Raw genomic sequence first — 141,170 nt, 5'->3', positions numbered from 1 at the left:
TTGTTTTTTTCTGGAGCACTATCTGTTAACCCTTGTTTTTTTTGCTTTTTTTTTTTTTTTTTTTTGTGTTTTTTTTTAATTTTTTTTTTTTTACTTTTTTTTACTTTTTTTTTTTGGGGGGGGGGGGGTGTTTTGTTTTGCTTTGTTTTATTTATCTGTATACATTTTTTTCCCCCTGTAATAATATCTGAATGATCTACATGGGAGAGTATGTATAACTATATCTATGTGTTCCCCTAACACTATTCATATATGATGTACATACATTACTATTATACACTAAAAAATTTTGAATTAATTTTCTCCTTTATTTTATTTGAACTCTCACTTCCTGTTGGTTAAAATGTTGTTGGAAAAGCAATAAATAAATCTTTGAAAAAAAAAAAAAAAGGAGGTGGTTGTCAAACTTTTCTGGAAGGCTTCACTTCTGAAACAGGCAAAACATTCAGGTGACACACTTCCAAGAATGAAGAATCCAAATTCAATTTAACAAAATAAAGGTCAGTATACCCCCAGCACACTCTGCATGCTGGGGATAATATACTGTTGAATATCAGAGGTTCTTTGCATAAAACGTATTCATTAAAATTAATCACAAGGGAATGTTTAGACATTTTTGCCAAAGTCTGAAGTTTCATTTGTAGCATGCTTTCATATCCTGACCTTGTACCACTAATTAAAAGAGCAGAATGATCAAGAGTTGAGGCAGGAAATGATTTAATCCTCCATAAATGGTAGTACACCATGCAATAATCAGACTAAATCAAATTACTCACTGTGTGTGTGATTGTGCTCTTGCTACCCTGTTTGTGTCCCTATCTGATCATCAACGTGTACAAGGGGAAAGATTTGAGAATATGAACATACTGAATCTCCACCGGAGGCAAATGAAATGGTCTGCATGGGGTGGTGGGCAATCTTCTGTGAAAGAGAAAAGAGGAAATGATACAATAGCAGATAGGTTTGCCAGTAAACCTGACATGAGGCTGTTTTGATGGGGTTTAACATGCTGAGACTGTCACCTGTAAGGAGGAGGCAGCGATTAGAGTCATACTGTCGGTGGAGACAGTGAGGATGATCCTTCTTCCAGAAAACTGCAGGTTGGTTTGACCCAGAACAGAAGACAGTCCCTTGCAAACAGGCTAATGATGACAAAAACCACTGTTATTCCAGCTGAATGTGCCAGAAAGAGAGAGTGTGTGAATATGAGTGTGTGCCTGTCTGTGTACACAAGCCTTACCCTTTTAGTTTTCACTGCTGTTTTGAGCAATGTCCTCGCACAAAGTCTGCTGATTGCCTCTCTGCACACAAACACATAGACACAGATCAGCATGTACATAAGCACATGCACACACTAACACAGAGATACCTTTGTATGTGATCTGGTGTGCCCTGCGGACATGTGATGTGCATGTGAGAGGAAGAAAACTACACTACAGAAAGCACATATACATGCACTGCTGGAAGAATGTAACCAAATATACTTACTCAAATACTTTATTACTTTAGTTTTGGAGTACATTTAGTACACACAACCAACCCCCCCCCTCCCCCCTGCATGTCTTGGTCACTAAGTTTGCACACATGCTCAGCATTTCTCTTCCCCCAATCTCAGCACTTTCTCCCAGTGAATCATCTAAATGTTCACTTAATACGAGCCTGTTCATGTGCCTTGTTGAGCATGTGCTGCAAGACTTCAATCCACTAGGCAGCATATCGCAGTGTGTTCCTAACAGTGTTCTTGGTGGCTGCGGTCCCAAGTGTCTTAGGATTATTAACAAGCTCCTCCAGTGTAGTTTTGAGCTGATTCGCCATCTTTCTCAGGATCATCCTCACCCTGTGAGGTAGGATCTTGCATGGCGCTGCAGACCAGGGGCAACTGATGGTCATTTTAAATTTCTTCCATTTCTGAATAATCGCAGCAAGAGTTATCACCTTCACACTGAGCTTCTTGCTGATGGTCTTGTAGCCCGTTCCAGCTTTGTGCTGGTCTAAAATCTTGTCCCTGATGTCCATTGACAGGTGGTCTTGTCCGTAACAAGATGAGATCAGGAGTATCCGTAATTGATTGTAATCTGTGTGTTACATGTGCACACAGCTAATCGTAGGAACAAGAATTCTGGCTGGGTGATTAAATACTTATTTCACTCAATTACATGCAAGTCAATTAATAACTTTTTCTGAATTTTTGGTTAATATTCGCTGGTAAACATGTACTTCAACAAAAGAGAGGAACATGGGGTAATGTGTATAAGTGGAAGAAGATGAACACAGGTGGACTACATCTTATGCAAAAGCTGCAGCCTGAAAGAGATAGGAGACTGCAGGGTGGTGGCAGGGGAGAATGTGCCAGGCAGCATTGGTTAGTAGTCTGAATGATTACTTTCGAAATAAAATAAAAAAAGTTTGTGAAGACAGAGCCATGGATTAAATGAGAAAGAAAGAAGAATGTTGAAAGAGTTAGTCAGTTGAGAAGAGGTACCAGATGACTGGAATTGAACAGCTGTAGTACTTAGGGAAAGTCCAAAAAAGGTCTTTGGTGTATTCTCTGGATGGAAGATAGAGGCTGAGGAGACCTGGTGGTGCAATGAGGAAGTACAGGAAAATATTCCAAGGAATAGATTAGCAAAGAAAAAGTGGGATATCAGGGAAATAAGAAAGTGGACAGGAGCACTGGGAGGAAAGAGAGAAGTAAAAAAAGGCAAAGGAAAAGGCTTATACTGAGTTGTATGCAAGATTCAAAAACTTGAATATCTCTCTGGCAGAGGCAGAGAGATGGAGCTGGAAAGGATGTGCAGCAGGTTAGACAGCGAGACAGTGGTGAGGTGTGCAGCTGGAGTGAAAAACGGGTTCAAGGTTGGGATGGGATTACATCAGGGATCAGCTCTGAGACCTGAGGTTGCAGTGATGACGCACAGGTTGACAGATGAGGTCAGGCAGGAGTCTCTGTGGACTATACTGTTTCCAGACAACATTGTGATGTGTACTGAGAGTAAAGGGCAGGTATAGTGGATATACTGGATATTGAAGATAGAGCTGCAGGCAGGAGGAAAAGAGGAAGACTGCAGAGAAGTTTCAGGGATGTAGTGAAGGAGAACATGCAGATTGGTATGACAAAGGAGGATGGAGGGTGAGATAAAGGCAGGTGATCTGCGCTCCATCTTAAATGAGCTTTGGCTCAAAGAAGGTACAGTAGCGGCCTTTATGGATCTTTTTTTTAAAAACTGCTTTTGTTTGTTTCCTAGTTTGTTTTTAATTGTATGGCATATTTTCAATTTGCATTTGTGGACCAGGACACAAACTGTCTACACTAGCAGTGAGTTTCAGCTGCCCACACATGGATTTCCACTATAAAATCTCTGTATTGTCTATTTTTAATGCAGTGCTGCCTGAGGTCTTGAAGATCACACCCTTTCAATATTGGTTTTTGGCCTTGTCCTTCGTTAATGTCTCTCTGGATTCTTGGAATCTTTTAATGATATGATGAAATCTTCCAATTCTTTGCAATTTTGCATTTAGAAACATTATTAAATTGTTGCGCTGCTTGCCATTGCCCACGTGGTCTTTTACAGTGTTACGAAATCCTCCTCATCTTTCTTTTTAAGAAGTCTAACTAGTTGCAAGATGTTGTTTTTGTTAATTTGCTTTTAGCTTTTTACAAATTCAGTTTTCTTGTAACTTATAAGCTCATAATATTTAAATCCTTCTTTTAGGGATAACTTGCAATAATCACTGTAGTGAAGAAAAAATTACAGAAGAACAACAACAAAAAAAACATAACTAGAATAGCTGATCACAAACTTCCATCTGCTGTGTTAAAGCAGTAACATTTCAAAAATATTCCTGGTATGTTTCTTTTTTTATCAAGTCAGTCCGAGCTGAGATTGTATCTCTGACGCTTGGGTCAGCGAGGGCAAAGGAAAAAAACACCCCCACGCGCACAAATGGAACATCCCACTACCTAGGAAGCAATGCTGATTTCCAGGAAGACCGTTTTTCTTCTTGAAAACACATTGTAAGAATTGGATTGAGGTCTGTCTCCCTCTCTCTCTTTTAATAAGACTGAGGGCTCATTAGGAGGAAATTCATCTAATTGGATTTTCTGCTCCATCATTCAACAGCGCTTCTGTAAACAGAGAGGGCTGTGTTATGGCATCCTGCACTAGGATTTCAATATCAAATGATGAGGAGAAAGCCCCGTTTATGAAATATTATACATTTAATTTGATTTCCCTCTTTGAAACATTTTTGAAATAAGCTACACATGGTTAGCTTGGCAAATATATGTTAAATGAGTTCAGGATAAAGCAATTTTGCTCACTTTTTTTTCCTCATCTGTGTGCAAGCGAAACAGCAACTAATCCATATATGGCATTCCCCTGCAGTCGGGATTATGTTGCATGTATTATACGTTCATGTATTATATCATTAGATGTATATATTCGTATTTGTGTTTGTTTGTGTTTGTTAGAAAGGGGTGCAGAGAGGACCTCCTACCGTGTAACTTGCATTCTTGTGTCAAAGTCAAGGGTTCTCATGGACTGGGTCACTTCCACACTACCCATGTACTAGAAAAACACACAGAAAAAAACAATGGAAAAATATATTATAATAATAATACTAGTAATAAAAGTCCTGAAAAGTCCTGAGGACTCTGAGGTGGGCACTTTCAACAACAATTAAAATATATTAAAGAAACACAACACTCTTACAGGAGTCTGGTCACTTTCATGAATTTTCTGTTATTGCATCCTCACTTTTAGTTTTTATGATGGAAGAAAATGATTCTGCAGAAAAGGTGAAAAGTTCATGAGCTGATTTGCGGCAGACAACATAGATTTACACATAGCTGTAACGAGTCAAGAGGAATGGAAATAACTGGGCCTTCGAGAAGGTTCTAGAAAGCTGATAGAGAGAGAAAGTGGTTTTATGCATTGTTGTGTTTAAGTCATTTAAGTTCCATCCATGTGCGTTCTTAGAGTTTTGTGGCTGGGAATGGGAATTTTGTTTAAAAAAAAAGTGTAATAGAACACGTGAGACAGGATGGAAATGCTAGTTTGAAAACAATCAATAAATTAGATACGCAGAGCAGAAATTTAAAGTTCATATCCAAATTATGTCATTGTTTTCCTGAAATCGGTTTAACTTCTTAAGGAATGTATTCTGAAACACACTGGAGTTGTTGTTTTTGTTTGTCTGTTGGTTATATATGGCCATGCTATTAAAATAAAGGTATTTTAGTTATTCAAAAGAAAGTACCCCAGGGTTCTTTAAGTGACGCTTAAAGAGATTTCACAGGACACTGAAAAACTAACTCCACCTTAACTGCTTCCACTGGCATTAAGATGGTAAGCAGGTGGTGCTAATCAAATGCGCTTAATTAAATGATCGTCTGGAAGTGTGACAACCCCTAAAAAACCAGACATTTTGGTAGTTTGCTGGTCTGGAGTATTCAGCTATGTTAACACTATGTCACTCCAGGGAGTGGATGTCCCAGCAAACCTAAGAGCTACATCTCAGGTTCTACAGATCTCAGTTAGGATGTGAAATGTTAAAGTTCATGACAGTACAATTAGAAAAGGACTGAACAAGTTTGTTTTGAGTGATTGCCAAGAGAAAGCCTCTTCTCTCTAAAAGTAACATGGCAGCGTGGCTTAGGTTTGCAAAGTTCCATCTGCAAAAACCGCAAGACATTAGGGACAATGGCCAGACAAGTCCAAAGCAGAAATGTGTGGCCATGATGCACAATGATTGTCAAAAATCAAACACAGCATATCAGCAAACACAGCTCATACCTACTGTCAAGCACAGCTGTGGAGGGGTGAAGATTTGGGTTTGTTTTGTAGCCAAAGTACCGGAACACCTTGCAGTCACTGAGTCAACCATAAACTCCTCTGTATAGCAACATATTTAGGAGTCAAATATGAGGCCATCTGTGCAACAGCTAAAGCTTGGACAAAATTGGGTGAAGTAACAGAACAATGATCTCAAGGACAGCAGCAAATCTACAACAGAATTGCTGAAAAGGAAAAGACTAAAAGTGCTGCAACAACCAAAAGTCCAGAATGCAACACAACAGAAAATGCTTTATTGGCGGAGGTAGTGATTACTTTGAGTTATTACTGCCCAAAACTAACCTTTAAAATCTTTGTAGCAAATTTTGATTGGAATACCCAAGAAATAAGTAAGTCTCAAGCTTACAAAAGCAAAAGCAAGATGGCAGTTTTAAGCAAAGCAAGTGAGCAGAAAGTAAAAGCTGTGAGGACACAATGTGCAACCTGTCAGCAGATTCTAACCATGCGACAAGTAGCTAGTACAATCTTTACAGTCTTACTTTAGCTTATTAGAATGCCAGACAAGAGTTGAGGTAAATGTTGACATGTGTCTGACTGTAACTGAATTTATCAGACTATATAGATGTGAGGAAGACAGAGAAGCAACCAGGCAATATTCAGGCCATGTGCTCAAATACACTATGACGAGTCCCACTTCTACTGGGCAGGAAATTCAGTATCGCAGACCTCATAGGCTGGAGGCAGGATGAGTAAGTCCATTGATAAAAACCAGACTTAAATCAATATATGTATACATGGGCGGGTTGAGCGGGCAGAAGAAACATATGTGTGTGCTTGTTTATAGAGATCAATCAGAAAGTCCATTCTCATTTCCACCAGTGGTCAGCTCACAGGCCTGTGTGGACACACCTCTGCCATCGGGACAAGATGGGTTCTGTTCTAGGACAGCATGCAGATACTAGATATATTCACACACATGCATTCACACCCATAGCAGGACTGAACTAGAGGGAAGCAGAGAGCTAGGATGAGTCACTACTGCCTACATAGGAGGCTCTAACTGAGGAGGGGAGTGACTGTGAGTGTGACGGTGTGCATAGAGCAGAGAGTGTATGCATATGTGTATTTTCTATGTTCACGTGTGTGTATTTATTTTGGCCGTGGCAGCAAGTAAACAGTAATTTAACACTGCTGAAATCTGGCATATCTTTAGGTCATGACGACTTGCATAGTGCAGAGAAAAGGAGCTTGTACAGCATTTTGGTAATTTCTACACACAAAGAATGTTACACACATTAACAAAATTAAGAATATGAATTACTTGGGCAAGTAAAATGTTGGTTTACTCTATCTGATCATGCACATGTGCAGGGTCAGGTACCTTGATGTGATGGTGAACTGCTCTGCTTCCTGTCCCCACCACTGTACGATCGCCTTTTGCAGAGGAAATCTTCACACAGCACAGACCACCTCTGTGATGTGAGCAGGGAGGATATCCAGGGGTCCAAGGAAGGCTTGCCATCCGTTGTAGGGTGATAGGTCTTTTTGTGCAGAGCAAAGCAGGGTGAATTAGATTTTGGCCCGTGGATAGGGGAGCGTTGAGGGAAGCGTGAGTGCAAAATCTCTCATTACTTCCTGAACCCCACTCTGTTCTGGACAAGGGTTTGTCAGTAGGGGCACTGATGCTTCTGCCTCTGGCTGTGTCTGTCTGTCCTTTTAGGCCTTGCCGGGAAATAGGGCTTTGCAGTTGGATGTTGGCCATGCGGGGGATGAAATCCCTCAGGGTGGATGGTCCGTGGTGTGTAGTTATCCCAAGTCCCAGCTGACTGAATTCAGAGTCTAAGCAAAGGTCCTGCTTCAGGGGCAACATTCCCTGGGAGTTCTCCTCCAGAGATGTTGGAGAATCGTTGCGCAGTCGACTGTATTTAGTACGCTTCAGCATACCTGTAGAAGATGAAAAAGAAAGTGTCAGAATCAAATCAGCCGCACTGTTATTTTCATTGTACTGATTAAGCGACCTGCCTGGTAGGAGTCCCGTCTGTGATTTCAACCTGGATAAGGTTTGCTCTCTCATAATCAGGAAACAGAGCAAAGGAGAACGCTGAAATAAATGTAAAATAAAAAAAGAAACTTGAAAATTCAGGTCACCATTAAGGAAGTTTAACTAAAGATTTCGGTAAAAGGAGATGAAGAAATAACATCAGGTTTCAGGACCGTCTGAAAACTATCTTTGTGTCGGGTGCGCTCTGTCGTCAGATTATTTAAAGGGAATCCTGCTGCGCCGATTCAACTCACCACTGTAGGACTCTGGGATGTCCTGTTAAGTCTAGAGTCCAGCCTGCTCCACTCTAGTCATGCAGAGTACAGCCCCATCCTACTGACCCGCACACTTTCTCAGTCAGTTGCCAGGCTCCCAGCTTCACCTTCACATCAACTTTCCTCCCCTCTGTCTTTTCTTTCTGAGGCGCAGCAGGATTGTGCAGCGTGTATGAATGAACTTTCTCTTTTTTTTATGAATGAGATCTCGCTCACTTCCTCTGTCTCTCTCATGACGCTGCATGCAGATGAATGTGTGAATGGAGCAGAGGAGAGATTGACAGACGGCCCCCAAAGGCTCTCTTTCTCCTCCCTCACCCATAAACTACCATCCAATCACAGGCAGGCAGGGTGACTCATGCTGTGCACACACACACACACACACTCACACTCAGTATTACACTGAAGCAGTGCTCCATTCCTTTCTTCTAACATGACTTCCACCTTAGAGATGTTTTATAAATAAATTATCATTAATTTGGCTTACTTGTCTCTTTGGAAAATAACATTTTATCACTGGTACCGTGACTGACATGATTTACACAATAAAATGTACCCCATAGTGACTGTATTGTTCAAATTAACACACAGGAGGAAGAGGATTTAACTGAAGCATTTGCATTTCCCTTTGATCCCGATCAGAACAATATTCCAGGCGCCATTTAAACAGTGTTTTACATACTGGTATTATTCCTGATTGAAAGATTGTCTTTCAGATTACAGCGGTGCAGCCATACTCTCAAATTCCACAGTAAAAGCATTTTAAACCATGGAGCTTTACCTTTTTCCATAAAATAATAATTACACAGCACTAGCTATTGTCAAAGAGTATGCAATATTGAAATCTGAGTGATGTCTATGGCAGAGTTTTGTCCCTTCCTAGTGGCCGTTTATTAAAACTACAATCTATATGATGTTGCTACCACTTTTTTCAGTAATCAGCTTGTCTGTTAACTATAAACTCGGAGCTGCTTTGTTTGGTAGCTCTGTTCAACTGCACATTTACGGCAACCACCACGCTGCAGCAAATCAGTGTAGCTCTAGGGTTTGGAGAGAATGATCTTAAAAAGAGAAAATCAGAATCAGAATCAGAATACTTTATTGTTTCCTAGGGGAAATACACAGCAAACGGCAGTTCAGTGGGAGAAAATACTTATTTATGTCAGAAGAGAATGGCCAGACTGCTTTGGGCTGAGAAAAATTCAAATTACTACTCATTACAACCAAGGTATGCAGAAGAGCATCTCTGAATGGACAACATATTGAACCCTGAAGCAGCAGAAGAGCACACCACGTGCAGCGTTCGTGAGCTACAGGTTACACAGGCTCACCAAAATTTGACAATACAAGATTGGAAAAATGTTGCCTTCTCTCATGAGTCTCACTTTCTTGCATCAACAGTTCAAGCTGGCGGTGGTGTAATGTTTTGTTTTAGGTGTCATTGAAACACAACAGTCTACTTGAGTGTTTCTGCTAACATGTCCATCCCTTTATGACCACAAGAGCAAAATCACTTTTATTATGAAACTCATAGCGGATTCTGTTGTTCCTTTTCATCTCTTGTGCACTGTTTTCATTCATTTGGCATTCATTTTAACTTGTTCATCTAATCTAATTTCTAGACTTTTTCATCTTTTATTGGTTTAAAACGTATTGTTTGGTTCTTTTAACCTTGTTATTGTGATCATTTTTCTTTCTTTGTGGGGGATCTTCAGGCTGCATGTGTTTATGAAAGAACACACATTTGCCTCTTTATAAATAAACCCAAATTAGGTCAACAATGGAGAGAAGATGAGGCACCAGTCAGAAGATTTTCTTAAACAACATTTTAATGATGTTAATCATCAGTCCATAGGTTAAGAGTGACAACAGGGTAATGAGAAACAGCCTCTAACAATGCTGTTAATGATGTACAGTCTTAAGGAGACCATCTTAAATATCCATGTAAAGATGAGGAACACGCTGAAAAAAGTACTTCATTGAACCATTTTTTTTTCTTTGTTCACATTAGTTACAAGACCTTTACCAGTACTGTATTTACATAGTGCAAAAAACACATTTGCTGTCAAATAACATACTTTAAACACTTTGATGTAAGTCATACCAAAAAAATGCCTACACGGCGTACCTTGAATCAAACTAGAAATACTTTCAAAATCCCAAGTATGATATTCAGTACACCGTCGCGTCCCATCTCCACATTGCATACAGCCTGACGTACTGCATCACTATCGAGGGGCCAACACCTCTCCATGATTCACGATCGAATACTTTTATCTAATTGGATTCCAACTATTACAATGTTTAACCCACCAAATGGCTTGAAGAACAGGATGATTGTATTTTTTAATACAATGCAAAATCAAAATCTCCTTTGTACAATTATATTTACAAAGGTATGTGCATGACTTGGTGATGACTTATTTAACTAGCGGTAGTGGAGCACTGTGGATTTTAGTTTTAATCAAATGTTGGTTGAGGGGGGGCAAAGACAAATTTCTTTAGTTCACACGTTTGTCTTCCAGCATCCAGTTTCCCAATTATTTCATGAAGCTGTAAACTACACACACAGGCTCAGTGCTTTACTATTGAGAAAGTAACAACGAAGTTGTGTCTCTCATAATTTACTAGGGAAAATGTACTTTCGGGATTGATTAAAGATCTCAGTGTTGATGATAATGATGCTAGGAACCTTGGTAAGAGACGGCTTGAGAGCCCCGCCATCAGAGAACACGAGTGAGTAAAAAAAAAAAATACAGGAGCATTTTTCTTTGTTTTGTTTTTTTTATGAAGCATGGACAGCATCTAGGAACTAGGACTCCATTCAGAGGAAAACAAATCCCAAATAATTTGACAATAGGCAAGATCAATATGACAAAACATTACATATTGTAGTAGAACCACCTAGACAAGGTTATATTCACAAAGCTTGATTTGCTTCTTAGAAGTTAAGTAATTTAAATCATCTGAATACAGAATGAGACACTTATTTATTTAAACATTAAAAAACACAGACAACTGATGCGTGGGAGTGGTTTTGGTACAAAGACAGAACCCCTGACACTGTAATATTCGGTGATGAAAGCTAATTGCCAACTAAGCAGTTATAAAGAAACGCCCTCTCTCTCTCTTTTCCTCCTGGAGCAGTGAGGTGAAATTAAACACACACATTATTTACATAGCTAAAGCCAAAGGACAGAGCAAAATAAATACAAACTCTGCCTCCAAAGCGCACACACAAACACACAAATACTTGCAGAGCTGAAAACCCTCCGAGCTCTGAATAAAGTTAAGATGTGAGTTGAAAGGTTCCAACCTTCCTCCTCTGTGAGCTGCAGACACCAGCTCAACGTCATTGAGCGCTCATCGCTCGCTCCCACAAATGTTCCTGACTCTGAAAGAGTTCAGCTGTGGAGGAGGGAACGCTCCACCCTATATTCAAGTGTTGCAGGTTATGGAGCCAAAAAAAATGAAAAGAAAAATAAAGAGGGCATCCTTTTAAAATCATCAGATGAGTTTTGGTGTGAATCTATAACCCTCAGACTTTGTTAGCTGTTTGGTCTGTGACTCTGTGTGGTCTGTGACTCTGTGTGGTCTGTGACTCTGTGTGGCTTTACGTTGGTCAGTTTCTCTGTAATGTGTTCGCGTGTGTGTGTGTGAGTGAGTGAGAGAGAGAGCATTGGTCAGCTGGGTGGATACCTGAGATTATGACTTGTGTCAGGGGCTAGACACAAAGGAGGAGGGCTGCTGGTTGCTGTGAAGAGCGATGTGTGAGAGGGAGGGAATGTACGTGTGTAAGTGATTTCAACCAGTGGGCTTTTTAGCCTCCGCTTGTTCTTTGCCTTCCATCTTTGTCTTTGTGATCTCTGCTGAATCAAGGTCCTCATCATCCTCACTCTGTACCCTCTCCTCTCCATCCTCTTCCTCCTCCTCTTCAGTACTTTCTTGGCTCTTTCCCAGCTGGAGGTTTTCCAGGGTCTTGGACACCCAGGATTCAATGCGGCTGCTCAGAGTGGGCACTTCTACAGAAATGGGTTCAGGAGTGTAGTCCTCCTCCTCATCCTCCTCTTCCTCAGCCTCCTCCAACATCCCAGGAACCAGGGTGGAAGTGGTGGAAGTGATGGATGAGTTCAGCGGCCCCCTGCAGCTTCCATCCAACGAGCCTGTCTCTGTGCTCTGCTGAGAGGCCAGCTCCAGCCTGTCGTCAGCTCGGACCTCATCTCTCTCTGGAGCCGGAGCCTTGGGCTGGGGAACGGTAGCGCCAAGAGGGGCGGTGTTGTTGGTAACTGGCGGAGCCTGACTGTCTCTCTGGGTGCCTGTTAAGGGTAAAGGGCGACTCAGCTCGCTGTCTACAGGCTCTGGGGCATCAGAAGTCTCCATCATGCTCCTCCAATTGGTCTCTGAAGGAAAAATACAACCACATGGTCCATTTTCTCAGATCACCAACATTACAGGTGAGGAAACTAACTCAACAAACTACACACTACACAATATCTTAAAAACATTACACCAGTGGTCCCCAACTTTTCACATGTTTGAGTTGTTAATACTTCCAAATAGAACTATCTGAATTTTATTCAGGAAAAAAGTCTAAATTAATGAAAAGTTGAAGAAAACAACCATATTTCTCTAAACCTTAGTGTTGCCTACCTTGGTTCCCCATTAATCATCTCACCATCCCCAGGATTTATCCACAGAAAATTCTGTTCGACCTTTAAACCTAGGTTTGTAACAACTAGTATACTGTACATTTAGATAAACAGAACTCTACTCCAACCAGCTACTACTGCCAAAGAGGTTATTTGATAACACTGATAACATAAAACAAATAGTAAAGAAACAGAAACAGGGCTTACCATATTCCTTTTCATTAACCTCTGAGATGGGCTCAGAGAAGATGGAGCAAAAGGAGATGGCTGAAGCAGCAGAGTGGTTGCGGGAATGCCCCATGTGATGAGGGACCTTCTTGTCATTCTTCAGAGCCTCCTCAGCCTGCTCCTGCTCCAGAGCGGACACCATGTCCTTGTAGGCCTTCCTAGCCTCTTCGGTTAAAGAAACTAAATGGTTGAAGAGTCCCTGAGAAAGGCATTTAAAAAACAACAAACAAACAAACAAAAAGATCCAGAGAGCTCATCATCATCACCAACTTGGGCAGATTATGTGGATAAAGGTTTAAAATGACATGAGTGTCCTACCTCAGCTCCAGAATAGTTGAAAATGCCCACAACACTAACGGGCACCAGCTTGTTGACACAGCGTCCGAGAGCTTTTCTGCCCAAGGCGAACACAAACGGGATCTCCTGCTCCCTGGCCATCGCAATTACATTGTATAAAGCTTCATCCAAACCACCTGCAGCACAGAAAAACAATCAGTGACTCAAATGTATCACACTTGGGAAGAAGAGAAAACTAAACAAAACAAAAAACCAACACACACACACAGTAGAAACATTACATTTGGAGCTCCCACAGTGACATGAGTGACGATCATGGGTTAATACACCGTGGTAAAATAAATAAAATGTGCACACAGTACAATGCATGGATTTTTAAATATAAATGTATTTTGCCAGAAACACCAGAATCTTTAAAGCTCACAAAACAATTTCAACAACCGCCAGATAGCTAAAACGGCAAACGATTAAAGAGCAGGTAAACAGACTCCGTGCAAAAACGTAAACACAAAGCGCAGATTCCCCCGGTCACACAACGGCACACCGCCGGGTGGTGAAAGCCGATATCTCACAGATTCCCAAACTGCACGTTTTGTTACTCTCTGACCAAAATTCACTGAACCAGCAGCAGAAGAAAACCAAAACTACGCGTCATGTTTGAAAAACATTGTCGTGTATTCCCTCTTACTTTTGCCATTTTACTTCCACCATGATAACAATCACACTTCCTCCTCACTCTCACATTACTTCAAGACCAGATTCCCATCAAAGATCTGTTTTTATGGTCAAGTCTACTGTTGTGTTCAGTGTTGGGTTTTTTTGTTTTTTTCTCCCCGACAAGAAAGCCTAATTTCTGCTGTTCAGTACTGAAGAAATGTAAACTTTTACAAATTATGCCAAATCACAAAACACTTTGCTGTGTCTCTAATAAAACCTCTGTAACTTTGCTCTGCTTCACTTCACTTCCTTCCGTTTTTGATCTACTGCAGAATATTTTCAAGGTGCTTATCTGCTATAAAAAGCCTGGCCAGGAAAATCTCCTTCATATTTTTTGGTTTTATCCTCAATTACTCTGACACAAAGGCATCTGCTGTAGCGCTTGCACCTCTGATTAAGTCTAACAAGTGTCAGCTCTGCTTTTGTACATACAAACTCTGTGTAAACGATCTAATTGCAAAGAAATAGTCAAATAATTTGGAATTAAATATTTTTAATTTACAAGGTTTAGATAGTACAAGTCCAAGACAAATGCTCATAATTCTGATTTTTCTGACTGTCCGAGTCAAAATCGAACAGAATCAAATGAAATCGAGACCTTGTGAATCAGAATTGAATTCGTTGTAGAAATCAATGATGATAACCTGCCCTAATTAGATCTCAAAAAATATAATGAATCTAAAGCAGATAAACTGGCTTTCATATAATAATAACTGCAGAGCTTGCCCAGTATGGCCAGCAGGACATGACATATCTTGTGGCCATGCATTACTAACATGTGGCTATGTGCATTTGATCTTATGGTCACACATTACTACATTACTTGTGGTAATGCAATAGTACCTCTAATATCTTGTGGCAACAAAATAACCACATTGGCCTAGCAAACACAGGTACTGCATTCCTCGTCTTAAATCCATTTTTGGTTGAGCTTCGTCATTGCTCAGTCAGTGTGTGAGCTGTTTAGTGCTAAATAAGTATTATAGTTTTTTATATAGCTTTTTTTTATCATTTATTTTTTTGTTGTTTCTGAAAATGACTCTATTAGGCCACAAACAGTGAATTAAAACAGGCTGGAGAGCTAAAATATGACAACTGCTGTAATGGTCCTTAAAAACAGACATTTCTCTGTTAGCTGCAACATGTGACTGATTTCCAATTGCAACATAAATATATTAACAAATAATCATATGAACTCAAACCTATTGGCAGCTCAGCTGGTCAGACCTTAGACAATATGACCTAATACGGCTTGATGCTGGAAGTAGTACTGCAATAATCACCTTTGGCCTGAATCTTCTCACAGTTGGGAGAGATGATGACACACTTAATCTTATGAAGCTTCATGTGCTTGGTGACCTCTCTGAGACCCATGACCAGGCGACGCTTGGATTTAGCCTTGGTCGGATCCTTCTGGTAGACTCGCTCCTGGAAGCGAACCAGTTCCTGTAGCAGCAAAGTCACGCTCTCGTCGATCTCCTTGCTCAGCACTTGGTTACAGTACCTGCAGAAGAGGGAGGGAGAAAGAAAGAAAATGACAATAAAATGCTAAACATTCTTTTAATTGTAACAGTTAATTGAAGAGTGTTTTATGGCTAACAAAAAAGGACTAGGAGATATCTACTTGGGACTGACTTTAAATGACTTTCAAAGTTTATGCAGCTCTTCAGGACAGCTTTGTTTGCCTCTTTGTTCATGATGCTTATGCTACTATACTTTGCTACTGGAAGTTCTACTGGTGTGGTCTGAGGAACAAGTGTCCTGGGGGTCATAGCTGAGAGGAGGAGCGGGGCTACAGAGGCCTTTTGAAGACTTAAAAGCTAAATCTGTTCTAGACGAGTGGGTTGGCACAATAGGCCCACATCAGGGGCCAGAGAGGGACAATGCTGTATTTGTGACCGCTGGCATACATTTTTGCCGAGAGAGGACAATGCGCTTGGCATCTGTGCCATACTCTACAATTCTTTATTGTACAGATCCGCCCTTAAAAACACCCGATAACATTCAGAGTATGCGTCTTACAAGCCGAGGCTCTGTGACTTTTGAGTGGGGCAAGTATTTGCTTTACTAACCAGTGTTGTTACCACACTGGGTTTTTGCAGACATTCCAGGCATTTCTTACTAAAGGTCTGCCCCATTCGATAGTCACAGTTTTTCAGGTCACGCGGGGTAATAGTGAGCACTTACTCTCTGAAACGTCGGCTGTGGATCTTTGTGATGGCATTTGAAGCCATGGGACTTCCGATACCCGAGCTGGCAGGAGAACCTTGGGACACTGGGGTGATGCTGTAAGGAGAGTTCTGACTGGCTGGGGAAAGGGATGTATCACTGGGCACACTCAGCCCATTTTCTGGATCACAAAAAACAGAACACAAATAAGAATGAGGAACTTTATAATGGATTAAAAAAGAAAAGCGTGGGTACTGAATTACTTCACTTCTTGGTAATGACACTGACCTTCCTGAGAAGCAGGCTCTTGCGTAAGATCATCAGTAAAATGTAGACACTCATCCCCATGTTCGTCATGACTTGATGACTCTTGTTCTGCACATGGCTTCCCTTTCTTCCCCTCACGTTCCTTCAAAATAATCTACATAAACAAAGAGAAAAAATAATGTCTAACACAAAGGTACTTAAAGAGAACTTTAATATACTTTCTTAAATTATTAACCTTCTTGAGGGCTGTTGGTCGTTTGACTTTGGGGATCTCTCTCTCCTTCCCTCTCTTTATACGAGGCGCAGTGGAGTCCAAGGCATTATGTGGGGTCGAGTGCGACTGCTGATGACCCCTCAACATAGACGGCACACTGGTAAAGCCTGAGCTGTGGAAGGGAGTAGTCGTTCCAACTGCACACAAAGAGAATGAAATCTAAGTATATGTAGATGTGTGTGAACATAGGGGTCGTGATGTTTGGTTCAAGGCTGCATGACAAATCAAATTTTTATCTTTGATCACGATTTTTGCTTCCTGCAATTACATGAACATGAGCAGGTGGGCAACATTTAAATTCCATGTTCTGCCAATTAAAAAAATGCAAAGCAAATTAAGTGCTGCCTAACATCGACCACATGCCAATCACAGCTGCTCCCCACTGTGTGCAGCTTGAAGTTTCCTGCACTTTATGCACAGCAGAAGGCAAAGAGCTTGTAACTCAAAGCAGCCAGTTGCTACATAGTTGTTAAATGCAGTACTTCAGATTTATCCTGCAAACTGCCTGAAAACACACGACAAACTGCAGTAGAATTAATGCCAAAGATCCATGTCCACTAAGAACAGTAACAAATGCTTTAGGAAAGACGTTTCCTCTCGTGCTGTATGCAAAACGTCACAGGATATAAAAGGGATCTCATAGCTGTTGAATGCTTTGCTGCGTATGTTCACATCCATCATGTGGGTATAATTAATGGAATGAAAGAGTTCATCTTACTTTCCTGCTAAGATTCATTTAGAAAGATCAACAGGAATACACTGTAATGGTGAAAGCAGTGTTCTGACTTCATTCTGAAGGGTTTTATTTCTTCTAAGAGATGCTCTTGAACAAAATAATCGTAAATATAATTTTGGCCATAATTGTGCAGCCCTGGTTTGTCTGGACACAGAGGTAACAGTCAGTTACAGTTACCAAGCCAGCAACACAAATTCTGCAGCATTAGGCAACAATCACTACAAATCTACAGAGCACAACCTACTACAAGCCTCAAAGTAAAGAGCTTACTTTTGATAGATTTAGCTTAAATCCTTATTTCCAATTTGTATTGTAGGTTTTAAGCCACTTTTTAACATATGATTAACTTTCCCGATACCTGTAAAAGACAGTGGCTTGGTATTGGTGAGTTGCCTGGCTTTCATAGCCTGCTGTTGCTTCTCCAAAGCTGCCAGCATGTCTCCCAGGTCAAGCTCCACAGAGGTTTTGCTCTTTTTCCCTGCTGCTTTGATAAAAGCTTCCTGTCAGATGACAAGAGAAAAAAAAGTACATAGAATTTTTAAAAGGTTAATTACAACTGAAGAATACCAGGTTTGTGTGCTAATAATAATAATAATATAATATTTTAAGGCCATGAAGTGGTGAGTTCCAGCCTGTTCCGGCCCAGGGAACATAAGCAGAGTTCATACCTGTAGTTTCTTCTGCTCCATGCTGATTTCAGAATATTCCTGTGCAGTGGCCAAGGCAGCAGCAAGAGCCTTTTTCCTCTGGCTTTTGGCCCTCTTCGGAACAGATGTGGTGATGGGGATGGGTGTCTGTACAATATTGATAGGGGAGTTTTCTGGCAGATTTTCCAGCTGTTATAAAAGTAGATGCACACATTAGCAAAGATTTCCCAGTACAATATTTGGTGATTTGGCTGCATTGATACACAACCATCAGGGGACAACAACAACAAAATATCCAGCTGTCAGAAAACGTTTTTCCCCACCCTGTGTGTGATTTGGTACATCTTAACTGTACTCTCAATTTTTCCCCAATCATTTACAACTTCAATTATCAACTACATTTACACACTGAAAGACATAATGGTGTCACAACTGAGTGATGGGGAGTAGGAGGACACACTCCAAATGTTTGTACTTATTTAAGGACGTGATGTGCACTGACACTAGTTAGATAAAGAAATCTTGCTGGACACTTATATACACAAAGTATGAAGGAATAGTTATCCATCTATATCAAAAAGTTCGCATTTCCTATTTTTTTTTTATAAAAAATAAAATGAATTGCTTTATTTAAATCACATTTAACTATTAATGTAGACAAAGTAGAATGGCAAATCTGTTCATGTTTTATGTCAGGGATGGTATCACTGCCTGATATAAGAAGGACACATACACAGCCCTTATATTCAAATGATGGCACAGAGAACTGTGTTCAAAAGGGGTTTTGCCTTACCAGGTTTTTGGGCAGCTTAGGTTGCGTATGTGTCTGAGCTGGAGTTGATTCTGGTTTGTTGCTGCGCTGAGCGGCCCCACCAGAAGCAAGATCTGGAAACTCATCTTCATCCTAGCAAATCCACAGAAATCCATTTGGCACAAAATTCAAATTCTCTAAAAAAAAGACATGTCATGGTAACAGTACTGAGATATTCACAGATAACACTCGCTCACCTCAAAGTAGAGGGGCTCTGGAGTGAGGTCTGTGCCTGTGACTGCTACTGGCGGATGTCTTTGTTCCGACTGGTTGAGTGGCATACGCCCTTGACACCCACTGTGGTAATCCTGAAAGGCAGAAACAGAGAGTGAACACACCAGTCAGACAGGGTACCACTGGTATTCAACAAGTTTCTCAACCCCGGTCTATTTGTGTAGCTAGTATCAAAGGAGGGGAACTTGTTGGGAAAGGAGGCCAGAGCAAAATAAACTAATTCACACATATAGCTGACTCAGTATTTCAAGGCATCTAAAAATGGCAACAAGAACAAAAAAAGAATGCTAATGATTTATGTAATTTTGAAACATGACAATTATTTCTCTTTAAAGTATGTTATGCTGAACAAGTCTGTCTCTGCTCCACTGGGATCTATTTTACCTGTGAGAAGTTTCTCTGCTCGGGATTCTTCCTCTGATCTGCTCTGTGAAACTGACCGTTTCTGTCCACCCAGCACTTTGAGGTAGCCTGAGATGCTACATTTACCCAGGTACCTGCTAGTAAATATAAAGGGGGGAAAAGTATTTCTCATGCAAAAGGAGCACCTCCATCCTTTTTAATACAATAACTACAGGATACGTAATAAATATCAGTATAAAACACAAAGTGAAGGTGAGCTCAGTAATTATCTTAGGCCAAACTTACCAGTCATTACACCAGCCTCTACTCCCTATAACACACACAGACGAAAGAAGAAAAAAAAAGCTGAGCCATTTGTGTGTTTCACTACGTGGGCAAATTAATTTAAAGACTTTAGTACAGCTCCCTCATTGGTGTTAGCTCTGCTATATACTTAAATTAGCTCTATTATAACTATAATAGCAAACATGAAAAAGAAACAATGGACTAAAAGAGAAATTTGGAAATGTGGCACTTTATACTACATTATACTTTTATTATACTTTTTCCAAGTATAACAAAAACAAATCCTCCGATTCAAAGTACCCTCAACACCTTTACTATAAAATTGTAAATTAATTTCAGCTACATCTGATGAAAAATGCACATGCTACCTTCATAAAATCAGAAACTTACTACATTCATATCTATCACTTTCGCTCGTTAGTCCTTAGGCTTATGCAGCTTCTAGGCTGTGTGTTGCTCTAAAGCAATCATTTAAGTTCCACTCTAAGTACACATCAGAACATATTTTGCCACATATCACATTACTAAAGCTAGAGACACTGTAACTGACCTTTCGGTGTGACTTTAAAAATATTCAACTTCCTCTTCCCATCTTATATCTGTACAGCTTTGTTTATTTTATCCTTCACATGATTAGAGTTAAAAATATCCTTTGCTGATAAAATATATATTTCAAAGGTAAGTGGTTTTGGAGGACTTTGTCAGTAGGCAACATACCATGGGTGCTGCTGTGTTCTCTGCTGTTCTTTGCATCACCCCGGTTCCCTGGTTATGTTTGGGGCTACAGTAGCCGCTATCACTGTCTATATCGGCTTCACTTGCACCAGTCTCGTTGTAGCTTTCAGCTGGATGGGAAGCCCGTCTTCTCTTTGTTCGGTTTTTCCACAGCAGAGGACTTACTCGCTCGGCAGCACAACGCCCTGATACCTCACCTGGGAAATCTGAGGACAAGGTAGAGGAAACTTAGACCGTCAAATGTAATAAAACTTCAGTCAACTTTACTCCGACCATCAATGTGACATTTTATTATTATATGGTTATAAAATCCCAGCTGTGGAGTCAAACTATTTAAACAGGCTTGTTAGCTCACTCAAGCAAAAGAAATATTGCTGACATACTTGTCTTCGAAAGGTTAACTTCTCTAACTAGAAAATCAGCATTCCACTTTTTTTGGTTTTTATTATTTTTAGAAGCACAGACATCACCAACATGTAAGCTCTTACTGGTATTGTGTCCTACTTCCTCGCTGACAGGAAAGAGTCTTGTTGTTACGTAAAGCAATTAACTCTAACAAAGTCTGGAATGTGTTCAACTTCAGTTTCCTTCAAGTGATAGGAAAAAAAGGAACATGACTGACCTTAGTCATATTTGAACTCAGATTATTCAGTCTTCAGACTTAAAAGTCTTTCTTATTTGACATTGTTTATTGTTACATAAATCCTGCATACAGCCTGAGTGCTAGGAATTAAACACATCTTTAATTATAGCCACAGTATTCGTACCGGTCTGCTGTGCTGCATCCACCAACATTACGGTTTTAGTCCTGCCATCCGGCCCTAAGGTGCACACCTCCTTCTGTACAGCTACACTCCTGGTTGGAGGCCGACGACCTCTTGTAGGCTGGCACACACCCAAATGTTGCTGTAGAACAAAGAAAGAGCATTCTCACAAAGTTGATAGAGATAAATGGGCCAAACGTTTTAGTGTGGAATAACATCAGTAGAACAAAATCCAAATAAAGCTGTTGATCTTCTGCACCTTTGGGAGAACATTAGACCGGACCATCCCTCTCCCCCGCTGACTGGTCATTCCATATGCTGGCCCCAGTGCCATGGGTCTTTCACTGACATCTGCAGACACAGGACTGACCACTCCAGCTTGTACTGGACCTGGATAGGTGCCAGGGAAGGGCTGGTAGAAGCCCATCACAGGTGGGCATGGCGCAGGCATGATTTGGTAGTAAGCGTAGTCATTAGAGACAGGCGGCTGGGGAGAAGACAAGATTGGGTAGGCCAGGTATGGACCACCAGGGGTAGGATTAGGCTGCTGCCAGCGCAGCTCTCCTCCATTATACATGGGATGTTGCCTGTGGAGCAGCAGAAAAATGACATGTTGGATTATTACCAATATTACACCCTTTCAACTAAACGCAACCATGAAAATCAAGCATGTCTTCTCCACCACTGGGTTTTTGTGGAAAGCTGTCTAAAGCCAGCTTAAAATTTTCTGTAACAACTTAAACAGAACAATACTCCCTTCCCAGAGCACACTAAACAACAACATACAGTACGCCACAGAACGCTGCATGAGCTAGATGTCATCTTAACACAGGTCAACTAACAGCCAAGTAGGTATATGGTATATGAAAGAGAAATAAATACTCTGCATAACTCTTTCTGGCATTCATCACTGCATTGTGTACATATCTACACTGGGGATGCACCAATCCTGGAATTCTGGCCTGATGTTTTAAGAGTCTTCACCTCTTCAAACCATCTTTGAAAGTTCAACTACTGCAAGGCTAATGTGACACAATTAAATATTGCCCACTGACACTGGTAAATGCTGTTCCCTTTTATCGATAATACTAACAGTCAGTTAGCTAAATATCGGCAAATACTGAAATTTGTTTTTTAGATACCAATGCATCTCTACTTTGTGGACTTTGTTTCCAGTGTTTAAAATGTGTCTTCGTTTTTTTTTTAAAAACATGTAGCACGGCTGATTAATATGTCCTCTACAAAATAAGAGGGCTATAATGGAAAGGTTATCATATGCAATGCTGGTTTGTAAGAGGGTACATGCACAAAATACACAAATGGTGATAACGATCCAGTTGACATTTTCACAGCCAGCCTGCTATAGTGGGCATTTCCTTGCATTCAAATTGTAGGGAAGGAAACAAAAGAACGGATGTTCGCAGGATATAACAGATCACTCAGGACAAAGAAAGAGGGACTGGAAACACAGAGAACCCCTCGATATAAATTCTCTAAAGCCATGGAGGTTTCCATTCATAATTAAACAGTCTTACAGTACAGAGCAATGTAATGGTTCAGAATCAGCGCATTGTTTCAAGGATCTGATCAGCATCTCGTTTTGTGAAGCACAACACTGGGAATGAAATATGTGTTTTTTTCAATGACTTTAGTGACAAAGAATAAATGAGTTACTCCAAAAATAGAAGTAGTGGTGAACAGTTTAGAAGAGAGCAGATTGTTCTTATGCAGTTCAAAAGTCACCAGACTTCCCACAATGCTACAGGGGGGGGGACGATATTTCAACACTAGCAACACTGGAAAAATCCATAATTATCCTGAACTAGAACCACAGTCCCATCAGCTCAGAGACAAGAGTTGGGGTTTCAGCCTTAAAGGTTTCAACCATTCCCAAATGTCCCCTCATTTTGGGAGAGTGACACTACCTGTTGGGTTGGTTCTCCTGGACGAAAGGGTAGCAGGTGATGAGGTAGCTTGGAATGGGAGTACTTTCCACCCCTCCACTGCCTCCTATGCCTCCGCCCCCTCCTCCACCTGCCTCGCCAGAAAGACTCATGCTGACTAGTGATCCGTCAAGACCTTTCTTCTGTGGGATGAACGGTTCCACTTCAGGTGAAAGCTTCACATTCTGCACAGAGACGAATGAAGAAAGATTAATGACAGATGCTGAGCAAAGGCAGACAATATTTGGCTCCATGAGAAGACGGAAACATATCTCTACCTAAGATCTATTTGTCAAATTCTAACCAGTCACTGAGCCAGCTGATCACATTTTCCACACATGTAACTAAAGAGAGCAACGAATAACATTATTGTACTGTTATTGCAACCCCACACCTACTTGAGATAGCTGTAGAATGAAGCAACAGGCCATAACAATATAATCATGAAAACCCTTCTATGTTCTCTGCTCGGGCAGGTTTGTGATGATTGATAAGCTATCGCTCTCATGTTAAAAAAACATTCTAGCTAATGGAAACACTTTACAACTGTAATTCTAAAAACACTGCAAAACAACACTGACAGAGGACAATTTATACCCAGGAACATTAATACTATAGCAGCAAACATCCAAAAGAGACAAAGTGCAATTCACTGACTACCAGCAGACTGACCAGTGTTATGTGTTTTGTAGTAATCATAAACTATGCCACACATTTCCTCATACAGTTCTTGTTGGTTTACAGTCTTAAAGAGCTAAAAAAACAAAACAAACAAACAAAAAACAAACAAACAGGAGGGCCTTAACACAAGGACATAAAACTTCATTGAGATCAAATATGACTTAACACCCAACTGGAAGGGAGACATACACAGAACACTTGCCGTTTATATGGTCGACTGAAGCCAAGAGGAGTTTGGAATATTTTTATGACACATTTATGTCATTTATAATGGGTGTTACCTAACTAGCAATGTCTATTCATTTCTATTTTTAGGGCAATAGCGGTCATACAGTCAAAGCTAAAGACGCTTTACAGCTTATTACATGCTCCTTAAATGCTTGTCTGACGAAATACACAAACAAGAGGTCCTGGTGAAAAATAAGCAAAACACTAAATAATAAGAAATAAATTTGATTAATATTAACAAAATGCAAAATATTAAGTAAAGCACTACGGACCAAATATAACTACCCCTCTTGTGCGTCATTAGTTTTTCCTTTATTGTTTACAAGAGCCGGACACACCTCTGAGACCTTGGTCTAAGTTGCCATTTTGCAAAAGATGAAGAGAGGTGACAGGGTTCAGAGTACAAAGATGGCCCCTCACTTCTGTGAAACTGTGGTCGGGATGCATGAATGGAGTATCAGTGCAGCCAGGGGATGTCACAGACAGCTATTGTCTCCCACTGCTATTGTCTGTGGGTAGTTCCCACCTTTTCTTATGTAACCTATGGAGCTCATTAAATCTAAAGAGAGTTATGGTAAATGGAGCCTGCTCTGCCAGTTTGGTGACGATCACACAGCCATAAGTGAAAGATTCTGAAACTCACAGACCCCCAGAGAACGGTAGCAATGTCCATGACCAGAATGATACTTCCACCGGAGTTCAGAACTACAGCAGTAGGTCTAAATGTATGCGATTGCATACTATGGCTGACAGGATGATGTTACAGGATTAAGTTTGAGAGGATAAAGTAGGGACAGTACGACAGGATAAGCTAATTATCAGCCAAGCCACAATATGGAGGCCTTGCGTGCACTCAGGGTGAATCTTGCATTTTGAACAGTAGTAGAGAATCCAGCTAACAATGTGAAGGAAGACATAGCTGGTCAGAATTCATAGCTTGATTTAACCTCGTTTTTGAGATGGTTAATGCGTCAGCTGTGATTGAAAAAAGGGCAATGAGGTCAGACCCAGATGTGCATCCCTTGGGGATGATGGACTGGGGGGCTACTGATCTCACAAGCCTTTGTTTGTGCAAGCATTTATTCTCACACCAGCTGCTGTCAAACACCGGCAAACAGCATGCGATTGTGTGCTGAAACCAGGGTGGACAGCGAGAATGTTGCACATAAATAAGGAGAGCAACATCATCAGCATTGTCACATGTATTTTCTTAGAAAAGAGGATCGCATTTGACCTGTCTCATCCAGAAAAATCACCAGGAGGGAGCGATTTTGATGCCAGGTTATTTTGAGAGACTGGCAACAAAAGCCTCCGAACAGAAAAGTCAACTTTCTGCATAGCTAACAGCGTCAGAGGAATGACAGACATGCAGAAGAACCAGACATTCCTCTGCTGACGATCCATGAAACTTCTCCGCCTCCCCGATGACAACAGCACTCATGCAAACATACCCACCTGACTGAATCCTTTTTCTGAAGTCTCGAAGAAATTACGATCACAATTACACAGTCAATTAAAAAAAAAAAGTACTGCTAGCTCCCACCTAACGCCTAACGCTCAGACTAAAATGACAAGCACCCTCAAAGAACAGCAAAGGTGTTAGCTTTGGTTAGCAAGCCGTGCTAACATTTAAGCAAGTCTGTCCATAACCACAGGAGTACTGCCACAGATATATTCCCAAGACAAAAAATGACCAGAAACAAAAATGCTGGAACAATAGAGAACAAACACACCGTGTGCTACCTTTTTTAAAAAAAATCGCCCCTAACGCTTTAAATGCCGTTAGCCGTTTTACTATTAGCTTCCTAGCCAAATAAGAGGAGTGCTTTTATTGCTGTCGCTTGACAAAACACCGAAGCTCATTGTAGCGTTAGTACGAATAATGACACCAAAAAGCTCTTTTACACAACGAAGCCATTTGAATTACACTATCGCTTTAAGAGCAATGCAAAAATGATCCGAATTTTTGGGGCCTCGATATTATAAACTAACGTTATTTATCAATTTCTAAAGGCTAAAGCGTTAGCAACACTCCAAAAAAAAACCACACCAATTTGAAATAAACTGTACCTTGTTGTCACTCGCGTCCATGTCAGTCACCGACGCCGCGCCAGACCGTCATCGACCACAGTGTGGACGTCAGGATTGAAGTATTTTTAATTTCTTCATTGTAAATATTAATAACCAACAGTCACTCACACCCAGTTTCTAAGCAGACTCCCACCGTTAACTGTTGCTGCTGCGTCAGCTAGCTGGGCTCTCAGCAGAGTAGCTGGTGTCGAGGAGCGGACTGCTGTCAGGGGGAAAATGGGTGTCACCTGGAACGGAAGCCGTTGAGGTCCAAAAAGTTTCAAGCGACTGGAAACCGTTTTACGTCACGAGCGCACAAAAATATCTTCAAAGGGGAAGTCAAAGTAACATGAAAGAAAATGCTCATGAATCTCAATGCTAACAGTTTCAAAACCTTTATTTATTCAATTCTACTTGATCAAATTCCCAAAGCACAAAGGTTGTAGCTAGTCAAAGGCAGCTGAACTCATTTAGTGCTGAGAGAAATCTTTATTACCAACAGGCAACAGCATACATTAAAATACTGTGTACAGGTTTTCATACACATTTGGAGGTTTTGTTTCACAACTTAAGCAACTTTGTGTTGACATGGAAGGATTTGCCAATTAGGAACACGGAAAACAAAAACAAGTGCCAGTGATTTCCTTTTATCAGCACAAAACAACACACTCTGAACACTGTCTTAAGAGTGCTGGAGGTCTTCTTGATATTGACGCATTCTCAAAGCCTGTGCTGTGCCTCTTGTCTCAGAGGATAAACTTGAAGGAGCACAGTAGCATAACTTTATGGATGTATTCAAACATGCCATTTCTCCTTGTCTCTTGATTTTACAGGCCATCATGTGAGCTTGCTAACAATGGCTTGGTTCAAGGAGTTCAGCTGATTTGTCCATTTGTCTAAAGCTGTGTAACGAGCCCCTCCTCTTTTCTGGTAGTCCAGTTCTAGTAGTTGGTTCACCTGGTCAATTCGTCCATGGATTGTGCTGTGAAGGAAAAGAAAAAAAAAGTATCAGTGTGTTTACAAGACTTCCACTTGATTTTATATAGAAGTTCAGAGGATTTTTAAACAGTGCGGCACTAAAATGCAATTTTTATTTTTAAAAATACCATTACCATGTAATACAATAAAAACACATAAGAAAATACAGAACACAAGACCAATCAGCGAATGTAACTCCCCACCGAAGAGCAACGGCTATACTAAATTTTTTGCTTTTATTACAATATGATGACATCAGTAATCATATTGTATCACTAATATCCTCCAAGACCCAGAATATTGTTGTTAATTGTGAGTAATATAACATTTTTACTGATTTTTACATTGAACTTGACACTGACCTGATTTCCACCTAAATTAAATCAGCTCATTATTGGAATCTAACATCACCCAAAATTTGATATCTTGAAAACTGTGGACACTAGACTACTAACAAAAAGACAAACAGAGGAACAAGCAGAGGGAAGCGATTACATACGCCCTCCCTTCGGAGGCAGAATAACTGAGAAGACAAAGAAGCAAAACTTAAAGATTTCAGTTTTTGAAACCATATTTAGGAAAAGAAAATAATAACTGTGGTTTTTCTTTTCCTGATACTTTCAATCTTGTAGCAAAACCTTGCAGATGAAACAAGAAAATGACTAAAAGTAAAAACACGCTGTGTGTTGTTTTCACATCTTGGCATGTCATTTACACAAGCATTTACGTAAGGTCACTGTTAAAGTAAGACTGTAAATTAAACTAAAGATCTAACTGAAACTGTCTATTCATACCCGCCTGACTCCTTTATGGGCCAAAGGATGCAAAATATGAGGAAGTACATCTATCTACAGGAAGGATTTTTCTGTCTGCTCAATTTCTCAGCACACATGTGAGAAGCTTACTTATCCAAGATGCACTGCACCAGCAAACTCTCCACGTCGCACACATCAATGTTCAGCTCCTGAAACACAAAGGAAGAAGTTAAGACCGATCCGCTCAGATGCACGCCAGCAAGTATAACTGAACATTCTGAATTATTAGTAATTTCCCTACTTGTGTGAAGATTATCAGTTTATCAGACACTTTAGCTCTCTTTTCTGTTTTTTAAGTTTTAAACCAAACGTTGCTAATCAAGGTTGAAATAAACAGAGGAAATAAACCTACAATGTACATTTCAGTTCTTTTTTCTGTTTGAATTCACACTTTTACATATTATACCACAGAACCATACTATTTTAGTACTTCTTTCTGGAGATCCATTAATGTGATTATATACCTGTTGACTTCCATATGCTGATTTCATCAGGATAAAGTTATGTTGATGCCAAAACAGTATTTTATTTACTTCTGTTATACTTGATTCCATTAATCTTTAAAGACTGAAAGTACAGTGACAGACTGGGAAGGGAAACCAAATTTTCCTTTCAGTCAGAAGTGTATGCCTCCCAGTAAATCAGCTCCTTTCATCTGTGCCGGAATGACAGCTGCACATTCCAAGGCAATGATGTTAAACTAAAAATAATGGAGCTTTTTGCACACCTGAGTCACATTTACACCTTTCTTCCCATAGTGTATACACTGTGTTCAGTTGTGAAAGCGAAGACTGCTAGACTGATAATAAAGAATGTGACGTATAACCAGAATCAACAACATTTCAACATGAGATTCTGTCTGAACACCATCTTTGTTCTGTACATATTCAGCCTTTTCGTCTTGAATATGAGTGAATGGTTTTCAGTAGAACCCATTTAAAATCTAAAAAAAAATTCAAACGAGCGTAAATGGTTATCTAAAGAGGAAAGATTAAAGACAGAGTCAATGTATGGGACAACTTTATTGCCCTTGGTCTTACCTTTGATATGAAAGGGATGTGTATTCTTGTGTACGGTTTGATGAGTTTAATAAGTACTTGAGTTCTAATATTGCGCAGGAGCTCTGCAACAGAACATCACATAATCAGATACACTTTTCAAACTCATTCACTGAGCACGTGGACTGAAGTCACGTTCACCACTCACCCTCTATGTGCTCTCTGATGAAAGGGTCGTCCATTATGTTACTGTGATTTGTTTTCAGGATTTTCTCAAATTCAGTGATGTCATTGTTCTGGTAGGCGCTGAAAGGGAAAACAGTCACTGTTGTTTTACTCTATTTATGGTGTCCCCGTGACCCACACACAAACTCTCATCCTGAAAGCTGTCAAACACATTGTGAAAATGTTACATTTTTATGTAAACACTATTCTTATTGCAGTTTTGAGCGTGCATTCCGAGCTTCTTGTTTATGTAATAAGTCTTAAATTTAATCGTAGAACACAAGATTGTGCCTGTTGTTTATGCAAACATGCAGACTAAAGAGTGTAAACTAGGAAGCAGAAGACCAGTAAAAGTTTCAGGAAGACAAAAAAAAATATGGGCTGATCATTTATAAAAATCCTCTTACTGCTTTGCGAGCTGCTATGAATAAGCCTACTACCACTAATGTTGTTAATATATCACTGTTCAGGCTATAAAAAACGATTACAACTAGCACGCAATTGCACAACTTAAATTATTAACCCACACACCCTAAATAAACCTGAATAGAATGTGGGATTTCCGAGAAATGATTTTTATACATGATGTGCCTGGGACTGATGGCAATCTCTGCCAGTTAAGTGTCTCTTTTTGTGTTAAAGCTTGTTCTCTCCTTACAGACACGGTTTAGTGACGGAGCTGGAGACACTGTGCAAGCAACAACCACACAGTGATCATAGAGATCATTACGTAATAAAAACAATCTGGCCCTTAGCAGATAAATACAACTACTAAGGATCAGGTAGGTAAATATAATCTCAGATGAACTACAAAACAATACGTTCTACATTGTCATTATTTATTTAACAAAAACTAAATCAAAATGCAGAAGCAATGTCTGAGAAAAACTAAATACATCCTTACTATTTCCATAGAAATCCAGAAGGTAAGTAGGAGCATGTGCTGTGAATCAAATATGCTTGATTAACTGATTATTAGCAAGTGTGACCACTTCTATGAAAGCAGATGTTTTGGCGATTTGGAGCATTTGGGTGTGTGTTAACACAACGCCAAGGAGGAAAGGCATCATCAATGATCTTTTGTGTTGCTGCTCATCATATTAGGAAGGTTTCTAAGGCAATTTCCAAACAATATGAAGTCTGCCATACCACTGTTTTCACAAGTGGAAAAAATTCAAGACAAGTCTTTTCAAGAGTGAACATCCCAACAGGGTCAGACTGTGGAATGCTCAGAGATTTTGCAAAAAACATCCACGAGCTAGATCTCAGACTCTACAGGCCTCAGTTAACACGTTAAATGTCAAGGTTCATGACAGTATAATGAGGAAAAGACTGAACAAGTATGGCTTGTTTGGAAGATCTGCGAGGATAAAACATCTTCTCTTTATAAAGAACATGACAGCATAGCTTAGGTTTGCAAAAGTGAATCTGAGCAAACCACTAGACTTATGGAACAATATCCTTTGGCTAGAGGAGGCTAAGGTGGAGACCATAACAGAAAGCACAACCTTTGAAGAAAACCAAACACAGCATATCAGGAAAAACACCTCATATCAACTGTCAAGCACGGGGGCGGTCTGCTTGCCTTGCAAAGTGCCACGTGACCTGGGCACCTTGCAGTCATTTTATCAACAATGAACTCCTCTTTTTTTTTAAAAAAAGCTTTGTTTTCCGCATGTTTGGTTCTGCATTTTGCCCTATTTTATGTTAAATAAATGACGACACAGTATAATATGTCATACTTTATAGTTCATCTGATGTTCTATTTAACTCATTTTAAGACCCGTTCAGGACTAGATTATTCTTATTACATGTAATAACTTATAGCCCTTGTTAACTAGTACCGACTTAGGGTTTTCCATTAGATGTTAGTACCTGTACCAGGTACTTTTTTTAAACCTATTCAGCCAGGGTTCCAACTGATCTGAGGCAATCCAAAGATGTGACATCAACAGACTAGCCACCGATTGCCTAGTCAGTGATCTCGCTCAATGAGGCGTGACAGCATCTCGTTTATGAAAATCAAACCGGACATTTTTGAAACCCCACAACACGAGAAAAGGCTAAAAAATAAAACAACACCATGGTCCCCGTGTCTGACAAAAAGCAATACACCAACCAGAATATATACCATCACTGTTGCTGTGGTATTCCTGTTGCATACAAATGTCATCGAGGGACTTTCAGCTAAAGGAAAATGACCAAAACGGAGTAGAGTCGAGTTGCATTGAGTCAATCTGAGTAAGTACTAGCGGAAAAGGTGTCTTTGGATTAAACAACACCTGCACTATTTTTTATGTTTAACAATTTGTGCGCTTAACTAACTTTGTGATGCATGCTGTACTATTAGTGAATAGAATATGAATGCATGCTTACCTTACTAAGTTTGTCATCGCTAGGATCTCTGGGTCATTTTTGTATGGTTTGGCCTTGGAGGGGAAAAAAAGGACTTATTTGCAGCTTAAGCATAAAACATATTGGGCCTTATTCATTAACAATGCATATGAATGTTACACGCACAAATCTGTGACTGATCAGTATTTAAAATTTTAGCCTTGCCTCAGATCATGCATAAAATCAAATGAATCTGATAACAATATTAGCAGTTCGCACATTTCATGAATGCTTCAGTAATTCTGCATGTGCACTTTTTTCGTGTAAAAACAGTTCAACTTACAAATTAATGAATAAGATCCACTGGATGTCTTTTCAAAATAACAACAACAACAAACCCTGCAAAAACTTATGGCAACCAGCTAATCTGTGTGTTGTTTATATTACTAGATACACTCTATCACCATTTACGGAAAGCAACCTTACAAAAAATTATAAAACAACTAATTCCCACCTCTTGAGAGTCAAAGGGGTTAATTCCAGACTTCATAAGCATGTTTGCTAAGACCAGATACTTCAGGCATGTCGTCCTTCGTGGGCTTCCAGACTCGTCGTAGTTTTTAAAGGCCTCAAAGAAGTCTGTGTGAGCTTTCTCAAACTCACCCTCCCTCAGATGCATCTTCCCACCACACTCTGGCCAGGACCACAACAAAAAAACAAAAACAAAAAAAAAAACCACAGGTTATGCAGCAAAAAGCTTGAGAATATATAGTGTAGCAGTTGCACATTAAACTATGTAACTGCTCTGTGAGCTACACCTTCATACCTCTAATAACTCCCATTATGAGTGGATGAGGAATGGCAGATTTAATATGAAGGGACTGCTCATACAAGGCTTTCAATTTCTTGTTGTTTTTCTGTGCTGTGTACATTTGGATCTCCAGAGCATAGATCTCCAACAGCTGTGTGCCTTTCTTTAGGTCATCCTCGCCATCATCTGTCTGTAGTTCATAAAAAAAAAAAGAAGAGAAGCAGCCATTTATTAAATAATTACTATTGTGAAATATACATACGCTTCTAACATACCAGCAGCTTCATGATAACAAAAGTAGTGAATTAAGACTTATTTGACCTCTTAATTAAAAAATGGATATTATCTCAGCCTGAAGTAACCGGGCAACCACATTGCATTTAATTAGATCTACAAGACAATGCTGTGATAAAACCAAAGACATATATTCCACATTCTGCAAAATAAAGATTAACAGAACAAATTACCTGACAGGACTGGTGTAGTTGTCTAAGGATCTTTTGCAGTTTCCCATATTCTTCTCTTTCCAAGTACAGTTTCCCCAACTGAATTAAAAAATAAAGTCTGAACATTTATTTTACTAGAGAATTATTTAAGACTACCTGGAATCAGTGGGAAATCGTTGTATACCTTTGTATTAGTTTTGAACCACAGTCTGTCATTTTTTGCATCCTTCAAAGCCTCCAGTGTGGTTTCATAGAATTCCTGTAGCAAGTCCATCTAGTGACAAGAGAAGTAGATTTTAGAAAACACTGAACACGGTAAACGCTTCAAGTCTCCAAAACATATGCATGTCAAACAGTCTATCCACACCTGTTTGGAGGTAGAGATGTAGTCCAGAATGGAGTTGATGGACTTCTCTGAGTAGTTTCTGGTAACAGCACTTCTTATGTACGTGAGAAGCTGCTTGTACCTGTTCATCATCTCTGGAAAGTTGGTCTACAGAGTTGAGAAACACATTAAACCACCTCTCAATAATTTGTGGGGTAAGTGTAAAAGACAATGATGAAAGGTTTTACAAAGTATACCAGCTTAAAGTTGATTTTGATCATCTGTTTAAGTGCTTTGAACCCCCATTCTCCTTTCTCTCCTTCTAGTTCCAGCACCTGAACACACCAAAGTCAACATATGTTAGTAAATTCCATTTTTAAGTAACCTGAATAGAGAGCTACAGAGAAGAAATTATTGTTCTGGCGTATGACTCCACCTTCTGGAAACTGCTGAGCGCTGCTTTGGGATCATCTTCTTTCAAGGCTTTGGAGTTATAGTACTGGTTCTCCAAGTCGACATTTGGCTCTGAATTGCTGTCCTCTGAGTATTCCTAAGTTTAAGTATACAAGAATGTAAAAACTTAGATCGCAAAAGTCACTTCAAACGTATAAAACACATGTTCACCACAAACTCTCAGCAAGTTAACGCAAAAACTAAGCATGTCAGACCGCCTGTGAAAATATTCTATTAATATTAACCATGAGCTAATGTTAGCTATTGTCATGCTTGCTAGCTAGCCAGTTGACTTGATTTTCATGACTGCAGTTCAAATCCAAATGACAGCTGGATACGCTTTAAACTACGTGTTTAAAGTATATTAATATCAGTTAGCAGCATATCAGCCAAAACCAACTATGGATAGCCAGCTAGGAAGCTAACCTTATTCATTCGCTGTCAACTTGGTGCTAGCCAGCAGGCTAACTAAAGCGCTAACATTAGCTAGCATGTACTGTCGGGACTTGTGTCAGCGCTCAGCGGACAAACGTTAACAATATTCAAGCAAGCAGAATAATTTTATTTATAAATACCAGGTCGTAATCTTCTTCATCATCGCACATAAAATCATCTTCCATGTCAGACATCTTGCTGGTGTTCCTTGTTGTTATTCACAGACAGACTACTGTAGCCCGGCCTGTGCTGTGTTTTGCAGCAGTGAGGTGATGGGTCGGGGCGGTAAGACGCAGGGTACACTTCCGTCTATAGATGGCGCTGTTGGATCACGACTGATACGTGAGGTTTCACGTGGACGTCATAACGTGACATGACAGTAAGATAATTTTTATAACAATGCTTTTGACTTGTTGACTAGATTTACTGTCAGTGGAAGAAAAGTACATTTACTCAAGTACTATGGTTAAACTGAAGTGTTTTGATTTCAAAGGCAAACCTTATCACTAAGAATATGAGATTTATTATTTTAGATTTAAAAAAATCTAATTGGCCTTTAAGCGCACTAACATTGTACTAATACTAATGTAGTATTTGAAAAAAAATGTACTTTTTTCAAATAAGTACAATGTATAATGTACTTTTTTTTCAGCTAGTTAATATCCACTTAAATTCTATCTGTGTTTGTTAGATTTCAGTTAGCTCTGTGAATCAAGTTCACGGCAACAGGATTTCGTGACTCCTCAACACTCTTGGCTGCCACACAAAGAGCCCGTTGGCAGCATGTCTTCCCTCTTTAGCCTCTCTGTCTCACTCTGGGGGTCATTCCACATTGAACCGTGTGAAAGATTTGATTTCTGAACTGATTTAGTTCCCGTTGCAAACATTTACGCAATCATCTTTCTGTGTCATCAAGTTATGTGTCATAAGTTTTTTTTTTTTTTTTAAAATCCCGATGAGTGTGGGTGAAAAACTAAAGTCGATCATCCTGCGCAGTCAGGTTGGCCATAATATTTACAATGTCCAGACATGAATCACTAACATCAATACTAGAGGAAAGAAAGTTAAAGTCACAGACTGACTAAGTTTTAAAGTATCAAAAAGGTTCATATTTATATTCCATGTGCAAATGTGTGTGTATTAATGTGCCATAGTTGGGCACTATCCCCAGTCATTTATCATGGAAGGCAGTCATTGCATTTTCTATATAATGTAATTCTTTAGATTTTTAAATAGAAAGCAAAATATTCTAATTGGTATGGACATGTATGCATTTGACGCAATACAGTCTGGGTGCACCTCTTTATTGCATGCATGAAATGCGTCATTCCAGCATCAGTGGTGTGTGTGTCTTTTGTCTGTCAGCATTTCATTAATTGCACTAGGTTAGCATCAACACAAAAGCTTCACAAATAAGCAGTGTTTCTCTGCACAAATCAACAATTCCAGAAAAGTTGTGGGTCTGAGACAAAAGACACATGGGTGCTAACATGCCCTGTTTTGTAATCACGTCACCCACACGCCTTCTCAAATTAGATGGCATCTTCACATACCTAAAGTGCAATGTTATGGCCACAGGCTAAGTAATGTTGTAACACAGTGACGGTCTCTGCATGACCTAGCTGTTGCGAGGACATGTTATAGTATTTGAAGGGCAAAGCTCATTCTACTACACTTCAAGGTCCAACTTAATGCCAAAGACTTTATTTATCTGATTGAGTCAGGCCGACGGTATAATAAACACAAGTTCATCATGATGTTTAACCTTTCCATGCAAATCTGCAAAGCTTATTCAGCAATCCAGAAGTGTGGTATTAAACCTTATAAACACACATAAGCATCCCTTCTTATTTCCAGTAATTGTTTAGGATTAATTGTTGAAATTAGTACAATGATATTATTCCCTTGGTATCAATGTATACACTACGGTTTATAAGCCGTTTAATTTTTCGATGCCAAAAAGTGTTTTATGTTGAGCCTAATAACCTTTGCAGAGTTAATTTAATCACATTCACAACAGTCTAGTAAACATTAGAAAAGTCTTTAATACATCTCCATCATGGCACGTGACAGCAAACGCCTATGTACCTTTCTGCCTCTTTCACTCCCTCTCTCCTCCAGCAGCCTGCCTCTTTTATATACTTTTGCCAACAGAAGAGCCTAACACATTGAACCATTGTTGTCCCCATGCCAACTCCCTTGTAGATGATTACTCACGTATTAAAACAAATGCACAAACAATCACACCCCAGCAGTATGCAGAGTTGCAAACCTTGTGCAGTCTACCCTTAGGCGATCATAGCGGCTTGTACTTTTAAACTCGAGCAAGATGCGTGACTAGCCTGCTTGTTTTTCTCTTTTTACTTTTTGGTAGAGGTTTTCATTTTTACAAGGTATGTAGAAGCGTGTCTTAATTTTATGCAACGGCTTCCATCATTTGGGGGTGTTATTTCAAATCCAACTTCCAAAGAGCTGCAAAGTCACTGCAGCCAAGTCTACACACACTACTTATGCTTCACACGCTAACATAGTGTGTTATGTATTTGCTTTGTGTGGCCTATAGGAGAGGGGTGAGTTTGAAAGTGTTGGGTTATATATATGTGGGAGTGTTATATAAATTTACAGAGGTTTCAAAAATACTATTCACTAATCACTTTATTCTGCATTAGGTGAGTTCATGAAACAACACAAGATTTAAACTAAATATTTAAACTTCTGCTAATTAGAGTATTGGTAGTTTCATTCCTGGCTGCTCCAGTGTGTGTGCCAAAGTATTCTTGGGTCCTTGTTGCTCTCTGACACATCCATTGGTGTGTGAATGTTAGGTAGAAAATGCATAGAAATAAGTTGCTTGTATCAACAGGTGAATGAGACATGTTGTATAAAGAGCTTTCAGTGCTCAAGCAGAAAAGCAAAATATAAGAACCAGTCCATTTAATATTGGCCTTTGTCATGTGTTGGCTGTGCTGAAGCAGGAAGTTGGACCCAAATGCAGGAATCAGGAGGCATGGTGTGAACTCAAAAACAACTTTATTGCTGTGTTCTCAAAATACAATTACTCAAAAAACTAGGAAACTCAGAGGAAGACATAGAAAACACAAAGCAAGCACTCGAGCAGCATAAGGGCAGGTAAGATGATAATGTGACAAATAACAGAGGGAAACTGAGGACTGTTGGGGTTTTCTATGAGAGACAAGACAAATATGCTTAAATTTTACGTTTTCACAATTTATTATCAAAACGGTTAGAATTTCTAATTAGCTTTATATGGCTCCATGGACCTCCTCTCTCTGTCTCAGAGACAAAAGCTGCCACGCCCAGGTAGTATACACTTATTGTGGGTCACAGAAACTGAATGTTAACATCGGTCGAAAGAGGTGAGGGTGGCCTCAGGTCTGATAGCAGCTCATGTTTCTTCTTCTGCAGCTTTCTGGGCATCTCCTTATTTGGAGATCCTTTCTGCAGGCAACACTCATGTGACTTTTTGCAGGAAGTACAAATACTTCATTATTGTACTTAAGTAGAATTTTTTAACACTATTTTCTGTACTTCTACTTAAGTAAAGAATGTCTGTACTTTTGCCACCTGGAGATAGAATACGCCAGGAGACCGAGATGAACTGCTTGAGGGAAATGAGACAGAGGGAAGCAAATTAAACATAACCCACAGAAGATGAGAGACCATCAAAATACAGCAGGAAGCATAAACACAGAGACAGAGAAACACCAACCGACAAGATAAATACAAGGGAATTAACACAGGAGAAAGGGGGACACAGTGACAGGATGAGGAAGAGTACATGAAACATTCTAAACATTAGCCAACTGTAGGAACTCTAGAAAATCCACAACAAACTTACAACACTGGGTCAACTGACCCAGGACTATGACGGAGACCAGTGTTGGGGAGTAACGGAATACATGTACCGCCGTTACGTATTTAAAATACAAAATATGAGTAACTGTATTCCGTTACAGTTACCGTTTAAAAATGTGGTATTTAGAATACAGTTACTTTGTTGAAATAAATGGATTACACGGCGGTACTTTCCTGTTTCATATTGTCACGGGTCAGGCCTGTTTGGGTTTTGTTTGACAGCTACGTTCTGTTGTTCCAGGCGGCAGCGTTTCGGTTCCCATGGTTACAGGTGTTTCCTGGGTGAGAGAGGCCTTTTTGTTGTTGTTGTGCTAAGCTAATAGGCAGAATGCTACCGGTGTAGCTCTAAAGCATGTAGCCTCATAGGCAGTGTAGTCCGTGCTGCAGGGAGAATGGACTGTCATACCCGTTATGTGTCTGTGAGCGAGGGAGGGAGAAAAACGAAAAGTACGAGCTGTCATCGAGCAGAAATGGGAGCTGGAAGCATGTAAATATAATAATAACCACTGCAGCCAAGAAGAGTGCCTGATGAGCCCAGTTGTAAGTAAGCTATTAAAACTCGACCGTACACTGTGTTCATGTTTTCCTCCAAAAACAATAAGTTCCGTTGGAGCAGCCTTTCAACGCCTCTCTCTGTCTCTCGCTAGCAAAGTTGACCCAGACAACAAAGTAAAGCTATTTTTCGGCTACGAGCCCTACACGAACCAGACGTATTAGCCAGAGGTCCCTTTACTACGGTTCGGAGCCGCGGACCTTCAGTAACAGTAATAAATCACAGCAATAGTACATTCATGTAGTTGTAAACAGCATGATAATATATTAAGTAATCCAAAGTATTCAGAATACGTTACTCTCATTGAGTAACGTAACGGAATACGTTACAGAATACATTTCGGGACATGTATTCTGTATTCTGTAAAAGTAACCTTCCCAACACTGCGGAGACCTGGACCCTCAGCCTCTGGTTTTGGTACAGGCTCTGGGTGCCCACGATACTTGAGCTCAGGTTCCGCCTCAGGTGATGGGTGTCCCTCTGACTTAGGTGCATAGGTAGGCCAGGTCCTGGCTGTCTTCACCCTAGGAACCAGGGTGGGTGCAGGAACTGACTGAAATAGATACTGACTGGCTGGAACCAGCCACCCCTACCCGAGGAACTGATGCGAGTGCAGCGACAGGCTGGGCCCTCCTGCCCTCACCCTAGGAGCAGGGACGGATGGGGTGGGTTCAGGCGAAGCAAGAATCTTTAGGAGTTCAGGGTGTGGTGCATAAACATTCTCCGAAAGCGCCTGCTCTGGAACACAGCAAACAGTTTACGGAGGTGTTGGCTCAGGAGCATAATCAGTCTCTGCGGAGGTTAGTGTCCTTGCACAATAAACAGTCTCAGATTTAGCTGGCTGACTACCGCAACAAACAGTCTCCAAGTGGACAGTCTTATGAACACAAAAAATGTGTTCAGCATTGACCAGCTCAGAAACAAAAAATGAATCAAAACACTCAGACTCCATAACATACATAACATTCCATAGGCTCAGGAGACACCACATCATTGTTGAGTTACTCAGAAACCAACTCAATATTGTTGTTCTCAGGCCCTGGAGGTGAATGCATGGGCACAGACGTTGCTGACACAGAAACAAAGCACATCTATAATTCCTAGCAGAATATTTTTCCCGATACCCAGGCTGAGCAACAGAACACACAGCGACAGAAAACTCAGACTGGTTAGCAGTTGACACAAAAGCAGAATAAACACAACTTCCCCCACAGAAAACTTGGACCTCTCCTTTGCCCACTTAGATACAGAAATGTCTAAATCTTTACCAAAATTTGCAGATTTACAGAATGAAAAGAAGCCTGATACCTCTGTGTAACACTCTGCCACCGTCGCCGACACGACACCCAAAACACACACACACACACACACAACAGGAAAGAGCTTTCCGGTCTCTGTCTCACTTTTTATTTATATGTTTATATGCACATACGTCCACATATAAGTCGGAGCTGTCCACTCCGTTCGGCTCCAGTCCGCCTGACACTCTCAGCCTCAAACAGACTGTCTCCTCCAGGCACCAGCAGCTACTAAAATGAGGAGAGCAAAGTAATCAGTCTGACCAGCATCAGCTGTTTCTGCCCTGACACTGTCCCCTGAACCTGCTGCTCCACACCTCTCCTGCAGCTGGGCCCCAAACCACACCACGCCACACTCTGCCTCCCATAAGCTTCCAGAGGATCGGGCAGCATCAATGAAGTAGGATTGCAGGACGTTGACCAAACAGAGAGCTTCTGAAACTCAGAAACCCCATGAACAAGTCAAGTCAAGTGAATTTATTGTCATTTCAACCATGTGCAGTGGTACAGTACACAGTGAAGCTAGATGGCGTTCTTCCAAGACCATGGTGCTACATATTACAGACAATCAACACAGGACTACATAAAGTTCAAGTGTGCGAAAACAGTGCAACACTAGACAGAACAGACACAAGACAGTGCAGACACAGTGCAATAGAAAAGTGCAACAATGACAGTGGGTTGTGCAAAAAGACTGAGCATTGTGCAAAAAGTAACTTGATGTGTGAAGGTGTGCATGTGTCAGTCCAGTCACTGAGTGTTGAGGAGTCTGATGGCTTGGGGGAAGAAACTGTTTTGCAGTCTGGCAGTCGGGGCCTGAATGCTCCAGTACCTCTTGCCAGAAGGTTGCAGGGTGAAGAGTGTGTGTGAGGGGTGTGTGGGGTCCACAATTCTGGTGGCTTTGCGGATGCAGCGGGTGCAATAATTGTCTGTGATGGAGGGAACAAAGGCTCCAATGATCTTTTCAGCTGCTCTCACTAGCCGCTCTAGGGTCTTGCGATCCGATACAGTGCACTTACCATATCAGACAGTGATGCAGCTGCTCAGGACACTCTCGATAGTCCTCTGTAGAAGGTGGTGAGAATGGGTGTTGGGAGGTGGGCATAGGATTCCAGCAGAATGAGCTATTTAGTCTCAGGTACAGAATTCTTTTTCAGCCGATGAGAGCCCCTGTTCCTTGAAAGGAAAGTGTGAGAATTCTGAACTAAAAGCTTGAATTCTGAGAACAAAGATAGAATTCTGAAATGAGCATAGGTAAAATAAGAATTCTGAGGTAAAAGGGAGACATTCTACATTCTGTGACTAAAGTTAGAATTCTGAGAACAGAAATAGAATTCTGACAAGACTAAGCATTCTGATGAAAAAGTCAGAATTCTAAAAGGCAAAATCAAAACAAGAAAGTGAAAATTTTGAGGTTAAACCCAGAATAGGATTATGAGAATGAGGTGAGAATTCAGAGATAGAAATGAGAATTCTGAGGTAAAACGGAAGCTTCTGGGACTTGAACTAAGTTAAATATAGAATGAAATTAAAAGTCAGAAAACTTATGAGGTAAAACCCAGAGTACAATTGTGAGAACAATTAGCCTCAAAACCTTTAGTTTTTTCTCTGAATTTTGCCTCTTGGAATTCTGAGGCAAAAATCAGTATTCTAGTGAGACAGTAAGCATTCTATCTTTGTTCTCAGAATTCTCACATTGTTCTTGGAATGTTGCCACATAGAATTCTCACTTTTACCTCAAAACTCTGAATTCCATCTTAGAATTCTTACCCGGTTTGTAGAATTATGGACTTTACCTCTGTCACGATCCTGGGTCATTTGACTCAGCGTTTTAAGTTTTAATAGATTTTTATGTTAATGTTTTATGTTTAAGCTCATTAGGTTATCTAAGCTCATTTCTATTATGCCTAGGTTGCCGTTAGAGCTCATTGTTTCTTAGACTCCCTTTGTGTTATCACCCCCTGTGTTTAAGTCTCCTTTGTCAGTTCGTCATGTTAAGTCTGCTTGTTTTAATCAGTCATGTTTCATGTCTGCGTCTCATTATGTTTCCTGTTTTATTATGAAGAGTCTGTTTCCATGTTCAGTGGGTCTAGTTTCACTTCCCCTGTGGCATCATTATGTACATTCATATCAGCTGTTTCCCCATGTGTATCCACTTCCCCAGATCACCTCCTGTGTGCATTTAAGTTCCACGTTCATTGTATCTTTGTTTGGGTCCTCCATTCACACTACACACAGTCTGGTCAATTTGAACAATCTTTGGGAGCCAAAATGTAGAGAAAAAATTACTTAGTGCTTTTCTCAACATTTTGGCTTTTAATGTACATAATGGAATTGCTTCTGAGAATCTTGTCGCTGAACACATCACTCTGAGTATGTATTGGTGTCTGGATTTAGTATTCGGCAGTGGACCCACGAAATCCAATATTACTTTTTTAAATGGTTCCCCAGAAATAAGTTGTAGCAGAGCAGGTGGGATTTGTTTAGTAGGTTTCCCCACCAGCTGACATGTAGTGGGTGAACAACAATATGCCACCACATCAGTCTTCAGCAAAGGCCAAAAGAAATTGTGCAACACCTGGTGATAAGTTTTGTTCACCCTGAGGTGTCCAGGGGGGAGGGTGTTGGTAGTGACGGCAGATTTGAAACAGGGAGTCAGTGACGGGTCATTTTGCTGAGCAGTTATTAATGCATCCCTGTTTAACTTTAAGCTTAGCTCTTGCCATTAGTATTGTCACATCATTGCCACTTTTTATTCTACCACTCTTAGTGGTGGGAAACTTCTTCCCGTCTAACGTAGCCATGAATGTGTCAGCGACATCAATAACATCATCAAATTTGCGCGATTGCACACGAGTAATGGTACAAACAGGGAACACACCTGATATAGGGGTGGCAGCACTAGTGAGAGAGGTAACAGGCATTTCGATCACTTCAGGCACGGGGAAAACTTTCCCACCAGCCAAATCATTTCACAGAATAAATGAAACCCCTTTAATCGGTAACTGGGAGCTTTAACATGCCCCGTTGTTACGGGCAAATGCAAATGCACCTTATGTAGCGGCACCCGAAGAATGCTCATCTTAATCCCCCATATCAACACATTTGAATCACAAGCAGTTTTATCTGACAACGGCAGTACTATGTCCAACATAACAGGCACCTTATCCTTCATCTCCCACGTCACAGAAACTAAACCTTTGGAAATGAACCGTTTGAAACGTGGCAATTCTGAGGCAAAAATCAGTATTCTGATGAGACAGTAAGAATTCTATCTTTGTTCTCAGAACCGTCAGATTGTTCTTGGAATATTGACACATAGAATTGACAGAATAGAACTGTGAGAACCATGTGGCAATTCTCAAATGAACATTAGAATCTGAGATAAAAGTGAGAATTTCATAGGTTGTGAGAATTCTTTGGTAAAAGCTGGAATTCTGAGCACAAATTGAGAATACATTATTCTGATGAGACAGAGTGAACTCTAAGAGGCAAGTTTCTGGCAGGAAAGTAAAAAATCTGAGGTACAAACCAGAATTCTGAGAACATGGTGAGAGTGCTGAGATGAAAATCAGAATTCCCAGATTAAAGTGAGAATTCCATGAGTCGAAATTCTGAGACTAAAGTAATGATTATGAGGAACAAAGTGATATATCTTGGGTAAACCTGGAGTTCTGAGAACAAAGAATTCTGAGAATAAAAATCACTATTCTGATGACACAGATGCCTAAGAGGCAAAATTGTGACACGAAAGCAAAAATTCTGAAGTTCTGAATTGACAAAGAGTTTACTATTGGATTTTCATAAATTTCAATATGTCAGAACATCCAGCTAAAGATTTCCTTACAGCACAGAGCATGGGAATATCCCACCCATCTTTACTGATGTGACTTCTCCCTGACAATGGGATGGCAGAGAAACAGCTCTTAGTTGCCCTGTTTTTATTATTCTGCTTTGTAAGAGAAAACAAAAAACAGATGTGACTCAAAAGCCAGTCCAGCTTTTAGGTCACATCCAGGATGCAGAATGTAGGATGGGACTCTGTAAAATATCCATCATCCCTCTGTCCTTTTCTGTCTCTTTACGTGTTACTTCATGTCTTCTCCCTCCCTTTTGGCACGCACATTTCTGTAGAAAGCTAGAAAATCAAATTAGAAGACTGTGTATGTTTCTACGTATCTCAGATGTCAGTCTGAGGTTATAGAGGTTATGGGTATTGGTGGTTTCCAACCTTATATTCATGCAAAGATACATGACCACATTCAGTCAAAGAGGCGTGACAGAGTTTTTACAGAGTGAGTCCACGACAATAAACTTACCTTCTGACCTTCATGGAGCTGACTTGCCAGAGTATGAGATTTATGTATTTAGCTTTTAGCCAAGCACAGAAGAGCCGCAGCTGTTGAAAATTTCATAAAAAGTGTCAAAAGTTGAGTGATAAAACATTTGCTTGGATATAACTCCTGTCCTTAAAAGTCTTGCATGTGTTTTGAGCTTCCACACACTTAAGGAAGCATAAAGATTTCTGAAAGCTTTCATGTTTACTTTTTGTGCATTACTATGTTCTTATTGGCTTTTTCTATTACTTCAAAGTGCAAATACACTAAATCAAACAAAAGTAGGTACAAGTCTTTCTTCAATTGTGTTCTTTCTGTTATTTTTTTTTTAATTAAAAAACTATCTTACAAGGTTTATAATGTTGTCTGTACTAAAGAATCTAGCAATGACTCTTTCCTTGTGGACTTAGGCTGTGAATGATGCGCTTTCTGACATCAGTTTCAGTGCAGTTCTGATTGTGCTCACCTGTTTGTAATTCTGCAGTCTTTTCAATTTCAGGATGAATGCTTTAAATAAGACAAAGTGACACCAATTGTATAAGTAAATTGGGCAAATATAACGAGTGTCTCGCAGCTGTTGAATATCTGTAATGTGTGAAATATGTTTCAATTTGCATTTAATTGCTTGTGTTTGAACTACCAAATAGTTCACATGCAACTGGAACTAATAGACTTAGGTTTAAGTCTATACTACATCGATGCTAGTAGTGCACCATTTTGCTTCTTGAGTAATTTCTTACACAAAGCTTTGTACTACAAGGTTTCTGAGATTAAAAATGTTTTAATTTTAATGTACTGCGATGGCTGCAGTTACAGCCACACAGTGCTAATATCAGTGTAGAGACTTAAACACAACACTGCATTCACATTTGTCTTTCTTTAAATATAGGAATTAATTTACAGGATAATAAATAACTGGTTTGGTTTAGAATTAATTCACATAGTCACATGACACTGTATTCTAAAATAAGTGCACACATTTTAGTTTACACTGTTATGATTTAATCTTTGTTTTCTGAGTTACCTTAGTTGTAGCAGCTCCAGTCCCTTGATTGAAGAGCCAAGAGGTGGGAAAGGGGCGGAGCAAGCCTTGATGGAAAACTGCAAATTGGTTCATTCCATAACTCGGGACCATGGGTGGGGGATTGGATTTCATTATGTTAGTTTCAGTTAAGTTTTGTGTGTTTTACCCCTTTTTGTGTTTTTGTGGGCTGATCAGCCACTATTTAAGTTTCCCCTTTGTCTTGTTGGGTAGGTCAGTTTGTTTGGGTTATCAGTATTGTTTGTTAACTTTGAGTAGAATTCTGTTATTTTGATCCTGTTATTTGAGATTTTTTGTAAGATTTGACCAACTGTGTTTTGGGGTTAAATAAAAAAACAACTTTTTTTGGACTTTAACCTGTGCCTGAGTTTCCTTTGCTGCTCGGTCATGTACAAAGAACTAAATTCACACACATTTTGTTGAAAAGTAGCCACAAATTACTTCTGTTTAGTATAACAGAGATATATATTGGTCTGATAAACACTGTATGCATGGCGCAGAGCTCGCTGTGGCTTCATCTGTCTGCCCTGTTGTCACTCCAGCAAGCTCTTATGTCTGCCATGAAAGACTGTGAGCATATCCTGGATTAGATAAAAGCCCATACATCCACCCATTAGGATCAACTTTGTTTACTTCTCCGCTGAGTCGCCCAAATTGTGAGTTGAGACTGGTGGTCTACTACTGAGGAGGCGGTGAGATTTTCCACAATCAGTTTCAAACAGTTAGTTTCCATTGCATGGAAAAGGGTCCTGGTCTTATCTATGTCTGAATGTCCTCAGGATTAAATGGCAACAAATTACAGTTCTGGGAAAGACAGTTATGGAAGAGCAAACAGCCTTGATAACAGAGTGGATTGATGACCATTTATAGGTTCTAACAGCATTTATGTTTGGACAGTTCATATCTATGTTTGTGTACAGCTACTGCCTGTTAGTGCCCACTTGCTAGTTAGTACATTGTTGTTTTGATGTAAATAGTGTCAGCCCTGTTGCACAACCTCCCCAGAGATGGATGATCCACTATGATCTTCCATTTCCCAGACTTGATGAGATCACTGCTTACATAAGATAAGAACCAGCAGCAGAGGTGACACACATGGCTGTCAACACTGGAGCTGCTGCAGTGAATCAAGCAAATGTTAACTCAGAAATAATACCAGTCATCACAGACTACTGTTAATGGAGACATTTAACAGCAAGCAAAGCCACATCAAACTCTCATTTGTTTTTCTCTTATGCTTCTGTGAAGGCTGTGTGCATATAAGCTACCACAGATGACGGTGTGGTTAACAACAGCTAGGCAATCCAATAAGGTGGGAAATGAGAAAGACAAATAGTAGTTCAGCATGGAGCCCTTTTCTTGGTGTGATACAAGCCCTGCTGACCCTGAAAAGCAGAGAAAAAGCCGAAAGTTTGCGCAAGGCTGGAGCTGAAATCTGTACTGAGGGCTAGGGGTGGGCGTTAGGCTGGAGGTACTTTTTAGGATGTTATGGCCAGTGCTGCATCAGAGGATATCTTGCGTGCAGACATTTTTATGAACTTAGACTCAGTTGCCAAAATATTTCATATTTATGAGCGCAAGATTCGTGCTAAGTACAATAAAACAAATGTCATTGTACATATCACGCTGTTTTACTGATTTAAATTGGGCATATGGCCCAGCTTTAGCCATGACTGGAGCAAAGGCTGGTCAGTGTTTCCCCTGATTGTAGACTCCGGTGCTTAACCTTACTCCAAGAGTAAACAGGTTTACTTGTGCATAGTATATAGCGCAATACAGTAAATCGATCTAGTTGTCTACATGTAAACTGTCTATGTTAGGCTGAGGTCTGCTAACCACATGTTTACACAGAAGCAACAGGCTATAGCAAAGCTATGGCTTTCAAACTATTATGGAAATGAATACATGTGACTGAACCTGTGGGGTTTCAGCCCAAGAAAGATAAATATATTTCATTTCTTTGACTGTATTTTATTTTCTTTTTCACTGTCATTAAGTGACCCACTGAAAGAAGGGTCAAGAACCTCCGTGTGTAGCCTAATATAGAAATCCAGAGTTTTACAATCTGTAAAGAGTTAGGTGGCGGCGGAGAAGAGGGTTTACAAATGGTTCTGGGCACATTTCCTGCACAGGCGGGAATTTCATCCCACTTCACCAATCTGGAGATGTTTACTTGCAAAATGTGGAAGCATGATGCAGTGCTTATGTGTCAGTTTCAGAGTGTGAGTGTGCGTGCGCACGAGTGGGGGTGCGTGTGGGTGTGTGTGTGTGGTCAAAGGAGACCCTCAGCTCTCGTGACTCTGGCTGGGGATAGAAGCAAGGGGTGGGGAAGATACTATCAGGCCCTGATTTCTGTGGTTTTGATGACATCCAGATAATAGCAGAAACACACACACACAACAGATGCACAAGAACAAGCATCTCGTCTGCTTCGAGCTTGCCACCACTGGCCTCTCACGCACACTTACGCACACACACAGAAACACAGACGCATACACCAAAGCTTGAAAATTACAGCTTAGCATGCAAGCGCTGAGCAGATGGGTTGCCTAATGACTATTGTGTATAGTGCAGAGGGAGTGTGCTGCTTTCCCATTACACGTCCCCCTTACAACCCCAAAGCATAGGTCTGGCTTTCATTTAGTTTATGTCTGAACTGGCACTAGCATGACACATGCAAGTTGCAGGTGGTCAGGCTATGAAGAAAAAAATGAAAACATATTCCCTGCACTTGCTTTTTGCTTTTATCACTTGTCAAAGTTTTTTTTTTAAATATATGGCCAAAACAATATAGCACAGTATATTTTGTTTATTTTTATACCTGTTTGCTCTTTGCAGGATAATGTGATAAAAATATAATATTGACTTTATAAAACAACAAGCCTCTGTGAAGATGAGGCTTTAAATGACATCAGTATGTTAGCGTGAGAGTCAGAGGTAGACTGCTAAGGATCTGTCGTGATTGCTATCAAGGGTTGATTACTTTAAGATGATCTCATTTAATGATCTAATATTTTAAAAGATATCGCCCTACTCTCGTTATTACGAGGAGATTGTTTGTTCTAAAAATCAACCTGGTCTCATTTCTTTTTCCACTGAGTATGCGCGAATATTATCAAAATGTTTTTCAGAGAAGATCAGAGAATTTTACCAAATGAAACTGGAAACATTGTGAAATAATCTATTACCAGGGCTAAAACAAAGCGACAACATGAAATTTGCAGTGATTGTGTTGAACTCTAAGATTTCCTTTTTGATTACAGTCTTCTGTTATAATAACAACCTTGTCCAAAAATATTCTGCTTTACTTTTTTTCCATGTCTTAGATATAAAAAGAAATATTATCAGAGCTAAAAGCTGTGTTAATATGATCAATTTATTTGGCTAATACATTTGGCCAGTCAAGGGTGCAGGATGTCACAATGGTGCCTTAGTGCTGTCACTTCACATGAAGAATATATATATATATATATATATATATATATATATATATATGTCTGTTTGTTTGGAAGAGCTCAGTTTCAGTCCTACCTTTCAGGAGAGTTTATATTTGAATGGACAGATGCTAATGTTACAAGCGGAGCTGGGTTCAGCCCACCCAAATGGCCCAAAGAAAAATATTTATTTTTCGTTAAAAATAAAGCCTCACATAGGTGTACAGCCTACAGCGTGCCTCATAGTTTAGCCCACCAGTGTGTATAAAGATAAACTTTCCCTCCAGATGTGAGTTAGGTGTTGACTTTTTAATTTTTCCCATGTACTTTTATTGAAGGACAGAAGTGACTGAAAAACCTACAACATCAGCACTTCTGAAAAACGCTTCTATGGAAAGTACAGGATAAGATGATGTGAAAGTGTCACATTTATTATAGAAATAACTCTTATACTCGATGATTGATTCCATCTACCTTTTAGTGCAGCTACTGTGATGGCACTGCACAAATTAGAGGATTTAGAGAGAGCCTATGTCTGTGCCAGTGTATTAACTGTGTGCTGTGTCACTCTTAAAATGAATTAACACATAGCACTTCAGTCTTGTGTTCAGCCTGTAGAAACCATCCTATAGCTACTACATTGCTGCCAAATAAATGAATCTCAGTTTGCTCAGGTTTTTATTTATTATATTTTTTCCTCAAACAGTAATAAACTAATAATCACCTGATCTAACCACCCAGCCTAACAGCAGGCCAGGACTGGCCTTGCTAGTCCACACAGAAAATGTGCTTCTCTAGGAAAATAGATTATAGCTGTGACAACATGTTTTTTTTATCATGATCACACTTTAGGTAAAATGACTGGAACACAGAAGTGATACTATCTCAGAATGGATCTCTATAATTCATAATTATCATTTGTAACAACTGTGATCATTTTCATGTTATATTAAATTATAAAAAGCAAAGTGATTGAGCTAACTGACAAAGTTTCAGTGACACTGATCTGTTTGTCAAAGACAGCCTCGCACACCATTTATAATGCACATAAAAGGAGCAAACCAGACCTATATTTATGAATAGCACCTTTTAAAGGGCATCAGTCAGCAGCTTGCCCAGAGCTATATGACAGAACGATTGATGCTGCCTTTATGTGCCCAAGTTTTCTTTATGCATGTTCAGTGGATGCGTGTGGAAGAGACAATGGGGTGAAAGGTCTGTCTGCATCTTTGTCTATACCTAATCTCCTGTTGCACGCAAAAGGCGGTGTATAAGACAACCATGAAGGTAACTTCAGATGGACAAACAGCCGCTCTGAATTACATCACTTGGGGAGGATGCCTTTGTTTCTGTGAAACCAAACACATCCTCGTGAATGACATGGCAAGGTGCCTGTACTTGAGATGTCTTTGCAGGGAGGCGTGCCGATCATCTATTAGTCTCAATTTCTCCCCTTCTCGCACGATAGCTCATCCATGATACCTCCCTTAATTTTCCTCTCTCCCACCTCCAGCCTCAGCACTCGGTTTCTCACCGGGGCACAGCTCTGTGATATCCTATACAGTCTGCACTTTTGACCAACTGTCCTGGATAATGGTTTTCAGACTCTTCAAGGTGGCCTGAATTAGTGCCAGAGCTGAAAATGGAAAGCAAACACAAGTCCACCACCCTCTGTTCCTACTTAGCTCCAATGTAAGCTGATTATTCAGGTTCTGTCATGCTTTTTCCATGTGAGTCTCACATCCCTCATCCCTGACTGCACAGACAGAGCGTGAGTTAGTTTTTTTGTTTTTTACTGTCCACCTTTATGTAATGCAATCAGATATCAAGGCACAGCGAATTAGATTCCTGCAAAGGGACATGGCTCCAAAAACAAACATGCTTGTGAAACCTCAACATGTACCGTATGAGCCAGATATGTACGATGAGCTGCTGCAGGTTGTCTGTGAGTCAGTACACGCAATGCTCTCCACGGTCTCACACACATTAAACAAGCCCTCCTCGCTTCCCACATGGCCTTGGTGTGTGGTTCCTCCTGACCACACAGCTATGTTTACTTTACCGGCCTCCCTTGTTCTAGTCTTACAATTGTTGTGGTTTTTTGATCTGCCCAACACTTCTTTAGCAATCCACAGTTTCTCCACAGTGTTACTACTGGACAACTACAAAAGTGAAATTAAATATTATAGTGTCGGGCTCGTATCTTTCATTGCTTTGGAATTTGCTATGTAAACTGGCAATGACTTAATAAGATCAATGACACATCATTTCTGTGAGGTCCTGGTGGGCAGACAGTAGACGGATTATTTTCTATGAATTTATACTGTGTTTAATGTGTGATATGAAACTTTTATGGAATTACTGCCGATATGATATTAAAAAACAATCAGTGGGTGGCGATTGCATTTTTTTCTTTTGGTAATTTTTATGTTTTTTGCTGTTGTAAACTGACTGCAGTGACTAACTGGTTGCCCAGTGGTTGAGAAAGCAACACTCTCAACTTCTGGTCAACCCATTTATGAATGCAACCAGACTGTTGTTGTCAACAAGTTGTTATCAATCTGATTCAGCCTTGCTGATTCTCACAAACACATTGCATGTAATTGCCAAATTGACCCCGCTGAATCGTAGATTGATATCAGACTTCCTCCGTCTTATTGCCATTTTATCGCATTCTTCACACAACAGTGAACTGACTGTGAGTGGTCACAGACCTTTTATTAAAAAGGAGCAAAATGAGATACATACGTCTTTGGACTGTGGGAGGAAATTAATAACACACCATACATCATGACTGAGCTGACAGTGACACTTGTAGTCACCAGAGCACGGTGGCCCTGAAAGGCCAAATGAAGATATTCTAGGTAAGTGTGTTTTAATCTCATGATTCATATAATACTGATGATGGATTTTTAGCCTATTAGTTAGGCCAACAAACTCAACTCTCATCTTTTCTTTTCTCAAAAAACTGATAGATCCTCCATTTCTTTTAAGTGTCTCCGAGCGCAAGCCTTAGCATATTTTGGTTCCTACAACTGGTCCGTCGGGTTATTATCTCCACAGAAACCCTACACTTGTGCTTTTTTTCTATTTCTTTTTTCTTTTTTCCTATTTGTGTTTTGTGTGCTTTTACAGGGTTTTTCTTATTGCTGGTGTTTTCTTAAGTTGCAGTCCGTTTGGCCTCTTAGGGCCAGTGTACCAGAGAGTGGAGCGCTAATGCTAAAAGATAATGATAATATGGCACCATTAATTTAATACACTTTGTTCAGTGTGAGGATTTGGTGGTAAATGTTTGTTGCTGACACAATAAACAGTCTCAGTTATTTTCCACCTGTCAAGGTGATTTTACACATCCCGTCAACGTACACCAGCACACTATACTACGTGCATTATTTTGCTATTCAAGCTTCACTCTGCCCTTTTTAAAGAGGCCCTTTCAGAGCACTGTTTGCACTGTTTATGCAGATCACAACTGCACAACCACATACAGGGATATGGCAAGCCACACTGTCTGTTTCAAGCACACGCAAACCACTACAGTGAACTGGACTCAACAGCCAGCTTTCCTAAACCTTTGCAGATTGTTGAAACATCCCTGTAATCTTCTCTGCTGCGGCCCTTGAGCTACACTACTCTGTGGTACATATGAGTGGTGTGACCACATATAAGTCACAAAACAGAAACTATATTGATGACCTCTGAGACTCGTTTATGCATGTATTCCATGTTATGATAATGTATCGAGAGAGGAAACTGGGAAGTTTTCACTCCCCACAATGTGAAATAATGTGTCAAATTGGTAAGTAAGGGGTTGGAGACAGAGTATGGGTCTGTTTGCTTGCACATAATTTGTTATTATGAAGTGTATTCTAACATAATCCTTATAAATATAATGTAAAAATCTGCAATTTTGTAAAAACCAAAACAAACAAAAACAGGAAAAAAGAGTGCACTGCATGGTTAACCAATATGCACTGCATGGTTAAGTAAGTGGATTCCCTCTCTGCTTGCTTGCCACCTGTGTAATGTCTTTGTTGCAAAAATAGTTTCTCATGTGATTCCCCCCACACACACCACATCGCCCCAAGCTCACTTCCCGACCACACAAACGCCACCCTACACCTCAGCTTACCCCAGCTACATAGGTGTGAGATGTGTGTTATAGTGATGAGAGCAGGTCAGGCGCTCCTGCAATCTTAGGAGGTGATGAGGCCAGTAAATCTCCACTGAGGGGTGGTCTCTAAGGCTGCCCCAGCCTTGGCAGGACCCCTGGGTCCAAATTGAAAGCAGACATGTTTGGAGTTCATTCTCTGAGTTACTACTGTTCAATTGTGATTTACAAGAGTGTGTGAGATATGGAAATCTCTCACGCAACTCAAGATATGGGCTGAGTAAAAGCACATTGTGAAACAGGCCCCCCTCCACCCTGTGGGAAGGACTAATCTGTAAACTCATGCTATCCCTCCATTTGGCCAAGACTGTTTATTCAGTTTTTTCATCCTTCAGCCAGTCATGTTCTCAAATTGGGACACAATCTCCTCTTTGGCTAATGGAAAAAGCATGCCAGCAAGTAGGGAAATTTAAGCTTTTCTAATAGGGGTGCAAGGTTGAAATCATTATTGGGGGGGGGGGGGGGGGGGATTCAGTGAAGGGGAGCAAAGCTAAATTACAGTACTCTGAAAAATCTTCCCTCGTAATCAATTCTTACACTAAGAAAACATTCAATCCAAGTCCAACAGAGCATCTTGTGGATGTCTGCAGGCGACTGAAATGTTCTAGCCTGGACAGCGCAGAGTCTCACAGCAAGACCAGGAGGGCACTAATCAGGTTGGCAGAGGGCATGTTTGATGATGTGGAGAAAAGTGAGGAAGAAGATCAAGTAAAACAGTTTTATAAAGACATTGCTGTATACATCCAGAGACTAAGCCAAGGGGAGAGTCAGTCAGAAAGGCATAGAGTCTATGCAAAAGAAAGATCTTGAGGACACCACATGTGCTACTCCAACACATATTGCAGATTACTCACCCAGAGCCCGACCAGAGGCAATGCGAACTCTTCAAGAGGTAACACTGAAGAGGGAGTTTAAAATCTGTGGGCAGACTGGAGAGCATGGGCAGAAGGATAAGCTATCCTATCTCAGCATGATTCACCAGATTGAGAATGGGAGTGAAAAAGGGCACTCGCAGACTGAAATAGTGGAAGCAGTAATTAGCAGTGTTGGGTAAGTTACTTTAAATTAGTAACTTAGTTACATTACTACACAGCAAATTCAAGTGTTAAATGTTTTGGTGTTAGTAGTCTTAGAGTTAATTTTACTCTAAGTAGAGTCACATGCTTTTAATGTAACTCTGAGGTGTAAAATGATAGTAGTTAAAATCGAGTGTTAAAAATGAGTGTTTCTATTTCAAATCTGGAGGTGTTACAATGGAAACATTAACTCTTGACCTCTTAACTCTGAACTCCTAGAGGGGCTATGACACTAATAGAGTAAATTCACAGACTCCGCCCCCAGCACGGCTCCAATCGAAGCTGAAGTGAAGCCGTTTCAGAACATTTTGCTCTACATATTTTAGTTGTTTGCCATGCTTGGTAAGTCATTTTTTCAAAGATTGTTTCAATTATTATTATTAGCTTTTACTTCTGTGGCTCTTTGGAGTTGAGACAAAGCTGTGTGAAAGGCATTAGCCATGTTGCTCGCTGATAGCACCGCTCGCTGTTTTAGCTAGCTGAAAGGTATTGTTTTCGGCAAATACCACAGCCTTGAAAAAAAGCTTGCATGTGAATTTTCGGTTAAATTTTTTGGTCAAATACACCTAAAACAATGTCTAGAATGTGAAATGTTGGTATAATGGTGCTACTTGAAGCCTGAAAACGATCTCCCATAAAAAACGAGCAAACAGCAGTAGCAGATGTCCTGACTGGGTTCTACGTTAGCATTTAGATCCCTCCAGAGTTTTGTGCACACGGTTTAGGTAAAAATGAAAAAGGTTGAGGTTTTACATTTAGTTCAGTACTACCTGTTGCCTGTGTCCTTATCTTTTGGGAAAATACTTTACACAAGTAATGTCTCAAAAAGGATTCCTTTTTTTTTTTTTTTTTTTACTGTGCTGCAATTGATTTGTGCCATTAATTAGTGTCAACTAATTTTTATTCAATCTCCACATAGGATATGCTTGTGAAGATGGAATATGGGGGAGAGCAGAAGTGCGTTGAAGTTCCACAAAGTGATGAATGAAGGACATGCATATTGTATTTTGTATTTATTGAAATAAGTGATGAGAATGCTGTTATTTGCATTTACCAGCTCACCTATGTCAGACCTTTTGATAAACGAAATTCTAATGAAAGTGAGAACATGTACACTGTTACATCTTTCAGAAAATGTTTTGAAATTGTGGTGCACAGTTCATAATAAATGTTTTTCAAAAACCATTGCGTCTTTTTAGTAAATGTTTATTTCCAAAAGAAATTTCTAGAAGTTCAGAACAGTAAAATTCCCGCTTTTTAGAATTAATTAGAAGATAACTCTTACGTAGTTAAACTAAAATACTCTTTGAGAGTTAATATATAAACTCTTAACACCAAGTGTTAAATTATCAACTCCAGAGAGATTTGGTGTTTAACACTAAATCAGAGTTAACATACCAACTCTCCAAAAAGAGTTAAATTAACACTCTCTGGTGTGGACCCATATAGACACTTTAAAAGTGTTGAAATCAAATCTGACAGTGTTAATTTGGACATGCTGGATTTGCTGTGTAGTTACTTCTATCAAAAGTAACTCAGTTACTTCAAGTTACTCGTTACTTTCAGAGTAACTAGTTACTAGGGAAAGTAACTTTGGTTTTACTCAGAATTCTCTTGTTAATGTGTTGCTTCCGTAACTGGATACCCAGCAAGATTGCCAGTCTTCTAGCTTGCTTACTTGCCACAAGTGCACTGTGCCACCTACTAATAGAAAAGAAAAAATAATGTGCACATTTCCACGAGAGAAATCCCACACCTGATTCTATCCTAGCCTGCTTTTTACATCCAACACAAAAACTGCAGTCGTGGTGCTTTCGATTGTACTCAGAACTCGGAAATTCTGCCTTCTGAATAGGAAGATGTAGGTAACACCAGACTGCAGATGAGCTGCATACAGAGTTGGACTGGGACAAAAAAATTGTCCCGGGCATTTTGACTAGAGCCCACCATTATAGGAAAATCATAAAGCCTTTGAATGAAAATAAACACTGTTGTGACAGTGATGTACACTGTTCTGATGGTATATATGTATCAATCTATCAATTGTTTGTTGTAAGACTCAGATAATTATTTTTTTAAAAGTGAGACATTTTAAATGAGAATAAGAAAAGTATTTCTTTGGGCCCCCCTTTCCCTTTTAATGCCCTACATGGACCCCTGGCAACACTTTGCTAGACCCGCCCCTGCACAGTTACCAGCTGTCAGCTACTTAGAAAAGGATCCTGGTGTTATTTGTCTCTCAGAAACAGTTCATAACTTCCCTTCAACTCATTCATGTTAACTAAAAGGTAAACCTGTTTCTCCATCACAGCTCTGATGATTCAGTAAGGACATCTCCTGGTTTCATCTTCATGTTTCCCTCTCACCAGATAACCAAACCGATATCATGACCAGCAGGTTTACAGCTGTGGCTCCAGCAAACATCAGCTGACACTAGAAATTAATATTAAATAAATTCTAACAACAGCTGATCAAGCTTAAAAGTGCTGCTGTTGTTTATCACGACATCCGCTGGTTTCCTCTTTCTGGCGCAAAGTGGGCGATAAACAAACAAGAGAGCCGATCAGCTGATCATTGATCAGTTTTCATGATTGAAGTAGAAACAGGAGAGGAAGGGAGGTGGGGGAAAGATGAGAGAAGAAGAGGCAGCTGCAGCGTAAACACAGAATAACTCCCTCACAAAACTGCAGCTTTGTGTCTTTTTCATTGTAGCTGAAGTCCGGGACAAACTGTTCATTTTCACCTCAATACGAAACGCGTAATATTTTCTCTGAATACAAGACAATTCCGTTTTTTACGGGACGGTTGGCAATTCTAATAATTAACCTTATGAACAAAATAAAGTTCAACATCAGTAACATCATAGCACCCACCCAGCTGTATAGAAACTCCGTCATGCTAGCTAGCACGCAGTACGAAAAAGTCAGCATAACGAAAATAAACTACACCTAAATTTGGTTCATATCTGACCCAGATGGACTGCAGGTTATAACTTCTTACCTGAAGTTCAGTTCACCTGACACTCTCGGACCAGTGGCCGCTTCGGGTCTATCCTCTTGCCTCCCTTTTCCTTCATCCACCTGCTGGCTTCCACCACTTGCTAATGTTATTGAATCTGTGGAAGCTCCGCGATAGCCACCACACGAAGTAACGAATAACGCGCCTATCTAAATCCCAGTAATGAGTAACGCGTTCCCGGTTTTGGCATAATAACTAGTTACCGTGCTCGTTACCACAATAATAACGTAGTTACTGTAACACGTTACTTAATAACGCGTTAGTCCCAACACTGGTAATTAGGGCCATTGGTCCAGGAACGCTCCTAAGAGACATGTTGGAGATTAAACGTGGCTTAACACTTAGCAAACTGCTCACCATATTAAAGGGACACTATAGGGTAGACAGCCCCACTGAGCTTTTTCATCAGCTCCTCAAAGAAGAGCCCAAAGAAACTGCCTTAAACTTTGTATTTCGTGCCATTGAACTTAAAGAGAAGTTGTTATGGAAAACGGCAAATGAGGAGATAGATGAACTGAATAGCAGAGCCACCATTCAACGCAAAGTCCTCCACTCCATTGCAACTGGACTGCTCAGTGACTCTATCAAGTATCAGCTACTGCCCCCCCTAAACAACATAACCATAACAGATGAAGAACTGATTGAGAAAGTCAATGAAGTTTCAAAGCTAGAGAATGAAAGATCTGAGAAACGGAAAAAGTCCACTGCAGCCAAGATTCCCAAGGTCCAAGAGCTCCAAACAGGATGCCAAACAGCCCTGACATCTGCTCAGAGCCCCTCAAATACCAGAGAATCCCCCACTACAGTGGCCATGACAACAGTGAAAAATAAAGAGACTAAGTCAGACACGCAGCAGATTATAGAAGAACTACGTAAAGAGATGAAACAAATGTTTATGGCTGCTATGGAAACCAGTCACCGCACCATGGCACCAAAGCAACGAGAAAAAGGCTGTAAAAAGTGCAAAGAAGAGGGGAAAGGAGAGAACTGCCTGCGCTGTTTCAAATGTGGGCGAGAGGGCCACTACTCCCGTGGATGCCGAGCACCGAGACTGTCATCGGGAAACGGGGAGGGACTACTGAGATGGGACCAGCAGTAGCCCAAAGCCCACGGTCCCATAACAAACAGCCAAGCCCACCAACATCCTCCAAAGAAACTGCAGCTATCTGTCCCATCAGCGGTAACTGAGGTTCACTATCTACCCCTTCAACAAAAGTCACGGTTAGTAAGCCTGGTGGGAAACAGATGTACTCTGAACTGTTTTATGGACAATCACCCAGCCAAGGTGTTATGGGATTCAGGGGCACAGTCCAGCATAGTAAATGAAAACTGGCGGCAAAACCACCTTGCCCACACGGTCATCAGACCTGTTTCAGAACTGTTAGACAATGAGACGCTCACAGTGTTTGCTGCAAATGACACACCCATTCCCTACATTGGCTGGATAGAAGTCAGCTTCAGACTAGGCAGTGATTTGTCTCCAACCAGTGAGCTGCAAGTTCCAATATTGGTATCCAGTGACCTGGCTGTGGCCAGTGATCCCATCATCGGCTACAATGTCATTGAAGCTATCATGAACCAGGAAGAAGTAAAAACCAAAGGAGGAAGAAAACAGCTAGCACACTATGTGAGTAAAGCATTTGAAATAACTGTACGCACTGCACATAATGTTGTCAAGCTTGTGCAGAACAGCAGTGAAGGCCCAGAGACAGGTGTGGTAAGGACTGGTGTAAGAAGAGTGCCTTTGTCAGCGAACCAAGTCACCACAGTTTATGTACGGGCACATGTTAGTTCACATGCCCGGGGCCAAGACATGCTCTTTCTACCTGATGGGGCTGACCCACCACCAGAGGGCGTAATATTCAATGATGTACTGGTGAAAATCCCAGACAGAAAAGTACCATATGTGCCCATCCCTGTGACTAACACTACAGACCACACCATTTATCTGGACAGCCGTAAAGTGATTGGATACCTTGAACCAGTAAAGGCTGTATACGCAGCTGGCATCCAGACTAAAGTAAATGAGCTGACACAAGAGAACAAAAGTGGTACAGAGCTAAAGTCACACAACCCGAGTAACACACAGGCACAAGAGAACCAACAGAGACCAAAGTCATGGGACCCACCAGTGGATCTCCAGCATCTGGATGAAAATCAGCGAGCGGCTGCGAGGAAGATGTTACGAGAGGAATGTGAGGTATTTGCATATGACAGTGACGATGTTGGCTGCATACCATCCCTGAGGATGCATATAAGCCTACATGACACAAATCCTGTGAAAAAGACTTACATGTCCATCCCAAAACCCCTGCACAATGAAGTGAAAGAGTATTTGCAAGACTTGCTTAACAAAGGCTGGATCACACCATCACGGTCCCCTACTCATCACCTGCGGTGTGTGTCCGCAAGAAAGACGGCACCCTCCGGCTTTGTTGTGACTTTAGGGAGCTCAATTGCAAGTCAGTCCCAGACCGCCATCCAATACCAAGGATCCAAGACATGTTGGATGCGCTGTGCGGGAGCTCCTGGTTTTCTGTGTTAGACCAGGGTAAGGCGTACCACCAGGGTTTCTTGGATGAAGAAAGCCATCCCTTAACCACCTTCATCACACCCTGGGGGCTCTATCAGTGGGTACACATTCCCTTTGGCCTGAGCTCCGCACCCTCTGAGTTCCAGAGGAGCATGGAGCACTGCATGGCAGGCCTCAGAGACACTATCTGCCTCCCATACCTGGACAACAACCTGGTGCACAGCACCAGCTTTGATGAACACTTGGAACATATCAGCCTTGTCCTCCAGCATTACAGAGAGCATGGTGTTAAGAAAGAAAGAAATGTGAACTATTCAGGCGAAGTGTCAGGTTTCTGGGAAAGCTGGTAACAGATGAACGCTACACAATGGACCCGGCAGAGTTGGCCCCGGTGATGGCTTTAAAGGAAAAGACACCTGCAACCGTCGGAGAGGTACGTCAAATGCTTGCTTTCCTCTCTTATTACAGGCCGTTCATCCCCAACTTCTCCCGTGTAGCCCATCCACTCTACAACCTGCTCAGCCCTCCATCTTGTGAGAACTCTGCTCCAGTCTCAGCTGACAAGTCCAAAAAGGAGGTGAAGAAAAGTAAAGGGCACATACCATCACAGGGTGCCCATTCAGTGGACAACCTCCCACCAAGAGACATTGAACCAGCTTGTAGATGCACTTACAAGGCCCCCCATTCTCAGGTACCCCGACTTCACAGAGCCTTTTGTGTTACATTGTGATGCATCACAGGTTGGGCTAGGTGCTGTTTTGTATCAGCGGCAGCAAGGCAAAATGAGAGTCATAACATATGGCTCCCGCAACCTGAGTCCAGCAGAGAAAAAGTACCACCTGCACTCTAGCAAATTAGAGTTTTTGGCTATGAAGTGGGCGATTTGTGAATGTTTACGGGATTATCTGTACCATGCCCCATCGTTCGTGGTGTACACTGATAATAACCCACTAACATATGTGCTCACTACTGCAAAGCTTAATGCCACAGGTCACAGATGGGTCGCGGAGCTGGCCAACTACAACTTCACCATCCGCTACCATCCAGGCAAGACCAACGCAGATGCTGATGGGCTGTTGTGAATGCCGCTGGACATTGACAGCTACATGAAGAGCTGTACAGCTGAAGTTGGACAGGAAGCCATAAGCGCATCAATGGAGTCTGTAACGGTCGAGGAGAGAGACCCTTGCCAAGGCATTGGAGTTATCCAGGTGAGTGCTCTAAAGTTAATCAAAGATTCTGACACTACTCTGTCTTTTACACCAGACCAGATTCGCAGAGCCCAGGAAGCAGATGAAGTTCTGGCAAGGGTGCTCTGGTATAAGTCGCTGGGTAGAAGACCGAGTAGAACTGAGGTGAAGTCAGAGCATCCTGCAGTAGCTGCACTACTCAAGCAGTGGTTGAAGCTTCACGTCGACCAAAATGGTGTCTTGCGTCGCCAAACATCACGCCGAGAGCAGCTACTGGTCCCTAAAGCCTATCGTCCCCTGGTTTTTAAAGAACTCCACCAAGACATGGGCCAGTTAGGGGTGGAAAGGACGCTCAACCTGGTTCGAGACAGGTTCTACTGGCTGCAGATGGCAAAAGAGGTTGAACACTTTGTTACAGAAGAATGTGAGTGTCTTAAGAAGAAGAAACCGAGTAAGCAGACCCGTGCACCTTTGTCCCCGATCCAGTCCACTTATCCATTCCAGCTGGTGTCCATAGACTTCCTTCACCTGGAAAAGTGTAAGCAGGGCTACGAGTATATACTTGTTATCATGGATCACTTCACGAGGTTTGCCCAAGCATATGCAACGAAGAACAAAGCAGCTAAAACAGTCGCTGGCAAGCTCTTCAATGACTTTGCACTCAAGTTCAGGCTTCCCGACCAGACTACACCACGACATGGGCAGGGAGTTTGAAAACAAACTCATGGCAAGATTGAAAGAACTCTCTGGTATCCAGGGCTCCCACGTGACACCCTACCACCCGCAGGGTAACGGACAGGTGGAGAGATTCAACCGCACCCTGCTGTCCATTTTGCGGACCCTGGAGGACAAGGAGAAGGATGATTGGAAAGAGTCGCTAGCTAAAGTCGTCCACGCGTACAACTGTACGAAGAATGAGGCTATGCCCCATATTACCTCATCTTCGGACGTTCCCCACGCCTGCTCATCGACTTGCTCTTTGACCTGAAAAGGGATGAAGCTCATGTGGACTATGATGAATATGTTAGCTGCTGGAAAAAGAGAATGCAGGAGGGGTACACAGTGGCTTCTCAAACTGCTACCAAGGAAGCTGCTCGAGGCAAAGCATACTACGACAAGAAAGTTAAAGGGAGAGATCTTCAGCCTGGGGATAGAGTGCTCCTCCGAAATCTCACTCCTTGAGGTGGACCCACAAAGATCCAGTCCTTTTGGGAGAACCAAGTCTACAAAGTGAAGGAGAGGAAAGCAGATGACAGTCCAGTGTATCTGATCCACCCTGAAAATGGCCAAGGCAGAGATAAAGTGGTGCACAGAAATCTCCTACTGCCCTGTGACTTCCTACCACTTGAGAAGCCATCAACACAGACTGTTCGGCCCTAAAAAGACTCTCCAACTGTGACAAGGAAAAAGTTCAGACCTCCGCGTAGACAGCTGCAGCCAGGGAATGGCGACACATCAGATGATGACGACAGTGGCACCTACCAGTTGTACCTTAGGCCGGTTCCAGGGAGACGACAGAGGCAGACTCCGCTTAACCCTTTGGCAGAGTCCTTCCAGCCTCATCTGAGTCTCCACTGTCAAGAAGAGGATTTGCCACTACAGAGCGAAGATGATTTGCCACTACAGAGCGAAGAGGATTTGCCACTACAAAGTGAAGAGACTGTGTCTGGGCAGATCCAAGGCCCTGACCCTGACATTGACAGGCCACTGAGTGTTGATACTATGACTGACATTCTAGCTGCAACTGGTGGTGAGACTGACTCTGTAAGGCAACGACCTCAAAGACAAAGACAACAACCAACTGTACTATGACACTACTATTACACTTTAGGTCAGCCAACTTTGGTTCAGAGAAACTGTACAGTGACTACTGCTCAAGTTATTGACTGTAATGGCTTCTGGAGACCATGGGCTGTGGGAGTGTGTTAAAGCTATGGTTGAATGGATGATGCACACAGAAATGTCAGGAGACATTTAATTTTGTGGGGGAGAGTGTGGCACTATGTTAAAGACAGAGACATGAAAATAGTAGCCCCCCATTTTATTTTATACTCAGAGACACTTTCTTTTAGTAAGGCCACTGCAATGTCAGTTTACAGAGGGCGCTCAGTCTCGTACAAATCGGTAGCTGATGCTACACTAGAAGAAGTAGTGTCAGTGGTGAAGAAGCAGCCTACAGCCTGCGCGCCGAAGAGAACTGATTGTTATTTTTTTCTGTTTTTACAGGTAAGCTGGGTGGTTGATAATATAAAACAGAGGTTCTAAACGTGACAGACAGCAGAGGCGATTAACGATAAATGTCTTGTTTGTACCGAATGTTAAGCTAGAGAGCTAATTTCCAAGTTGGTCCAGTTGTTAGCCTGTGCCGATCCAAGTGTTAGACTGTACCAAAACTCTGTGAGCTCGGTGCAGGTATTTTTGGGTTAAAGCCACAAGATATATATTTTGCACAATAAGAGAAAATGTAAATTGCTTTATGTTTAGTTCATGAAGAGTGAATGCTGTAGAAATATGTTAAGAAAAACATTTATTTGAAAGAGATCTAGTTTTATAAATACACTTAAGAAGACAGGTTCATAAATAGATTAAAACGGTAGTGAAAATAATATAAAACACTAAGTTCACTATGTTATTCATTATTGAATAACATAGTGAACTCTGGCCTGTATTTACACCTACAGGCCAGTGGAAACTCTTTCAAGGATGAGGATGTACACATCCTGGACAGCGAGGAACGCTGGTTTGAGCGCAGAGTCAAGGAGGCCATTTACATGAAAAGGGAAAGACCATCTCTGAATCGAGGAGGGGGCCTAAGGGTACATCTTTCGCCATCTTACAATGCTGTGATTGCAGCCATTCCCCAACTCTCTGTGAATGGTACTCATGGCCATTGATCAGAGGTCTTTGATCAGTGGGTTTTGGTCAGTGGTTGTTGATCAATGGTCATAAGAATTTGCATAATTAAGATTAAGGAACTGACCTACCCGCCCATTGTTCCTTCAGTGGGCTGGTTTCAGTCATTATGCAAATGTACTGTTTATAAAATTGGGGAAAACTGCAGTCAGCTGAGACTGAAGAAGACACTTGGATGAGTGACGAAATGTTTCTCCCACAAAACGCTACGTCCAGATGAACAGAATCAACTTTTGGAGATTTACTTTCCTGGATGATTGAGAATGCATCAAGATGTTTGTTTGTTTGTTTTTTCCTGCTTTTTGGTTTTGACTTTATTTTTGTTGTCTTTATTGTCTGTGTTCCTCGGTCCCGCTGTTTGTGAATGCGTAAAAAAAATTTGAAACATGCATAAATAAATACTTTAAAAAACTTGACTTTATCTGAGTATAAGGTGCAGTTTGTATGAAAAAATTGGAAGAAATCAGCATCTGAAAAGTTCATTTGCTTTATATTTTTTTTAAGTTTTGCTAAAAAACATTAATTGTTTTTAGTATGGATGCTTTGTTACTAAGCAGAATGGCGGCTTAGAAAATGTTTCACCTGCGTTTTTTACGACTGATTTCCTACAATAGATCTCACAAGTAAACAGAAACATATGTCACCTTTGTAGGTTTCTCAGTTTTGTTTTGTTCACACAGACAACAGCAACACACCTTTGGTTATACACCAGGCCACTTCAGAACATAACTGTTCACAAAAGTTATTTCCTCTGGCCGATTGCCTGGCCTTTTGCATGCGTGCAACCTCACATGGGTCTTTGTAGGGTACACAAACACACATCTACAAACACAACACGCACCAGGCTTTCTTCTCCTAGACAACACCTGCTTTCCACACGAATAACTCATGTTGATCCAGCGCTCCTCCCCTCATGGCAAGTCTCAACTTCTCAGGTCATGGTGGACTTAAATGAAACACTAAGAAACACTGACCTCTAACCTTGCTAGAAAAAGTTCAGGCAATAACCGTTAGCATTCATTGCAAGGTCAAAGTAAAAAAATAAAAACAAGTAGATGTGAATATCAATAACAGGAATAGAGGAAAAGCCAGTTCAGTGCCATAAAATGGTTTATCACCTAAACACGTAGCAAACCCAAGGCACGTCAGGCTTGAGGCAGACAGAGAAACTTTAAACTTCCTGGCAAGTTCACTCCATCAGGAATTCATAGGGCAATGTGTTTGTTCTACATCCAATATCAGCTCCTGTTCTCCAGCTCTGCTGTGCTTCTCACACCTCCAACATTAAAAAGACATCCATCCTCAGACAAAGAGGGAATGGAAGAGGCACTGTTATCATAAACCCACAGACAGCAGTGCTTTACTTGTCAAAAATGAAATCACATGGATACGTCACATGAAAATAGACAAGCCTCACACGCACAGACATGCACACACAGGTTCACTTGCATCACTCTGAACAGATGGTCTGGTTAGACAAATATCCATGAGGGATGACTAGCATGCAAACAAATGTGTCGATACCACAGAGGTTGTGTTTAGTGCTGAAAGCAATAGATGTAAACTCGATAAAAACATATTTGTTTCCCTCCGTGTTTTGAGAAATTCTTGCATGTAAACTCCTAGTTGTGTGTTTGTGAGTGCGCATGTGTGCAAGCATTCGTGGATCCATGAACTTGTGAGCCTTTTGTAATGAGGGTTATGAAAATAAAATACAAAATACTGACTCTCATTAACTTCTGTCATAACACATGACACAGACATTCCTCTCAGAAGCCAATGAACAGTTGAGTGACTCAGTGTTTTGGTTATGGCTCCACTAAAGCCGGTAGCTATGAGAAGATTAAGGAGGACTTCAGATGGATCCAAAACAAGCTCTGCTACAGAAGGAATTTGATTTGGCCTTTCACTCAAGGGAGACTAATTCTGATCATAAGCCCTTTTTGTCTGCTTATTATTTTCACTAATTACCAAGGCTAATACAAAAGTGACAGAGAGTTAATTAGTGCCCGTGAGCCTTGATTGGTGCCTGTGAGTCTTGATTGGTGCCTGTGAGTCTTGTGGGCAGCTGAAGGTGTCCTCATTTTACTGCCTCCCTTGCTGGCCTCTCCAGCTGTCTCCAAATCAAACTATAACTCATGTGCTCCACACATGTGATTCACTTACCATTCTTATTTTTTATTTAGAGGATTTGACTTTTCTTTTTTTTAATGATTGCACACACTTACAGTGTTTAGTATTTTAATTAAAAAACAGTGAACACTGCATTGGCAGAAGATGAACCAATTTATGTCACATTTTACAGTAACAACTCTGCAGTAAATATATTTAATTTACTATAGAGTATAGTTAATGCTCTGCAGTAAAGCAAATCTGCAGTAAAGATGGGTTTTAATGATACTGTAGCTACAATCAAATATTTATACCCTACTTGTGGTAATGAGCTAACAACAGTCATTCTGTAGTTTTGTTTGGCATATAATCCATTACATACAACAGTATCATTTTAGCAACTACAACTACTGTCTGTGTAGGTTCTCACTCATCCAGGTCAAAGTACGTCTTTCATTTCTTCTCCTAGAACTTCTGCTAGAACTGAAGAAGCTTCTTTGATGAGAATTAAAACATCTTCAAACACTTAAAGAAGTCCATTGGAGTTATTTTCAAGGTCTTGAAACAACATTTACTATTGTCTGTGAAGGTTTTCAGTCATCCAGGTCATTGTGGTCTAAGGAGCTTGGAAAGAAAACCGTCTGGACTTCCTTAAGACATTTCACCTCTCATCCGAGAAGCTTCTTCAGTTTTAAGAGCTACTGGTGGAGAGTCCCTACGGGAGTGTCCCCAAGAGGGTCATGGGCCCCCTATTGATCCTCTACCTAATCACACAAGCCAAGGTGTGAAAATGGGTGTAGGTCACAGTCAGCCAAGGTTTCAGGTGAAGCTAATGTGAAACCTAGCCCCACCTATCATGTGACTTACTGAGGTCAAATGGCCCAGGATGTGAGTGGGCATTAAGCCCACTCACATCTTGATTTGAAAACTTGATTATAGATGGCATCATAGATGGCTTCTTTCACTTCTCTTTCAAACAATCTGTCTTCTCTGTCCTTTCCTAAACTATTTACTATTACTACTTGCCATCCATGCTCTCTATAGGTCTCTCTTCTTTGGCTCTTTTTCACTCCTTTTCAGTCCAGTCCAAAGAAACCTGGCATGTTTCAGCATGGTGTGAGAACAACATAACGTAAGTATTTTTTTTTTAAATTTCACCCCTAGTCATAAACAGAAATATTTTTATTATGCTCAGTAAGCAGGGGCGAAAGAAAAGATATCACAGCAAGTCATCAGAGAGGGTTATTAAAAAATTTAAAAAAGCCCTATGGGCAGGCTATGACTTTGGTCTTTGAATATATCACGGAATTTGCCCTTGAACATTTTAGAGTTTATTTGTTTGTTTGCTTGTTTTAGTTTTTTTTTCAATTGAAGAATTTACTTAAGCAATAAAATTACAGTGAAAGGAAAAACTGCACTTTAAAATATATTTAAAGAAGATGAACCCCCGAAATTTGGTCAACAATCATGCCAACATCTGACAGAGGACCTGAGAGTTGATCCAAGTCCTTTCAAGCTCATTAGAATAAGATAAGATAAGATAAGATAAGATAAGATAAGATAAGATAAGATAAGATAAGATAAGATAAAGCAAAGTAGACCGGGCAGGAATAAAGAAGAAATAAGGAATAAAGAAATAGATCCAGCATACCTAAGAAAAACAATAATATGCAAAAAAATAGTATACACTATACAAACTAGAAGAAATATCATCTAGATAATTTAGATATAATTATATCTACATATATGTGTAAGCATGTGTGTGTATATATGATACAATAGTACAGAATGTTAGTACCAGCAGAATGGAATATTTCACAGTGCAGTGGTTGGATGTTAAGAGCAGCAGGTATTAAATATTGCAACCTAAACTATGTACAGACCCCAGTGTGCACACATGTGGTGTGTTTTCACATGTGTACATTACTGCTGTTGTACATTGTTGAGTCTGACAGCAGCTGAAATCGCTCCTTCTCACATTTTGGGTGCAGCAGCCTGTCACTGAAGGAGCTGCACAGTGCTGCAGGGTGACCTGCATGGGGTGGAAGGTGTTATCTAACAGTGATGACAGCTTATCCATCATTTTCCTGTCACTGACTAACTCCACTTTGTTAAGAGGGTGTCCCAGTGCAGATACTGTTTTGTATTGTTAGTCCAGTCCAGTTTATTGATCAGGTGAACACCCAGTTACTTAAATGAGTCCACTATCCCAATGTCCATTCCCTGGATGTTCACCGGTATAGGTGGAGGATGTTTCAAAGTCCACCACCAGCTCCTTGGTTTTCCCACTGTTGATCTGGAGGTGGTTCTGCAGGCATCACCCGACGAAGTCCTCAGTTAGTTCTCTGACTAACCCTAACCCTGGCATCCCCATTGGCGATGAGGCCAACAATTGCTGAGTTGTCAGAGAACTTTGGAAGCAGTTAGCAGATTTACAGGGGAAATCTGTGGTGTTTATGGTGAATAGAAATGGAGCCAAGTCTGTTCCCTATGTGGTGCCTGTACTGCAGATGACCCTGTCAGACACACAGCTCTGGATCCTCATATACTGAGGGCAGTTGGTAAGATAGTCTAGGATCCATGTGGTGAGGTGATTGCCAACACGTGTTTACTCCAACTTCTCTCTCAGGATTGTGGGTATGAATTTCACAAGCTCGGTTTTTGCCTTTTTATGCTATATTTCTATATGTGTTTACACATGTTGCAAAAAATCCCTTGCACATGTTTCCCATTTTACAGCTAAATGTAAGGAAATGAGGGCTGGTTGAAGTCTTTTGTATAACTGTCCAGTAAAAATACTGATTAATATACAGGTAGAGATTAATGACAAGACCAGTATTGCGTGATTGTACACTGTCTATGGGCCAAGTCTCAGGAACACGCTATCCAAATAACTTTGCCCTGTATTGCAAGTTAAATGTTAAAAACAGTTATCAGCCCACCTAATTCCACTCAACCAAGAGGGGAAACACACAACACTGTATAGGTTACAGATAAGAGTTGGGCAAACCCTGGTGAACGAGCCCTATAAAAAGAACACTGTAAGAGGTCCATCCCACCAAGGCACCAGTACACCAACCCTGATTCTTGCCAGGTCTATTAAGTGCAATGTTTAAGGGAAGCATGTGATTGTTTTCGTAAAGTTAATATGCGTGGTGTATTTGACCTCACGTGTTATTATCACTGCACCCTGCTGTTTGAAACCCCTCACATACATTTTACAATGAGGCTAACATATAAAGCCCTTTACCTAAATCAGCCGTGGCATTTTATTATCACATTTATCCTGTTTTAAAAGCAGGCTGTGTAAGGGTATTAGCACTTTATTATTATTGTAAAGCAACCTACACAACCATCCAGATGCATGGTAAAGAACCATGGTAATGGCCATGAGGTGAGGAAAAGAGGACAGCTAGAGTAAAGCAGAGGTTGATTAATAATGAAACATCATGTGGAAGCATTTTGTGTCAAAGAGGAAAGCAACTGTAGTTCTTAAAATGGTCGTGACAGCAATTTTCTAGAGTACACACAGTTATCTGACATCTTAATTCAGATAATTATTTAAATAGGGTGCTCCACTGATAACACATGACTGCTGGTAATAATTATCATCATAATTTATTTGGACAGTCTCATTCTAATGCTAATGTTTCCATCAAGTCATGATATCTCTGAAATAAATCTACAAACTAAGACACAGCAATGGCTTATATGATTCTTACATTGTGTTAAAGTTATATAAATTAAATATATAATCACATCTCAAGAGCATGAAGTTGTAAAAGAAGTGTTTAAATAAAACAGTTTTTCTAACAGTGATTGTTAGTCAATTTTTCTCATTAAAAACTGTTTAAAAAAAAATCAAATCTCTTTATATAAAGGTTAAATTTTCTAGTTAAGTTTACTATACAGTCCTGTGAAAAAATGAGTACACCCCATGATTTAACGGGTTTTGGTTTTTAGCTGAACCACTTTTAACAGCAATAACTTAAAGTAATAGTATTCTGTATGCCTAAATTAGTCTCCAACATCTTTGTGGAGGAATTTTGGTGCACGCTTTAGTATAATGTTGCTTTAGTTCATTGAGGTTTGCGTGCATTTATTCATGCAAAGCTCTCTCAAGGCCCCAACACAACATTTTAATTAGGCTGATATGTGTACTTTGACTGGGTCATTGTAACACCTTGATTCTTTTCTTTTTCAGTTATTCTGTTTTAGATTTGCTGCTCCCTTCATTGTCCTGTTGTGCAGACCCAGTTTAGGCCAAGCTTTATCTGCTCAACTCTAGAATACTTGTATTCTGGTATATATGGTTGACTCAGTGACTACAAGGTGCTCAGGTCCTGTGTCTTTTTCTAATTTAATGAACTTTAAAATTTTACAATGCTAATTTAGGCCTGTAAACTCTGATGTGCAGCTCTTGGATTGCACGGTCCTTGACCTTGCTGTGAATTTTGTGGGACGTCCACTCCTGGAATGATTATGGGATTTTATATAACCGAATGCTCCAGATGAGCAGACTCCCAAAACGTCCACTTTTTGGGTCAGGTTAGTTAACCAAGATTAAGTTAGCATAGTCAGTTTCAAGTTTGTCACACTGTGAGACAAAAATGACCAACATTACCCGCATGACATTACCTAACTACATTGGCCTAGGTAGCCAAAGAGAGAACAACATAATGCAGGTAGATTTTCTAAGTTCATTCCTAGCCACAAAAATAATTTTTTAAAATATATATCAACAAGTAGGGGAAAATGATCAGGAATCAAAAGAAAAGGAATCAAAGCAAGTCACAAGAGAGGGATATTGAAAGCTGAAAACAATCTAGTGGTCAGACTTTGACTTGTTCTTTGAAAATGGCATGGAATTTACCATTGAGCATTTTAGAGTTTGTTGTTTTTTCTCAGCATTTTTTCCCCATAAACAATTTACTTAAGCAACAACTGTACCGTGAATGTAACAAGCAATGTTACTTCATGACCACACAGCTATTTTACCTACCACAAATTGGCTGTGGTGAGAAAAAAAAGCATCAAAAAGAAAAAACACATGATCAAAGTATTGTTAAAAAAATTACCTTTTACCACCCATTGTGTTGTCAGAGAAACCTACTGTGTATACTGTGAAACGTTTCATCAATATGATACAATAACAGTTACTTTGTTATGCTTTGAGAGACATTTTGGTGCACTTGTCCCATCAGAGACTGCAAGTTTTATCCTATAATTAAAAAAAAAAAGTCTACAGGGTGGGCCATTTATATGGATACACCGTAATAACATGGGAATGATTGGTGATATTAAAGTCCTGTTTGTGGCACATTAGTATATGTGAGGGGGCAAACTCCTCAAGATGGGTGGTGACCATGGTGGCCATTTAGAAGTCGGCCATCTTGGATACAACTTTTGTTTTTTCAATAAGAAGAGGGCCATGTGACACATCAAACTTATTGGTAATGTCACAAGAAAAACAATGGTGTGCTTGGTTTCAACGTAACTTTATTCTTTCATGAGTTATTTACAAGTTTCTCACCACTTATAAAATGTGTTCAATGTGCTGCCCATTGTGTTGGATTGTCAATGCAACCCTCTTCTCCCACTCTTCACAAACTAATAGCAACACCGCAGGAGAAATGCCAGCACAGGCATCTAGTATCCGTAGTTTCAGGTGCTGCACATCTCGTATCTTCACACCATAGACAATTGCCTTCAGATGACCCCAAAGATAAGTTTAAGGGGGTCAGATTGGGAGACCTTGGGGGCCATTCAACTGGCCCACGATGACCAATCCACTTTCCAGGAAACTGTTCATCTAGGAATGCTTGGATCTGGCACCCATAATGTGGTGGTGCACCATCTTGCTGGAAAAACTCAGGGAACGTGCCAGCTTCAGTGCATAAAGAGGGAAACACATCATCTTGTAGCAATTTCAAATATCCAGTGGCCTTCAGGTTTCCACTGATGAAGAATGGACCCACTACCGTTGTACCGCATATACTACACCAAACCATCACTTTTGTTGTTCCAACAGTCTTGGAGGGATCCATCCAATGTGGGTTAGTGTCAGACCAATAGCGGTGGTTTTGTTTGTTAACTTCACCATTCACATAAAAGTTTGCCTCATCACTGAACAAAATCTTGGAACAGGACCCTCACTGAGGGTCCTGTTCCAATTTTTGTTTTGCCCATTCTGCAAATTCTGTGCGCCGATCTGGGTCATCCTCATTGAGATGCTGCAGTAACTGGAGTTTGTAAGGGTGCCATTTGTGAGTAGCTAATATCCGCTGAAGGGATGTTCGACTAATGCCACTCTCCAGTGACATGCGGCGAGTGCTACGCTGTGGGCTCTTGCTGAATGAAGCTAGGACAGCCACTGATGTTTCTTCATTAGTGACAGTTTTCTTGCATCCACATTTTGGCAAATCCAACACTGAACCAGTTTCACGAAACTTAGCAAGCAGTTTGCTAACTGTAGCATGAGAGATGGGTGGTCTCGTAGGGTGTCTTGCATTGAAATCTGCTGCAATGACCCGGTTACTGCGTTCACCAGATATCAACACAATTTCGATCCGCTCCTCACGTGTTAACCTCTTCGACATGTCAATGTCTGTGAACAAAGAGAAACTTGTAAATAACTCCTGAAAGAATAAAGTTACGTTGAAACCAAGCACACCATTGTTTTTCTTGTGACATTACCAATAAGTTTGATGTGTCACATGACCCTCTTCCTATTGAAAAAACAAAAGTTGTATCCAAGATGGCCGACTTCTAAATGGCCACCGTGGTCACCACCCATCTTGAGGAGTTTGCCCCCTCACATATACTAATGTGCCACAAACAGGACTTTAATATCACCAACCATTCCCATTTTATTACGGTGTATCCATATAAATGGCCCACCCTGTACATTAAAGGAAAATGACGATGTCACCATCTTTAGGGAACAAGAGGTCACTGAACAGTAATGAAATTATATGAATCATCTACTACGGTTTTTGCAGATCTCAGCTTAAATATTGGAAAATGTGGCTTGAGAGTGCTCTTTGCCACTAGTAGCAAAACAGGAGATGAGAGTATGACATTGCATGAGAGATAACAGGGATCATGTTCTCGTAAAATACATGGAAATTGGTCAACACCTACTGAAAAAAATTACAAGGTCCAAAACTGACATATTTATAACACTAAAAACAGCTGGTATCTTTTCTTCATGCATTTATGCTTCAAATTATAAATGTGAACTTAATTATAAGTTATGTAAACTGTCCACTGTTTTGACTCAGGAACTAAAACCTGCTCATTTTAAACCTCTTTCTCCTACAAAGCTACTAAGATAGGGCATGTTTTTATAAGCAAAGCTCTGCTTTTTCTGATACATGAGCAGATATGGTGAGTAGTTAAGACTGTGATCCCTAACAGCTGTTCCTGCATTAGCTAGGATCAGAGTATTCCCCCGACAGCGAAGCACAACGCCAGTTCACATTCTGCAACAAGGCTGATTACACCACCACTAATGCATTGTAACTGCCTCCAAACCAAAGTATTTTATATGCAAAACAAATATGCACTTTTTGTATTTTACCACATCTTTACCACCTCAGCATGCAGCCATTATGTACTGTTATTAAATCTATACTCTTTCAGATTAATAACATAATCAAATGTGCACAATAGCAACAGTGCAATGTGTGACACTGTATATGCATGCTGAGCTTACTTTTCTCACACCTTAAATTGTTAGCAAAATTGCACACATTTGATTTGCTTGAAATAAATATACTATTACCAATATATCTACTGTAAAACATCTCTTATTTGGATAAAATTGTGTCCGTGTACAAGTGTACACTGTGTGTTTCTAAGTTACAGTTATTTATAGTCAGAGCTAATGTTGTGAGGCTCCATCCCAAGAGATCCCCCAATTACCATGGAATTTAGAAAGCAAAAGCTAAACCAAACAGTCCAAAACAGCGCTAAGAATAGAGTGACCTTAGAGATCATCCAATCTTCCAACATAAATGTAGTTGTATCATTGGAAGACAGGGGAAAGAGCACAGAGAGAGCGACAGAGATGGGCTCTTCTGTCTTGAGGAATGCTTTTAGAGTGTTGAGAGCAGATTGTGTGTGAAGGCAGATGTCTCTGCAATAATAGTGGAAACTATCATAAATTATGAACCTAACTTCATGTGCTAACACTCCAAGAGGTTCTTAAGAACCAAACAGGGATAAATTAGAGAGTAATATTCCTGTCCCAGGGAGTGGAAAAAAACTCATTGGAGCCACTAAGTCGTTTTATCTGGTAGAATTTTGATCAATACTTCCTAGAGTTGGCTCAAAATAATGCATAAATAAATAATGCACTGTACCTTAGGACAGATATTTTTTTAAAGCTAAACAAGACAAATCTGCCAAAGCAAGAGTATTTTCTTTAATTATCTTTGCATCTGCTAGTTAAATGGTGCAAAGGTGTAGGTGAAAGTAAAGTTGGTCTCATTTCTCTAAAAGCAATGAGACCAACTGACAATAGTGTCGCTGTGAGTTCATGCTGGAGTGCCTAGCATGACACACATTGGGGTCTTGAAACTGGAGCCGGTGGTTGGTCTGGATTTGGAATGGGATTTGGGTTCATGGTGAGCTTGCATGATTGCGTGTTACGCTGCAATCATCTAAATCCTTGCAGAGTCCCTGCTGATTTCAATAGCATTCAACATAGCAATGGGAATCAATTAAAAGGAGTAGTAAGATTCCTAAACACAGACCTCTATTCGTCACAACAGCGTGTAGCTCAGAAAAAGAGTGAAATAAAGTGTTGAGGCAGACATACGGGAATGAAGGCTGCTTGTTTGTCTGCTTCACAGATACTGTACTTCATATGCTACCTCAAACAGTGCCTTTGATCCTTGAGGCAGCAATTCAGTCTATAAAGCCAAACTACCTGCAAACACACACTGTATCCAAGTGCACAGATGTCTGCACACATTGACACAAGATTTAAGTACATGTCCTTTATGATTACAGTAGAATATATCATGTCACCTAAAACATAGCTTGCAGTATAACCATAACAACCCATAATAACCTATTAAAGCATTTTTACATTAACATCCATAACAGTAGTTATACTCCCACTACTTATATGGTTAGAGCTCCAAATTTTATTTGATTGTTACACAAATTAATAGCTTACTCATGCTACTAAATAAACTTTGAATAATAATCACTTTTAAAATTGGAGGAGACAAAACAAAATCAAGAAAAAAATAAGAGAACGATGTCTCCAAATATGCTTTAAATAATAGTGAGTCTTTAGGCAACAACAGGGAGGACAGAGCACCTCAGTCATTGAAATCACTGAAATAATTACAGCACTTGGGCAGTGATAATTCAGAAAAACAGTTTCTAAAAAGTAATATATATTTATGACAAAGATTAAATGGAAACCCCCACATAAGTGCTGAAAAATAAAGTGCATAAAAAAACAACATGTTAGTTACTGTGTGCCAAGACATTAACTTCCTCATCTCCCCCTTAACACATCACATAAGGTCAGCGACGCTGCAGTTGACCTGTGAATTTGGACTTTTGAAAAACTCTACAGTGGAGTACATTTAAATGGTGCTATGAACTGTAAATGAGGCGTTCCAGGAGCATTTGAAGATTTACACAAACTTTTACACTTGTAGTCCCAGAGGCATCACCTCTGTGAAACCACTCATACCGCCAAAAGTGAGAAAAGGCTTCACTGATTAAGCAAATGATAATCTAGAAATAGTGTCTATTCTTGCAACATCTTCCTGTTCTTCCTACCTTAATACAAATATCATGAAATGGTAAAACTGTGGTTGAAGGATAGTGGAAGAAATCATTGTCCAAAAGGTCACCTACTGAAATAGCAAAATGTATAAATACTGGGTAGCAGAGCGTTCCATTATTCCTTCCATTTTCCAGTGCATGCAATTCAATATTAGATGTCAAATGTCCTTTTCTTGAGCCATGTGAAGCTCTTCTTAAGAGATTCTCATGTCTTTCCAAGTCTGATTGGATAAGTTATCCTTGAAGGATGTTCTGGATATGAAACAGGGTCTGTGCTAAATTGGACACACCAATAATGCCTCCACAGGGAGACATACTAATCCGATGGCTCACTCGCTTCAACTGGCTCCTTTTGGAAATGAAAGCAAAACAACTAAAATCTGAGCTCCTTTGGGTAAGTTAGGTCCATGCTATTAATATATGCATCGTTGTGATCTGCTTGCATTTCAGCTGAAGCTGATGAATACTTGCAGGTTAGTAGGGTGAGACTGTACACCAGTAAGTCAAGAGCTCGGTCAGCCTGATATGAACAGGGCCTAAAGAAAGAGCATGTCAGTATCTTCACTTGGGGCAGAATTAACTGTACAATTGATCTGTTTGGTATTTTGTGGCTCACCAACTACATCTCTAACCTTTGTGTTAAAAATTCCAGGTAAGGTCATTTCTCTCTTTTGAAGGGATTTTTTTCATAGGAGTCTTGGGAACACCTTGTCTGGTTCCTCTCACGGACACACTCTGCCTCAGGGGGATGTACTAGGTGCTACCTGCCCAGACAACACAGATCCACCCACCATGAGAACCTTGGGATTTTATAGACACGGATCCTGTAAACTTCACAGTCTTCAGATGACCTGAAAACATATATGGAATTATATGTCTGTTCATGTTGATTTATATAGATTGGGCATTTAGCATTTATTTTAATGTCTGTTTTTCTGGTGTTTGTAACAGATTAAGTAATAATTTCTTGGCTCATGTACTGAAAAAAAAAACACAACTCAAATTGTCTCTGAGGTGATAGAGGGGACAGACGAACAGGAAAGAATGAGGTCTTTACAACTGCCAGTTTACAGATAAGAAGGAAACCTGCTGCGACCAGAGGTCCCACTCTCTCAAGCTGCAGGCCTGAGCTCCCCAGGGGAGCGCATCATTAGGGCCCATATAAACTTTTGAAGTTGTGCGTCCTGGAAAACACCAGGCATGTAAGGCAACAGTTTATGGCTTTAAATACAAACATAAAAAGTGAAAGAGTGTATGACCCTCGACACTGAGACGACTACTTCTGAGTTGTTACGTCTTCTGTTTTTCTCGCTTGGACGGATACCTGCCAGTCATAACCTTAGCCACTTTAAGAATCAAAAAGAAAGAAAACTAAAGGACTTCTTTGAAGTTTTTTTTTTTAACTTCAATCAGTAAACCCCTTACCAGTGATCCAATGCAGCCGAGTAAAACCGCAAATTAATTATGACATTTAAATTGAATAGGAAAGAAATTCTTTTGAGGTTTGTCATTACAGAGAATATTGTAACCGTCAATAAAATAAATGTGAGTCAGTCTGAGATCTGTGGCACGCACAGTGCAAGTCTATTTAAGCACAAGATGTTTCTTGGACAAGACAGAAGGGTTGTAACAAGAGTGAGTCTGCAAGAGTGAGTAAGCATGCAAATGTTCTTAAAGTACTTGTGATTTCAGTCTTCCAAGAGTTTATAGCTCCCTCTCATGTCTGGTGGTTGAGTGACAGTGAGAGGCAGGCAGAGGGTGTTTCTTCATTGCATATCAGCCAGGGACAGCTGACTGGTTGGGATTTAATTGCTCTCAAGTGAGGTCAGCAGGAGGCATTTATCTAAGCAGAGTGCACAACGACAGTGGACGATGCACAGAGTCGGTCTGCCAGAATCCGAGAAACATCCATGGGAATTCACAGAAGCTCCCAGTTCGTGCTTAACTTTACTGCATCACTGGGTCTGGTTTACCACTGAGACTGCAGCTTTAGATCTAAAGAGCCTTCAAATTAAAACTCTTGCTGAAAGGGAGCGCACCTCTGCCAACTCCTGTCACCACTCAGAGCACATGTAAGTCATTACAATACAGATTTGTTTGTTACAAATTAAAGCTATATATTTTGCTTGTTTCAAATGATGTATGTATGTACAGGAATTATAGACAGCACCAGTGATGCAATATTTCATGCTCTGGATCCATGAGAGGGAGATATATATCTGCATCACCCAAATTTTGATTTACTGCTTGGAAATGTACAAAACATACTTGTGTGAACACAGAAAACCAGAAGCTATTTTAAAAGTTGATTGAAAATGTAATTTTGTATTTAAGTATTAAAATGCATTGTTTCTTTATTACAGTGATATTCTGCATAATACTTCCTGAACTGGACTACAATGCCGCTTGAGGGACAAGAAGATGGAGCAGTAGATGTGCGCCGTCGCTGAAGTTTAAAAGAGGGGCATAATCTCGTGATACAATCAGCCAACTTCTGCCAACCTGCTTCCTCTACAGCCACTCTGTCTCACCTCCCCGCCAGGAAGCAGTGCTGCAGTAACAAAAACCAGCAGGTCACAAGTGAGGGGTCAGGAGATCCCTGAGCTGAGGAACGACGCGCAGATCTCTATCTTGTATTTCAGTATGTTGTTCACTGATCCCCACTGCATTGTATTATAATGCGCAAATGGATGCTGACATGGAACCTTCAAAATCTGTTCCCGGGACTGTACCTGCATGCAATCTTTCTGTTTGGCAGTGTGTGTGTAGTCTACAGTGACTGCACCCCAGAACAACTTGCCGCCATCATGAACTGTTCCAAACACGAGCGCCACACCAGGAATTATGACTATATGGAGGGAGGAGATGTGCGCATACGACAACTGTTCAGTGGCACGCAGTGGTTCCTAACTATTGATGACTCCGGCAATATCAATGGTACTCAAGACTCTACCAACTGCTACAGTAAGCATCGCTCTTTTTGTGTAGACCGAAAGTTTATTATAGGTCCCACTATATATCTGAATTACAGGCATTTGCAAAAATGTATGTGAATCTGACTGCTGTGCACGTGGGACATGTTATTATACAGTTTTAGCCCCAGCATAATTACTCTGTTAATAAGTCATGTGTCTCTGTTAGAGCAGCCAAAGTGACAGGTAAAATGGAGCAGGTGGGAGATTTGATGGGTTAAATTACAGCACAGGCTGTAATGAAGTAAACTGAAGGGTCTTGGAGACTTATGACCTGAGACTCACACAGATTTGTTCTGCCTGATTTACTCTCAGTACTCAGAGTGCCAGCATGAGTTATCAGGGGAAAGAGTGGGAGAGAATATTAGCAATGGAAAAATCCAATTTTACTTATTAATGGATCTGTGGTTGGCTGCTGAGATCAAACACAGAGACAGCAACCACACTGTGTCCAGCCCAAACGTATTCTTTTCTAAAATTAAAAGCCAAATATTTTAAAATAATGATTACCATCTAACTACTTAATGACACATTTTAATTGTGATAAGTGCTTTTTGACACACCTACTTGTTTGAATTGTTGCTCAGGGGCCAACATTTTCTCAAAGGTTGTCAGATAGTACGAGGAGTCTCTGTGTCATGGTGAGGATGTTTTAAGTAGTTATCATTTCCTCCTATCTGACAGTGCCTCTGTGGCTGGAATGTTGGCTTGAAAGAAAGATGCCTCATGGAAAAGATGCTTGTGCAACAACTGGCAATGAAAGACTGAAAAACTGATACGCCCATGTGCGGCTGACAGTCGCACGCTAAAAGCACACAAAGTTCTTTGATGAAAGCAGCATGGTGCAGATGTACATGGAATAAATCCGCGATTTATGTTTTTGATTGCAGCGAACAAGAAGTCCTTAAAAGCTGATTGCAAAAAGTATTTTATTACAAAGACAGAAAGGAAAAATAGGAGACCAAAATGAGAAACGTTTGCTTTGTACCTCTAACACAAATATCAGGTCACTTTTACTGAATTTATCTTTGTTTTTATGATTTATTATATTACATTGTAGTGTTTTGTTTTCTGTTACATCCAGGGCAGTTGGTCAGTTGGTCTCATTGCTTTTTTTTTGTGGTTCAAGCAAAATGAGGCCATACTGATAAAAGGTATGTTAACCCTCACAGAAAGTCAGACAAACAACAAGCTGGAAATAAATAATTTCTAAACAGCAGGTGGAAAACAGGGACTTCTAGGAAAATAACCTAATAAAAGTAAAGACATATGTTTTGGCACAGTTCTCTGCTGAGTCAGAGCAATCGTAGCATAGTAGACTGGCTGCACCATACTCTACGGCCACCCAACTAAATTCATTGCAATTTAGAATTAGAATTAGAAATGCTTTCTTCCCAAAAGATGGAAAATCACTGTGTTACCGCAGCCAAAACATGACAAATACCTTAGGTCAGTAAACTCACGAGAAGAAAAGGCTCAATTTTGGGGATAAATAAAGCATTTCTAAATCGAATTGGATGAATGTCGAAGTAAAATACATATTACCTGATTAAATCCTGCAGTATTTTGCAGCAAAAACAAAAGCTAAACGGAATCAATTTGCTAAACTTGCAGCTCTGTGAAACTACAAGGTGTTTAGTCTGAAGCTAACTCCACATTTAACAATATTCCGTGAAAGTTATGTCTGGAGCGCATTTCGCAATGAATGTAAACACTGAGGTCCAACAGTGCTCAGAAAGTAGACTTAGGGATTATCCACAAAGTAGTTTACTTAGCCAGTGGCAGCAAGTGATGGCAAATCTGTTTCAACTGAGGACAGCTTGTGAGGCTTTTTGCATCAGAGCCAAAATGTTTACAATATGCGTGTAAAAATGTGATCCATCTTTCCACAGTACACCAAACGACTGGAGCTGTTACACGTTACATTACGGGGATGATGCCCTCAGATGACAAGCATGCAGTTACATCGATAAATCCCACCAATATATGTGGATTAAACAAACGTTTGGCTGACTCTGAGTCTGTCAGCAGGTTTACAAATGAGATTGTAGCTTTTATAGTGTTAAACTGAACTTTCGAGATTGCCTCTGAAATAAGTACAAGCCGGGGGGGGGGGGGGGGGGGGGGGTAACGACCTAATAGCGGGGTTAAATAAATATGAGTAAACAGTTAAAGGTCAGTAGTATTAAGTCAGATATCAAGAGCAAGAAAAGCACAAACAACATTCCAAGATTGGGAGATCCCATCTGTTTGTGATCTAGCAAACACTCAAATGTGGCATGCTCAGTGTCAGCCTAAAGAGCTTTAATAGACCTCTTCCCCCTACTTTCCCCTCTGCCTATCAAATGAAAGAATTTCTAGAGTATGTAAAAAATCAACAAGGTTTTGAATTGCCTAAAAACATGAGCTCTGAACCAGATTGCCAGTCTGTAAAAAGCACATTTCTCTATTTATTTTAGTAGTGCTGCCACTGCCACATCTCACCATTCACTATTTTTAAACAGAAACATCATATGTTTACAGCATGCAAAGGATTTTTCATACATATGATGGCAATGTTTTTACCAAAGGTCAATGTTATGGATATTTGATTTATGAACTGATAATTGGTGCAGCCTGTTGACATGAAATGAATTTTTTTTTTAAGTTACATTTTCGGCTAAAGTCCTACAAGATAACTAAACACCTACTTGACTTAACCCAATAATGTAATCATTTCAAATATTCACGAAAGACCTCCTGTTTTTTGGACTCTGGGCAAAGAAATTTGCTGTTTACATCATTTGATTTTCTGTGTTTAAATACTTTAAAAATTCCATCCTTTCAACATGGCACATTGGGAAGAATAAATGTGTTTACCCTCCCACAGATTTGAAAAGCAGGCTTTAAATGCCAGGTCTAAAGCACACGCAAGAAGGTAGTTTTCTCAGTCCCTGGGGAAGAGAACTTTAATCTGTTTCCCATATGTGCTATGGCATAGGTTGTGGTTTGTGTAAAAGCCACCCAGGCCACTTAACAAAGCTTGGATAAAGTCAGAGAGACCACAGACCGATTAATCACAGGAACCTCCACCTCGTTTGCTAATGAAGATGTATGTGGAGCTGGAGCCAGAGTAAAGGCTGGATGATGACAGCGCCTTATCTCTCCTGTAACATGCCTCCTTTTTCTGACTGTCTGGCAGGTATCCTAGAAATCAGGACAGTGTCCGAGGGAGGCATACTGGCTATAAAAGGCGTAAAAAGCCAGTATTATATTTCTATGAACAAAGCTGGACAGCTGCAAGGAAAGGTAATATTTTTCCACAGGGAGGAAAGTCATATGCTGTTGTCAACTAATTTAAATCATGCAGAAATAAAACAAAAAGTTCAGAGCGTTTACTTAATCATATTAATGGCTTGATGTGTTTCCATTACAGAGGATCTACAACGACAACTGCAACTTTAAGGAGGTTTTCCTAGAAAACTACTTCAATGCTTACTCCTCGGCCAAGTGGACAAAAAAAGAAATGTTCATAGCCCTGTCACAAAAGGGAAAGCCCATGAGAGGGAAGAAGACCAGGAGGGAGCACATTGCATCTCATTTCATCCCTATGAAATGCAAGGTGGAGGAGAGGAGAGTAGACTGATAAAATCAAAGAACTTATCTGCAAAATATCTATGGATTCAGTCATGCTATACGTGCTAACAGACACTTGAATACACTCCACTTTCACTCCAGTTGCAGATGAGCCAGGACCTGTTTTACAAAATGTTGTCATTTTTAAAACAGAAAACAAAAAGTTCAATTTGAGCACCAAAACCATTTTAATCATCTTAAAAATTAGAAGTTGAAACAGGAATTCTGGAAATATCACGAAAGCTATTCTATATTATTGGTGTTTTGAATTGAATAACAATACTTCTTTATAAAAGTGTTTCTATATAATACAGTAAATCTATACAATACAAATACAAATTATACGATGCAGTACAGTCCTGTGTTGTATCTTGTTCAGCGATGAGCTACATTCAGCCAGGTGAGGACAATCGTATGATCGCCAGAATAGTCCACAATAAGCTTGACCATGATGTGCTGAAGCAAGCAGGACTTGTTTTTCTTTCTTTCTTTCTTTTCCCCTCATGGTGCTCAGACCACACAGGGCATCCATTTATCAACCATCCTGTAAAGCGAGCTGGAGGCATACATATTCATACTCACACCTAAAGCCAATTTAGAGTCACCTATTAACCTTACACTTGTTCCCGTTTGGTTCGTTTTTTTGTTTTTTTCTTGGGAATGTCGGACGAAAACCAATCCAACACATGCAAAGTCCACACAAAAAGGCTGCTACTGGCTGGCAGGTTCCAACCGTATGCACCGTAGATGCTCGCCCACTCCCTCTGCCTTAGGGTGTGACTTTGAAATGCTCAAATATTCTGCTGCTGATGCTGCTAAAAGATACCCAAATGAAACCACAAAGTGAACACCATAATAATTGCATATGTTATGTAATCTCTTTCTTTCAGAGTGAATAATCCTGTACACTAAAAGGTTATGATATTTATTTTTACAGATGTTATCTTTAGGTTATGGATCATTCCCATTTTACTAAGCATGAAAAAGACAGAAATACACCAGGAGATGTATTTATTTTCACCACACTCATCAAATAGTCGTAACTTTTAACTTCTAGGCCAGCTCTCTCTTCATGATATCACTGCAATATCTCAGTACTAACTATATCACTACAGTACCTTGTTATTTATGGGTGTAAGTTATTTGTTTTCTTTACGTAAAACATATGTTGTATGTTAAGGTGTCCCGTTTTCTTTCAATGTAACCCACTTGGATCTTTTACTGTGCAACTGTGGAAATAAAGTATTGCACACTGTATTCATGTTTTGTTTGTTTTGTTTTGTTTTTGTCCACCAGGTGGTATAAACGGTCAAATAAATTCACGAAGTAAACTTTGGAGAATAAAAAAAACAATGACCTACTTACATATTCAGAACAGAAACAGAGATACTTTACAGAAAGTTATCTTGCCTAATATTCTGTCTTTTGTCAGCACACCTTCTTTACATGTCATATCTATTTATTTATACTCCTGTGCAAAAGTCTCGACACACCCTCATTTCTTTATATTCTGCTAGGAAAATTGGAAACAGGTTCAGGGATTTATTGAAGCGCATGCAAACATATATATAAACAGTATATAAGGTGAAAAAGGTTTGTACAATTCTACGGAGCATGAATGTCAATATTTGGTATGACCACCTGTATTCTTCAACACACCCTGAACTCTCTTGGGCCTACTTTTCTGTCCTTTCTTTAAGTAGTCTTCAGTAATAGTTAGTTAGGAATAGAAAGCTCTTCTTTGATGATCCCACATTGCTTCAATAATGTTGAGGTTCGGGCTCTGGGGAGGTCAATCCATGACTGAGATTGCTCCACTGTGTCTTTTTCTATCCAGGTGCTTTTACTGCAACGGCAATGTGTTATTGATCACTGTCATGATGAAAAATAATGACAATCAAACACTGTCCAGGTGGTTTTACATGGTGGGTCAAAATCTGACAGCATTTTTCTGCATTTGTAGTTTCATTAGTTGTGACAAGACCCCCAACACCATGACAGAGCCTCCACTGTGTTTTACAGATGGCTGTAGACATATTAATGATCACTCTTAGACCTGATGCCACTGACTTTGTGTCCAGTTCTTGTGTAATTTGGCAAAACTCAGCCTTTTCTCCCTGTTTCCCTTCCTTGTATTTTGTCCAACACCTTTTTTCTTAAATTTATTCGAGTTAACCCTAACTTTGCCATTTTATTTTACTGGACTAACCCACACTCTTTTATTCACTTTACTTTGATACATTTTGAAAATTAACCATCTAAGACACACCATACCAAGATATGCCATGTTCTCAACTAATAGCTCTTTGGGAACCACATTGTTACTACAAAAAAACTATGTTTCATGTATGACAGACTGCTCATAACAAAGAACCTAAAGATATAAAAGATAAAGATTAAAACGGGTTCTTTACTAAGTTTTCTAATAAATGTTGACATAATACTGGTTTTACCTTTGGGTTACATGTATTACATGCATTTTTAAGCTTGAATGATTCTCAGGGAAACATTAAGTGACTTAAAAGAAAGAAATGAGGACTGGACTGAAAATGAGTCAAAAAGCACATATATATGCTTTCAGGCACAACTCTTAAATATGTGTTACTCATGCAGGACTTGGCCTTGTTTTAATTACTGATAAAACTGTAGAAAATGCATTTTGCTGTGAGTTTGAGCTTAAATGTCTTTGAGGATTGTTCTAGTCTGTTCTTACTGTAAACAGCACAATCCTGAAAGGACACATTGCACAAGAAGCACTCAGTTTCAGACTCTAATATTTCTATAGTACCCTGGGGGTATTAAGTAGCATAATAAAATATGTTGATATCTTTAAGTAGATTAAATACAAACACACTGCAAGGGAACATTTTGAATGTCCTTGGACAATCCTTGATACACAATATAGCATCAGTTAACCTGATAAGGGAGGTTAAGATATAACAGAACTATTAATTTACAATAGCAGATTTTTTTAAAAATACATTAATGTTGTCAGATTTTTTAGGTAATTGCCTCTGGTTTTCTGCTGTATTATGAAAAGGTGGAGTCTTCCCAGTTGAGAAAAATATTTCAGACATATTGGCAAGGTGCCTACACCACACGTTCATGCATACACTCATATGAGCACATGTGTGCAGGCCCACAGACAGACATCAGCATAGTGAGTTTTAACTTTCTCCTGGGTTCACATCTGGCTTGGAAAACCCTTGTCAGATAAAGACAGTCAAAATGAGAGTGCAACCCTGTAAAAAAAAACGTTTGACCCAAACAACATCTGAGCAAGGTGAAGTCTTCTGCCAAGTCACGCAAAGTTAGTCTTAGCAGATAATTTGTAACATACTCAAAATGTAAACACATTTCAGACTCAAGGCTGCGTATTCCCAGCAGGATGAGGGGAAGCCAAAGCCAACGAGAAAGAGAGAAGATTGTCACAGACGTGAAGCTGCAGACGTCCAAGAAAAAAGATGCAACACAGGCACATCGGACATAGATTCTTACAGCTTACACAGTGTTCCAAGACTCTTTATTTCTGAAATCAAAAATCACTGAAATCCTGATTGCAAAACTCTTGCCAGTAAGGAACATAAGGACAAAGTCACTTCCCATTTAAAAAAAACAGTGCCCTGTAATATTATTACCATCACTATTAATACAAATATAAATATCATGTGTGCAAATAAATTGACATTCAGACGAATATGTTGTCCATCAATATTGTTCAATCATCCCCAGTCATGATAACTTACAGTCAAATTAAAAACTTAAATCTGAAATCAAAGTTCTATATTACCAGATAATAACAGTAGTTCTGAAACAGAGAACAGGTAAATAACTAGCTGTAATTCCTGTTGTTATCTACTTTTTTACATTCTTCATTGTTGTTGATGGGTTTTTTGCTAAAAAAGGTAGTTCCTGGGATGATTAACTAATGACTATGACTATAGACTATGACTATAACTATGACTAACTCAAGTCAGCAGCATTTTTGTGAAAGTGAATGCACAGAAAGCCACATGTGCACCACATTACAAGCACCATATGCAGACAATTGCAGTGTCTGACACTCGCTTTGAACAGTGCAATAGGGAAAAGAAGAATAGGGGGAAAGTTACTAATTTGAGTGAAGAGTAACAGGGAGAGACATTAGAGAGTCTCGTACAAAGTGAAGCAGTGGACTTGGGGCTGCGGGAGAAAGGGGAGGCCCTGAAGGAGGGGGAGAGGGAACACTCAGTTGAACTTGATACATCTCAGGGCTGTAAAACTTTGTTTCCCTGGAGGAAATCTGTTGTTATGCAACCTGGGGAATTCTGTATTTGCAGCTCTTTGCACGGAATCCCCAGACCACCAGATTATTGTGAAACAAGATCAGGACCTCCAGCAACTCGCTGCAGCATCACACTTTTACTGAGAAGCAAATTAAATCAGTGCCAAATGAGATCACGCAGTGATTACAATATAAATTAGTATTTAACATACCAAGGAGTAATTCACTGTTAGTACCATGTAACTGAAGTAAAAAGCGCCACTGGCTTTCAAACTATGGTGCACTACACCAACACCACCAAACAAAACAAACTACTAAAATGCAAAAATCATCACTGTGCTGGGAAATATTTCTAATTAATCCCATAAGTAAATATGCAGTCATAGGTTTGCATCCACTTATCATAAGCATGAAGGTAATTCTGTCTATAAATCTTTCAGTCGATCTATCTATCGGAAAGACAGATGATGTGGTATGCTTTGGATCATGAGCTGTTTCCCTCCCTCTCCATTCTTTTTTCATCCCATCATGATGATAACTAATAAAAGTTCATCTTGGTTTCATCTGTCCAAAGATTTTTCCCAGAACTGCGCCGGCTCTTTTAGATGTTGCGGTCATGGTAGAGGGAGCGAGACAAAGCGAAAGACAAAGAGAGAGCGAGGGACAGAGATCGAACTCGACATTCATAAACAGACTTCATCGACTACACACTGGGGACACTGGGAAGGACACACAGAGGTGAGACTAAGACAGACACGAAAGAGAATAAAATTAAACAAGAACCAAAAATTAGAGACACAAGTAACAAAACTCAGAGACTATCAAAACTGAATATTAAAATCTCAATATTCCCAAAGAAAGAACAGCAAGCCTAAACAAACTCAAAAACCTGGGTCAAAGACTCAGGACCATGACAGTCTTCTTGCAAAATCTAATCTAGCCTTCATGTCCTTGAGGTTAATTAGTGGTTTGCACCTATTTGTAAATCATCTGTATTTACATTAATGAAAACCTGTCTTGTCTGTAGGCCTATACACCTAGAAACACCTGGCTCCCCAAGTAGTCTTCATTCAGTTAGATGTTGTTGTTGTTGAGTTTTTCTTAACCAAGGAAAGAATTCTGCATTCTTTGGTGCATTTTTTCTTTTTAAGAATGCACCAGACTGTTGATTTGGCCACTCCTAAACTTTGCTTTTTCCAGTTCCAGTTAAAAGCTACTAAAAGCAACTTCAACACTTGGACTCAATCCCAAACTGCCGTGAAAGGGCAGTTTGGGCAGTCTGTGTAAACTGCCATGAAAGGAGGAGGGATGAGGCTTCTAAACAGCTTATCATTCTGCTGTCCAAACTTTTGAGACTGTGAAAATGGAGGGTAGGTGGTGTATAAAAAGTCTGTAATTTTTACAGTTAATACAAAAGTTTTAGTCAAACCCCTTGAACTGAAGCTGGCAGCCTGCACAATCACAGCTTGATTATTTGGTTTTAAAGGGGCAAAACTTGTGCAATTCCTTATATCATAATTCATCAGGTATTTATTAGGCTTCTCTGTTAACACCAGCAACTATAATAAATTATTGTTTATTGTTGTTACTATTTTTGTTACACAGAATATGTACACTATGCAAGGGTCAGGCGGCTGTAGTTGTAGTTCAGGATGTCAGGCAGGTCATCTAATTATCAGAAGGTTGATGGTTCAATTCCTGGCTTCTCCAGTTTGCATGCCAAATATCCTTGGGTGAGATACTAACTCCAAGTTCATCTCTGATGAAATAATCTCAGTATGAGCATGTGTAAATATTAGATAGAAACCACATATGTATACAAAAAGTACTTGTATGAAAGGGTGAATGAGGCAAGCTGGATAAAGTCCTTTGAGTACTCAGATAGAGCTGAAAAGTGCTGCAAAGATCCAATCCATTTACCAAAATATTACCATAATATTGTGTGTTTACAACTCCAAATCCTTACATCCACAGATCAAACCCAAGCATTACAATGACACCTACACAAACAGAGATATACAGATATATACTAAAAGCCAAATATCTTTTTCTATATCAGGAAAATCCCTATCTTTATTTCTGTTTTTGAATTGCTTCATGTCTGGACACTGCTTCATCTCCACACTCAACCTGTTCCAGATTTTGACTCATAAACACTAAAAAATTTTCTGGTAGTACACACATTAATAGTTTTGAAGTTGCTAAAACCCCTTAAATTACAGCTTTGTTCTCTACAGAAAACATACTTTGAATATTTCCTGGTAGCAAATTATTTTTTGCTCCAAGCAAAATGTGTGCTTTCTGGAATTTGTAATTATTGACACGGACCAGATTCATATGAATAAGCAGAGTCTCTAAGGATTTTTCTTTAAGGTTATTTTTAATATGTTATTTTTAATATATTATTTTAAATATTTTTGAGAACTATGCACAACTCTTTTTAAATTGCCTAAAATGTTGTATTTTTAAATGCAACAAAAAGCATCACAATACACAGTGTGTTTAATATTAAACTTGTAATTTAACTTGTTCATTTACAATCTAGAGGTTTACATGATCATAAACTGTGTTTTATTTTAAGAAAAAAAACTTTTTTCCTTCTAACGTTTACCGAAATACATAAGAGCGAGAGTTGACGTTCATTGGCTGCTAGTATGAGTAACTACTTCGAGTTAACCCTAACTTCGTAATTTTATTTTACTGGACTAAAGCACACTCATTTATTCACTTTACTTTGATACATTTGATAAATCGGCTACCATAACACCCCCAAAGGGCATCTTTGAGGAGTGTCTACTGCCTACGAGGTAGCACCGAGTAGCACATTCGCTGCTTAGCGACAGGTAACTACCCAGCATTTCCTTCACACGGAGCTATGCTTCCGGCGTAGAAGAAGACGCTCATCCCGTTGTGCACTTCATTGGTAGGCACTTTTATAATGGGACTCCTTTATGTAGCTAAGCTAGTGAACCCAGTTGAGCTAACAGTGCACAACAGTGCATCCGTCTTCATTTGATCTTCGCTCCTCTTAACTAGACTTTTTGACTTGTGTCTGTTAACGCTGGCAGCGGGGGCTGAGGAAACGTGACGCTTGCTAACAGAAGCTAGCTCCACTATGTTGAAGCATGGGCAGTGTAAAATACTGACTCTTTTATACTTTTCTTTGTGGTTTCAAAGAAAAGTAACTGCAAGCTGCAGATGTACGGTTTCTGCTCTATCACATCTCACTGCGCTAGAGAAAGGTTAAAGAGAGCAACGTTTCATGTCGTTTATCCATGTGCTAATAACTAATCTGTATTTAGCAAACGCGCTACACTCGGACACCAGCGTTTCCTCATTAGCTGATGCTTACTATCCCCCATGTTTATCAGAAATTCAACAGCATGTACATACAATCACTGGCCCCTTGATTTGGCACACCCTGCTAGTTTAATCTTCCGAGGTGCGTTAATTCTACGTGTCATCGATTCATCAAGGTGATGTAAACTTTTGATTCACAGTCGCTACAGATTGGCCAGTTTGCCAAGAATATATTCCCCACACCATTACACCAATACCAGTACTGTTAATACAATGCATGATGGATCCATGCTCTCATGCTGTTTTTGCCTAATTGTGATCCTACCATTTGAAAATTGAGATTCAGACCATGCAACATTTTTCCAGTCTTCAATTTTACCAGTTGTTGCCTCAGTCTCCTGTTCTTAGCAGACAGGAGCGGCACCTGATGTGGTCCTTTGCTATTATAGTCATCAACATGTTTCTTCAGAGATGCTCTCTGCATTCCTTGGTTGTAACGAGTGGTTAATGAATTACTCTTGCCTTGTGATCAGATTGATGCAATCTGGCCATTCTCCTCTGACCTCTGGCAGCAACAAGACATTTTCACCTACAGAACTGACTCTTTTCTTCCTATTGTCTTTAAACCCCAGTAGCTCAGAGCAGCCCATCTGGCATCAACAGCCATGCCTTGTTCACAGACACTTAAATCACATTTATTTATTTATTTATTTATTTAAACTTTCTATGTATCATTTTCATTATAACAACAGATAATCCAGAACAGAAAACAAAACCATGGGGCTCACTAATTCGTGTCATGATTTGTACAGTACATATCACAAGTAATTCTTATCCTCAGTATCCCCAGACTCTTAAAAATAGGAAGTCAATTTTTTTCCCCATTTATTCAGGGGAAGTTTTTTCACACTTTGGGCTATTTATATCCAAGTAATTGAGACAATTCCATGTAAATCTGATCCCAAAATGGCTTTATTTTATTACATGTCTAAAAGTTATAGGTGTGATTGGCACACAGGTTCCCACACTGCTTCCAGCAGAGCTCCAATGATTCTCAGAATTTGCTCCTTATTTTTGGTGTGATGAAAAAATGAACTAAGCATTTCCAGCCAAATATTCTCCAATTTTTGGAGCTCCTCGAGGTGTGCTGTGTTTTCAGCATTGAGTGCCAACCCTCTTGCGAAATTTCTGTATTCAGTTCTTCTTCCCATTTATTTTTAATGTAGTTAGTATCCCACTTGGTTAGTTGTCTTAGGCTCTGATATAGCTTAGTGATCATTTTTATGGGTTTCTCCTCCTTTCTGATGCTTGGTTTGAACTTCATCTCATCTTCTCTTCATGTCATCTGGAACCATGTCTACTATCCTAAATGGATTACGTTACTGCTATGTGATTGACTAATTAGATATTTCCATTAACAAGATTTATGGTTTTCTGTTTTCTAAGAACTTCTATCTCAGTGACTGTGCTCACAATGTGACGTTTGGGAATTTGACGCGTTCATATTTGAACCAGAAATGGGTAATGTCATATAATGTGATCTTATTCAGTTACCAGAACTGCAGAACTAATACGATGATCTTGCCACTCGTATTCATATATACCAGCTTCTAATCTGGCCTATGTAAAATCATAAGACGCTACAATAAAATAGTTAAATGAAACATTATTTTTAAAAGATTTACTCATTCTAAGAGTTACAATGCTCTAAAGATGCACCTGAAGACAGTCAAGATTATGACATTCTTTTTACTAAAGCGAGTATTCAACGAAAGACTTGCTTCACTGGGCAACTCACATGAGAGTTAAGGTACATAATGGTGTAGGGCAGGGGTGTCAAACTCAAATACACAGTGGGCCAAAATTCAAAACTGGAACAAAGTCGCGGGCTAACGTTAATATTTATTGAAATATATTTATTCCTCCAGATAATAAGAATGAATCTTTTCTTATGGACTCAAACATGTTTTGCTGAAAAACTGAATATGGAACAAGCAAAGCTTAATACTAAACAATATATTTATTAGCTGTATAATGCCAGTAGGCCAGCTCTAATAGTAATTTGGTATGGCTTCGCGGGCCAAATTTGGCCCGTGGGCCAGAGTTTGACACCTATGGTGTAGGGTGTGTGTTGCTGTAGCTGTTTTATGACATTTTTTAGATGAAAAGCATTCAAGCTGCACCGTACTATCACAGCAACAAATTTTCTAATCTAATCATTACCAGCCACGCACAATTTTAATGAACTCTTAGCTCCATAACTAGCTTTTTCCATGTTATTGTGTCCTTTGAGTTTAAGTCTTTGTAAATGAATTTGCTCTGTTATTCTTCATCAGCTATGAGTGTACTTGTGCTCCAAGACAAGTCTGTCACCAGAGTAAAAATGAGCGGCCTGGATCAGGACCATCGTCATCATCCCAGTTGCCGGGAAAAAACACTGGCCTCTGATTCATCCGACTCCCGTGAGCTTCCCAGTCAGCAGCTCCAAGGGCTCAAATTGGCATCACATGCAGTGCTAGAGGAAGCACAGCAAAGGGGCAGGTTAAAGTGCTCTAAATGTGGAGGCTCGAGGATGTTCTTCTGCTACACATGCTGCTCCTTAGTGGGCATGAGCCTGCAAGATGTCCCCACAGTGAAGGTTTGTAGGAGGTTAGGACTCACCTGCTTTGTCTTTTAACAGAGGCTTTCACCATTGTCTTAATTGGTTGCAAAATGCCTTTTTTAAAATTATTTAACGTTAAATATTTTGACATGATGTTGCTGAAATCCAACTCTCCCCTCGACCTGACTTTACACACTGTGTGTTACACTCAGCTTCCTGTGAAGATAGACATCATCAAGCATCCCAACGAGACAGATGGCAAGAGCACTGCCATCCACGCCAAGATTCTCGCACCCAGTGACGTCACAATATATACTTATCCCTGCATACCTGAGTACCAAAAAGATAAGGTTAGTTCTTTTTTTATCCTTGTAGTTGTGTTTTTTATCCTAAAAGAATGGAGTTCATTTAACTGTAAAACATGCTGTCTGCCTTGTACCTTATGTGGCTTCAGCTAACAATTACGTTTATGATTGATTCATCTGGAAATTACTTCCCAGAAAACTTCTTTGTATCTTCACTTGTCTTGTTTTCACTTCTCAGTCAAATAACATATTCAGTTTTCTATGACAAAACACAGAAAAGCATGTGGCATGTTTTGTTTGGAAACAGAGGTTAAATTGATCATCAAAAGTGATTTTCTCTCATCTACTAATCCATGAGTGTCAAACATATGGCCTACAGGCCAGAACAGCGCTTCAAAAGATCCCATCAGGCCTGCTGGATGGCTTGTTGGAGTGTATAATATAAAGAGTGGGGCAGCATATGTAGTTTTTGGACTTTTCTGTGTATTTAGTACCAAAAAGACTTAAAAGCTTTGAGAACTAAAAGGGATTGTGCGAACTGTTATTTTCATCCGATCCAGAGGTTGGAATCATTGTAAGTTTAAAAACTTTCTCAGTGACAAAAACATTACACAAGCCCACCATAGCAAACTGAGGAAAGGTGATTGCGCAAAGGATCTGTGCCCGTGTGTTTCACTTTCCAAGACGAAAGCAATTCTTTTGTTATTGAGCAATAGTTCTTCAGGCTTTCTGAAGGTCTTTCAAAGTTTGTCTTTGGATTTTGGCTGCTTTTTCACTCATTGTTTTTAGTCCAGTCTTTATACCTGACCGTTTTAAGAGGAATGTTTTTGGGTTTTTTTGGTTTGTTAAGCCACTCCCCTTTTGTAAACTGATGGTTCCCTTTCAGAATTTACTTTACACTAAAACAAATGGAAGTAGTTGAGAGTATTTATTATGCAGCGGCTTTTGCTAGTTTTGAACCAATGTCTGATATCACTGACTTAGCATTTTCTTTGGCATCTATTAGTCTTTTTCTTTATATTGTTGCTTACAATAATTCTCGATGCTGTGTTGAATAAACTGTATTCATTTCTATTTTAATTCAGAAATCTAATTTAAGCGTATGTTCTGAAACTGTTGCTCTCCACTAAAGTCAAATTGTAAATGTTTATCTTTTGCATTTTGTACTGTTGTTTATTCTCAGCATAAAAATCTTAGATTTTTACCCAGTCTGCAAACAATCTCCGGTGAAACATTTCTAAAAGATTTAGATTTATTTGCTGCAGCTTCATTCTTCAGTTCAAAGCTCACAGCACTTATGCAATCAGATTGTTATTTCAGCTGAATGAGTTTAGTCCACAAGCCATACATTTGTATTGTTTTTCTTCTTGTCTTCTTATTTATTTAAATCAATTGATTTAGTGTTTTCACTTTTTCAACTTTATCCCTCACCTGTCAAACAGTTTACATCCTGTTCTCTGCTTCCTAAATTTAGCCTTTTATAAATCACCCCACTGTAAAAACACGTGTTCGAGACACATATTTTGTGCCCTAGCACAGTTTGCATGATGGCGTTCCTCTCTGTCTTCGCTCGCTCCAGGTGGTGTTGGTATTCCCTGGTCCGAGGGCCGTCTCAGTTCAAGACATGATGAAGTGTTTACATGACAGGTCACACGACTCCGCTGATGAACCGTGCAGAAAGAGGTTAAAAACTGAGCAAGTTCAAGGTTCCACACGCACCTCTGAGAGCTCAGAGTCGGGGACGCCAGATGAAGCAAAAAGCTCGGTGTCAAAGGTAGATCCCCTACAGAGGGTGGTCTTCATTGACAGCACATGGAACCAGACCAATAAGATCAGCACAGACGAGAGACTGCAAGGTAATCATGAAAGATTGCATTTGAGTGGGTTTCCAAAGAACTCTTGACTGCTGGTGATTATTCACTCACAATTGAATTTACCATGATCTCATGATGTTGTGACTGACGTGTTTCTCCCCCCAGATTTGCTCCAGGTAGAGTTGAAGATGAGAAAAACATGTTTCTGGCGTCATCAAAAGGGCAAGCCGGACACTTATCTAGCTACTATCGAAGCCATATATTATTTTCTCATGGACTTCCACGAGCATTGCCTCGACGAGGACTACAGCGGAGAATACGACAACCTTCTCTTCTTCTACTCCTACCTGCACTCAATTGTTAATAAAGCCAAAACCTCTGCTGGAAAATGCTGAAGCTTCCTGTGAGGACAGACTAAAAGACATCGAACACTGTAGCTCAAGCGTTTATGTTAATTGATTCTGATTATGCAGAAAAATAATTTTTAGTTTTTGAACTCGAATGACATTTTCTTATGCATGAATGGACAACAGTGTGTATGTAGTAGTACAAAGAAAGGAATTTCTGATACATTTAAACATTTTAATTTACAAATGAGTGCACAATGACGTTTGTGTTCTGCTGTAATCACATTTGTTGCAGACCCAATAAACTTGTTTTTGTAAAATAAGTATCTCACATGCCAAATATTTTAATAACTTTTAAGTTCTTAACAATTGTACACGGCAGTAATGAGTTGTAATTAGTAGAAGGTCTCTCGGATCTTTGCTTGCAGACTGTCACAAGTCTTCTTGGCGTCTCCCAGCAACATAGATGTGTTGGGCTTGTAGAAAATGGGGTTATCTACTGCAGCGTAGCCCACACCCAAAGTACGCTTCATCACTATCACCTGGTGGTAATAGTAAGAAAAGAAGGTGGTATATGATTCGATTTTTCTTATTTTGGTACCATATCCTCAAACACATTTCATCTAATAAAGGCAGACCAACCTGTTTGGACTTCCACACCTCCAGGACCGGCATGCCAGCAATTATAGAGTTGGGATCTTCTTGCGCCGCCGAATTCACCGTGTCATTGGCACCGATGACCAGCGTCAAGTCCGTCTCTGTGGGTCATAAACATTTACACGTTTACGCACAAGGCGGATGAACTCAAACTCCAGCGCTGCACTAATCTCCCTCCACCATAAACAGAACCATGTGTGTCAGCCTGCGTGCCTGGTTGCTAAGAAAACAATGAGTGTTGTCCTAATAACTTGGCACATCCAAGTATCCAGACATAACATGTGGCCACTTCAAACGCAGATGAAAAGGAACGGATGCGTTTATTACAAGTCACCAATCAAGTAATTTAATCCCACACCTCCCTGCCAAAGTGACAGCCGTGTAACGGTAAATATAACAGATCTTTCTAGAATTTATTTTTAAAAACGGAGCTTGCCTGGGAAGTCGTCATTGATCTCATCCATCTCCAGGACCACGTCATAGGGAACGCCAGCCTCGGCCAAGAGTACGTTCAGCTGGCCGGGCATACGACCGGCCACTGGGTGGATGCCAAACCTGTTGGAGATGTTACAGCACATCACTGATTTTTCACTGAAAACCTGTCACACACACACTGATAAAAGAATGTCCTGCCTTGTGTGTGTGTATACATGTGTACAAACTAACCTCACAGTCTTGCCTTGTTCCTTCAGCATCTTCACCATATCTGCAATAGGATACTGGGCTTTGGCTGCACACAGACCCCAACCTAACAACATAAATATAGAAACTTGCAATAGCTGAGCAAATTGGCCTGTTGAACTTAGTAGGAATTTAATGGTTATATCCTATCTAGATACTCCATAATCTCTTTAGGTTGCTTGAGTCTCCTGTCAAACAGCTTTTCTTTTATTGGATGGGTGCCTGGTCATAGATAAGCATTTCACAGCTATTGTTCATTTTTAAATGACAGGCACATCAGTCCTGCAGGACAACAGTAAAGCCACATATTCATCACCCTTCATTCCTTCTTTTGTCCTCCGCCACAAGACTCCTCTCTGTGTTAAATCATAGCAGTCAAAAGTCTGAGAGACATTTTTCTAAGGAAAACTTTTGCATGTGTGGTGTGCATTGGGGTCCCCTGCGTGCAAAGAGCTAGTTACCGTCTGTCTGCATAACCCCTGCTTAACCCTGGTGGTCAGGTACCTTCTAGAGTTCAGCATTACCCCTAATCGAGTTTTTCCAAGCCAGTGACTTGTATCCTGTATCTTCTATAATTCCCCAGACAGCCGGAGCCTTCTGTTTCCTCACTGCCGTGCTTTGTTGTTGACAGCACATGGAGAGTCTGGACCGAATAGCCCTTATGATTTTTCACTGTTTCTCTAATCAAACCAGCATGTTCGACCACACAGCTGTCTCTGCACCGATTCGGAGCCATTGGAAAAAAAACAACAATCCTGGTATCCAAGCTACACGGAGTGGTTCCTCTCGCACAGGCCGTTCAACAGCTACTCATTTGTCAGACAAGTCTGGCTTTTTCTGCTTAATAAATCATGATGTGGGCATTATCTCACACTCTGAAATCCAAACCACCATTATTTAGGCCCTGTGGACAGTTTGTGAACAAACTACTCCCTCTTGTGGTCACTACAGTTCAGCATTCTGAGTTTAATGAAAACGCTACCATCAGATGCCTGACCATTTCCAAGTACTCTGCAAAACATTTGGGCTTTCCCAGAGCAGTTTTTGATCTCACAGAGCAACTTTTTTTGGTCCAGTGAAAGCAGTTATGTGGGAGATAGATGATATACTAATGTACTAAACTAATGATCTGAAAAATGACATTTGGACTCCACGCCATCTACTGACAGGAGCACCAATATAAATCTCTTATGTTAGTCCAAGTTTCTTTCTGCACCTGTCTGCACCTGTCTCTAAAGGGCTCCATCTGTTTCCAGCACCGTCTCCCCACCCTGGGGGAAAAAAGTTTTTCTACTTCTTATGTAGAAGATTTAAAGCTTCCACCAAAATTTGCTTACAGACAAAGTAGCAAAATCACAAAAGTAGCTGACCTTTGAAGAAAAATATAAATCATGGTGGAGCATTCTTCCAATGCACTGATTGCAAGCTGGCTTTAGCCCAAATTTTAACAGTTTATATCAGTTTACATAATATTTTGTGCAGCACTAAAAATGTTTTTTTCCCCCAGATGAAACAACTTATAGCTAAGGACTTCAAAATTGAGGAAACTTTGGGTGAATCACCGTTTTATCTAACTTGCTACCTGATTTTTATGTCTGCTTAAGATTTAATTAACCACTGATAACACAACACACCTGAAACCATTGTTGGAGTGCCAAAAACAGTTTCTTAAATGGTCACAGAAACTTCCCGTTTGTTTTTTTTTTAAGGACATTATCAGTCTCTTAAATAAACAAGAGACTGATAATCCCAGCCCACCAGCTTAAGTGGGCTGGGATTTCGACCAGTCCAGCCCACTTAAGCTCAAAGTAGGCTGTACATGGCACAATGTAAAATGAGTTTGACATCCTTCCTTTAGCCCTGCAGGACATTTGTAATGCTTATCTGATAAATAATAATAATAATGGCACGCTCTGACACAGCCAATTTAAAACAATAATAAAATCAAAGATCCAGTTCAGTGAGTAAGATTGCATTATTTTACCTGCATGTTACATAGTATACACAGTAGACATTTATTATGCATTTTCTTAGTGCATTATGCTCAAGTTGTTCTCCATATTAGACATGGCCCAATGACTCGTCATTTAAAAAAAAAAAAAAAAAAATTAAGTATCTTCATTCACTGCAACCTGGAATCCCTCCCCAATCAAACAGGGTGTTACACCAAAAACCTCCTTAGAATAGCTTTGGTCACTAGATTGCTGTGGTCAACCATATTTTGCCACCATTAACTATAAGAGCAGCGCAAGGTTATCACCAGCAGGTTGGGGGAAAACAAACAAAAATAAAACAGCACATTTTCCCTATCAGCCTGTAGTTGCCAGAAAGTCACTGTCAAACCTCTAGGCTTTTACGAGTAAGGTCTTCATTCACTTGATCCTACATGACGACACAGGATCCTCCTTTCTCTCTCTTCTCCTTTCGGCTGCTTCCTGTAGTGGTCGCCACAGCAATTCATCTGCCTCTATCTCACCCCTCCCCAACATCCTCGTCTGTCACACCCACCCTCTGCATGTCCTTCTTCACTACATCCATGAATCTTCTCTGTGGTCTTTCTCTTTTCCTCTTGCCCGGTAGCTCCATCTTCAACATCCTTTGTCCAATATATCCACAATTCCTCTTTTGCCCATCTCCAAACTATATCAGCTTTGCATCTCCAACTTTGTTTCCAAACTGCTCAACCTGCTCTGTTCCTCTGATGTACCCAATGAAAATCTTAGCATCTTCAGCTCTGCCAACTCCATTTACGCTTCCTATTTTCTAGTCTCCAAACTGTACATTACAGCAGGTCCCTCTACCATCTTGTAAACCTTTCCTTTCACTCCTGCTGCTATCTTTCTGTCAAAAATCATCTCAGTCTTTCCACTATCCTAAATCTCCACCCTGCCTGAACTCTTTTCTTCACCTCTCTTGTGCACTGTCCATTGCTTTTGGATGGTCGGATACACTGCTAATCAAACTAGATAGTGCAACCTAATAACTAAATACAGTCACTTACAAGTGCGGTACTATTGTGGTAATATAGGTACCTACATTAAATGAAACAAACTGATAAAAGATCAGTTTCACAGATTGGTAACTTTTTCTAACCAACCAATGACAAAGCTGAAAATTACATTCCTCAACAGTGCTTCGAGACATCTGTAAAACAGTGTGTACCTGGGGTAATGATGATGTTGTTGGCTTCTTTGATTATGTCAATGGTTTGGTCCACATTGACCTCGGTGTGAGTGCCAACAATCTCCATGGGCTTACCACCCAGTGTTGAGGTGGTGCCGTACCCGCCCAGGATCACGTTTGGCAGGGAGCGGTTCATAGCCTTGAGGAAGAAGCAGCCCAGTGACATGTTTGTATCCTTTTACTTCATGCACAATGCTGGAAATGTGCATCTACTCACCACACACATGATGTAGGAGAGGATTGCACCAGAGGAGCCAATCAGCGCTCCAACAATTGTCATGAGATTGTTGTCAAGCAAGAAGCCTTCAGCACATAGAGCCCATCCTGAGTAGCTGTTCAGCACAGTAATGACCACAGGCATGTCAGCGCCTCCGATGGCTGCTGTTAGCGTTACACCCTATGACAGGTTGAATCAGAAAAACAAAACAAAAAACAAACAAATATTTTAACATATTCCAAGTTAGATAAAACAATACTTACATTAAAAATCAACTGCTGAAATGTAAATTCACTGAAAGAGATGTTGCCAATTCCCCCCCGCCTGTTTGCAGCTTTAATAATGGTCACAAACTCACCATGACAGTGGAAAGCCCAGACACTCCCAGCAGGCACCCCATGCCAGTACCATAACTGGAACTAAGCATAAAGGGCACCATGCCTCCAACAGATGCTGCCATCAGACTGGCATTCAGCATGTGCCGTCCAGGTAGCAGCAGGGGGGCAGAGTTCAAAAGACCTACAACCAAAAAACACATTTTTCAGAGAGGGAAGAGAGTGTTCTCACATTTTTGTAGGGGTTAAAAGGAACAAGACAAAAAAAGTGAGCGTGCTTCTCTTTAACCAGTGTCAGGTGTCTTTGAACCCTCAGACTTATCTGCGAAAGCCTCTAATCAGCTGTCTGAGCATCTGTCTCATCCACAAATCAGCCAGCAACCCTCTACCAACCACAGCCATCCAGTCACTGGCCTGCCCTTCCCATAACAAATTACCAGAGAGCTTCTCATGTGTTCCTCTTGATTGGTTGGCCTAAAGCGCAAATTAGAGAGTGCTGACACTTACACAGAAACTCCTGGATTTAAGAGGGGATCTTTGGCTTTCAGTAGATGAAAGGAACAATCAGCAGCCGGCCAGACAACCTGATGTGTTTTCATAGAGATTTGTGTGTAATAAGAAGAGCTATGGTCAGATCTGACAGGGACTGACCTTGTCAGATCTGGACTGACAATGTGCAAATGAGAGATTAGTGTCAGATCGATTACCTTGAAGCTTGCCATAGGCGACCAGTGATCCACTGAATGTGACGCCTCCGATGTAAGTACCCAGGTAAGCCACAGTCTTGAGCACACCTGCAGCTGGGTGAGTATCCAGGTGAGGGTACTCAATCATATACTCGGCAATGCATGTGAGAACAGCCGCCAGGCCCACAAGGCTGTGGAAAGCTGCCACAAGCTGGGGCAAGTCTGAGATTTCAATACGCTTGGCAATGGTCAGACCTGTAGTTGAGATATGAAGAAAGTAAAAAAACATTTTTTTTTAAAAAAGCAGCCAAAAAAGTCAAACACCAGAACTACACTTCGCATGCACATTGGCAGAGTCTGACTGCTAGAAACATTTAGGGCATTGAAAAACAAACAAGCAAAAAAACAACATGAAATTAAAAGAAAAGGAGAAGAAAGAAAGAAAGAAAGAAAAAAGGGGGGAAATGGTTAAAAGGCAGACACCTGCTTCTAGTTATGGGGCCTGTTCTTCAAAAGGTAATCCTAGGAGTTCAAAGTTGAGGATTTAATTGAGTTTTCTTGAAAACTAAGCAGCTCTTAATGCTGTGTGTATGTGCTCATTCTTAGGATGATTACACTGCCATTCATCTTCCTGCTTCTTAAATTACAATTAACATGTACAACAGAGTGATTGATGCATGTTATGAATTAGCAATACTTCTTCAGAAGACTGGAGGAGCTGCATGCAAAGCTAATAACGAAACAACCGCTAGACTTCAGAGGAGTCATGCTGAAACTTTATCAATTTATTTTTTATTGAAAACTGAAACCTTGAGGTGCTATGTTATTTGCAAGTCTCCTTCACATGACCTAATGAAACAGCAGGGCATACCACTTGAGTTGTTCCAAGACCAAATTAGAAGCACTGTGAAGCTACAGTGGGCATTTTGCAGCACAAGAGTTTTTGTTTTTTTTTTCTGGGGGGGGGGGGGGGGGGGGGGGGCAGTTTAAGTAAAGAAACATCAGTGAACACAATATCATGATATCCATTTTAGTTGCATGGAGCCACCTACCCAGGGTTCCCCCACCGGCCATAGCCAGAGACATCTGAGACAGCAGCTCCGGTGAGGGTTTGAGGGCACCGAGGGTGGCAGCAAGGCCCCCTGCCACTCCCATCATGCCGAGGGCGTTCCCCAAACGACTGCTGCTCTGGGTAGACAGGCCGGCCAGCGCCCCGACACAGCAAAAACCTGAGCCCAAGTACATCATCTGAGGAGAAAAAGTGAGAATCAGCATTTTATCATAGCTATGTGTTGAGAATGGATCAATAAGTCATCTTTAGGTCATCAAAGAATCGAGAAGCAGGATAAAAATTAGTTTAAAGATGAGAGGCAATTCCAAATGAAAGCTTCTGATCTAGACCTGAGATCAAAGTGGACCCAGTCTGTTAATCTACAGCGTTTGTTTTTGTTTTTTTTAAATAGTCTTACATTCTACTTAATATCTTTGCATGGCTCACACTTAAAGAAAATCCCTATATAGCCTCTACCAGGCCTTGATGCAGCCCCACAGTGAACTCCCTCAAAGAAAAGATATGAATAGCAGGTGGGTTGGTTTCTGTGCTCAAGCCAGAACTGTGTACCTGACATGACCATAATGAGAGTTTCCCCATCTCACTGACATCATGCAGAGCCAAGAGTAGAAAGGACAAAAAAACCAAAAAACAAAAAATAAAACAACAACACATGTTTAAAACACATCCACTACTGCAGTAACAGAATCTATGTGAGAGAAAAAATATATATAAAAAGCTTAATAGGTTCTCTAGGGCACATCGTTCAAAACCAGCTGAGAGATCCTCCCAGTACAGCATGCCCAAACACTTCACCTTAGAGGTCTCTAACCAGATGCATCTCAGAAAATTCAAATATTTAAAAGAAGTTCAGTATTTCCCATCAGTTAGTTACAACAACCGTAGTTTGCCTCCACCAGTGTGTGAATGCGAGAGTGAATGAATAGTGGCATTGTAAAGCGCTTTGGGTGCCTTGAAAAGCGCTATATAAATCCAATCCATTACTAGTAGAACAGTAAATACCTGTAAATGATTCAGCCTACTTAATACACACAACCACAATCATGGAGAAGACTGCTGACTGGACACTTGTATAGATGATTATCACTGATTCTCTTCTCAAGTAGGACATCTCAATAGGTCATTAATATAGCACATCAAAACACGTGAATGGAAAGTTGACTGAAATGGAAAAGTGTGGTAGTAACAAGAAAAATGTCCACAGGTAATAGGGACGCCTGCAGCCTTGAGAGGTTTGTTAAAAAAGAAGTTGATTCAAGAGCTTTGGAGAACGAGTGGACTGAGGCTGGGGTTTGATCTTCCTAAAATCAAACAAAGATCAGAGACAAAGTCAAAAAGCATCTTACCTGGGTCAATCTGACAAATTACTGGACTATTGTGCAGTGGTCCGAAGCCTTTCTTTTCAGATGAAAGTAAATTTCGCTTTTTATTTCTAAATCAAGGTCCAAGAGTCTGGGGGGAGCGCAAAGAGGCACACAAGCCGAGGTGTTTGAAATCCAGAGTGAATTTCCTGCAGTCTGATGGTTTGAGATGCCACATCATCTGCCGGTGTTGCTGATAGTTGGTCCACTGTGTTTTATCAACTCCAGAGTCAGTGCAGCTGTCTGCAAGGAGGCTTTAGAGAGCTTCAAGTTTCCATCTGCTGACAAGCTTTATGGAGATGTTGATTTTCTTTTCCCAGCAGGACACGTCACCTTCAGAAAGTGCCAAAACTAGTACCAAATGGCCTGCTGACCATGTTATTACTGTGCAAGACGGGCCAGACAACTTGACCTGATGAGAAACACCTGATCCAATACAGACTAGCTAACAAAGTAGCATGGGCTTCCGAAACAACTCAACAGATCCACAAGCGGATTGCCTCCATGGCAACCTGATGCAGTAATTCATGCAAAGGAGCAACAATCAAGTACTGAGAGCAAGAACGAACACACTCTTCAGAAGTTGGACATTTCTGTATTTGAAATCCTTATTTGATCGCGCTTAACTTTTCTATTAAACTGACATAACTGCATTTATGTTCATAAATGGTAAGCCATATTTAAAGTTAACATAATATTTCAGTTTCAGTCTAATAAATATAGAAATTAAATTATGCATTCATTTCATGGTATCCTCATTTTGAAAGATACAGATTTATACATGAAATTAAACGCACTTCCTAGCAAGCAGAGGTCACCACACTAAAGTACCAGACAGAATACCATATACTCTACAACAGCGGTCCCCAATCCCCGGGCCACGGACTGGTACCGGTCCACAAGTTGTTGGGTACAGGTCCGCGAGAGTTATGGCTCGGGTGTGAAATTTATGGTTTTCAGGGTTTTTATCATTAACTCTGTTTCCCTGAGTCTTTTCCCGTGTCTTATGAATAAAACTTTTTTGCTACCGGTACAGGTTTTATTTTGTTGTACTAATCCAAGACATCTTAAAAGCCGGTCCGTGAAAATATTGTCAGACATAAACTGGTCTGTGGCACAAAAAAGGTTGGGGACCGCTGCTCTACAACCAATTAATTTCACTGTCAAGCTACTTAATGCACATTATATTAAGTAGGGGATTGTCAGTGGAAACAAATCTGAGTGAGATAACATGATGTGCATCGTCTCACCTGCTCGATGCTGTACCCAGCAGCCACAGAGGCTCCATATCCTCCAACAAATGTAGCCCCAGGCAGCAAATACAGGTAATTGTACTCAGGGGGGTCGGTGGGGCGTTTAAACATGTCCAGCATCCTCTGGGTGATCAGAAAACCACCTGCACAGGTGCAGAAATAAATTAATGAATTACCGTTCTCATTTGTTTGGGTGGGAAATTATTTATGTTCACTGAAGCCATTTTTGTGTCCAGTGTTGAATGTCACACCAGCAATGTTGATAGAGGAAACAAAGGCAGCAGCCAGAGCAAGACTCTCGGGCAGGGAAGAAGGTGTGAGACCTCCACCCATCAGCACCAGGCCTCCCACCGCAGTCAGACCTGACAGAAAGGAATTTGTTAACAAATAAAAAGGAATCACTCAAATATCACCACATCTATACAGGTTTTTATGACTTTAATGAGTTCTGACCTGAGATGGCATTGGTGACGGACATGAGAGGTGAGTGCAGAGCGGGGGTCACACCCCACACAGTGTGGTATCCCACTATCCCACCCAAACCAAAGGTGGTGACCATCTGAGTGAAAGCAGCATTGGGCGAGATGATGCCCAGAGCCAGACAGGTAGACAGGCCTAGAGAGAGACAGAGCAAGGCAGTGTTGCTGTTGCTATGTTTGTGCTTTCCCTGCTGCTGTAGTTTCAAGTTTGGTTTCCAGTCCCTTTTTAACCATTAAAGGAATGGAATAACTGAATAAGACAAATAAACATGTCGTTTTATTACCAGCTATTATGATTCATAGTTTCTCTGAAAGAAGTGAAGCGAAATGTTTGAATTTACTGAAAAATATATTCATCGCTGTGCTCGGTTACAGAGGGGCTTCCAAAGGTCACAGTAAGATCTGTTACAATGACTTGTTTTAAAAATGGAAAAATGACAAAGTCAGACTGGAAAGTAAAGGATTTTTCCCCTCATGAATCTTACAATGAAATCCCAAAGAGACATGCTTAAATTGCAAATTGCTTTTCTTGTCCACATACAAAAGGTTTCCAGTACATATCCATTATGTAGAAAAGTAGTCCCACTTTACATTTCTTAGTTTTTGGCATACTTGCCATACCCAAATGTTTCAGATCAAACTGATTTTAATATTGGATAACCTGAGTAAACAGGTTTTTAAGGGGGGAAAAGGCCATCCCAACCTACCTGAAACTTCTATGTGAAAAACCACCTCCCCCCTAAATGTAATAACTGGTTGAAACATCTTTGGCAGCAAGAACTGCAATCAAGCATGTGCAAAAACTGGAAATGGGTCTCTCGTGACTGTGGAGGGATTTTGGCCCACTCTTCTTTGCAGAATTGTAATTTAGTCACATTGGGGGATTTGAGCACAAATAACCTGTTTAACCTCCTAAGACCCAAACTCTTTCATGGTATGCATTTTTAATTTCTCTTGGGAGATTGGGAGCTGATGAATGTAACAACAAAGAATTACGCTTTTTTTTTTTACGGATTTTTGTTTCTGAGAAAAATAAGAGCCACATATGAGGACATTCACATTAAATTTCGATTGAACAGTGGCAGCATGATGTCCTCGTAAGTGGATATCAGGCCCTTGTAGAGCAAAATTTAGTATTTTGGTCTAGACAACCCAAAATGTGATGTCCACATATATGGATGCCAGGTCCTAGGAGGTTAAGGTCAAGCATCTAAATCTGATTCAAGTCCACAATTTGATTATACAACTCCAAAACCTTCATTTTGTTTTTTAAGACATAAAGAGATGGACTTTCTGGTGTGTTTTCAGATCACTGTCCTTCTACATAACCCAAGTGTGCTTGAGCTTTGGGCTATAAACTCATGGCCAGACATTCTCCTTCAGGATTTTCTGGTAGAGAGCAGAATTCATTGTTCCATCAGTTATGGCGAGTTGTACAGGTCTTGAAACAGCAAAGCAACCCCTGACCATTACATCACCACCATGTTTGACTGCTGGTATGATGTTCTTTTCATGAAAGGCTGTGTATGCCAGATGTAACTGGACTCAGATCTTCCAAAGATTGTTTTAACTTTTACCTGGAAGGCCAGGTAGGTTTGGGTAGCTTTTTTCCTTAATAAATGAAATAATCATTTAAAAACTTCGGCATTTACTGAAGTTATCTTTGTCTAATATTAATGTCACACTAACACAAACCATTTAAACTAGGGGTGTCCAACTTGAGTCCTCGAGGGCTACTGTCCTGCAGCTTTTAGATGCATCCCTACTCTAACACAGCTGAATCAGATGGTTGGATTACCTCTTTTCAGCATGCCATCCAGTTTGGCAAAGGCCTGATAACAAGCCAGTATTTGATTCAGGTGTGTTGGAACAAGGATGCGCCTAAAAGCTGCAGGACAGTAGCTCTTGAGGACTGGAGTTGGACACCTCTGATTTAAACCAAAAGATAGTGAAAATTGACATTTTACTTTAATTGGATTATTTGCATGCTTTAATTTCAGCACAAATTAATGTTTTACACAGAACAAATCCTCTCAGTGAAGCTAAATAAAGCAGTGCTAAATGTCCCAAAAGTCTGAATACTTCTGTGGTTGTGTTTAACCTGCAGTGTAGACACCAGCAGAGGTCATGGTGCGGTTGAAGGGCGAAACAGACGCCACTTTCTCGGCCTCCAACTCTGCGACCGTTTTCTGTTTCACCGGCGATGGCGGGACTGTTTTTGGAAGGGGTGATGGGAACATGTTCTTGCCTTCCTGAATGCACCAGAAAACACACAAGAAGACCAGAGTGAGGAGAGAGGAGTCCACAAAAGATTTGCGTGAGAAACAGACATCAAGACTTTCGCACAGTGGGAGAGCTCTCGAACATGAACTCGTTGACGGCACAGGGGATTACGCTAAACAAAAAAGCAATCACGAACCAGTTAGCAGTGGTTTTGAAAGATAAATTCTCCTTTAAGGGGCTGAATAATGCTTAGTGTAACAAGAGGTAAGCTGATATGTCCTATTGAGGTTGCGTGCTTATTCTGCCATAAACAATGTGTCAAAGCTAAATTCCTGGAAAAGTGTATTTTGAAACGTTCATAACATTCTTGCTGGGATCCAACTTGAGCTATTCCCAGCTGGGACTCTGTTTTGGTACTCAATTGGCGCTCTATCCAAGCATGACAGGATCTGACAGCGCATGCTGAGAGGGAAGGAGGGATGCCAGTGGGGATGGAAGCTGACAGGAGACAGTCACACGAAAAAAAAAAAAACTCCACCTTCATAACAAGAGTCCCACGGATGACGTGGTCAATTGTTCCATAATCAAATTCTTCTTTGGGCTCATAGTGGAAGTATTCCTTGTCTGGACTAATGGCCTTCAGAAGCTTCAGTATGTTGTTTGAATATAGACTGCTGGCTTGGGTGGCCATGCGGCTGGGCAGGTCTGAGTAGCCGATGTGTGTTACTCCCTAGTTAACAAAAAAAGTACATTATTCATACATAAATAAATCATATATATCCCAAATCAGAAATACATCTTTTGCATTCCTTAAAATTATCCAGTTTATCCAAATGTGCAAGCTAGGCCAAAACGTACCCTGTAAACATGCAGCTGTCCGGGCTTTGTGGTCTCGATGTTGCCCCCTGCCTCTGCAGCTAGATCCACCACTACAGAGCCATCCTTCATAGACTCTACAAACTCCTTTTTGATCAGTATGGGTGCACGCTTCCCTGAGTGAGCATAGGACCACAGGTAGAAAGGAATGAGATGCATCAAACAGCATCATGCTGTCTAACAAAGAGGATAGTCAATCCATATTAAAGATGTAGTGACCCTCATGAAAGCGACATTATGGGGTTGATGGGGCTTAAGCCATAGACCGTATAGAAAAATTGGATGAGGCCACTGTGCCATCATACGTTGGTTAGTTAGATCTAGTTGCAAAGTCCAAAGCGGAGGCTTTTCACCATCGTCACCTCTTTTGAAAGTGATGAGTGAGGGGCAGACTAGCAGACAATTTACTCAGAGTCAGCAGATAAAATTATACGTTGCTTATGTTTAGGACCAACTCCCACCAAGCCTACTGAGTCCTTAGCTGCTAGATTAAATAAAATGAGCCAACAGCGAGTGAAATTCTCAGCACACTTGCAGAGCAATATTTCATATGTTCATCTCTAATTGACGTTCAGTGTTGCTGTGGAAAAGATGAAATAAAAGCAAACAGTGATGAAACTTTTGATGCCAAACGATAAAGGCAAAAGTGGCTTAAAGTACCGATGTGACTCACCGGGAATCAGGGCAGTGCTGACAACAATGTCGACCTCTTTACACTGCTTGGCAAAAAGAGCCATCTCAGCCTCGATGAACTCCTTTGACATCTCCTTGGCATAACCGCCAACACCCTCGCCAGACTCTTTGAGGTCTACTTCTAAAGGCTCAGCCCCAAACGACTTGAACTGCTCCAGAGCAGCTGGCCTGAAAGTCAAGAAGCAGCCAGCCTATCAGCAAAATTCTGTCCATCATTAATAAGCCTGCAGTTTAAGGCGTTGCCAACCTTATACCTGGTATCAAACCCTCTGACTATGGCTCCCATTGACTTAGCTGCCCCGGCTGCTGCCAAACCAGCCACTCCACCTCCAATAACCAGGACCTGTTTACAACAGAAACACCCAAATGTACCAAGGTTTCACTTCACACTTCATTTTTTATTTTAAGTATACTGAAAGGAAAGAAAACGCTGTACTGACTGTCGAAATAGATCATGCTTGGTTGAGTAAAACATAGACTATTACCTTAGCTGGAGGCACTTTTCCTGCAGCTGTAATCTGACCAGTAAAGAACCTGCCAAAGTGGTTGGCAGCCAGAACCACAGCCTTGTACCTACATAACAAAAACTCAAGTCACATTTACATTAAGTAAACAAACAGATGAAATCTGGACTTAAAAATACATTTTTGTTTACCCAGCAATGTTAGCCATGGAACTGAGTGCATCGTAGCCTTGTGCAATGGTAACTCTGGGCACCTGATCCATGGCCAGCACAGTGCTCTGCCTCTGTGACAGCTTATTCATCAGCTTCTGGTTCTGTGCTGGATAGATGAAGCTCACCAGGGTGGATTTGGGTTTCAGGAGATCTACCTCACTCAAACTGGGGGCTCGAACCTAAAAAGAAAAAAAAAATTATTTTTCCACTCACAATTAAATATAACTGACAGATATGTGGATCTAGTTTGCTTATGTAGCAGCAAATCAAAACATCAGTGTTCATGTTCACAAAGTTCCCACCCACCCACCCTAAGCTGTATACGATGTCCTCAAGAGCAAATACTTTTAATACACCTGGCTGTGAGCCCCACCTGTAAATGGATTAAACTTTCTTATTCCAGCCACTCTGAAGAAAGACGGAAGCTAAACTGAGGAGCGACAATAAAACACAGTTTAAGATAATGAAGGAATATTTTGAACTATGAGTCCTGAAAAGCTGCTGTAGTGGAATAGCTTTGAATTTGAAATAAGTATTATAAGTCTCTTTTAACCAGCTAATGTGTGTCATCTGGCTTCATAAATAAATACAGCTGAGCTTTGACTGCACAGAAAGGCTAATTTGTTTCATAATAACACTTAACACTGACAGTGGCATGTATAAGGTGAAAAGCACAGGCCCTAGAACAGAATCCTGTGGAACTGTATAATGAACTTTTGTCTGTGAGGAAGACTCATTAGCCAGGTGTTACTCAAACCAGAGGAGAGTGGTTACTTTGACTGGAACATATCAGGAAGCTCAAAGTGATCATTGGTGTCAGATGCTGCACTGAGATGAGTCTATAGTATGAGGCCTTAAGAAGATTGGTGGTGATTCTGAGCTGTGAAGCTGCAAAGAAGAGTCTGATCTGCGGACCAAAGTGTGCCGGGTACGAACCTTAAGGACCAAGTCTGAGCCGAGGGCTCCCTTAACATCAGTAATGGTGGCTCCAGCATCTCTGTACTGCTGATCTGAGAACTTTGATTCGTCCCCAGCGCCGCTTTCCACCTGCACCCTGAAGCCCTGTTTGACCAGCGCCTGCACCCCAGCCGGAGACAGCGCCACGCGACGCTCATTCTGTAACGTCTCCTTAGGAACTCCAACCACCAGGTCCTTGTAGAGCACACCTGAGGACAAAAAAACAAAACAAAAAGAAAAAAAAGAAAGGGGGAAATAAAACAATGCAGCCGAGAGTGAAGAACTTGGAACTTGTCACACAAAAAAAAAATATATACACAACAAGACATAAGTTTATCTTCGTTTACACAACAACGCAGCAGGCATGCGTGTACAGCTGAGATTTGCGTTGCTGGAAACAGTGTCAGGTTACACATTTCTCTCCCTACATGGTGTGGTGACCTCGCCACCATGGAGACATTTTAGCAGGTGATTGGCACCAGGCCAGCACACACACACAGAGGCCCTGCAGCCCTATGCAGACACACTCCAAAGCCAAACTTAAAAGATTTCAGCAACTCAAAACTTTGACGAACACTGTGCCGTGTGCCTCGCACACAGCACCGGCTCCATACAGGCTGTCATCAGAATCAGCCGCACTGCTGTCAAGTTTTTACATGTCACCTTTAACTGACCTCTCGTCCGCTCTCACATGTTAGCAGCTCTCACGAGCAAAGCCGCCATCTGCTTTATAGCAGCTTTCCCTATTTTGAGAACATCTCTAGCAACCTGCTGCAAACAGTTTGTGATCTGCAGTGGAAGTTTTCCACTCCTTTGGCCGGCCGGAGCTTGTCCTTGAGTGAACCGTTACGCTCTCATTCCTCAAGTCAGACACGAGAAAGCACGCAAGCCCAGCCTGTCCTCTGTGAGAACACTGTAAAGTGAAGCAGAGAGATTTGTAAATTTCCTACCTCTGGAGGCCTTTTGGTCCCTTAACACAGGGAAAGTCCTGAAATGCCTCCTTCCAGGGAACTTCAGATGGACCCCTCGCTGGGACAGAATGACAGAGGAGCTACAGATGCAGCGGAGAAGGGTCGACATGGCTGCTGAGCGTCCGCCCTGAGGCTCCTAAGCTCTTGATTACGAACACAAACAAGGAGAAGGAGAGGTTGACGATAAGGCGACACTACTTCTACATCTGCTGTCAAATAAAAAAGAACATAATTTTTTAAAAATACCCTCAAAGCAAGTCCCGGGCCCCCCGTTCCCCAAGTCACACACTCAGACTGTGTGTGCTGCGAGGCCTACAAACAGCAGAGTGACATTTCAGCCGCACACACACACGCAGAGCAGGGGGTTGATTACACACTCCAGGCTTCTCTTCGCGAGAACTGGAATTATGACGGCACAGGGGGGAAAGTGTGCCAAGTGTGGCCTGGTTGTTGTGAGCCAGAGAAGAGCAACCAGTGTGCAGATAACAAAGGGGGGGCTGGAGGGGGGACAGCTCAGACACAGTCAAGACTGGAAAAAATGTGGTGTTTACAAATGTTGGTCTGTCTTATATAAAGACAAACAATGCCACAACCAGAAAGACAAAACAAAACACAGGACTGTGGAAACTTGTCATACTTTGGTTGATGTTTTGATTTCTGAGTCACAACAACGTTTTGTTGTTTACCTTCCCTCCCATTCATTCATTCATTCATTCATTCATTTTACTGAATCACACTCAAATCACTGCTCCTCATTCTCCAGTAATCTAGTCACACACTCAAAGACCGGCTGATGGACTTGCTTGTTCTCACACTTGCCTTTCAGGTTTCCAGAAAGAGCGGGTTTAACAGCAGTGTCACCTGCGAGGTTCCTATACCTCCAAAATCCTTCCCGTCTGCTTGCAAGGAGAGACAGACGACCTTCCACAGTTTCCTTATCACTGTCGGACTATTTGAGTATAAATAGTAAGCCCACGTGACTTCAGTCATCACCACCTCTGAAGCAGCTAAACTCCTTCAGGCCCTGCGCAGGCTGATACACTGCCTCACTCCCACAGAATTAAGGGCTGGATTAAGACGCCCGGGAAGGAAGACACTGGCTGGTCATTTTATTTTAGAGCGGATGAACCGACCGGCTATGGTCCTTACTGTGCAATAAAGTAGCTGTTAAAACAGTATCAGTAAGAACAAACACTTTCAGTCTATCTTGGGCACAAATAATTGGGGACAACCTGGTGTCGGTGTTGTTAATTCGGCCAGTGAGCGTTTTCGTTTCTGCACACAAGGTGACGCCAGAGAGTCAGAGAACGCTGTCCCACCTGTAAATGGTTGGACGGCAAAAACTATTACTGCTCCCTCTCTTTGTTAGTCCCTGTCACGTGTCACCTTTTTAATGTTTACTTGATATTTGAGGAATAACCTCAGTACAAAACATGCAGCCAACGACGACAAAGAAGAAAAATAATGAGGGAATACTGAAATAAACATTTATTCACGCAATAATAGGTCTTTTTTAGCAGGTAGGTTTTTTTAAAGTATCTTATCCATAGTTTTCTAATGATTGTTGTTTATGGCAAATTCTTTTTCACTTATTTTCATTCCAATCCTTAAACCTGACCATTTTCAGTGGAGTGTTTTTTGTTAAGCTAACCAAACTCTGACTTATGAATCATTCAAGCATAAAAAGGCACCTTACTCAAGAGATGAACCAGCGTTGTGTCTACACATTACAGACAATTTAGCAAAGAACCAATTTCAAATCTTTTTTTAGACACTTTAGACCAGCAGCCTGTCACAAAACACATCATTTGTTCTCATTTGTTCGGTTGAATTTATGAATTAAAGCCAAAGATAACAAGTTTGACAGGCATAAAATTGGATCGACGAGTGGAGAACAACAGAAGAAGTGACAAAAAAAATGCAGCAGACAAATTATATCTAAAAAATAATGTCCTTAAGAAACGGGGGGGAAACAGTAAAGGCCTCACACAGGACGTGAGAGTTTCATGTGACCTCAAAATTACTGAAGCAGTGTGGGATCACTTTGACAGAGGACAGAACAAAAGGCAGCCAACATTCAAAGAAGAGCTTTGAATGTCTGTCTAGAAGCTTGGGGAACTATTCCTGAAGACTACGTAAAGAAATTACAAGAAAACCTGACTAAGAGAGTTCTGTGTTGAAGAATAAATATTCTTAAACATTCCAAATATCGACTTTTATGTTCGCTAAAATTGTAAAAACTCTCTTTATGTCTTATATACTGTATTTCGGAAGATTAGCGTCACCTCACGCAGGAGGCTGTTTTGGTTGGCCCTGTTGTTTTAATGCCACATGGATTTTGTAAACAGTCACGTAGGAGTTGATATGTTCTGTGTAGTATATTGTTGGTATTATCACCCATTTTATTTCTGATTGTTTGGCTGCTGTCGGCTGGTTTCAGCCGTTTCCGGTACATAAACCTCTTTGGCTTAGACCCATCTTAGTCAGAGTTTTGTCCATTTAGCGCCGCTAAAAGAAGCTCTACCGGCTAGCATGTAGCCTCGGTGAAGTTTTATGCTGCCTCTGAGTTTCTGCTTCGTCTCTCTGCTTCACTAACGTTACGTGCGTGTCTGTCTCTATTTTGTCATCAGGTGGAGTATGGAGCCTCTGAGGCTGCTTTCCGTGGATCCGTCAGACCGGGGCTCTCAGAGATGCAGGCTTGGTCCGGGCATGATGTCGGCGCTGGGTGTGCACCTGGGCTCCCCTCTGCTGGTGTCTGTCTCCGGAGGAAGCTGCCTGTGCACTGCCTGGCCCCGGGCTGACTTGGCAGAGGGCTTCCTGCAGATGGACCTGAAATGTTTCTCCCCCAGTCTTCTTTCTGAGCTCCCCTCGCACCTGAGGCTGGACCCCGCTCAGCTCACACCTGTGATCTGCTCCAAACTGAAAGGCGTCAGGATAACCGTGATAGTCCAGAGTGTCGATTTCAGGAAACGCACACCGCATCGCCTTGTTCATGAGCTTGTAAAAGACATGCTGAAAGGTGTTTGTGTCCATGATGGGTTTTTAATAAACCTGGAGGATTTCGACACAGAGATCAAATATGTTGTTATTGAAAGCATAAGTCCAGAGTCGGATAGTGTTGGATTCATCACCTCGAAGACTGCTGTTGAGATTGCTGGCATCCTGACACTCCGACATTACAGGAGTCAGCTGCAGGACCGGCACACGGTGCAGCTGGGGGGGCTGGAGGAGGTGAATTCATTTAAATGACCCCTAACAGAGTTTTTTCCCACTGTGTAACACCTAATGTGTGTGGGTCTTTTGTTTGTTTGTTTTTTACAACATTTTAGGTGTCTGCATCGCTTAGAGAGATGCTGAAGCTGCCACTTCTCTATCCAAGCACATTGAGCTCTCTCGGTGTATCCTGTCCCAGAGGGGTGCTTCTGGTGGGGCCTCCAGGTGTAGGCAAAACCTTGCTGGTCCGCCAAGTGGTGGGTGAGGTGGGAGCCAGCTTGGTGGTGGTCAGAGGGCCAGAGGTAAAAAAGACGATACTAAACACACCTCATCATAATGTTGATGCCGTCTAATGTTCCTCGTAATACACAAAGCATTTTGCGTGTAAATGCATTACCAGTAATTCTGAACAATAATTTCAGGTGGTGGGGGCTCGGCCGGGTGAGAGCGAGGAGACGCTGCGGGCCGTGTTTGAGCGTGCTCGATCTGCAGCAGATGAGGGTCCCTGTGTGCTGTTCTTAGACGAGCTGGACTCTCTGTGTCCGAGGAGAACCAGCTCGTCGGCACCGGAGAACCGGCTGGTTGCTCAGCTTCTCACACTCATGGACGGGATGAATCGGTCTGACCGCTTCCTCATCGTCGGAGCCACCAACCGGCCCGACAGCTTAGACCCAGCACTGCGCCGGCCAGGAAGATTTGACAGAGAGGTATGTGTCTGCTCACTGTCACGGATCCAGTGTTTTTAATTTTTCTTGAGAAAGATGACATCTGTAATGCTTCAATTGGTTTCAGTTGTTTGTTTGTTTTTTGTTTTTTCTGATTATAAGGCAAGATGTACCTTTTTTACTTATATATAAAATATCTGTCCAGGTCGGTGAGTTGGTGCAGGCACGTGTATGTGAGTCGTTAGTCTCTGAGTGTTCGTCTTACCCACAGATTATAATCGGAGCTCCAACCTTGCAGCAGAGAAAGGCCATCTTGTCTGTCCTGTGTGAGAGGATGCCTGTGTGTCCCAGTGTGAACCAGACAGCGCTTGCACAAACAACTACAGGCTACGTGGGAGCAGACCTCAGTGCCCTGTGCCGGGAGGCCGCCATGCACGCTATACGGGAAGACTCCAAAGTAACCACAGCGACCTGTCGCAGCGAAACAAAACACTAGTTTTTGCTTTTTTGCTACAGGAACGACTCACTTTATTGTAAATTGTGCAGCTGTGTTGTAATTGTAAAGTCAAAGTTGAAGCCTGAATAAGAATAACATTTAGAAATTCATCTCAAAAGGCTCACAGGGAATGTGTTCTTGTGTGAAAGATTACATAGGAAATAATAGGGAGACTGAGTGGATGACAGCTGTAAAAACCTGTTGCTGTTTCTGTCACACTGTCTGCAGTGTTCAGGGGAGCAGCTGGTGAGTATGAAGCACTTTCATGAGGCTTTGAAGTCGGTGCGTCCCTCCTGCCTTAGGAGCAGCATGGGCAGGACGGAGCTCTCTCCGGTGACCTGGGAGCAAATTGGAGGCCTGGATGACGTCAAACTCAAACTAAGACAGGTAGCTAATTGAGTGGCTTTGCTCAAAAATGCACATTTATGTATTCTGAGAAAAAACCTTATTACTGGAGGTTTATTTTCTCTCATTGTCTCCACGTCAAAGAGCATCGAGTGGCCGATGGCGCACCCTGAGGCCTTCGTTCGTCTGGGTCTGTGTCGACCTCGAGGTGTGCTGCTGTACGGGCCTCCGGGATGCGCAAAGACGACGCTCGTCAAGGCTGCCGCTACTTCCTCCAACTGCGCCTTCCTGTCTGTCAGTGGCGCTGACCTCTACTCTCCCTACGTCGGAGATTCAGAGAAGGCTTTAGCTCAGGTTCTTCCTCTTTATAATCTCGAACAGATGAGCATTAATGATTGTGTCCTCCCTTGTGTTTCGTCCACTAAGCCCTGCATCTGTCTGTCCCCATGCAGCTGTTTCATCAGGCCCGGGCCTGCGCTCCAAGCATCCTGTTCCTCGATGAGATTGACTCACTGATTGGCTCGCGGTCACACAGTCAAACACCAAACAGCGTACAGACTCGTCTTCTCTCTGTGCTCCTCAACGAGATGGATGGGATCGGCCTGAAGACTCATGAGAAGAGAGGGACGGAGAAGATCCTCCAGGCAGAGGGAGTCGAGGAGAGTCACACACCTGAGCAGGTCAGCTTCTATGTTTCTTCTCTTAAATTTCCAATTTGTTTTGTTTCATTTTGCTTTCGTGGCACACAGGTGAATGTAAAAATAGCACAGATTTTTTCAGGGGTAGACTTCAGATGTTTGGGGTTGACATCTATTGATCTTTGGCTTTACCCTTTTCCTATTGCCCCCAAAATTTCCACATTTGCTTGTAACAGCTGAATTTTTAAAAAAAAAAATTTTTTAACCCTATTTTGGGGCAAAGTTGTAAAGCTGATTCTGTATAAATGGTTTTTGCTGTTACAGCTTTCCAAAGTAACTGCCCTGAAGATCAGTCAACACTATCAGTTGGTTTCTTAATGAGTGAGGTAGATGTGTGGCAGTCATAATAAGAGCTTTTTGAATTCTCCAGATACTAAAGGAAGTAACAAAGATACGCTAAAAGCTCCTTTATTACAGCTTTTAGCGGAGGACACACTGGAGCATCCTTTATGAAAGAGGACATAATACCATCCATCTGTTCATAATTTAATCAACACTTTATGTGCTTTAACTGTTTGACAGTTGGACTGCCAGGAAGTGTGCAACAAAGATGTAATGGTTGTAGCCGCCACAAACAGACCTGACTGTTTAGACAGCGCCCTCCTCAGGCCCGGCAGACTTGATCACATCATTTATGTCCCACCACCAGACCAAGAGGTAAAGGACTTCTCAAAACAGGACAAAAATATATTACATTTACCAGCAATGTTGTAAGAAAGACTTACAACATGAAGAGGTCATTTAAAATAAAGTAACCGTGCCTCTCCTGTCAGCGTTTCTGTGTTTAATGACCCTCACTTTCTAATATTTAGGCTCGACTTGCTGTCCTGAAGGTGTGCACAAAGTGTATGCCTGTGGGTGCCGATGTGCGGCTGGAGGATCTCGCAGCAAAGACCGAGCTTTTCTCTGGAGCTGACCTGGAAAATCTTTGCAAAGAGGTGACATAAACATATGAAACCCTGGAGTTGTAGACTTGTAAAATGTAAAATCCTTTCTTGGCGGATGGATTTGAAATAACTGAAAATATCTGTTTGTTTTGCTTTTGTTTTTTTCCTCAGGCTGCTCTTTTGGCATTGCTGGACGGGAACATGGAAGCCTCAGACATCAAACACACGCATTTCCTGCGATCCCTCAGCAAAATGAGCTCCTCTCTGACTGCACAGCAGATCCACAAATATGAAACTCCTCCCCGATGACACACATAATATTTGATTGATCTTAAAATTGTATTATTACTCAAATGTTGTTTTAAAATAAAAAATAAATTCTAAAATTTGACACACTCTCTCTCTTTTAGTCATTTCAAATAACATCCTTTTTGAGATCGGCTCGAAACCCAACCACCAGTTACTGACCTTCACTTTTACAACATGGCCATGGGAGGGCGCTGCAGACTTAGAAAATATATTGATCATCATCTATAGATGCGTTAACCTCCAGTGGTGCATTTCAGTACAGGAAATTCTCTCTGTGTACGTGCTTATCACCTCGTACAACCTCCCATCCCGCCTCCATCTCATGAGCTCACACCGTGTCGCACTTAAAAGGAGTTCCCAGCAGCAGGTAAACTGTCACAACATAGCTGCGTGTGAGACTGCTCCTCTTCAGTTTTGCAAGTGGATGCTTGAAGCCTTAGAATAACCACAGTTGAGTGGAAATACACTTAATTCCTCTTTGAGTGCTTAAAACCAATCAGAAAGATGTCTGGATTTTTCCAAATGTTGAGAAAAAGGAAGGAGGTGAGATCATCATCATTATTATTATTACTCTTGCATTGAGTTATATCCTGTGTGTGGGGCATTGTGTGTTTTAATTTGTTGGATTGTTTTTTGTGCTGTAGCTCATCCCTCTGATAGGGTTTATGGCTTTTGCTGCAACAGGAGCCACCTCTGCATCGATCTACTTTCTGTTTACTAAACCTGACGTTATGTGAGTGTTACAAAGCTCCTTCTCCTTTATTAAAATAATGCATTTGTCTTATGTTTTTTAGATTCATTTGCACTTCTATCTTACTTTCACACCTGCTTAAACTCTGTTGTGTACAAATACTTAAAAATGCATTTAAATTTACTGTTTATAGTTTGAATAAGACCAGCAACCCAGAGCCATGGGAGAGGCTGGACCCGTCAAAGCCCCAGAAGGTAATGTAATTGCATTGCAGAGCACTTAATAATGTTTATATTTTGGCTAATAAGCTTTCCGGTTCTTATCAGCACCAAAACATAAGCAGACTCTCCTCCTGCAGCTTCAATCTGCTGAGTCATTGAGGAAAGAATTTTATCATTAACGCCGGTCATTAATGTCATCGAGAGAAAATAAATTACCACAAATAATGGCACAGCCCCGGTGCGGCCACATCATTAAGTCTGTTCAGTGTAACACTTATAAATAGGTCAGACGAAGCCTCGTTATGTTTTTTCTTTTAAATTTCTGGCATTTCATTGCAGCTCATCACCATCAATCAGCAGTGGAAGCCCGTGGAGGAGCTGGAGATCGTGAAGAGCCTCACAAAGTGAAAGAGCCCGGGTTTCTCCCGAGAGTCTGACGACACGCCTCCGCTCCCACCCCCCCATTAGTCTAACAGAATCGTTTCTGCACAAACTAGGACGCTTTGACACTCAGTGTGCGGAAATGCTTCTGCTCAACTGGTGGGGTTCACCCTGCTCTGTACTGACCTTTCTCAAGGACATCCAACACATCACATCACAATAGGCAAATATGGTAACTGACGACCGTGCAGCCTTTGAGTCCGAGGATGATAATGTTATCTTTCTCTGGGTCTCTGTCAGTATATATTATTACAGAAGTATATATCATTGAATTTATTTTGCCAAGGTTGGTGGTCCACGTGTTCTTGCTGTAGATGTGAATGTACGATAGTGTTTTAATGGAAAAGACACAGAATGTTGATTTATTTTGTAATGTACTGTACAGTGATAATAAAGTATTTTAAAATTTTGCTGTCCCAGTGCTGCTTTTGTGCTTTATTCAAACTAACATATTTAGATGTGCTGTCTGCTATAAAACTATAAGCATCATTTAATTCTGAGAGTATGTTTGACCTAGAAATCCATTATGAAGTTAAATGTAGCCAAAAGAGATGCCACACATGGTTAGTTTTAAGCTCTTGTGCATTTTTCTTATTAACAGCAGCTTCATGACATCAACACTGCTGTTTTTCACACCAAACATGCCAACTCATCAAAACAGGGAGGGTGCAGGTGTTACTAATAAGCTTAACCAGCAATACGAGAACCCCGGGGCTAAAAGGCAGCTGAATGGAATTCAGTCTCATTATTCTAATGTGTTTGCACCTGATGTCCACATGCTATCTGTGACACGTCCTGTAAAAGATCTCATTAAAAAGGCAGAACACCAAAAACGGTTCAAAATTCACCTTTACACTTTTTCAAGTGAACATAGGAAATTTAGGGCAATCAAAATAAAGTTCCCTCTTAACTGATGAGGGACATTTTCCAAAATAAACACACTGCTCGAGTTTTAAAAAATAAACCTATTGGCTAATTTATAAAATTAGAGATGCAAGCAAATGGGTCACGGGAGCAGATCTGCACAGGCAGCAAGAAATTAGCCGGACAGCCAGGCTGGACCAAGAAATCCACTGTTGAATTTTGAAAAGCTTTACTAAGATACTACGAATCGCTGTTGCACACAGCCTCTTTCACGTAAGCTGGTTATCTTTTTCCAGCACACTGGTTATATAAGGAACATTCATTTGGGGGGTTTAAAGCTCCTCTTAGGCCTGTGTGTAATGAATTAAGAACAGAAAAAAAGGATGGCAACAGAGTCCCAGTGGAGATGTATGCAATTTTCCATCCTCCCCCCTTCCCATTCCATCCCCACCTTTAACCTTGCAGCTCCATTCCAATGCTTCCCAGGTGTCACATAGACAAAATCCAACAATGCTCAAGCAGAAAAGTAAATAGAGATAGAGGCTAATAATCTCAATATCTATAAAAATAATAAGAAATAAGAAATAAACAACGATATATATATATATATATATATATATATATATATATATATATATATATATATATATATATATATATATATATTATAGTATAATATTATAATAAATAAATATAATATTATACTGCATATGCTGCAGACATGCTAATGGAGCATGTAGAGGTGACCAGCATCATGGTACCATTCTTTTAGCAGCTGTTGGTCAAGCAAACAAGCCCCTATGGTAGTGCTTTGTGAGCACGGAGCAGGAAGACATGTCTGTATTTATTTTAAGCTAAGCCAAAGATATGATAGCCGAAGCTTCAATGTGTGCAGGCGTGAAATAATACTCTGTTGAAATTTTTTTTTTTTTTTTTTTTTTTTAATGACATGCTGGAATATTTTGACTAATGAGTTGTTGATTTGGGGGATTTTTTTTCTCTGTATGGTGAAAATAATGCTGTGATGCTGACTAAGAGCAATGTACAGGTCTTCTTATTATCACACAGCTACATGAGCTCATTCCTCAGTTTGGATTAGTGGTCCCCAACCCCCGGGTCCGTGAGTCGTTTGGTACCGGGCCGCGAGAGTTGAGGCTCAGGTGTGAAATGTATAGTTTTCAGGGTTTTTATCGGTTTTCAGCGTTATTTTGTTATCGTTTTTATCGTTAACTCGGTTTTCCTGGGTCTTTTCACGTGTGTTGTGAATAAATCTTCTTTTTTTCGGTACCGGTACTAGTTTTATTTTGTTGTATTTATCCGCGACACCTTGTCCGGTCCGTGAAAATATTGTCGGGCATAAACCGGTCCGTGGCGCAAAAACGTTGACGCTGCCTTAAGGAATATGTCATAAAAAAGTACTCCCCCACAAATAGTTTTGCAGCAGTGACACGGCAGATTCCCTCAATTCCCTCAAGCAGCCACTGTCTAGGTTTTGATCATATTACATGATTTCATAACTAAACTGTTTGCCAAGCCTTGCCAAAGCTTGCATGCAATTGTATAGGTGTGTGTTTGAATTTTTAAGCATTTGTCATCTGAGCAATTTTAATCCACAGCAACTGAGTGAACTCAATCACTCAGCACAAGACGCTCAGACTTAAAGTTCAGCATTAGACGGCTGTTTAGAATTGTTTAGGATGAACTCTTAGGATTCCATTTCGTTTTATTCACCATCTAATCTCCACTCATCTGCTCCTTTTATGGCCGAGTGGGCATTCAGTGCTCCCATTGTGTTTCAGCATAACAAACAATCCTCTTAACACCCATACTGCATCTCATAAAAGAGCGATAACACCAGAAAGTGTCCGTCCTTTCAAGGCACCACGTGCCCTTCCACAGCCTGCTGAAACAGTGATGGTCCTTAAGGATGAGTCTTATGACTTATTAACCACTAAACAAAGAGAAAGTAAGCAGACGAGTAATGGGTTTTGTTTCCTGGTCCGTCTGGGCTGCTCTTATTTTTCAGGAAGTTCATTTTCTGCTTGGTTTCAGTTACATGTTGAATTATTAACGCACATGTCGGACATCTTAAAAAACATTTCCTTCCTCTGTTTCTCTGATGCTGCGTATGCCGTGAGAGGTGTGTATATATACTACACATACTGTGGACAAGCGCCAACTTGCACTGAGGCTAGTGCAAGTGCTCTCATGTCAAATATAGGCTACTACAGGAGCAGAGGTCACACACAACAGTCACAACATGCTTCTTTTATCAGGGAGGGGAGTGCAGCTGAAAGCCTATTTAGGGGAACAATGACAGAAGAGGAAGGATATTTTGTGTGTGTGTGTGTGTGTGTGTGTGTGTGTGTGTGTGTGTGTGTGTTCGTACGTGGTGTTGGAATTTGTGTACGTGACTATGAAACACATCACGACACCACAGATCATGTGACGTCCAAGCAAAGCAGGTATTGTTTGCAAGGCACGTTAAAAAAAATAAGAGATGGAATTTCCCCCTCAGCTAACAGGGGTACAACTTTAAGACTTAAAAAGTTACCTTCTGCCACTTGTTGTCTCTGAATTAGTATTTTTTAAACATGCATGTGTGTGATCTTAAGTGTGATATGCTGCGACTGTAGTAGTTACTTGTAACACGAGAGAGACAACAGCAGCGTTTTATGGCCCCCTAAAGTAAGGTAGGGCAGACAGGTACATGCTGTAAACAGTTCTTCCTTTGCCAGACTGCCTTTGGTTCACTGCTTCAGGGGTTTTTGATAAAGAAGTTGTTGCCTGGAAACTGGGGCACTCCTAGATTTTTTTGATATTGTCAGTACTTAACCTCTGATATCTCTACATTTTAAACATTAACTTTGCTCTGTGTATAAAAGCCTCTAACAATGACTCTTTTGATGCTCCATTGCATAATTATGAGTAATCTGGAGTATGTTTGTCTATTTAAAGCTTGATAATCATAAGCACACACTGTGTGTTGACATATTAATAGGTCAGTTCAATAATTTCATTTACTTATTTATGTTCTAGTTTTTCAGTTTCATTCTGTGAAGACAATAATGGCTCCGTGTGACAACAAGGCATTCATTCAACACCACTCTGCACTGTCGTGCTGTAAAGGCAGTTTTGCTGTATAAACAATAGATTCACCATCCACCCATCCACCTATCTGCTCATCCATCCAATTAAGGTTTTTTTTTTTTGTGTGTGTGTGTGTGGGGGGGGGGGGGGGGGGGGGGGGCTGGAGCCTATCCCAGATGTCACTGTGAAAGAGGTGTGGCACAATGGTTTCTAGTCCATCACAGGGCTGTTCACCACAAGGAAACATTTAATTATTTTGTTGTTTTTAGAAGTGCACCACCTAGCGTTGAACAGTGAGTGTACACTTACTGGCCACTTTATTAGGTACACCTTGCTACTTGTTGTGTCAAAAAGTAATCGTCTGAAAAAAGTAATTTTTGAATTCCTGTGTGGGGTTTTTAATGTCTAATATCTTTATTTATATTGGCAAATAAACAAAGTATAATATTATACTGTAATAAACAGGATTCATGAAGAATGTATATAAAAAGAAAATTTTGCAAGTATCTTCACAACTCTGCGTTCTTGTAAATTATCAATCACTTAAGTTATCTTTATAAAACTTTTTGTTATATGTGTTATATATTCTGCCCTCTTGGCCAGATCTCTCTTGAAAAAGACATTTTTGATGTCAATGAGACTTTTTATCTGGATAAATAAATAAAATGAAAGAGTCACTTTGTCAGAAACTGATTGCAGCTTCTACCTATGATAGGAATGTTCTTTCTGGTTCAACATGACTTAATATTATCATGAGAGATATGTTTGGCATATTGTTTTTTTTTTTTCACAGATTTTAGGCCATTTATTCATAGCTATTTATTACCGTTTCAATTCTCAAATCCCTTTTTTGGAACAAAATCCAGGATGAACTTTGTTTTCACCTTCAGAGCAGCCTTAATTCTTCATGGCATAGTTTTGACAAGGTGCCCAAATTATTCCTCAACGAGTCTGGTACATAGTAACATGACAGCATCACACAGTTGCTTCATACTTCCATGATAAGAACTTACCTGTTCCACCACATCCCAAAGGCACTCTATTGGCTTGAGATCTGGTGCTTGTGAAGCCATTGCTATGATCAAGAAACCAACTGGAGATGACTTGAGCATGATGGAAGCTGCCAACAGAAGATGGGCACACTGTGGTCATAAACGGCTTGATAACAAAAAGATTGAGGTAAGCTGTGGTGCTTAAATGGTCCAAAGTGTACCAAAGAAATATCTCCCACACCACCAGCAGCAGCCTAAACGATTAATACAAGGCAGGATGAATCCATTGTTATATGTAATTTATCCTAATTCTGACCCTGGCATCCAGTTGTATCAGCAAAAATCTCATCAGACCAGACAACATGTTTTTACGGTTTTCTGTTGTCTAGTTTTGGTGAGCCTGTATGGAATTTGCATGTCATCCTGTTTTTTACTGTGAAGCACTTTGGTGTACCCCCTGGTCATAAACGTGCTATATAAATAAAATTGTATTGTATTGCATTGTACCTACTCTAAATGGCTGTGATTGGTCACAAATACTAGGAAAAGTGCTATATAGATGCCGTCGCCTTCCTGTTATTTTGGAACAATCTGGTTATTCTCCTCCAATAACAAGGCATTTCCATCCAGAGCAGTACCAGGGAGTAATTCACAATTTCCAATTTCAATAAAAACTGTCCTGTTTTTCTTTTTCTTTTAACTAAATCTAAAGATTAAGAGTTGTGAAAAAAGTCACTTTTTCATATTTTAAATGTTATTCTTTATAAATTAATTACTTTAGTGTAGTATGAATGGCAACAGGTTAGATCTTAATGAATAGGAAAACCTTTTAAAAGTTTTTAAAATACAGTTAAAAGTCCAAAATCAATCCTCTCAAATTTTACAAAGCTGTACAGTGGGCCAATTCTTGCCCCTGGGCCTTATGTTTGACACCCACAGTCTTGACTATGGCTACATGCCCAGAGTTGCTATATGTGATTGGCTAATTAGCGAGTATTAGCAACCAGCAGTTGAATAGATGTACTTAATGAAGTCAGTGTACACCTAAATGAGGTCTGTATTGAGCTACAATGTTTCTAACAAAGATTTGCAACTTCTATATTCAGGCTTCTTAAAATTCCAGTTCTTTTTTTTTTTTTTGTAATTGTAATATCATTCAGAATAAAATATTACAACTTTACAATTAGCAACAGAAAAGAGATAAAGAAAAGTAAACATTTGCCTCTGCTCACTGCAGTTCTATTATTATGCTGCCTTGTGAGCTCGGTTTGTCAAGAAAATCATGGCAGAAACACAAAAAATTAAAACATTTTATTACAAACAAAAACAGTGATACCGTTCCTGAATTTCCTTGGTGATTAATATCAGAGACATGGAAAGGTTTGAGCACAACCCCCCACAGCCTCTTAATAAGTGAAAGAAAGAACATTTTAAAGATCATAACTGGCAAATTGCAACCTCCTCCATCAAAACAACACAACTCTGAAATACTGGACAACTCTGAAATACTGGACATACACCTGTGTGTGTTAAAATAATGTCAGTTGATGATATGGAAAAGAAAGTGGAGTATATAGGATGGATGACACCATGCTGAAGCTATCCGTTTGAGCACATCCCCTTAGTTAAAGTCATGATTTGATTGTCAGTTGCCTTCTCATCACAATTGAGAAAATGTCCGTATCAAAAAATGCCAATTAACTTTAAATGATGGTCATTTTAGTAATTTAAGAATTTCTAAGGTTATTTATTCTCTTAAAGTCTGCCTTTTTACAGACATCAGCTAAATAACATGAAAGCTCCAAAGCACGTAATGAGCTACACTGTCTCCTAAAGGGATGCAGTGGTGCAGGTTTTGCTCACTTATTCCACTTGTATAGAGTACAGTGCCTCACTCTGACCAAATATCTTGTTAGACATGAGGTATGTCAGCTGACATGCTTTGTACGGTAATAAAAATCATAATGTGCAGTTATAACAAAAGGTAAGATTTACGTCTTATAACAAAGCATCAGTGGTGACAAATCAATCTATAAAACAAAAAATAAAAGGTTACATGGTTTAGAAGAGGCTTTGATGGTGAATTAAGGGCAAGTTTTTGTCATCTGACTCAGGTAAAACATTCAACTCCCACTTCAAAAGCTTTGCAAACGTGAAGACGTGAGGCCCCCAGAGGCTGTAGATCTCTCTTAATTAGATCTGTTGTTATTCCTCTGCCTGTCCTTTAGCACCTCTCTCTTTCCAGTTACATCAGTGTGCTGTGGATCCTGCTGTGCCACTGAGCTGCAGCAGCACTGTTACATTCAGGGCTCTCTATATATTGCGTTCTCTGCCATCCGACACTGTGTGATTATCTGCTGACCTCCCTCTTTAGGCGCTAGCCTCCTGGCAGTTTGTGCAACTGCGTGCCACCCTCTGCCTGTGTGTCTGGATCTGCACTGTGCACCTGGTGAGGCCGTAGGTGTGAAGCAGCATGTGACGCGCCTTTGCCTGGACCTCCTCCCAGTTGTTAGCACTGGAGGGCGCTGTGCACACAAAGAGACATTTAAATATATTATATATACATACAAACAACAACAACAACAACTTGCAACTAACAAACAAACAGCTTAGGATAATTAGAGCTGATGACGCCAACAGACTGGCTCTGTGATTGGCTGCACACTGGACACCGTTTAAACTTTGGTGGAGAAATTATGCATCACGGATAATCCTGTCCACAGTCTGTACCACTTACTGGACAGGAGGTGTTTTCTCCTCTGAGATTCATCCAGCTGTGCTGCCGTGAGGACAGATGCAGGAAATCTCGCACTAAGTCCAGACATTGCAACACATCTGTCTGAGCAGTATACCAACATGACCAGGCTTTCGATTGACAAACTTAAAAACCTCAGTCAGAGGTGAGGGGTGTGACAACAGCAGTTAGCAGCTTTCTTTGTTAATCCAGGCTTTCTGCTTCTGGCTCTGGGCATGCTTACATCCCAGAGGGGCCGATGGCGCGATATGGCAGCCTCGCTTCTGTCAGTCTGCCCCAGGGCAGCTGTGGCTACAACTGTAGCTGCCTCCACCAGTGTGTGAATTTGAGAGTGAATGAATAGTGGAATTGTACAGCACTTTGAGGGCCCCAAAAAGCGCTATATAAATGCAATCCATTATTATTATTATTATTATTAAATTCATCTGATCACAAACACACGCAGAAGAATAAATGTAATAGTATATTTACACTAGTGTGCTCTTTTTAAACTGCATGCACTTAAACATTAATGGTTACTCAGTGCATTCAGCTCTGACACTATCCCATAGCCTAATAAAGAAGAGAACTCAATTTGGTATGTCGCCATATCAAAGTGAAATTAATTTGACTGATTTTTGGCGATGAATAACCTAAAACTGTAACAGATCAGTTTTCTAATGTGTGCTGCAGTAGCTGCAATTCCAACAGCAGGAAAAAAATAAAAGAGCCATCATCGAAGTTAATGTAAATTAAAGTGACAATGTGATGCACTGTTTGTGTTGCCACAGCTGGGTCACATTTTGGCTGTGTTGACCTCTACAAGATGCATCTATATGCATTCCTGCAGCAGAGAATCCATTCTGAAGAGGATACCATGAATAAAAGAATCAGTGAAAATGTGGCACTTCCAGTTTCAGTTTACTTCCAGGTGGTTTTAACCTGAAACTCTGACCACAATCTGCTCCTGACCATGTTATGTGCTATGGTAATTTAATTCAGTTTAATTCAGAACCTACAACAATACAGAGAAATCCCCCAAAATCAAACAATTCCCTATGAGCAACCGCTTAAAGAAAGTGGGGAGGAAAAACTCCCTTTTAACAGGAAGAAACCTCTGACAGAACCAGGCTCAGGGAGGGGCAGCCATCTAGGAAGTGTTAGCCGACACACTGTGGAGGAGAGTGAGAGATTAATAATAATGAATGAATGCGGAGTGGTGTATAAACACACAGAGTGAAAAGAGGTGAGTGAAGAAGAAATACCCTCAGAAGCCTACAGCTATTGAAGCACAGTGACTCTTAACACTTTATTAGTTAATAGAGGGTTCATGGTCACCTGATCCAGCCCCAACTATGAACTTTATATTAAATTTAAAAAAAGAAAAGAAAAAAGGAAAGAAAGAAAAGAAAGTTTCAAGCCTAGTCTTAAAAGTAGAGAGGGTGTCTGTCTTTCGAATCTGACCTAGTCAGGTAAAAAGATTTCCAACCTGCACTGTTACAACACATAACACACACAGACACTAAACTGCTTTACTGCACTGAACTGCATTCTGTTTTTACTTCGTTAAATCTGACAATTTTACACATTGTATTCTATTGTAGTTAAGTGGAACTCTATTGTAGTGCTTTACATATTAGCATAAGAAGCCAAAGATCCCAGGAGGGGACACGAATCCCTCTGGGATTGTGTCAGGATGGTGTAAAACCTCTGCCAAATCAAACATGCAGAGCTACCCACTATTGTGACCCTTTCCTAAAGGTCAAATGGAGCAGATGAAAGTCGCTCTTTATACTATTGTACTGAGTTGCATAACCATTAAAGATAGTTGTTGTATGTTTGTTATAATGACATTTTTGGCTGCTTTAACACAGGCACGTCCAAGCTTCGGAATACATAAAGTTTATATTATCTTAAGGTGGACGTGGCCATTGTGAGTTTGGCATTCTGGTCATTGCTAAAGAAATCAAGAAATCAAATTTTTATCATATTTAATTTTAGGCTGATATCTGCAACTATTATTGAACTGACTTTTCTGTAGGCAGTGAAAGTTCATGCTCCAGCTCCAACAATCACTGAACAGCTCCCTCTTGTGTACAATCTACAGCTTAGCGCATGAGTGGACTGTTCTGTGTGCCACATTTGAATACAGTTAAGTGGGTCAGAGTTAAACAGTGAAAGCCAGTTTTATACACTAGTTTGTTGCATTGGCTTTAAAAATTAGAAATAAGTGTTTATAAAGTAAAAGCTTGAGTTAATAGTTGTCTAACAATGATAAATAAACATGGGTGAAAGAAAAATGAAGAACTGGCACTTTACTTTTAAAAGTTTGGGCCACACAAATGTTTTTTCCACCATTTTTAAACATACTCTAGCACGCTACATTTCACAGCAACCAGTATGAGCACTTCTCCTGCAAATCTTCCCTGCTGTCATGTCCGATGGGGCCAGAATTATGAAAACAAACAAGTCTGAAAACAAAGAAATTCCAAAGAAGGCTGTGATACAGATGGACAAAGACTCTACACAGACCCTTCGCTTCTGACAAATCAGTACAGGAAATGGCACAAATAAGAGAAGCTTGCTAAACCACAGCCCAGACGTGCTTCCTCAGCAGAAAGTTCATGACTTCACTAACTTGGCTCAATCTTGCACAAAAGAAGTCACTGCCAACAGATTTTTAAAATATATTTAAACTAGACTTAAAGGAATTTTTAATGTAAATTTTACTTTTTTTGTCAATTCTGACTACATGGTTATCATTGTATAAGCTCCCTGAATAATCCTTGTTATTGATAATTGTTCTGCTCTTGTCCTGAAGGAAAAATTAAATCCAATTTGGTACTGGCAAAGTATACCTAATGAAGTGGCCAGTGAGTGCATTACATCCATTGTAAAGTACACGACTAAAGAAAAAGTGCTCATTATCTGTGTGCAAACAATGACAACTGTTTTTTGTGTGAAAAGAAGTTCTGTTTGTCAGTGTTTCAGTAGTTTCTAGGTAACATTCAAGAAGATGTTTCGTCAATTCCAAATTGAACAGGGTTTTTCCTGCATACAGAAATCCCCCCAAAAGCTTTAGCCAGATGAAAAATCACCTGCTCTGCACTGTCAGGAAATTGTGTTTTTTATTTTCAATTACATTACACATTTCTTATTGCAGCTACTCACTGAGCTGGAGATGCACCAGTGCTGCAGTCTTGTCTGCCGTCAGCGCCCAGACGTTCAGCTCATCGACCGATTGGACATCCTCCAGCTTAAGGAGGTCCTCTCTGATTCGCTGAGTGTCCAGGTGCCTGGGAACACCTGACACAGCAAGATAAAACGTCAGCAAACAAATTAGTGTGCCCATCCCACTCTACACTGTTTAAAGTAAACAGAATGCCCTGATGGGATTCTGCAAAAGGAGATGGGACTTACCCTCCAAAACGATGACTCCTGTGTCTCGTAAGATGCGTAATGTGGTAAAAAGAACCAGAATGGAGAAGATGTACGTGCAGATGGGGTCTGCCAACTTTAACTCTGGCTGTGAAATCACAAAGCTACATCAAGCCTCCTGAATCTTCTCAATTAATCTTCTTTTTATATTTTATTAAATACAATTCATCCTACATCAGACCTACACTGTTGTAAAGCTCCATAACTACTACTTCCAAAAGGCAAAATTCCCATGTTTAACAACTTCAGTGACATTTCCATTTTAGTTAGTTTAATTGGTTCTAAATGCAGGTTTGATAAGGATAAAGGGACATCAACACTTCTTTTTAACTTGTCACTGAGGAAGATAAAACAAAACTTTTTCACTTTATGCTGTGGAATAACAATCAAGATCATTTTCAATCAGTTATATTAAGCATGTCTCAAATGAAATTTATGCAAAGCAAATACACCTGCAGTATTAAAAATAAATATAAGCTGTTAAAAAAAGCAAACAAACACATACCTTGAACCGGACAATGTAAGCAGCTATGAGCACTCCGACACTCTGGAGGAGATCTCCCAAAGCATGGATGAATGCAGCTCTTACGGCGAGGCTGCCATGTGTCCTCTGCTGCTGAGCCGACTGTGAACTTGAAGCACCAGCAGAGGCGGGAGACTGACCGTGGCTGTGGCCGTGGCCGTGGCTATGTGAGTGCAGGTGACCATCTTGGTTTAACAAGAAGCCCATTCTATAATAGCCAAGGAAGCAAACAAGAAGTAATTGAGTCATTTGGTATATTTTTTTCTTCCCTGCTGCCACCAGGGGTTTAAAGACTTGCAGTCACAAGCTGTGGTTAAACATTACACACTGAAGATGTGTGCAGTGTTACTTACATAATGTTAACAGCCACCCCCACAGCTGCTGTGATGAGCATGACATCGCCGTCTATGCTGAAGTCCTGTTTTATTGTCCTCTGAACTGCCTCATAGAGTAGTATGCCAGTCAGTATATAGATGAGCAGCACACTGAGGACTGCTGCTACCACCTCTAGAAAGGAAGAAACAACCAGTTTATCTTTATCTGCCAGTCTAGGAAATTAAGGCTTTTTTTTTTTAAGACCATCCAATCTAATCTCGCATTTCTATTCAATGTTACTAAGTATTATCAGGCAACTTAGAATACGATACTATCATGATATAACACTTCTATGACACTACCCCCCAAAAAGCAGAAATGATCTTATTATTACTCAGTTACTATAACTCAGTTCATTCGCTCTGCCCACTGTGGACCATTTTCTTCCTGTCAGGTTTAATTTTTACTGCAAGTTAAACAGAGTTTACTGCACCTTCACCCCCCGATCTAACATTTGTTTTCCAAGTTATATGCTGTTCCTGATCAAATATAATTTCTATTTATGGCTCAAACACAAGTCTAGTGTGAACTTTAATTTTAATTTAAGTGGACACCACCATGTGGGGTTTTCCCGGCTCAGAGAGACTTTTTCTTCTATGTAGGAAAAACCCTTCTATTTGTCTACTGACAAATTGTTCCTCCCCAATACCCTATGTTAGTTTTTTCCCTGTTTTAGTTTATTTCTAGTCCACCTTAAGCTCATGTTTTGCTTTGTATTATTTCACCATGTCTTATCCGAGCCAATGAATATGCTGTTTAAGAAGACATAAATCTTAGAAGAATGAAGAAATTTGTAGTGTTAAAAATGTGCTCTGTCATATTTATAAGTGTTGAACTGATAAAATGTAGCAGACCAAAGCAATCACGTGTCAAAGAGGTGCGTATTAATTAATTAATGTATTAAAGAAAGCAAAAAGAAAACAACAAAAGAAAAAACACAACTATCCTGGTTTACATTACATTTAAATACAAAAAGAAAGAAAACTGTAAGTCAGGTTCCCTGCTGGGTCTTTTATTATCCCAGAGAATCCTCAGAGATGTCTTCCAATAACCATAGATTTCCACATTTCACAAATGGAACCAGCTCGGATGAACTTTTGGCGTTTCTGACTTTTGGTCAAACAAAACAGAGCAAACTGAATGTGTTAACTAGGCCTTGCCTAGTAAACTAAACAAACTAAGATAAACTGATAATAAAAATTATAACGGACTGCAACTTTACAACACTTCTGCTGGAATAATATTAGCTGAGGTCACAAAGCATTAGCTGAATATAAACTAAAACACTCTAATATCAAACTATTTTCAGAGACATTCCCTCTCATAGCTGATATTCTACTTCAAATGTCTAGTACAGTTTCAGCTAGAGAAGAAGAAAAGGGCAGTCAACACAAACAAATAGAGCAACTTAATCTAGGATTCGGGGGCCTTTAGATCCAAACAGAGTGACCACACTAACCGCTGTGCAAGGACTCCAAAACTTAGAAAACAATGCGTCCTGTAGTTCAAGTAGTTGCCATCTACATGAATGATTGCACTTCAACAAGAATTTTGTAATAAATCCAGAGACACATGAAGACATTTATATATTTACTTTAACTCTACTTCCATAAAACAGAAACAGTGGTTTATAACCAAAGGATAAACATTTATAACAGATAACATTCATAGAGTCAACATGACATTTATCAGTTTCTGGCAGAGCTTTTACAATTATGCATCTCTAATGCTGTAAGGCAGAGATGTCAAACTGATTTTACACCATTGGGCACATACTGCCCAAGTTTATCTTAAGTGGGCCGGACCAGTTAAAGTCCCCTTTCCATCAGTGTAAAGAAGTTTAACTACACATCTAATCCCTGAGATATCTTAATAAAAGAAATAAAAGGTGCAATTTCTCAGCACGTCTCTTTGGGCTTAAACTGTAAGAAATAAATCTTTAAAACAGAAAAAGTTCTGGGAGTTCGTTGGCCAGGCAGACCTGGAATTATAACAAAAATGAGAACATACCTAGACGATGGAGTCCAAAAGTGAATCTCTTGGTTGGTGGTTTAGTCGTAAGAAAAAGGGCCAGCATAGAAAACAGAATACCCACAACATCGGCTAAGATGTGCAACGCATCGGTCATGATGGCTAAACTGTTGGACACATAACCACCTGAAAGCAAAACATAATAGTAATCACAAAACTTGTGTGTAACTAATACACCATTAAAAAGTACTGTTTTACTAGAGACAACTGAGACGTAAAGAAGACAAGAGCAGTCCAGTTCATGCGGGTTCAAAACAAGAACTGCAGATAAAACCTTGATTAAACATGACTTGTATTTTGTGTTTTTCTACCATCTTTTTTTCTTTCTGGAATAATTATTTTTTAACCGGGGCTAAGTAAAATCACTAATCTATGAGATGGCTGGCATCAAGAAACAGGAGAGGTTTTAACCCATGCCTGAAATTAATGTTTGACATGTATAATCAGTCATAGGATCTGCAGGCTGCCTGCATTCCTGACATGCAGCGTACACAGAACACCAATGAAGCAAATGCTGCCACTTTTCTGACTCTAAAACTTTGAGACATGTGAATGAAATCTACTGGCTCACACTTACCTAATCTTCATGCTTTATGGTGTTTTTGTTTTAAGAAAGCTGGCCTTACATGGAAGCCTTTTATTGCTACTGACATCTTATTCTCCTCATATTGTTCATAGATTTGTTATTAAGTTTCTTCTTGTGATCAACCACACAGTGACAAAGCTCTTACCTATAATTTCACCCGTCATAAAGAGAAAATACAGCAAAGCTGCAATGCCAAGCCTCTTCATCACCCTCCTGTGTTTGATGGCCTCCCGCTTTCTAGTGCAGCTGTCACAAGGATCCATGTTTAGCCCCGGGCTGCCCAGGCTGGAAGACGAGTCCAGCAGGGAGTCATCATCATCTGCCACCAGCGTGTTCACGGCCACACCGTTGGACGAAGCTCCGGCGGAATAGTCCGACATCTCTCCAGACACCACGACCTTCAGCTTGTTGAATCTGGGCGCCTCATCGTCTGCCAGCTCGTCCGAAAAATCGAAAGGTGCCGTGTCGCTCAGGTCCCAGTCGCTTCGCTCCCTCCTGAAGGCGGACCGCACCTTGCCGAACAGGCTCCCACCTGACATCTTTGATACCGATAAGGGTGAGCTCTGTCTGTAGGCTGCTGTTCTCTGGGGTAATCATTCACGCTTTTCTAGCGGGTGCTCGACGGTGGGATTGTACGTCTACTCCATCGCAGCAACTGCAGGACAAAAAAAGAAGTGATATCAAAAACACACAGAAAGCATCCCTTCACGTTCGCACAGCTCATCGATTTCTACAGCGGGGTCTCAAAGAGCTATTTACACGACTGACAAAAAGCTGAACTTACGTTTCAAATATAAGACCTCAAGTCGCTCACTTTTCCACGTGAGCCGATGAACTTTGAGTTCAACAGTCCTCCTAAAAACAGTATTGGCTAAACAGTAGCAAGCTAGCTAGTAAATGTTAGCTACTCTGTGGTGTTGGCTGGCTGACTCTCACACAGTCAGCACAGCGCGGAAGACTGTGAGGAAACATGAGCGGGACTTACCACTAACTGTTCCCTCAGACTGTTCAAACTTATTTCGTTCCCACGTTAAAAACGGTCATGTCAAAAGTGGTTGAACCGCCAGAGTCGAGGAAAAGAACTACCTCTGTACTGCTGTTGACACATTCCCAGCAGCAAGTTTGGTTTCACAGGCACAGTCACGTGATTACACAGATCACATGACGGGTCTTTTTTTTCCCCTTTTAAGACGCAGTGACAAATCCAAAATATTTCCGCTCTGTTTTCTTCTTTTTTCGTTGCTAACATAGCCGTACTAATCACGGCTACAGTTACTGATACATGCCGATTAAACCAGGTAAGGTGCTGACTGCTGTTTACAGACTGCCGAGCCGCTGCTCTGCCTCTCCTGGATCACGCTGTGCTCATTATGGAGCAGCTGAGCAAGCTAGCTAGTTCTTCACAACGTTTACATACCTGATGCTCGATCAGCTGATATTTGCCTCTAGATAAAACAGTAAAACTCGACTGTCTGCCTTTTCTGTGCCTCTTTGTAGGGTAGAAAAGCACTGGGTCAGTAGAATCGTCACATATGGAGGTAGAAGGAATGGAAGATGAAGGACCTTCGTCCCAAAGTGAACTTCCTCACAGTGAAGGTGTGTGTCAGTGTGTGTGTGTGTGTGTGTTTAAACCTCTGCTGCCTACGCTTGAATTTGCGGTTGGCTTTAACTGCAGGCCCTGACATGGCAGCTCAGACATCCTCAAGTAGTTGTAAAAGGTTTTTATCTACAGCTGAAAGAACGGTTTGTGGAGTTACCAGTATTTCTGCATTTTTTTTACGCATAACGTAGTCAAGGTTTATATAGGTCACAACTATAGATCCACACAGCATGACAAATACATTCACACGACCTCAGCAGTGTTATAGAAATGTGAGAAGTTTAACAAAGCCACTCCACCAAAACAGAAACTGTCTACAAGTGGGAACTTTCATACACATATTGCACCAAGAGCACAATGTGGAATTGTGGTTTCAAAGGGTTGACAGACTTTGGAAATATATATATATATATATATATATATATTAGGGGTGCAACGATACTCGTATCGATATTGAACCGTTCGATACAGTGCTTTCGGTTCGGTACGCATATGTATCGAACAATACAACATTTTTAATTTATTTTATCAACTTTCCTTCTGACGGTGCTGTCTGTGTTGAGCGCTCAGTGGATCTGCGCTCGACAGTGCAGCCTAGGCGGAGTAGTCGAACACAGATTCACTGAGCGCAGGGCAAGCTAGCTAGACAGAAGTTAAGCTCGTTGCAACATGGCAAATTGAACCTCCCCCACCCTCATTCAGATCTGGTGTCTGGAACTATTTTGGTCTTCATGTGATGTATGACCCTGAAGGTAAGCAGTCATGGACTAAAGTAAAACAGTATGTCAGATGTGCCAAGCAATGCTCAATTACATGAGTGGGAACTAGTGTGTTAGCGCAGTTAGCTCGTTAATGTGTTGACGGGGCAATCAGTGGTAGCTCGTTAACGGAGATTTGCCGTGTTGTGGCGTTAACCTCATTTCAGATTAAGGCTGACAGCACTAGTGGGAACACAACGAATATGACTGCACATTTACCCGATAGCATCCTAGTGCAAAGACAAGTGGAAGCAGACAAAAACAACAAGCAGCATGCTACAAACTTTACCGAGTCATTTAGACAGCCGTTAGCACATGATTCTCCTTATGGGGACCTGATATGTTTAATATGCTGCTGAGAATATAGCCTAGAAGAAGCGTATAGTATAGCTTTTATTTTGGAAAGAGACATTTCTCTGTAATAAACTCTCTTTTCCAAAGATGAGTGATTCCTCAATCAGATACAGGGCTCGCAAAATCGCTAGCGATTTTTCCAGTCGGGCTGCCCTGCTCTGCTCGTCGGCCTATCGTAGGAAGGAAAAATATATGTCAATGCTTTTGCATTCTTTCGGAAATGTAGCTGGGTAATTATGTCATTGGCATCGGCCACTGTCAATATGTGACATATTGAAATCGCGTTTGAATTTGCGCTTGTTTTTTGCTTTCACTTTGCAATCGCGCGAACTGTGTATAGAGAGCGACAGCACTGATTGGTGAGTGATGATAATTTGCGCACCAATTCCTCTGACATCGTCTTATCAATCGTTAGCTTACTATGCAAACATGACAAGTGAAATCTCCCGCAGCTTAAACATGTGAGAGGTTGATCGCGCAGAGAATAGCTGAGCGTTATGTGAATGCGTGTGTAAAAGCAGCAGGATATATATTTTAGTTCTGCTGAGCCAAATAAGACAGGTCAGGGTGAAGAAGTGACAGCCAAAGAAAAGCTTACCACAAAACGGAAAAGTTATGACAAATCAGACTAAGGCAAAAAGAAAGTGCAGCTTTATGGTTTCATGGACAAAAGAATTTCTGTGGCTGCAATATGACGAGCTAAATAACCAGGGCTACACATAAGCGGTCGGCAGGTGCGCATTCGCTGTCAAAATAAAAAACGCGCACAAGATAAGAAGTTGCAACGCGTGTTTGCATACATAAGATTTTCAGGAGGAGGACAGACATTTGTTTAGAACTCATAAAGATGTCGAAGAAGCTCCTTTAAGCAATTACTTTGGTGTTCCTCCACCTCCAAAGAAATGTCAGGAGTCCGAACCACAAAAGAAGTGCGTATTCTCGGAAAAGTGGTTGCAGGAGGTGAGCTGGCTTCAAACAAATGATGAACGCACAGAGAGGTGGTGCAGAATGTGCCGTGAAAATTTAATAAATGACAAATTAATAAAAAAGGCATGAACATTTTTTTTTGTATCGAAAAAATATCGAACTGTGACACCAAAGTGTCGAACCGAACCGTGAATTTTGTGTATCGTTGCACCCCTTATATATATATATATATATATATATATATATATATATATATATATATATATATATATATATATGAGAGCGTAATATTTGTATTAAAAATTAATGTGTAATATATTCCCCTTAACTGAAAACACAGAGGTGCCTAAAAACAGACTAACACTTTTTTCTCACATTAGCCAAAGTGTGTTGTTCTTCACAGTAAGTTTTCCATTTTAATGTAACCCCTACACAACCAGCTTTGCAACTATACAAACAGTTGTAATTCAGAAACCTTTCTAATGTTTTCTCTAACCTCATGTTAGGATAATCCCAATGACAACATCTTTATCATACTTTAGAAAGCTTCTCCAGAGAGACACATATTTACACAGCGTAGTGCCATTTTAACATTCACAATGAGAAAATAAAATATTTTATTAAAACAAAAATAGAATAATGGAGGCTTTAACGGGACAGTTGTGAAAACCTGTTATTCATATTATCCATAAAATCAAAATGAAGTATGGATGATGTGATTTTCAGGTGAATTTCATTTAGCGTTCACGGTTTCTCGTGTGGCACCTTGGGGAAATCAACTGGGCACTTCTGGTCTTGAGGTTCAAAGAGTAAAGAACATGCATATAATTTCGATAATTAAATTAAACTGTCACTGCTGCACACAACTAAATTCTGTGGATGGTCCAACAATTAGCTGAAATGCACATGTTTATAGAATGAGGAAAGGATTTTCCACTGTCTACAGCAAAGCTTTCAGCTTGTATTTATGACATTGAAACATCAGCTAATCCAGATCACACTCACAACAAAGAAAGCCAGCATCTCAGTAATTAGAATAAACGAAGTAAAAGGTAGCCTTTTACATTTAAAGGATATTCTTTTTCTTTCATAAATATTCATAAATATTTCACAGATCTACAGTCAGTCCAGCAAGAATCATTGCATCTGGATGGCTCAGCCCCGGTGGAAAATGTGTATGTGGATAAGAAAGCAGTGGACAAACTCACAGAGGGATTCCTCACTCACTACCTACCAGATCTGCAGAACTCTAAGAGAGCCCTCCAGGAGCTCACGTGAGTATTCACGTGTGTCATTGTTTCAGGACCCACTCTTGGGCTTGACATCATGTTAGGGTTCACACATTTGCCTAAAAAATCATAATCAATTACCAAATCAAGCATTCGGAGGTAACCCCTTGTGAATAAGAGAGAAGCAGAAAGTAGCAGGTTCCCTCCATTTCGCTCCGTTTACTGCAGTTTCACCAGTTTTCGGCATGTTCTTGTCCAGCCTGCTTCAGTGGGGGAACTGTAAATACACAAGGGCATTCCAGATCAGGATCTGGTAATCAAATAACATGTCAGGGCAAGTCTGTGCCAAAGGTTGCAATCAAGGATGAGATTGCCCTTGCTGTTGCAATTGTTCTAAGTCCAGTCAGGTAAATGCACACATTGGTGGATCTGAATAATGCCCAAGAGGTTTTTGCTTGTCAGTAATCACTGAACTATTTGCATTAATAAGAAGCACTCATGAACCTGGAGTAGAGACTAAAAAGCTGCTTGGAGAATCTGGCTTTTGTAATTTCAAGTTGCCTTTTGCACAGACAACTCCCTAAAACACACAGGCGCTAACTACAGTAAACACAGTACAGTTGGTTTGACCAGTTCCTCTGATGCTGGCAGTGAGATCATGTGTCATGAAAAACAAACACAAGCTTGTGGACACTTTTAAAAGGGATTTTTTTTTTTTCATCTATATAATCACTTTATTTTCTTGTTTTTCAGACAAAATCAGCTTGTGTTGTTGGACACACTGGACCAAGAAGTCACAAAGTTCAGAGAATGTAATGCCTTACTGGACCTCAATTCCCTGGTATGTGTGAACTGAATTCTAATCTAATTTGTTGTTGTTGTTGTTGTTTGTGCACTCTACATCATCCTACAGGAGTGATTTGTAAGCAAGGCCTTTCTCCTTAGTTTACAGAGGCGAAGGTGTACCACAATAAACTGGTGAACATAAGGAAAGAGATGATTATGCTCCATGAAAAGACAACTAAACTAAAGGTACTATTATCTTAGATGGCACTGGAGGCCGTGCTCTTAAGAGGAGGGCAAAATACTGAATGTAGGCAAATTAATCAAAGCCCTGCATGTTGTGTCCTCTCAGAAAAGAGCTTTGAAGCTGCAGCAACAAAAGCAGAAGGAGGCGCTGGAGAAGGAGCAGCAGCGGGAGAAGGAACTGGAGAGAGAAAGGCAGCTCAACGCCAAACCTGCTAAAAGAACGTAGGATCCCCAAGTGCGTGTGCTGTATTAAAAGACAATATGGGGCAAGGGGGCGGAGGTTTGCATGTTTTAGTCTATTTATTACATTTCTTATTCATTATAAAGCACATTACTGCTAGCCATTTTCCAAAGTGCACAAGTTTAAAATTATAAGATCAAATGAAATGGGGAAATATTATATGAACATCAACCTGAAACATGCTTGATACATGTAATCCATGACAGTTAATATCAAATTCTACTTTAAATTATTGTTAAATGTTAATGCAGAGCTCACTGCTATAAATTTTCTTTGAAATATTGACTGCGTTTGAAGCGTGATTGTTTTAAACGTACGTTATTCCTGTTGCTGGCAGGTTTGTGTGGCACAGACAGAGTTTACCACCTGTTATCTTAAAGGCTGTTTCTGCAGTCGTTATACGCTGAGATTGGCTTCAAAGACGTTTTTGGTTTCTAGGAGTAACGGGAATGGCTGTAAACTGACTAGAATAACTGGAACCTGCTTGAGGTTTGGAGTTGCGACTCTCTGGCACCTTGTTTCTTCATTTCTATGGCAGCACTCACCATCTTTAGATCCATTTCATAAGGAAACAAATTTGGAACAAGATGTAATTTTTCTATTTAAATTGAAAGAAGTGGAAAAAAACGTAAAGAAAATGTCTGTTTAACCGTCTTGAAATCGAAAGATGCTTTGGAAAATGTTTCTCTTATTAAGTAATTCTTCGTACATGGACTAAAACTTGCAAAACCTCTGGTTTGATTGACCCCAGATTACATTGCCAAGAAGACCACAAACCAAAGACATTAACTAAATCATCAAATGCTGGTACTTCCCACTATCAGTGTCTGATGGCACGCCAATTTGTGCACTTCTTCAAACAGAATTGTTGAAAATTACTCACATAGCCATCAGACCACAGCCTGGGATAATCACTGCGCTTGGTGTCATTTGTTGAAGTATTAATAAGTTGTTCCTGGACCCTCTTAGTGTTGAATGTTATAAAACAAGACATGCTGTTTAAAGCCACATAGGTCTGCACTAAATTTGACTGACTGCATTTCTGCGTTCAGATGATGTATAGCTAATTTATGATGGTGGATGAATAAAAATGTATCAAACTTTGCCATCACAATGATCAGTGTCTGTAAATTTGTTTAGTTGACCTTTTGAGAGGCTTCTATGCACTAGTTGTTCCTGAAACCTCAGTATTTGTACCATTAATAAAAAAACAGACTGGTTTATAGTATACGGTCTTATTGCTGTGTTCTTTTGTATTCTGTATTCTTTACATCTCAGCTGTCTGTGTGTGGAAAAATTTAAGGTGAACAGGTCGAAGCAAACTAAAAGTGCAAAGACAGTGTTTGTGTGGGGCACTGTGGGTCATGCTCCTGATGCTGGGAGATGGTTTGAAACTGTACTGAAGTTTAAAAAGTGCACTTATGCCATAAGCTTCTTGGATTTGAACAAAGTAGGATCTTCTGCTTATAGATTTTTAATTTTAAGAATATTTCTGTCTG

The 141,170-nt window shown here is 40.5% G+C and overlaps 10 protein-coding genes across 21 annotated transcripts in view; 5 read left to right on the top strand and 5 right to left on the bottom strand.

The window, feature by feature from the left end:
- The window catches only part of LOC146525387 (SHC-transforming protein 1-like), a 16,225-nt gene extending 6,430 nt beyond the window's left edge, over positions 1–9,795 (bottom strand). Inside the window, exons 1-7 of one of the 4 annotated variants that reach the window (XM_085156756.1) lie at positions 8,091–9,795; positions 7,814–7,896; positions 7,177–7,739; positions 4,498–4,568; positions 1,241–1,301; positions 1,023–1,142; positions 868–921 (exon numbers count right to left, since the gene is read on the bottom strand). In XM_085156756.1, the coding sequence (XP_085012882.1) occupies positions 868–921; positions 1,023–1,142; positions 1,241–1,301; positions 4,498–4,568; positions 7,177–7,737 (867 nt within the window). In that variant the 5' untranslated portion in view covers positions 7,738–7,739; positions 7,814–7,896; positions 8,091–9,795. Of the gene's footprint in view, positions 1–867; positions 922–1,022; positions 1,143–1,240; positions 1,302–4,497; positions 4,569–7,176; positions 7,740–7,813 lie in introns of all 4 variants that reach the window. The other 3 variants (XM_085156738.1, XM_085156745.1, XM_085156764.1) reach the window with 3 other exon arrangements.
- A 127-nt stretch (positions 9,796–9,922) lies between these two features.
- secisbp2l (SECIS binding protein 2-like) lies at positions 9,923–26,471 on the bottom strand. 2 transcript variants are annotated; one of them, XM_085156718.1, is made up of 18 exons: positions 26,210–26,471; positions 23,213–23,415; positions 21,547–21,874; positions 21,291–21,429; positions 20,506–20,729; positions 19,789–19,813; positions 19,525–19,640; positions 19,104–19,214; positions 18,889–18,999; positions 18,117–18,284; positions 17,807–17,948; positions 16,674–16,849; positions 16,460–16,592; positions 16,190–16,352; positions 15,286–15,506; positions 13,307–13,461; positions 12,968–13,187; positions 9,923–12,511 (listed from the first exon to the last, which is right to left on the bottom strand). In XM_085156718.1, the coding sequence occupies exons 1-18, from the start codon at positions 26,228–26,230 to the stop codon at positions 11,916–11,918; spliced, it is 3,252 nt and encodes a 1,083-aa protein (XP_085012844.1). In that variant the 5' UTR covers positions 26,231–26,471; the 3' UTR covers positions 9,923–11,915. The 2 variants fall into 2 exon arrangements, with proteins under 2 accessions (XP_085012844.1, XP_085012851.1); XM_085156725.1 differs by having other exon boundaries at positions 19,525–19,637.
- Positions 26,472–26,588: 117 nt separating this feature from the next.
- cops2 (COP9 signalosome subunit 2) lies at positions 26,589–34,337 on the bottom strand. Its single transcript, XM_085156777.1, has 13 exons — positions 34,170–34,337; positions 33,578–33,691; positions 33,399–33,476; positions 33,184–33,309; positions 33,001–33,090; positions 32,838–32,915; positions 32,386–32,560; positions 32,074–32,252; positions 31,602–31,654; positions 29,209–29,306; positions 29,043–29,125; positions 28,093–28,151; positions 26,589–27,191 (listed from the first exon to the last, which is right to left on the bottom strand). The coding sequence occupies exons 1-13, from the start codon at positions 34,221–34,223 to the stop codon at positions 27,047–27,049; spliced, it is 1,332 nt and encodes a 443-aa protein (XP_085012903.1). The 5' UTR covers positions 34,224–34,337; the 3' UTR covers positions 26,589–27,046.
- Positions 34,338–77,040: 42,703 nt separating this feature from the next.
- Positions 77,041–84,330, top strand: fgf7 (fibroblast growth factor 7). The gene is made up of 4 exons (XM_085163030.1): positions 77,041–77,467; positions 77,759–78,359; positions 81,549–81,655; positions 81,783–84,330. Exons 2-4 carry the CDS (start codon positions 78,074–78,076, stop codon positions 81,990–81,992), a joined length of 603 nt encoding a protein of 200 aa, XP_085019156.1. The 5' UTR covers positions 77,041–77,467; positions 77,759–78,073; the 3' UTR covers positions 81,993–84,330.
- A 4,645-nt stretch (positions 84,331–88,975) lies between these two features.
- On the top strand, positions 88,976–95,143 carry dtwd1 (DTW motif tRNA-uridine aminocarboxypropyltransferase 1). Of its 3 annotated transcripts, none has more exons than XM_085158596.1 (5): positions 88,976–89,089; positions 91,883–92,184; positions 92,361–92,498; positions 94,033–94,309; positions 94,433–95,143. In XM_085158596.1, exons 2-5 carry the CDS (start codon positions 91,885–91,887, stop codon positions 94,660–94,662), a joined length of 945 nt encoding a protein of 314 aa, XP_085014722.1. In that variant the 5' UTR covers positions 88,976–89,089; positions 91,883–91,884; the 3' UTR covers positions 94,663–95,143. The 3 variants fall into 3 exon arrangements, with proteins under 3 accessions (XP_085014722.1, XP_085014706.1, XP_085014715.1); XM_085158580.1 differs by having other exon boundaries at positions 89,041–89,169; XM_085158589.1 differs by lacking the exon at positions 88,976–89,089 and adding an exon at positions 89,176–89,722.
- Positions 94,829–111,866, bottom strand: nnt2 (nicotinamide nucleotide transhydrogenase 2). 2 transcript variants are annotated; one of them, XM_085158554.1, is made up of 22 exons: positions 111,754–111,866; positions 110,914–111,077; positions 109,943–110,172; positions 108,986–109,185; positions 108,816–108,903; positions 108,585–108,673; positions 108,311–108,498; positions 107,620–107,753; positions 107,300–107,491; positions 106,640–106,790; positions 104,513–104,674; positions 104,311–104,421; positions 104,057–104,202; positions 101,426–101,621; positions 100,395–100,628; positions 99,711–99,871; positions 99,353–99,532; positions 99,115–99,274; positions 95,938–96,019; positions 95,708–95,826; positions 95,257–95,372; positions 94,829–95,156 (listed from the first exon to the last, which is right to left on the bottom strand). In XM_085158554.1, exons 2-22 carry the CDS (start codon positions 111,041–111,043, stop codon positions 95,010–95,012), a joined length of 3,216 nt encoding a protein of 1,071 aa, XP_085014680.1. In that variant the 5' UTR covers positions 111,044–111,077; positions 111,754–111,866; the 3' UTR covers positions 94,829–95,009. The 2 variants fall into 2 exon arrangements, with proteins under 2 accessions (XP_085014680.1, XP_085014671.1); XM_085158545.1 differs by having other exon boundaries at positions 111,181–111,760.
- A 135-nt stretch (positions 111,867–112,001) lies between these two features.
- afg2b (AAA ATPase AFG2B) lies at positions 112,002–117,629 on the top strand. 2 transcript variants are annotated; one of them, XM_085158567.1, is made up of 11 exons: positions 112,002–112,115; positions 113,565–114,165; positions 114,264–114,449; positions 114,570–114,854; positions 115,084–115,269; positions 115,537–115,695; positions 115,798–116,007; positions 116,106–116,333; positions 116,874–117,008; positions 117,164–117,289; positions 117,410–117,629. In XM_085158567.1, exons 2-11 carry the CDS (start codon positions 113,572–113,574, stop codon positions 117,545–117,547), a joined length of 2,247 nt encoding a protein of 748 aa, XP_085014693.1. In that variant the 5' UTR covers positions 112,002–112,115; positions 113,565–113,571; the 3' UTR covers positions 117,548–117,629. The 2 variants fall into 2 exon arrangements, with proteins under 2 accessions (XP_085014693.1, XP_085014691.1); XM_085158565.1 differs by lacking the exon at positions 112,002–112,115 and adding an exon at positions 113,154–113,383.
- Positions 117,630–117,810: 181 nt separating this feature from the next.
- Positions 117,811–119,310, top strand: coxfa4l3 (cytochrome c oxidase associated subunit FA4L3). The gene is made up of 4 exons (XM_085158607.1): positions 117,811–118,090; positions 118,192–118,280; positions 118,432–118,492; positions 118,799–119,310. The coding sequence occupies exons 1-4, from the start codon at positions 118,052–118,054 to the stop codon at positions 118,865–118,867; spliced, it is 258 nt and encodes an 85-aa protein (XP_085014733.1). The 5' UTR covers positions 117,811–118,051; the 3' UTR covers positions 118,868–119,310.
- A 5,833-nt stretch (positions 119,311–125,143) lies between these two features.
- Positions 125,144–135,091, bottom strand: slc30a4 (solute carrier family 30 member 4). Of its 4 annotated transcripts, none has more exons than XM_085145032.1 (8): positions 134,951–135,091; positions 133,679–134,188; positions 132,927–133,073; positions 130,895–131,048; positions 130,524–130,749; positions 130,001–130,106; positions 129,752–129,886; positions 125,144–126,371 (listed from the first exon to the last, which is right to left on the bottom strand). In XM_085145032.1, the coding sequence occupies exons 2-8, from the start codon at positions 134,070–134,072 to the stop codon at positions 126,217–126,219; spliced, it is 1,317 nt and encodes a 438-aa protein (XP_085001158.1). In that variant the 5' UTR covers positions 134,073–134,188; positions 134,951–135,091; the 3' UTR covers positions 125,144–126,216. The 4 variants fall into 4 exon arrangements, with proteins under 4 accessions (XP_085001158.1, XP_085001309.1, XP_085001072.1 ...); XM_085145183.1 differs by lacking the exon at positions 134,951–135,091 and adding an exon at positions 134,620–134,730; XM_085144946.1 differs by lacking the exon at positions 134,951–135,091 and adding an exon at positions 134,519–134,675.
- bloc1s6 (biogenesis of lysosomal organelles complex-1, subunit 6, pallidin) lies at positions 135,037–140,899 on the top strand. Its single transcript, XM_085145434.1, has 5 exons — positions 135,037–135,129; positions 138,287–138,446; positions 139,155–139,242; positions 139,347–139,433; positions 139,537–140,899. Exons 1-5 carry the CDS (start codon positions 135,066–135,068, stop codon positions 139,654–139,656), a joined length of 519 nt encoding a protein of 172 aa, XP_085001560.1. The 5' UTR covers positions 135,037–135,065; the 3' UTR covers positions 139,657–140,899.
- Positions 140,900–141,170: the final 271 nt, after the last annotated feature.

Source organism: Neolamprologus multifasciatus, chromosome 1, assembly GCF_963576455.1.
Source record: "Neolamprologus multifasciatus chromosome 1, fNeoMul1.2, whole genome shotgun sequence".
NCBI lineage: Eukaryota > Metazoa > Chordata > Actinopteri > Cichliformes > Cichlidae > Neolamprologus > Neolamprologus multifasciatus.
The sequence above is the reverse complement of the archived record's forward strand: the minus strand, read 5'-3'. Positions and strand labels throughout refer to the sequence as shown.

Excerpts from the sequence above, each read along its gene's own strand:
- secisbp2l (XM_085156718.1), bottom strand. The coding sequence starts at position 26,230 with ATGGACGCGAGTGACAACAAG. Across the intron at positions 19,641-19,788 it reads AGAGGCTGGTGTAATGACTG|CAGGTACCTGGGTAAATGTA; the intron begins GTAAGTTTGGCC and ends TATATTTACTAG. Across the intron at positions 17,949-18,116 it reads TGGAGCAGAAGAAACTACAG|GAAGCTTTTATCAAAGCAGC; the intron begins GTATGAACTCTG and ends GTCATCTGACAG.
- cops2 (XM_085156777.1), bottom strand. The coding sequence starts at position 34,223 with ATGTCTGACATGGAAGATGATTTTATGTGCGATGATGAAGAAGATTAC. Across the intron at positions 32,916-33,000 it reads GGTTCAAAACTAATACAAAG|TTGGGGAAACTGTACTTGGA; the intron begins GTATACAACGAT and ends TTTTTAATTCAG. Across the intron at positions 27,192-28,092 it reads GTGCAGTGCATCTTGGATAA|CACAATCCATGGACGAATTG; the intron begins GTAAGCTTCTCA and ends TTTCCTTCACAG.
- fgf7 (XM_085163030.1), top strand. The coding sequence starts at position 78,074 with ATGCGCAAATGGATGCTGACATGGAACCTTCAAAATCTGTTCCCGGGA. Across the intron at positions 78,360-81,548 it reads AGACTCTACCAACTGCTACA|GTATCCTAGAAATCAGGACA; the intron begins GTAAGCATCGCT and ends ACTGTCTGGCAG. Across the intron at positions 81,656-81,782 it reads CTGGACAGCTGCAAGGAAAG|AGGATCTACAACGACAACTG; the intron begins GTAATATTTTTC and ends TTTCCATTACAG.
- dtwd1 (XM_085158596.1), top strand. The coding sequence starts at position 91,885 with ATGAGTGTACTTGTGCTCCAAGACAAGTCTGTCACCAGAGTAAAAATG. Across the intron at positions 92,185-92,360 it reads AAGATGTCCCCACAGTGAAG|CTTCCTGTGAAGATAGACAT; the intron begins GTTTGTAGGAGG and ends TGTTACACTCAG. Across the intron at positions 92,499-94,032 it reads CTGAGTACCAAAAAGATAAG|GTGGTGTTGGTATTCCCTGG; the intron begins GTTAGTTCTTTT and ends CGCTCGCTCCAG.
- nnt2 (XM_085158554.1), bottom strand. The coding sequence starts at position 111,043 with ATGTCGACCCTTCTCCGCTGCATCTGTAGCTCCTCTGTCATTCTGTCC. Across the intron at positions 110,173-110,913 it reads GGACCAAAAGGCCTCCAGAG|GTGTGCTCTACAAGGACCTG; the intron begins GTAGGAAATTTA and ends TTTTGTCCTCAG. Across the intron at positions 96,020-99,114 it reads CAACATCATCATTACCCCAG|GTTGGGGTCTGTGTGCAGCC; the intron begins GTACACACTGTT and ends TTATGTTGTTAG.
- afg2b (XM_085158567.1), top strand. The coding sequence starts at position 113,572 with ATGGAGCCTCTGAGGCTGCTTTCCGTGGATCCGTCAGACCGGGGCTCT. Across the intron at positions 115,696-115,797 it reads TCAAACTCAAACTAAGACAG|AGCATCGAGTGGCCGATGGC; the intron begins GTAGCTAATTGA and ends TCCACGTCAAAG. Across the intron at positions 116,334-116,873 it reads AGAGTCACACACCTGAGCAG|TTGGACTGCCAGGAAGTGTG; the intron begins GTCAGCTTCTAT and ends ACTGTTTGACAG.
- coxfa4l3 (XM_085158607.1), top strand. The coding sequence starts at position 118,052 with ATGTCTGGATTTTTCCAAATGTTGAGAAAAAGGAAGGAG. Across the intron at positions 118,091-118,191 it reads TGTTGAGAAAAAGGAAGGAG|CTCATCCCTCTGATAGGGTT; the intron begins GTGAGATCATCA and ends TTTGTGCTGTAG. Across the intron at positions 118,281-118,431 it reads TTTACTAAACCTGACGTTAT|TTTGAATAAGACCAGCAACC; the intron begins GTGAGTGTTACA and ends TACTGTTTATAG.
- slc30a4 (XM_085145032.1), bottom strand. The coding sequence starts at position 134,072 with ATGTCAGGTGGGAGCCTGTTCGGCAAGGTGCGGTCCGCCTTCAGGAGG. Across the intron at positions 130,107-130,523 it reads CTTACATTGTCCGGTTCAAG|CCAGAGTTAAAGTTGGCAGA; the intron begins GTATGTGTTTGT and ends GTGATTTCACAG. Across the intron at positions 126,372-129,751 it reads ACTGGTGCATCTCCAGCTCA|CGCCCTCCAGTGCTAACAAC; the intron begins GTGAGTAGCTGC and ends TTGTGTGCACAG.
- bloc1s6 (XM_085145434.1), top strand. The coding sequence starts at position 135,066 with ATGGAGGTAGAAGGAATGGAAGATGAAGGACCTTCGTCCCAAAGTGAA. Across the intron at positions 135,130-138,286 it reads TGAACTTCCTCACAGTGAAG|ATCTACAGTCAGTCCAGCAA; the intron begins GTGTGTGTCAGT and ends AATATTTCACAG. Across the intron at positions 138,447-139,154 it reads AGAGCCCTCCAGGAGCTCAC|ACAAAATCAGCTTGTGTTGT; the intron begins GTGAGTATTCAC and ends CTTGTTTTTCAG.